The sequence below is a fragment of the Liolophura sinensis genome, chromosome 1, assembly GCF_032854445.1.
Source record: "Liolophura sinensis isolate JHLJ2023 chromosome 1, CUHK_Ljap_v2, whole genome shotgun sequence".
NCBI lineage: Eukaryota > Metazoa > Mollusca > Polyplacophora > Chitonida > Chitonidae > Liolophura > Liolophura sinensis.
In genome coordinates, this window is record NC_088295.1 from 59,461,864 (window position 1) to 59,606,042 (window position 144,179).

The 144,179-nt window shown below is 37.4% G+C and overlaps 2 protein-coding genes across 5 annotated transcripts; one reads left to right on the forward strand and one right to left on the reverse strand.

The window, feature by feature from the left end:
- Positions 1-855: 855 nt before the first annotated feature.
- LOC135481996 (uncharacterized HIT-like protein Synpcc7942_1390) lies at positions 856-12,616 on the reverse strand. The gene is given in 7 exon segments (XM_064761803.1): positions 856-1,920; positions 3,736-3,808; positions 6,204-6,235; positions 6,238-6,307; positions 10,526-10,663; positions 11,767-11,893; positions 12,487-12,616. Coding segments are annotated over 6 exon segments (525 nt in total). The 5' UTR covers positions 11,887-11,893; positions 12,487-12,616; the 3' UTR covers positions 856-1,828.
- Positions 12,617-12,778: 162 nt separating this feature from the next.
- On the forward strand, positions 12,779-71,372 carry LOC135476430 (DENN domain-containing protein 5B-like). Of its 4 annotated transcripts, none has more exons than XM_064756468.1 (24): positions 12,779-12,992; positions 30,301-30,410; positions 41,595-42,135; positions 42,806-42,931; positions 43,291-43,475; positions 44,020-44,821; positions 45,511-45,661; positions 46,201-46,291; positions 47,145-47,171; positions 51,262-51,387; positions 52,610-52,762; positions 53,494-53,590; positions 54,356-54,454; positions 59,415-59,544; positions 59,952-60,080; positions 60,235-60,356; positions 61,260-61,402; positions 64,454-64,572; positions 65,065-65,168; positions 65,988-66,059; positions 66,564-66,646; positions 67,059-67,185; positions 67,959-68,133; positions 68,568-71,372. In XM_064756468.1, exons 1-24 carry the CDS (start codon positions 12,899-12,901, stop codon positions 68,749-68,751), a joined length of 3,990 nt encoding a protein of 1,329 aa, XP_064612538.1. In that variant the 5' UTR covers positions 12,779-12,898; the 3' UTR covers positions 68,752-71,372. The 4 variants fall into 4 exon arrangements, with proteins under 4 accessions (XP_064612538.1, XP_064612530.1, XP_064612553.1 ...); XM_064756460.1 differs by lacking the exon at positions 47,145-47,171 and adding an exon at positions 49,057-49,092; XM_064756483.1 differs by lacking the exons at positions 47,145-47,171; positions 54,356-54,454 and adding an exon at positions 49,057-49,092.
- The last annotated feature ends 72,807 nt before the right edge of the window (positions 71,373-144,179 follow it).

Here is a 144,179-nt window from a genome sequence, read left to right on the forward strand (position 1 = left end):
CGGGCCTCCGTGGCTCAGTTGGTTAGCCTGCTAGCGCAGCGTAATGACCTAGGAGCCTCTCACCAATGCGGTCGCTGTGAGTCAAGTTCAGCTCATGCTGGCTTCCTCTCCAGCCATACGTTGGAAGGTCTGTCAGCCACCTGCGGAGGGATGTTTGTGGGTTTCCCCTGGGCTGTGCCTGGTTTCCTCCCTCCGTAATGCTGGCCGTCGTCGTATAAGTGAGTAAATATTCTTGAGCAGGACGTAACATACCAATCAAATCAATAAATAAACTGACGTGTTACTATGAAGACAACATTAAGCATAACATTATATTAATTTACTTTTTTGCCCTAAATCAGATAATCCCAATATAACAGCAAATCAACATAAAAAGTGTATCACAATTTACAAATATAATTGTTTTTGCTCAGCAAACTGTACATTTCATAATTACATTCAATTATTATTCTGACTAATATCTGAATACAAGTAAACAAACCTAATGGTCAGTTGTATAAGTAAGCCAATATCAGGTCAAACTAATGATCTGCATGCTTGTGTCTGCTGGAGAAAATCAACGTCATTAAGTTTCATTCTAATCTTTCATTCATCTAAAAGACAACAAATAACATAGCCTTAATAGTTTGGAAGAGAGGGGGGGTGGGGGGTGGGGAGGGGCAATACTGGTCCAGAATTGTCTTTTCAATGACTCAAAGCATTTTGTGTAAAACAAATATTTCTTATTGAGAGGGAGTGAGGTCTATATACGAGATCATAACAAAGGTAATATTCACTGTCATAAAAAACAAGCAGACTTTTGTTACCCAGCATGTGACAAGGCAGGGGATGGGGTCTGATTAACATTAATGATTACATACTTCACACACCTGATTTACTACACAGGTAGTAGCTGATATTACACCTGATCTACTACACATGTAGTAGCTGATATTACACCTGATCTACTACACATGTAGTAGCTTGATATTACACTTGATCTACTACACATGTAGTAGCTGATATTACACCTGATCTACTACACAGGTAGTAGCTGATATTGCACCTGATCTACTACACATGTAATAGGTGATATTACACCTGAACTACTACACAGGTAGTAGCTGATATTGCACCTGATCTACTACACATGTAGTAGCTGATATTTCACCTGATCTACTACACAGGTAGTAGCTGATATTTCACCTGATCTACCAAACATGTTGTAGCTGATATTTTCACTTATTAATGGTATTTAATGGCAAGACAACATTTTGTCACTTCCATTACTTAAAGAGACTGTAGTGGAGATTTTTGGTAAAAAAATCCACATTTGAATATTTTAAAAATAAATTCTCTGTATTTACTACAAAAATCTTGAATTACTGTCTTTCAGTGAATATTAAACTTGTAACTGTAGTATTTGTAGTGTTAAAATGATTCTAAAATTTAAAAAAAGATGCAACCCTCTCAATAGATTTTATGAATGTAATTACTGATTTTAAACTGCAGTACATGCAGAGATAAGGCTGGTATTTTGAGAAAGATAATCATTTGAGCTGTTCTAAAATAATAGCAAAAAATCAACAGGACTTGCGCTCATCCATATTTTGCCAAAAATCTCTGTTGTGATGATAATAGTCTCTGTAGCCAATTCGTTCCTGTAAGTTTTACTTATCTGATTACTAAATCCATAGGTAAAAGTAACAGTAGCCTGTTTCTGGTAAGCTTAAGAATCCAGCATAACTCACAAGCTGACCGAAACTTTTCACACACTCATTCAGAAGGAGACACGTAGAGTGACACATGCTGTGCTCCAAACCATGACCTATCCCTCTCCCGGGGCAGTTTACCCTGGAGGCCAAGCCATCTGGAGACCTCCCATCACATGTACATGTAGGTGATATACAGACTGCGCTCCATTCACTCCATTGTTGATCACTGAAAATACATGTACATTTGCTTGCACATTTATATACAGCACAAAGGTGACATTCATAATTAAGTATAATCAAAGAGTACAAAATAATTATAAAATTTTCAAAGGGGGTGTTCCATTAGTACCGAATCTCCCTTGAGGAAGGAGGACCAATCTCCCTTGAGGAAGGAGGACCAATCTTCCTTCAGGAAGGAGGATCAATCTTCCTTGAGGAATGAAGACCAATCTTCTTTGAGGAAGGAGGACCAATCTTCCTTCAGGAAGGAGGACCAATCTTCTTGTTGACCCTTCACATTTACACTCATACTGTCGCTGCAGAGTGGACAAGGTGATATGTACACTGATACTGCATGGCTTCTTCGGCCACCTTAGCACCCCTCCGTGCCCCTACACCTGGTCCCCTTCGCCTGTTTCACCACACATTCTCCCCATTCACCCAGATCTGTTCGGCTTGTCCCCAACAGCGCTCTTTTTAAACAGCAATCATCACTGACATCACCACTTCAAGCTACTTAATTTCTGGACTGACCCCTAGGGCATTAAGAAAACTGTACTTTGAAGCCATTTTTACCCCACAAAGTGAAAACTTTGTTTGTATTTTTTATATGTTATTACACAAGATAATCTGCACATTAAGGAAAAAAGTGTTTTCATGTATCCTTCAAAGTTAAGCATTTTTCAAGTGACATATTTTGCTTGATTCTGGCCGATTCAGATTTTTTGCTTTAGATTAAGATGAAGATTTTTTGAGACCCAAGTTGGACCACTGGACTGAATGTCTAAACCCAATCCACTGAGGTTATACATTTGTACAAAGTTTTAAAGATTTATTTATTTGACTGGTGTTTTACGCCGTACTCAAGAACATTTCACTTATATGACGGCAGCCAGCATTAAGGTGGGAGGAAAATGGCAGAACCCGGTGGAAACTCACGACCATCTGCAGGTTCAAAGTTTTAAGAAAAACTGCTTAAAGAAAGAAGCTTTAACTTGGTGCATCATACATCATCTTCATGTAGTTTCCAAATATACTTTTCATGGTATTTTTTTTTCACAGTGAATAAAATGCAAAATACCATTGAGGTTCTAAGGGAGCACTACACATGTACACATGCTGTAGATATGTAGCAATCACAGGCTATTTAGCTGTAACAACCAATGATGTCACTCTGATTCAGCTTGTTCAGTATGGTCAAAATCCTTCAAAGAACCTCAATACACTTGCATTTTGTTCTCAGTAAATAACTGTAAAAAAAAAATAAAAATCATGAAGACTATATTTGGAATCGGGAGGAGATTTATTTAAAGCAGGAGCTTATTTAAAGGAAAAACCTCTAAAAATTGAAGTAGGCATCATTAAACAGGCCACTTACAACTTTAGATTTCTGTGAAGAGAGTTAAAGGCGTTGAAACATTTGATTTCTAAGGTAGGCTTTAGAGACCATGCTATCAGAGTTTGGAAACTCTGACATCACAGGAAGTTTTTCCAACTCTAACCACGACACTGAATGTTGGAATAACTCTTTTTACCCATGAATAAAAGATTACTGATAAAAGATTCCCAAAATTTCCTTCCTTCTGGTGAACATCAGGAAAAAAGGTGATGTGATGTCAGAGTTCCTAGATACTGTCAGTGTGGCTCATAAAGCCCACCTTACCATTCAACTATTTGAATGCCTTTCAACAATCTTAAAAAAATCTCAAAAAATAAATGAAAGCATTTTTACGTATGGTTTTCATTTGTCTGTATGATGAACCTTACTTCACATTTTAGCTTTCTTTTACTTTAATGGTGGTCAGTTCTTCTAAAATCTTACCGACTCTGTAGCCCTCCTGAAGTTGTTCTTTTGCTGCCATTTTTCTGGCCACTGTCAACAAATGTCCTAATAACTGATAATATAAAAAGAAGGAAGAAAATCAGACACAAAAATCATTCACTCAACAAAACACTATGGCATAAGACCCATTACTGATATCCTTAAATTTTTGCAAAACACCACTGTAAGTCTCTTCAAAACATTTCCTGAAATAGAAAGCAATTTTTACATTCTGAGAAATTAATATATTCTGCTAGCTTTTCCTTCATAAAGTCTGGATACATCTTTAATATGTAGAGTTGATGAATGAAGTGAAAACATCCAACAATGGAATGAGAATGTATGCTAGTCAAATTTACACAATCAAAATGTTCAAGGGGAGGTTACCTTATAGAGACGGGCATACACTGAATAAGCCAATGAGAGTTACTTCCCCATGAAATTGGAAAATATTGTAGAATAGGGCTGAGTTCTTTATTATGCACCAAAATAGTGTTGAATGAAACATTATTTCAACCTTTATATCATACTGCACATCTCATTGGGCCTTCCACAAAAATGCAACTTTAATCCATAAAAATGTTAACAGAAAAACAGCTTCACAACAATACGACGACAATCAAATTAGTGCTGGTGCATTCTAAACAAAAGTGACAGACAGACACACACCATGGAGGTAGAATAGTAGGCGGTGCTATTCGGCCTGGTCACGGTTGACAGACCTGCGGACTGCATGATGGTATCCTGAGTTATGAAAAGGAGCCTTCTCCACAGAACACATATATTGCCTCTATGCATTTTTCCCTGTACACACTGGTCACCAAGAACTGTTTTAAATTGCTGATAAAATGACCTATGAGAACATGTTTGACTGACAGCAGTGCGAGACTTGGATACATGTACGTTGTTACAGTGGTCTGAAAAAGACCCTGCTGCGAAACGATTTTTTCGTAACTTGAAATACTATGCGATCAATTGAAAAAAAATTAATTTCATGTGAACGTAGATAACACATCAAGTTATAGACTGCAATTTTTGTTGCAAATTTTACAAAATCCATTTCTCTCAGTGTTGAATATAAAACTTTGTAATGCGTCACAATAAATAAAATAAAGACCAGTACTTCGAGTCTGTTCCAGACCGAACAAGTTAAACCGATAGGAATTAATGCATTGATCACAAAAGACATGTAAATTAGCAGATTTACCGAATCTTATACAATAAGCTGATAATTCCATTAAATTCAGTAACTGTAGATCAACATCTGTAACCATATAGGCCCTGTAATTCCTGGAGATTATCCTGCTAATTATAGAACCATCAATAACTTATGTGATTTCCACAGAAACTTTATTATAATATATGTACGTTTTTTTTCTGATTTGTTCATGCGATTCCAAGATCAAGACGTCAGCCAGCCCTTTCTTTGTGTTATTGGTCTGCTTATTCGCCAACAGGCTTCAATGTTCAAAACATTTATTCATTTTAATTTCAACCAAAAACCACAAACAGAAGTACACTTACAGGTGTTGTCGGCAGATCTACGCGAGCTTTGACTTGATTAAGTCTTTATTAAAACATGTGTCCTGGGTCTTCGCCTGTGACAGCCTCGCGAGAGCGCTTGTGACTAGGCCTGACCAAGCCAGACAGCTCTAATCTCCTGTCACAACACAGAGCAGCCCTCACGGTGTGGGTACATACATTGGGCCTTTGAAGCCCCACAGTTGTGCCTCCATCTATATTCTACCTCCGCACACACACACACACACACACACAGACAGACATCTGTTTAACATGTTATTGTAAGTCTGGATGTAATCCTTTATAATTTTGTCTTGAACAATAATTAATGTACACTGACCAGTTTTAGTCAACTATAAAGCATATCTGAATGCGAGAAGATATATGGATTGCATGTTATAACAGCAGTTAACTCTAGAGAGTCTCAAAAACATTTGGGGCTTCTGTGGCTCAGTTGGTTAGCGCGCTTGCACGGGGTAATGACCCAGGAGTCTCTCACCAATGCGGCCGCTGTGAGTTCAAGTCCAGCTCATGCTTCCTCTTGGGCCGTACATGGGAAGGTCTGTCAGCAACCTGCAGATGGTTGTGGGTTACCCCGGGCTCTGCTCGGTTTCCTCCCACCATAATGCTGGCCGCCATCATATAAGTGCAATATTCTAGAGTATGGCGTAAAACACCAATCAAATAAATAAAAAAATAAATGTTTAACATTTCATTGTAAGTCTAGATGTAATCTTTTATAATTTTTGTCTTGTAAGAAATATACTTAATTTACAATGACCAGTTTGGTCAACTATAAAGCATATCAGAACACAAGAAGATATATATATTGCATGTTATAACAGTAGTTAACTCTAGAGTCTCCAAAATATTTTTGGTAAATTATGAAATTACAGTGAATACTGATAGATATGAGGATGTTACTGACAGTAATGTATGTGTATTACCTGTTCATCGGAGTCCTGAGCTTCACTAAGACAAGGATAGGTGATCTAGGGATGACCAGGAAATGAACTGGAGCTACAGGATTCACATCACGGAACGCCACACACTGGAAATATATAATGTATAACCTGTGAAATTAACTGGGGCCAAAGAATTTACATCACGGAACGCCACACACTGGAAATATATAATGTATAACCTGTGAAATTAACTGGGGCCAAAGAATTTACATCACGGAACGCCACACACTGGAAATATATAATGTATAACCTGTGAAATTAACTGGGGCCAAAGAATTCATATAACGGAACGCCACACACTGGAAATATAAAATGTATAACCTGTGAAATTAACTGGGGCCAAAGAATTCATATAACGGAACGCCACACACTGGAAATATAAAATGTATAACCTGTGAAATTAACTGGGGCCAAAGAATTCATATAACGGAACGCCACACACTGGAAATATATAATGTATAACCTGTGAAATTAACTGGGGCCAAAGAATTCACATTACGGAACGCCACACACTGGAAATATAAAATGTATAACCTGTGAAATTAACTGGGGCCAAAGAATTCATATAACGGAACGCCACACACTGGAAATATAAAATGTATAACCTGTGAAATTAACTGGGGCCAAAGAATTCATATAACGGAACGCCACACACTGGAAATATAAAATGTATAACCTGTGAAATTAACTGGGGCCAAAGAATTCATATAACGGAACGCCACACACTGGAAATATATAATGTATAACCTGTGAAATTAACTGGGGCCAAAGAATTCATATAACGGAACGCCACACACTGGAAATATAAAATGTATAACCTGTGAAATTAACTGGGGCCAAAGAATTCATATAACGGAACGCCACACACTGGAAATATAAAATGTATAACCTGTGAAATTAACTGGGGCCAAAGAATTCATATAACGGAACGCCACACACTGGAAATATATAATGTATAACCTGTGAAATTAACTGGGGCCAAAGAATTCACATTACGGAACGCCACACACTGGAAATATAAAATGTATAACCTGTGAAATTAACTGGGGCCAAAGAATTCATATAACGGAACGCCACACACTGGAAATATAAAATGTATAACCTGTGAAATTAACTGGGCCAAAGAATTCATATAACGGAACGCCACACACTGGAAATATAAAATGTATAACCTGTGAAATTAACTGGGGCCAAAGAATTCATATAACGGAACGCCACACACTGGAAATATATAATGTATAACCTGTGAAATTAACTGGGGCCAAAGAATTCACATTACGGATCGCCACACACTGGAAATATAAAATGTATAACCTGTGAAATTAACTGGGGCCAAAGAATTCACATTACGGAACGCCACACACTGGAAATATAAAATGTATAACCTGTGAAATTAACTGGGGCCAAAGAATTCATATAACGGAACGCCACACACTGGAAATATAAAATGTATAACCTGTGAAATTAACTGGGGCCAAAGAATTCATATAACGGAACGTCACACACTGGAAATATAAAATGTATAACCTGTGAAATTAACTGGGGCCAAAGAATTCATATAACGGAACGCCACACACTGGAAATATAAAATGTATAACCTGTGAAATTAACTGGGGCCAAAGAATTCATATAACGGAACGCCACACACTGGAAATATAAAATGTATAACCTGTGAAATTAACTGGGGCCAAAGAATTCATATAACGGAACGCCACACACTGGAAATATAAAATGTATAACCTGTGAAATTAACTGGGGCCAAAGAATTCATATAACGGAACGCCACACACTGGAAATATATAATGTATAACCTGTGAAATTAACTGGGGCCAAAGAATTCACATTACGGAACGCCACACACTGGAAATATAAAATGTATAACCTGTGAAATTAACTGGGGCCAAAGAATTCATATAACGGAACGCCACACACTGGAAATATAAAATGTATAACCTGTGAAATTAACTGGGGCCAAAGAATTCATATAACGGAACGCCACACACTGGAAATATATAATGTATAACCTGTGAAATTAACTGGGGCCAAAGAATTCATATAACGGAACGCCACACACTGGAAATATATAATGTATAACCTGTGAAATTAACGCCAAAGAATTCATATAACGGAACGCCACACACTGGAAATATAAAATGTATAACCTGTGAAATTAACTGGGGCCAAAGAATTCATATAACGGAACGCCACACACTGGAAATATAAAATGTATAACCTGTGAAATTAACTGGGGCCAAAGAATTCATATAACGGAACGCCACACACTGGAAATATATAATGTATAACCTGTGAAATTAACTGGGGCCAAAGAATTCACATTACGGAACGCCACACACTGGAAATATAAAATGTATAACCTGTGAAATTAACTGGGGCCAAAGAATTCATATAACGGAACGCCACACACTGGAAATATAAAATGTATAACCTGTGAAATTAACTGGGGCCAAAGAATTCATATAACGGAACGCCACACACTGGAAATATATAATGTATAACCTGTGAAATTAACTGGGGCCAAAGAATTCACATTACGGAACGCCACACACTGGAAATATAAAATGTATAACCTGTGAAATTAACTGGGGCCAAAGAATTCACATTACGGAACGCCACACACTGGAAATATAAAATGTATAACCTGTGAAATTAACTGGGGCCAAAGAATTCATATAACGGAACGCCACACACTGGAAATATAAAATGTATAACCTGTGAAATTAACTGGGGCCAAAGAATTCATATAACGGAACGTCACACACTGGAAATATAAAATGTATAACCTGTGAAATTAACTGGGGCCAAAGAATTCATATAACGGAACGCCACACACTGGAAATATAAAATGTATAACCTGTGAAATTAACTGGGGCCAAAGAATTCATATAACGGAACGCCACACACTGGAAATATAAAATGTATAACCTGTGAAATTAACTGGGGCCAAAGAATTCATATAACGGAACGCCACACACTGGAAATATAAAATGTATAACCTGTGAAATTAACTGGGGCCAAAGAATTCATATAACGGAACACCACACACTGGAAATATAAAATGTATAACCTGTGAAATTAACTGGGGCCAAAGAATTCATATAACGGAACACTGCTCTTGGGGAAAAAGAAAAACATGGCTGGTAAAATAAGCTCAAGGAGGCACATCACTGAATGCTATGCAATGGAAAAATTAATTTGTTTTTACGGTAATTCTTGAAACCTTTCGCATGTTTGCAAGGTGTTTATTTAAGCATATTCTGAAAGCATTATTCTGTGTAGACTGATAAAATTATACTTTTTGGGAAGCCCTGAAATTGGCTAATCCAACCAATGTAATTTTGTCTACAAAACTGCGCCTCAACTTACTCTTTCATATGTGAAAAGGTTGAGGAAATAGGGTACCCGTAATATAGGAGAGGTCAAATTGAATAGGACTAAACAATTCATATCATGTATCAGAATACACTGGAAAGAATGCACATGGAGCATAACACACTGGAGAAACACTAGGGTAACACACTGGAGAAACACTATGGTAACACACTGGAGAAACACTACGGTAACACACTGGAGAAACACTACGGTAACACATTGGAGAAACACTACGGTAACACACTGGAGAAACACTACGGTAACACACTGGAGAAACACTACGGTAACACACTGGAGAAACACTACGGTAACACACTGGAGACACACTGGAGACACACTGGAGAAACACTACGGTAACACACTGGAGAAACACTACGGTAACACACTGGAGAAACACTACGGTAACACACTGGAGAAACACTACGGTAACACACTGGAGAAACACTAGGGTAACACACTGGAGAAACACTACGGTAACACACTGGAGAAACACTGCGGTAACACATTGGAGAAACACTGCGGTAACACACTGGAGAAACACTGCGGTAACACACTGGAGAAACACTACGGTAACCATTATCATAAGGCATGTGAAATGACCTTGTCACATGAATTCCTATGACAAGGTCACATTTCTGCTGGAAAAACCACAACACAAGCATGTGACATGACAGGTGAAACTTGATCACAAAGTTTCAAAACTACTGAAGTACATCACTTCCTCAAAGCAAATGAGCTTTGAATGAACAAATGACTGGAGAGGAAGCCAGTTTGAGCTGGACTTGAACTTCATTAGTGAGAGGCCTCTGACTGACTTGACCAAGGAGGAGCCTCAAGATACTATAAAAGCAAGAAACAGATAAATTTAACTAAAAGCAGCCATAACCACTTCACCAGATGGAAAATAATCTGACCTGGTTATCTTCATAAATAATATCAGCGGGAATAGACTTGTCCAAAATCTTGCTAAATATTGTGGGCTCCCCATTCGACCGAACACCTGCGGCTTCTTTCGCTTTTTTCACCTCATCTCCAGCACTTGAGGAGCAAAACTGTTTAAACAATAGAATATTCATATATAAGTAATTCACAAATTTTTAACTGATGTGAAAGGGTTTTCTTATACCACATTCAAAACCATATTATATAGATGTAAAACATACGACATTTACAGATTGCACAAGATGTTCCATGTTCACATAATTCTGTTTAAATCACTACAAGAAAACTTTATTCAGAAATAGTTAACTTTAGATGTGGCTTACATACTTTACAATTTCCATTTGTAGGATAAGGCAAGCTTTATGGTCTTATATAGCTTCATACAAATATCTGTGCATTTTCTTGTAAATAAATACAGCACAGTGCTGAGTAAAAGATCTAGGATGACCCTGTATATATTTATTTATTTGACTGGTGTTTTACACTGTACTCAAGAATATTTCACTTATACAATGGCAGTCAGCCTTATGGTGGGAAGAAACTGGGCACAGCCTGGGGGAAACCCACAACCATCCACAGGTTGCTGACAGACCTTCCCACGTACAACCGGAGAGGAAGCCATCACCCTATATATAGGGTTTGGCCATCAATAGTTTGGGTGCCCAAACAAGGCCATATAAAAATGATAAGATGGAATAATTTTTTTTTTTGTATAAAAATTTCTCCATTTTACATTGCCTCCAGACTTCAGTGAGAAATTCCTTTGTTAAGCAAACTTGAAGTGAGCCCTACAATGTCTTCTATGGGTGCCCAAATATAATTCCTAAATTACGCCCTGTATATGCATTTAATAGCACAGCTTATTTTACTGTAGGCCAGTATTTTCAATACACTTCATTCCTCATGTTCCAAAAATATATATTTTTCATTTTCACAGACATTCTCAAGCACAACAAATTTATTCACGCTATATAAAATGAGATTTCAGCTAAGCACTATATTTCACCTAGAGCTTGGTCCGTAGAAATATACTTTCAGAAACACATAAAGGCCTCAAAATGATCCTACTGATGCCAACACTTGAGTTTTTCTGATAAGAAATTAATCAAACTTGGCCTTAAGTTGGATGAATCAACCACATTCAAGCCAAATGTGTTCATTTGGAAAAGTGCTAAACTTTAAGTGAAATACAGTACTGCCCTTCTCCACACACCTGGGACACTACTGTTCCACTGGTCAGTCGTGATGTGAGACTGACCATCATCGCATGCCTGAGTAAAACATTTAGTCTCCTTTGGGAGGACATGACACACTGCCTCACCAATGGTAACATCCTTCACCTGAAACAGACCAAATATTATCATACAGGTATTGGAAAGTGAGTAATATAATTCTTGTATAAAAACTATACAAGAACTATATTAGACAAACTCAAGCTATGGTACTCTTTGCACATTAACAATGATTAACATTTAATCCTTATTCCAAAATTTGAAATATATTTTAATATTTAAATTTGAATATATTTAAATTTACTTCATTTGTCTTTTATGACCTACTCAAGAATAGTTTGATATACTACGCAGCCTGCAACGTGTTGTCATGAATGTGGGAAGAAACTGAACAGAGCCCATCCCAGATACTGTGCGACCAGAGAGGATGCCAGCATGAACCCGCAGCGATTGCACTGAGGAGAGGCTAGTCACTGTGTTGCGCTAGCACGCTAAGAACTCGTCCATGGAGACACCTATTTTTATTTCTGCTAATTCTAGTAGTGGTAGGTCTAAATGAGTTTAGCAAAAGCTGCACGGCGTAAGGAAATTCTTCTGGTAAATGATGCCATTAAATTCTACAGTGTTTCTTGAAACACCACCACTGTGATTAGTGATATCGCTTTTGCATTTTTTTTTTTTTCTTTTCTTTCAGGGGGTACCTGTACGCATCATTTCTGTCCTTGTCAAACTTAACAGACGACACATTTTCATTTTCGCGTTTTTCGTGTCACAATGCATTTGCGATTACTGTTGCAGACTTTTTCGTTTTTGTTCAACAAACTACCAGAATACATCACAAAGAAGTTCGAAATCAAGTAGGCGCAGGGGAAATTCGTTAAATAGTTACCATTGATCAATGCTTCGAAATAAAGGCCGGTAACTCTGGATGACTTCCGGTGCGACCAACAGCGCCATCTTTTTGACATCTGGTAAACACAGGCGAAAATGGGAACCAACAAAGATGCCAAACACTGCGATCTGGCTTTATTAAAGATTTTTCTGGTTGTTCGGGAGGAAATTTTAACAATGATGGGACTCTGTGTGGAATAATATACCGGGTATTCGTTTACCATGTCGTCGTCGGTGTCCCCTAACAGGTTTGCAGATTATTTTGTGATTTGTGGACTGGATGTCTCTTCAGGCTTGGAACCGGATCGGCTGTCAGGTGAGCGCAAAAATACGCTGATACAATTTACAACCTACTGACTTAGTTACAGAGTGTTACTGGTTTTATTTAGATCACAGTTCTGTTGTTGTTATCTAATATTGCATCTACAGCAAAGACTTTGGTCTGGACTATGAGAAAATTTGATTTTTGTGCACCATGGCTCAATCTATGCTAGCTAGTTAATGCTAACTTCAAATTATAATACGATGTTGCTGTTAGTAACCTGAATATATTCAGCTTTAGTAATTTTTAAAAAAAAATCTTATTGATCATATAATATGGTAAAAAAGTTAATCATTGTTATTGTTGATAATGGTATTGTGCGTGAATGATTGAAGTAAATTTAAGAAGGTATAATTATCCTGAAAATCAAAATACGTACGTTCGTGTAGGCCTATATATAATACATATTTAAATTGTGTTAAGAATGCCAGTGGTTAAGACAAAATTAAAACTTCAGAAATTTCATAGTCTGACAAAATATTTGGATGTTTGTTATGTGCCGAGTATAGGGCCTACGAGAGACACAAGCTCAAAGGGTTCCGAGTGGGGGGCGCCAAAGTTGGGGTTAAAACCCTGGCAGTACACGACCTTCGTCCATGAGCATTGGGCGAATTGAGTGTTCTGGTATATATGCGAGCACCCCCACGCGGAACACCTGTGAACAAGTGTCTCTCATAAAGCCTATATCAATGTCCAAACAGTATAGTGTTCTGTGAAATCTGAATGTGGCACATAGACTAAAGTAACTGTTTTATTGGCTGGTCCTAGTCTATGGTTTGACTTAGTCCGAGATTGCTCTGACCTTAGGTATGGCAAAATTTTGTTTGACCATGGATCAGGATGGCCTCAAACCAACATTAGAGTATGCTTTATTTAACAACCTGATGCAGTTGCTGTGGCAGTGTGTCACAGTGTGTGAGACAAAAATTATCTATAAAATGCATCCCCATGGCCTTAAACTTGCAGACACTTTTTGTCCTTAACTTTTCGTGCGTTGATTTATCGTAAGCACAACGTCGATCTGTTATTTTCTAGGCTGCATGGGTCCGAGATTCCCTGATGATGCTCAAAGCAAACGGCTGTACTGACAACCTCAACATGTTTGATAAGGGCAGGTTTCAGTGTGACACTCATGTCAAACTCTTTAGTTTAATTTGCACACATGTCGTTATGAACTATTGCTAAACTATTTTTATGGCATTGGGGATGATTCGAAACCAAACACTTCAATGAATCATCACATCTAGGCTGACATTGATTGTTGTTTTGCGCTTTACTTCGGTAGAGGTGAAATCAATATTTCATCCTTTTTCAAATCAGCTATTAGTGTTTGCATGTGTCTGCAAATGGATTTAATAAATTTTTTCGGATCTAACTGACATGACCTGAAATATCTGCAGACTCGACAATGGAGATTTATCTTTAAAGTAATGAGTACAGTCAACAGATACTTGTTACATGTACATAAGCGGTTGATCTACATGAGCAGTTTGGGCACCTTTTTGATTCTGAAATCTGTTAGTTTTACCATTTTTACACATTCAGATAACACAAAGAAATCAAATTTTTTTCATTTTGTATCCTAAACTCTTTTGACGGGTTTGAAAACGTCCTGGATCAGGCCCTTTACATGTAGGTATAAGTCTATTCCAGATTTCTAGTGTTAGTGTTTGTGGCCTTATTAATCAGCCCTGGTTGAATGGATAGAGGCATTGCAAATGTATTGCAAGTGCTTGTTACGATTCATGAGGCTGCTTAGCCGCTGCAGTGGCCGTCTGTTGAACCCAGAATATCTTTTGAGGTGGCCCATTGCTGGATATTTGGCAGTGTTCTAGGGCTTCCACTTCCCCTAACTTGACTACTATAATTTAATATATCAAATTTACTTACTTGTATTGATTTTCATGCATTGGGGTGTAATGTTGTACTTGGGAAAATTTCACTTGCGTGAAGGCAGTTTGTTTTACCCAGGAGGAAACCAGGGCACCTGAGTGAATTGCTTAGGTAGTGTACCACCTGAACTGGGCTAACAGCCATGCAGGCTGCACTCTATCAGAAACCTATTGCCACCAAGGCCCCAAGGTAAAGATTTATTTGTTGGCAGAGATTTTTCATGATTCCCTGCCCAAGGCTGGGTTTGAACCAACACCTTGCATTTCCAGGATTATATCCAATAATCTGTAGCTGAAAAGAAATCAGGCTAGTAGATCCAGTGAATGTTTAGCTTTCATGTTCTCCATTTGAGTTTTTGGAAAGAAATGTGAGGCCATGCTGGAAAAATTTTTTGTTGGGGGTATTAAAATCAACGAAAGTCATACAACCACTGGGCCATGACCTTCCCATTTATTACATCTTGTAATTCCATTTCACCCTAAAATGTAAATTGCTTGTAAATACCAAGTGCTTAAATTGTATGAATTCATTAAATTTGTGATACGTGTTGTGAAGTACTATTGGAATTCAGTATTTTCCCACTTTGTTTTGGATGTAATGTACAATGTAAGCTAGGTGTTGTATATTATCAGAAATTGGATCTACATTTGCTCCCAGAAGAATGAAGTGGTATTGTACTGATGACTACATACTAGTGATGTTGGAGCCCTGTGCAGATGCTCTACAGATGTAAAGCCGAAACTGCACTTTCTGGTAAACAACATGAGGAATATATACATAAACTGTACATGTGAATACAGAAAGTTACCTTTATAGAAACATGTTACAGAGAGCATGCACAAATGAATCCAGCATTATGTGGATTAGGAATCAAGAGGTCAGAAGCCACAGGAAGACCTGTAAGTGGGTGATGATTGTCAGAAGTGAGAACAATTGATGCTGTTCCACTTTGACATTAAGCACCGCCTTCAAGGCTTTTTTCCAGATGTCCTGTATGCCTACTCCCACACTTGCCTTTGTAAGCAAATGTCAAATTATATACTGTACACACTACACATACATGTTGTTCACACAATAATATTGGTTCGTGTGTGAAAGCTGTCAACATGTCTGTGCATTGAATTTTTGTCCTACACTGCAAGTATACCCTAGAATGTTTCTCTTATATGTACATTTAAATATGTGTAAATTGGGTTTGATTTGTGTGTAGCCAAGAAAACCTGGTATACTTGGTCTGGTAGATTCCAACAGAAACCACTGTGCACTAGCTGAAACAGTTTAGTGCTGTATTTAATTAGCTGAATTTATATGGCTGATTGATTATAAGGCGACATTATGAAGCGATGAGTGTGATTGTAATTGTAAAAACAAATTTGGTCATGAAATAATGTAAAGAATTACATAAAGCATTCATTGCTGTACATGTAATGGAGTTCACATTAACCCGACACAAATGTAGGGTAGATAGTTGAAGTACATGTACGTGTAGATGTGCATCTACATTGGCATGTACATGTACTATTGTACTGAATTTAAAATCTACATGTACCATACATATATAAATCATTGTCACCTGGGCTGTGATCTTTGTATGAGTGAGGTTAACACTGTATTACTGTGGTGTAGCTGTGGAGCTGTTAATAACATGTGTTCACAGGTCCTTGTTAGCCTGTGGAGAAATAACATTAAGCTCATCCCAACTGCAGCTCAATTCAGTTATCCTTGGCACAGTTGGTTGTAGCTTTGTCCACATTCGTGTGGCAGCAAGGTCCCATTATATGGAACTGTACATGATGTGTGCATGTCTGGAAACTAGATATACACAGTTTATGACATCTTATCAATTAATCAGTTTACCTGATCGGATGAAATATCTGTCTCGTTGTATCATGTTATCAAGGCCATGCACTCTATGATATTACAGTAGATTGAGTTACATAACCTGTTTATTGGGAAGGTGTTTGCAGAAAAATAATTTAAGCTACTATAACAATCAGGTTTATTGGTTGAAGATTATTGAATGAATGCAATGATTTTTCAGTCCATGGCTTACTGATGATGAAAGCCTAAATTGATAAATCATGAGTTGGCAGTTCACATGTACTGAATTACAAATACTTATTTTTGTGTTTTTATATGTACAGAGCTATGCATTGATCACTTGGTGATATCATTTTCCCTTTATAAGCAAATGCTACTCATACCTACATGTACATATATGGCATCTTGCTATAATGTAAAAACAGCTGAATAATAGCACAGAACCCTTCGCATGGGGTGGGGTAGACATCACCATGTCCAAGTGGTTTAATAAGGTGCTTTCATTTCAACAGGTAGAATCCAGAAGATGCAGGTTCAAATCTGGCAATGGATGAGTAATTTATGGATTCCCCTTTATGTCTAAGTGGTGACAGTTAGCAATCAGGTGTCATTTAGCACAAAACTTGTTCCCTACCAATTCTTGAGTATGGCGTAAAACACCAATCAAATAAATAAATAAATAAATATGGTGTGCATAAATCTGTATTACACGACGTGTGGGCAAGGTTGTTGTGCAATATCTTGCTGAACATTGGTGGTTTATTCTGAATATTTTGGCTTCCTCCTCCTACGAAACTGAAGGTTTACATTGTGAGTGTTGGTGAAAAGTTTGTGGGTACAGCATTATACAACAGTAAATAAATCAGTCATGTAAGGTTTTAGTTATATCTGATAAACTGATGAAGGGGTCAATTAGTAACATTTTTTGGGAGTATGCGTGCACTTTGATTTACAAAATGTCTGTACAGGTGAACGTATTTACGTGCACTGGCTAAAATGTGGGAGCGTGTCTGCATTCATTTACCCTTAATTTCGAACCCTGGCTGTGATATCTGATACCTGCTCATGTATTTACAAAACTGTACATGGAGAAAATGCAAGCTAGGTTGTGGCACTCAATGTATTTAATGTACATGTACATGTGCTTGTAGATACGTATTTGTCTAAGTCAACATTTGTTGTACATGTAAAGTTTCTATGCAGAGCTGAAAATGTTTGTGCGATGCTCTGTCCTAATGGCTCATAATAGGTGTCCATATTCTGTCAGGGAAGACATCGGCTTTACAATCGGTGTGTCTAATTTTATAAACCTTCGCTCTCTCCACACACTGAAATCAATATAATTAATTTGTTTTCCCAGATTCAATTTTTCTTGACTGAATAAGCTTGGGTTTTTGATAGAATGACCAGTCCGGTAGAAAATTAGGCATCACCTTAGGGAGTCATTGAATTTCTATTGCCTTCAGGAAGCAAAGTGCCGAGCTGCCAAGTTTCCAGTGAGAGCGCCATGTAGTAACATTTAGTAATCATCACTAAAGCCGTCCTGACGTCTTAAAAAGCCTGAGTGAATTTTACTAGCTGGACTGCCAGAGGAACGGATGGAACCACTTAGAATCGTTACCTCAGATGGCAGTTTCTTGCCAAGGTTCCCTGAAATCTTTCTTTGCAAATGGGTCATGGGCAGTTTTGGAACCATGGTGGGGAAGGCTCCAGGCATGGCTCATCACAAACATCCGTTTTTTTTTTCTATTCGTTTAACCTTTTTTTTTTTTCTATGCCAACATTAAAATCATCATTTGGCTATAATTTAAGGCTGGCAATTTTGGCTTTGGATGGCTGCAATATTATTATAGTAATATGTGATTTGGGGATTGGATTGGAATGTTACAATCAAAAAAATCATAATTTATGATTTGATCTGAGCTAAAAAAAAAAAAAGAAAGAAAAAACCAACAAGAAAATAAAATTGAAACTGTAATGTGGATTTGAGGCAATACTGCATTCGTTTATTAAAGTATATATACACACAGCATGCCTACATGTAAAGTGCATTTCACATGCAGTATGAAAGGCACATTGTTTCTCACCTTTTTTTGCACCACTTCTTTGTGCCCATGATTAACTTATTAACACAAATTCACATAGATCTTCCCAACAATGCCCCAAATTGTTTAAATTCCTCATCACGATGAAAGCAACCTGTTCATGCAGCAGCTATATTAAAAGATATAAAGGATTTAATATGTGTCAATGATATCATTGCTGGTGGGAGACTGTATTGAAAATGTTTGTATAATGGGTTGATCCATGTCCAATACTCGTATATACAAAGATACCAGTGCATTAAATATTTAAAGCCCTCACTGATATGAAGCCACAGGTGGGACTGTGTTCATGCACATGGTTGCTGTTATTATATACACAGCTTACAGTGAAGTTGTTTCCTCTACACATGGTGCCCATCCTCATCATCTTCTGGCGTTAACTTCTATTGTTTGACATGTGATTTTAATGCTGTACATGTCCCATGTATGTACGCGTATGAAAGGAGAAGCATTTTATCTATGTGACGTGATAGAATCATTTGATAATTAAAGTGCATCCTGCTAAAAGAAAACAAAAGGTTTTATGTAAGCTGTAGTGGTAGACAATAAATTGCATGATGTCACATGATAAAAGTCCCTTTGGTTATGTGCACGTACGATAACACCAGTAATTGTTGCATGGATAGAACACACCATGTAATAAAGGTATTATATTACTCATACTCAGCTTTCTGTAAATTTTGTGCTCACATTGAAGACAGTAATCACTGCAAATACTGTTTTTCTTTTTCAGTGGAATTTATGCATAAAATCACAATGAATATTACGTTAAAGTGATTAGTTTGTGTCACTAAAGCTTCAAGCTTCCTACAACTGCAGATTATTTCTCTGCACCCAATAGTTTGCTTCGAACGTTTCAGAATATTGGTAGCATCGGTGGTTGAAAAGGTTGAAGAATTAGAGTAGTTAAATCATTGCAATTATGGTTAAGGCTGCAGCTGCATATAGTTTTAGTCCATTGGAATTTGGAATTTAGATGAAGAAACTCTCATCCACATGTAGATGCACCAATGTCAGTTCCTCAAGGTAGAACCACATGTTGTGTATAAATAGAAAGAGACACACGGTTCCTAAACTGGTAATGCATTAGTGAGTGTAGAATTGAATGTAACACTTCAGCATCCCGTCAGCTAGAGCTGTTCAGCCCAGCCAGTTTATCAGTTTAGCCAACAATGGCCCAGTTTGTAGACTAGTTGCCTCATTCACTGTAAGTGCCTGTGTACAAATGTAGTACTGAAACCAGCTTCATTGGGTATTCTTCTCAGGCATCTCACTAAGTTGGTTTTAGCTACATGAAGGTATTTTCAGTACCAGTAGGTAATTGAATGGTTATGTGTACATTTAGGACGATGTACAGCATGTATTGTAGACCACATTGATGAATGACAACAGTTATTCAGAAAACCTAAATTGATGAAGTTGTGACCTAATTTTGGAATTTGAACCATGAAGGACAAGGATGGAACATGTACAGTGCATTTTCTCTGCGGGGCTCTTCTGAATTGCACATCATGGTCAAGGTTGATTCCAGCATACACATGATTTGCTACCTGAATCAGTCTTCACCATTGGAGGTAGTGATCTGTTACTTGTTATGAAATACCGTTATCTGTATATTTAAATGTTTGATCTAATCGCCTAACACTCGCTTAAAAGAAAAGACAACAATTAACTAAAAGGTTAGTTATTTCATAGAAAAAGTGGAAAGAGAGTTAAATGGCAAAAACCAATTTGTCCAGACGTTCTTTGTAAAATGATGTCACTTGTCTGTGACGCTGGTAAGGCTATTAAAAGGCCAATCGGTGTTCACATGAAGTCGCACATGTTCAGTGGACAGAGCTGCTGACTTCTCAGACTGCAGAAATAACTTGTGTCTAATTGGTTAAAGTTAATAAAATGGCTGCGCTCTTGATATACTCAGTGTACAGGATTTTGCTTACTTTGGTGTGGAATACTTCAGTTTATGTCCAACATCACTAAAATAAGAAGGATGTTAAAACTTTCTCTGGGATACTTTACGGAAACACCTACATGTGCTTGTACAATGATCTAGCATTGTCTTTTCTTTTAAAAGTGTTTGCCAGCTATTTTTCTCACGACCTGTCCTGTTATTACCTGAATGCTCTGCATCTGCAAATTTTTTGAAGCAAGTATTTTGACCTGTTGCGTTGTCTCCACGATAAAGGTGTCAGTGCTGTCAGTTTCCGAAATTCCAGAGATGAGAAAGAGAGAGAGAAAAAATCTCTGGCTGAAAACTGTATTGCTAAAATAATTAGACTGCCCCCAGAATTGCAGATTGATGTGATGAGACTGGTAACCTTTATCCTCAAAGCCTTCCAAGGTTGGAATAATTTGTAGGTTTTGGCTTAGGAAGTCCATATTTTTCTTCACCTCATATGAGGCTGTGTCATTTTCCTTTATGGTTGAATGTTCGGCTGATCAATAAGAATTTACCATGAGCACAGACTTGGGCAATGTTTGACAGTCAGGTCTTAGCTGGCCGGGAGACCTGTATTATTATTTATAACTGATTGTCACTGGTCATAAACCTATACAGCAGAGAGTGAAGGTAGAACTGAGTGGTTTAATAGAATATTATTGGAAGACTATATGTATAGTAAAAGAATCACTGCTAGAATCTTTGTATATGTAAAATTGAACTCAGTGTTCCATCATGTGAAACAGTGCATGGAAAAGATTATACTAGATATACTAGTACGCTTTTGGTTTTACAAACAGTGCATGACATGTTTCCTCTTACATGTCCAGTATGATCAGTCATCAATAAGGAGGTGAATAACAACCTCTGAATGTTATACCCTGAAATTCCAGAACTTTTAACAAAGGTATTGACTAAACTTTTAGATGGAACATTGTACAAATACTTCCCTGCACATGTATACCTTTGTACCTGGTGTGCATGTAACTATAAAATTGGTTAAATAGTTTGAAAACTTTACTGAAATAATATCTTGATCAGACAACCACTGTGTTTTTTGTAAAGACTGTATGATAGATATATGCTTAGATCTATGTCATGATAGAATACGTATCAGCCTATGTATTCTACAGGGTGTTCCAGAAGACACGCACCGTTCAGATTGAAGTTGAATGTTTGAGCTGCAGAGCGGTGTGTTGTCCCATCTCTTCCAAACATAGAAACCTATTCAACTCTTTCTTGTACTGTTAGTCTCTTGGCCATAGTTAACTCTGAAAGAGAGAGAAAAAAATTTAAAATCAGTATTAAATCTGAAACAGAGAAAAAAAAATGAAAATCAGGATGATGCACGACTTCTGGGACACCCTGTGTAACAGTAGATAAGATGAAGAGGTCACACAGAGTTGAATTCTGAATGGTGTACATCAAAACATACAGATTGTGCTTGTAGTAGACATTTCATAGGCTCTTGAAGTAATAGCCTCTTACAGTAGATGTGAGTGTGTGCTGTTAGCTGTCACCAGACCTGCATACGGGGATTGGGTGGGACCAGGTTTAGCATCAAAATATAACCCACATAGATTTCTGTTTTTAAAGGAACAAAGCCAGATGTGTACAAATACATGTATATGTAGTTTTGATGTTCTTGGAAATATATACTTAAATAAATATCTGCATGTGTGTTCATGTCATTTAGGCCATTCTTCTTCTTCATAAAAAAAAATTATTGTTGAGTGTAACTCAACCCTATCTGTAAACAGGGAGTGGGTATGCAGGGAATAATTTTCCTTTTATTGTGACTATTAAATGAAAAAGATGGGGATAATATTGACAGAAAGAAAAGGAACGAAGCAAGTTTTGATAAAAATTATGGGGATAGTGACCTTTGTGGATTGTTGGTCATGTTATGTTGTGTTGATCCCAACCATAGTTTTAATGATTATGTCCACGCATGTAAATGTTGACATGGTAATAATGATCTTCTCTGTACATTTAGAAACATGTTGAGGTTACAAAATATTGCAGTGAAGTTAATAGAGTTCAAACATGTGCATGAAATTTCAGTCACATCACAATATTGTATGTCAGTATTACTTTACTTTGTTATTGTATAGCTCTTCCATTAGCTCAGAAGAGGAGCTGCACTGGTAATACAGGTATCATATACATGCATAAACAGATTGAGGGGGATACATATATATACGTGTATATACAGGGACATTCTGCAACCTGTATATGGCCGCCCAAGTTACTGTAACATGATAATCCCAGCAATGATAAATTTACATAAGTACAAATGTGTTTTACACCATGTATGTCTAAACAGTGGGTTTAATACAGTACTCAAGAATGAGCTACACAAAAGATCCAATTTGGAGAAAAACACATTGTTTTCTTCTGTGACATTTCTTGTTCAGTGCTTGTGTACTGCGTACATGTAAGGGTTTTATGAGCACGCACACACTGATAATTGTGAGGTCATAAAGGTAAGAACAAAAGAGTTCATAGCTGTGAACTGTATTGTTAGAGGCAGGCAGGAATGAGTTCCACATGAACTTCTTTTAAGCCTGATTTTGAACAATTTGATTGGTGTTTCATGCCATACTCAAGAATATTTCACTTATACGACGGCAGTCAGCATTATAGTGGGTGGAAACCGGACAGGGCCCGGGGGACAGCCACAACCATCCGCAGGTTGCTGGTAGACCTTCCCATGTACAGCCGGAGAGGAAGCCAGTATGAGATAGACTCGAATTCATAGCGACCGCATTGGTGAGAGGCTCCTGGGTCATTACGCTGCGCTAGCGCGCTAACCAACTGAGCTGCGGAGGCCCAATAGTAATAGTAACCAAGCAAATGTTCCTGTACATGTAGGGCTACATATATAATATCGGAATCAAGTGGAGATGTTCTTTGACTGGATTTGAAGTGTACAACATATTCAGAGTAATGGGCGTAGTTAAGCTATCTGGATTTTGGTGCTGCGTATACTGACTACAAGTATGCTGCCAATAACTGTACTGTGGCTCAGTGGCAGTATACTACAGACCTAGAGTTCATTTGATGATAGGGGCCATCAAGTGGGGCAAATTGCAGACAGTTTGGGCCCCTTACATCTGGGCGGCATTTCGGTAGCCTGGTGGAAAACAAGATTTGTAAGAGCAGGGACACCGCCAGGAGAATTTGTATTATCAGTGGTGCCACTGGGGCCCGATCTATCGCATTCTTCAGGCAACACATCTCATTCAATTATCCACGACTTGAGTCCGAATGCCATATCACTATTGTGGTCAACCTGTGAGCTATTGACACAAGTTTCTCTGGGCGGTGCCACTTATCAGATTATCTTACCATTTGCTGCCTGTGAAGAAATCAACTGTGGTATTTCAGTACCAGCATATATGTATTATGTATAAGGTGTTGTAGACTTCCTGGCTGTACTATCTATTCTTCTTGAACAAATAGAAATACTCAAAGTCTATAAATGTAACCCTGAGATTTGGCATGATAGGTGTACAAGTACTATGAGTGGTAGGCTACTGTATATATGTGGATCCAGTACATTTCCCCAGACCCATGTACATGTAACAAAAAGTTACATGTATTCGCTAAAATTTCAAGTGTATTTTATTTGTACAGCTGCATCTATTGTTGTTATACCACATAGTAGATGTAATTGTATCTTCAACAAATTATTGGGTTTTGCAGCACATCATGCCAAATTAATGCAGAAACTATGAATTTGTTTTATAATCTTTGGGTTTACCCTTAATCTTCAACCTTTTAAACCACCCGCACAACCATTATTTTAAAGTATTCTGAGAATTTGCACAGTTTTATGAAACTTGCAACTTAGTGACATAAACAAGTCGTTTTTGGTGTCATTTTCATAATAAATGCATGCATAATTAAAATTCCATGGAAAAAAGTGCTTCAGCGGTTTTAAAGTATGCATGATTTACAGAATATTTCGTTGTTTTATTAAGCGTCAGGGGATGTGTAATTTGCTACTATTTTAAGCATTAACGTGAAAGCCGTATTTCACCAAGTTCTACATTAACTGGGATGGAGACATTGAATATAAAGACTGAGTATTACAACTTGACGTCAGGAGACTGGAGATAAAAAATGAAGACTTGCTCCATCATCCATTCTCAACATTTCAGCCCCTGCATAAGATGGTAGCATACCAGTGATGACAGTTATACTATATTATGCATGTTGAATTTCCTTGCCTGTCTTTTTTTGTCATGAATTTTTAGCTGTTCTGCAAGAATTTCGCACATGGTATAAATGGTGATAGACCTTAATAAATTGTATCAAATTGTAATAAAGACATAGATGCTCATTTCCTGGTTATACATGTAGATGTATATATGTATGTATTCGGCGGAATTTTTCATTGGGAAAAACATTCTTTTAAGAGGGGAAATTGTCATATATAGGGAGGAATGTCCATAGGGGTAAATGTCCTTGGGAGGAGTTGTCTATGGAGGGAAATGTCCACAGGGGGAATTGTCCATAGGGGGAATTGTCAGTGGAGGAGAAATGTCCACAGGAGAAAATGTCAGCATTCCATACATATCTCATTGAAGTTTAGAAAATGGTAATTGTGCTGATTGGTGTGGTATTCAAACCAAATGTTCTGAAAAGAAAAATGGTATTTTGGGAAAATATCACAATGAAGTTTAGGAAATGGAATCGATCTGCCTATATCATAGCTGATCTTTGACTTGAACAATATCATGTGTATTGTTTTGAACACATTTCCATGTAACTTTAATAATGCCCATTAGGTGTAATATTTCTTATTGGTCATCTAATGTACTTAGGTTCTACTGAAATACATTGGAACAAACTGCATTTCACACATGTTTTACCTTGTGACTGAAATTGGTTGCGAAGTCACGCATTCAGATTATGGTGTCTTATTCCATCTCATGCAATTCCATTGGCAAAGACAACAGTCCTTGTAGCTTATGGTTTGAAATTATCGCAACTACCTGGTCACTTCTTTTTGGAAGACAGCTCTCTAAATGGAGTTGGACCCTTTTTTCCCTGTGTCAAAGAGGACGCAGTCATTAATGTAATGTCTGTGTCCTTTACGGTTCCTCCAAGGAAACATGACCATGTCATCTGATTATGGTTGCCGAGTGTTTACTTCAGTTACACAACACTTAAATAACACCCTCAGAGACATCTAGTTCAACACACCAAACCCCGTGGAGACTTCTCACATCGTAGTTTCTCGTTGCTTGAATAGAGTATTATTTACGCTCCTGAAGCATCTTTTTTTAGCCATTCTCGAAACCCCTGTTGCTTTAAGGAATTATTTTGCCATGTGACAAACTGTTCTTCCTATCCTTTATGCCTATTGAGACTGTCAGGAATGTTTTTGAAAGTCCCTAGTGGTTCTGTATTCAGGCTTTGGAATGATTGGAGTGAAAGGTTCTATAGCACATACATGCAAAATCACTATATCCTGGCTCCCCAGGCAGCCATGTTTTTTTATCCCAATCATTCAAAATTTATGAACCTCTGTTCTTGTTAATGCAAGTACATGTAAGTCATCGTTTTTCTTGTAAATCAGGCTCTTCAGCTATTTTCTGAATCATCATTTTTTTCCAGAACTTCCAGAATCACATTTCCAAAGCAATGTGGATAAGTTGTTATTTTCATTTTGTCGCTCTATCATATCTAGTGTCTAACGACGTGGATAAGAGGTCTAGTGTTTGTCTTGATAGGTGACTGATGTTGAGATAAAAGTCTTCTGTGACAGAATTTCCAGAATTGCATGTCCACAGCAATGTGGATATGTTGTTCCCTTTGTTGTGTTACTTTATCATATCTAGTGTCTTTGTCATGATAGGTGACCGATGTTGAAATAAAAAATTGTCTAGTGTTTGTCTTGATAGGTGACTGATGTTGAAATAAAAGTCTTCTGTGACAGAATTTCCAGAATCGCATGTCCAAAGCAATGTGGATAAGTTGTTCCCTTTGTTGTGTTACTTTATCATATCTAGTGTTTTTGTCATAATAGGTGACCAATGTTGAAAGAAAAAATTGAAATATTCTGTCCCTTGATTGAATTGGTGGCACTGAGCGGACAGCAGGACTCTCTTTGGTGTCCATGGCAAGCCTGCGCACACATATTAAAGCAGTCTAACAAGGACATTAATTGTCAAACATTAAATCCCATGTTGTCAGGTACAAGCTACATGTGTCACACCTGTGACTGTTACTCTTGGGATAGTCTGTCAATTACATGCCAAAGGCCCATAGTTTCCCTCCATCCTCTCAGTTTACCTCCATCCTTAAAACGAAAAAAATCCCCGATTGTGTCATATGTCCAAAAAATGTCCTTATATGGTACATATAGAAAGGCACTTAAAATACTCTTCATATAATTTAAAGATAGAAAAACAGAATGAAAATATTATTAATAACTGAAGGAAGTGAAACCAAAAAAATTGTACAGTTATTCGTACATGTACAGTTGTGCACACATTTTTCTTATATTCGTGACATGAAATTCTTTGGCAAGAATACTTAATTTTGTATCACAGCTTTTGTTCTTAGTTTGCTGTTGTGAAGCTGGAAAAAAACTGAAGACATGCAAACTGCAGTTTACAGGTTGCTTCATGCTGACATTGCCACTCTAAATCTGGATTTTCCTTTGTCAGTGATGATAAATCTAGATTTCTTTTTACACCTGGGTAGCTAAAGCAATTGCCCCCCCGCCCCCTAACCTGCAAATGTCCAAAATGTTAAAAACATAGCGTTACTTTCAACAGCCTCTCAGTTAAAGCTTTATTCATTGTGTAAATCAACACATCAGAGTGTTTTATACAAGGTGGATTTTACAATTGTTTCGAAACGCTGTTATAGCTTTAATGTTCAAGTGCCACACAAAATCATCAGCGATGTACTCGTTGTTATAATTAGTTGATCATTATTTATTTATTTATTTGATTGGTGTTTTACGTTATACTCAAGAATATTTCACTTATATGATGGCGACCAGCATTGTGGTGGGAGGAAAGCTTATGTTGGGAGGAAGAGTCTTGGGGAAACCCACGAGCATCCACAGTTTGCTGGCAGACCTTTCCACGTATGGCTGAGCATAATTAAGGCTATCCTTAAAAAAATTATTTCTTGAGCATAACTCTAGCCTGTGAAGAAAAAAAACACACAAAAAAATAGGCCAGTCAGTGAGCAATTCTTTTTTTGTTCTGGTTGATGAAAGAGATAGGGATTTTAAATTCTCATGCAAAGAAAAATAAATCAAAATCTCACTGAAAACGTGAAGAGTAGGGCCCTGTTTGTGGTTGGTCTATCAGATTATGCTGAACGAACATATTTTTAAGGATGGCCTAAACAAAAAGTCATCAAATTTATGACATTGACAGCAACAGAATGTGTATGAGACATGTTCTTGTAAGGACTTCAGACTCACTGATGTGGTATTAAAAAACAAGCCAGTTCACATATACACACGTATCTGCGATAGTAGAAATTGATATTTACCTGTACACTGTAACAGGTTTACTCTTTCACTTTGTCTTTATAAGGTGACACCAATTTTATTTGGTATTTTTACTGCAAACCAACTCTGAAAAAGTCCAAAAATGGAATATAAATAAAGACAACAACACATCTTTTTTCTATCCGATCTTGATGCTTTGTATGATTTTCCTGTTTTTTAAGGCTTTCTGGTCATGTATAAAGATGTCTTCAACAGGAAAAGCTGCAGGGATAATCCACATTTTCCACAAATTTTATGATTTTCATTTTTTTTTTCAGTGTTTGCTTTCTCTAATGTTAAAAAGATTGATTTCGCCTGTAACAAACTACAGCTCAGATTGGTGTGGCCAAAAGCTGTAATGAAAACGGAATACTGATACATAAAATTTAACAGTGACCTAGATATGCAGTGTATATCTACCTGTTTATTCCTTGTATGATATAAATCAGATCGCGTCATATGTCAAAGCTATATGTAATCCTAGGATATAACATGCGAATACAATTACAAGTACAGTGTTTACATGTTTGCAGACACATGTGTTATGTTCATGTATGCATAGTGTAATTAACAGGTTTAGTGGAATGGATTTCAGTTCGTAATTAATGTACTGTTATAGTTTCTGGGAAAGACTTTGGAATTGGTGTCTTTTAATTAGACAGTCATGAATATCTTGAGGAGACACTAATTATGAATTAATTCCATTAACATCACTGCATGAGGCCAGGTCAAGGCTGTAGGCAGATAAGTGTTTATGTGAACATCAGCAGTGTGGAGATATATATAGGTTAATAATGAGGTGTGTCAGGTAAAGCACAGCCTTATTAAACTACATGTACATGCACTGTATGTTTATTGTCATCCTCACTCTACAGATTCTTATTAAAAAGTAATTAGTCAGAATTGATTAACACCTGACAGGTAACAACTGTACAGACGTACATGTGTATGTACCTACTGGACTTAAAACAGCTTTTCGTGGGTTCAAAAAACAATATAAACTACGTTAATGTGGATATATATTGTTCATGGACATCTTTTGACTAGCATTTTATTTGATGGTAGAATGTTGCTCTTACAATCTGGCAATCAACAAATCAGTGACATGTATTATGACTACATTATTCGCCAAATTTTGGTTGTACATGTACTTCAAACTTATAACAAAATAGGAAGTATATTTGTAGCATTACAGTACTTTAGTAGATAAGGCAGAGCTGTCCTCTCCCCAACTTTGTAGTCACAAGTTAACCATTAACCCACAGTACCATTTTTGTTAGAGAACTGTTTGTCTGTTTGTTTGCTACTGGTTCAGCTCTGATCCACGAGATACATTGTACATACATACATTCACCAAGATTGTTAGATTTGAAGTGTTCCCTGCTTTATACGTCTACATGTAGGTCAGAGATCTGCTTTGATTCAGGATAGAACCAGTGTCCCAATTTTTTATAGGTCATAGATCTGTATTGATGCAGAATTGAACCAGTGTTCTTGGTTTTATAGGTCAAAGATCTGTCTTGTCTCAGGAAGGAACCAGTGTTCCCTGTTTTTATAGGTCAAAGATCTGTCTTTATCTGGGGATTGAACCAGTGTTCCATGATTTTATAGATCAAAGATCAATCTTGTCTCGTGAAGGAACCAATGTTCCCTATTTTTATAGGTGAGAGATCTGTCTTAATCTAGGGATTGAACCTGTATTCTATGGTTTTAAGGTCAAAGATCTGTCTTGTCTCAGGAAGGAACCAGTGTTCCCAGTTTTAATAGATGAAAGATCTGTCTTGACTCAGAATGTATAGACCATTACATGTAGATCCTACATGTTATTGTGTGTTCCAAGAAGTGTATGTACACTGATGTTGTATCACACACACATGAGCGTTCATTTCCATTTATGGATGGAATTTAGCCTACATGTACTTGCTTTATATACAGTATGTATGTCTGTGCATAATGCGTTGTGTATGTTCACATATATGTATGTACATTTATAAATGAAGTTTTTCTCTGTACTTCCAGGTGATAATTTACACTGCCAGCCTCTGGAACGACCCTACAAGTGTAAGGTGTTAGCCCATTACCCTGAGAGCGTGCCATGGAACCCCTTCGACAAGGAAGCTGTGGGAATGGTACGTACCAAATAAACCACAGTCTGTCTGTTTGTCTATATTGTTGTGAATGTGTTTGCAGGTTTAATTGACTGGATGCTTTGAAACTGAACTCTTCTTGTGGGAAGGAAAACATGCTTGTGCAGCCTAGCATTTGTGCGTGACAGACATGGGTCCGTGGTGTCTGATTCTGAGATGTTGGATTATATGCATGGACAAACTCTAGGGATATAAAAGAATCGTGGAAAATTGTTTTTTCTAACAATATATGTCAGTGACATTTCCATTTAGCACCCACAACATGCAATGGTGGCATTAAATTTGCATGAATTTCTGGGTTTATTTTCATTTCTTGAATGCAGAGAAGCATTTTGATCCACTAGTTCATAAATGTCCTTTTCTCTATCTTTTGTGTATTCCTAATGGTTAAAAGGCCCATAAAAAACAATTATTATGTTAGTACTGCATTATTAATTATTCATAACTTCCATTTGGTTTCTATTTCTGATAATATTTAAGAGTTTAGGAGTTGTCATTGGACTCCGCATATCCCCATAAAGTGGATGAACGCAGTGCAGATGGTAGCATGTGGAATTTTGCCAATTCCTGCAAAAAGAAAGAAAAAAAGTCAGAGCCGCATTGATTATAAATCTTTTATTGCATCTTTGTAGCTATAGAATTACTAAAGGCAGTGCACATACATGTGTTATATCTGTTTTTAGCAGCAGCCATTGGGGTATTGAATACTTTTTTCAACAATATGGTATATCCTAACACAGTCCATGTTACATGTACAGTGTATGGCCAAAGACAGCCAATTCCAATGGAAAATAAACTGACAAACGAGAAAGTGCATGTACTTGCAATTTTTGCATTTAAGGATTTGTTAGTTTCAATTTTCATTATGCCAAAAGGATAATTTTGTTGGGATTGACAATTTATTTCTTAACCATTATGATTAGCTATTGTACTGTATACAGTAAACTGAGAGAGGATACGTATAATTGCAGAGAAAATAATCATTGTTGATTCATTTGATATCCAGGAAGGTCATGTAATCAAATCATTGGTTTCGGTAGCACTTTCATGTCTATAAATAAAACCCACAGCACCAGATCAACAATTCAGTATTCAACCATAAAGACAGAGAATTATGTGTATAAGAGAGATACATTTATATGTGTGACACTGGTGTAAATTGTTTCTCCAGTAACATCTAGATGTATGAACCTGTTGTTCGATAGCGATACCCCATTTTATTCATGGAATGTCGGATACAAGCCGAGATAGCTGTACCAGTTCCAGTCAAGGATTCACATGCCAATAAGCTTTCTAACACTCAGCCTGTATTGTACATGTGGATGGGAGACAGATTGACAAATGTCTCACCCTGAAGCTACTGACTGCCCTTGAGAGGACAACATGAGATCTACATACAAGTACATGTACATGTACACATCAGGGGGATTGTAGCCAATATATACATGTACATGTACACATCAGGGGGATTGTAGCCAATACATACATGTACATGTACACATCAGGGGGATTGTAGCCAATACATACATGTACATGTACACATCAGGGGGATTATAGCCAATACATACATGTACACATCAGGGGGATTGTGGCCAATAAATGTACACATGTACACTGTAGATATATGTGTACATGTACACAAACATGTGTGCCAGAAGTGTATCCAACTGGACATGCTGAACTTGCATGTACACGTACATGCATTAAATAATTCTTTCATGGACCTGTGATACATGTATTTGCAGTGTAATTTTTGAGTTGTGTCCAATTATGTATGCATGAGGATGTTGTGAACCTATGATTTTAATACACACATTAATGAGTATACATTACGTGCAGTAAGACAGGAAGACTTTTGATCTTGGTTCTTAAGATGAATATCAAGCTACCCTGTTTCTTCTAATTTTTAGGACATCTGGTGTGCTCATTTTAGCCAATATATACATGTATGTAATTCTAGCAGGAATGTTGAGTTTCTTTTTGTCTCACATGGTTAGACAATGTCATGAACATCACAGACATATTATTATTTTTCTAAAAGGCTGCTAATGAAATGTATAATTCTACTTTCTACATTACTAATATCTGTCCCAAATTTAGGAGAATTAGAGTAAAAAACGTTTTTTTGAATAATAGCATAGAGACAGAAATGTCACTTAATAAGTGAAGGAGTTCTTTACAAATATTGGAAGTCTTCCATTTGAATGTATATCATATCTAATGGATGTTACAGATGCCCATTTTGAAGACTCACAATGGGTTTTTTTTTTCTTTTTTTTTTTGTGTGTGTGAAGGATTTCTATAAATGTGACTTTTGTAACTGTAGTGCGTTAGAGAATGATACGAACCAGGGCATGTCGTATTTAAATGGCATGTTGAGTTTTATGTCTATCTGATTCTGCCCCTTTATTGCCATGTTAATTGAGCAGCAATGATACCTGTAGTTTTTGGGTCTGACAAGAGTACTCCATCAAGTGTTGTTTCAGTTGTCCAAGACGAACACTGTTGTGGGGGTTATATGACTTCATTATGGTCATTAAGAGGACTTGAATCTGAGATTGATCACTGTCAGACGCCTGTCGCCCCCAGGCCCTTAAAGGTTGTGTGTGTATAATGGCATTGCCTTTGGAATTTGATTGGTGATTTATCCTTTGATGGAACATTATTCCACTTGTGTGAACAATGCCATAGTCAAGTTGATGAAGGGAGGAAACTGAACCAAGAACCTGAGAAACTTCAAGACAAGCAAACACTGTGATGCATGGTTTTTGTTTAGAGCACCATACATGTAGCTGTGGATTTTTTTTCACAGAATCAAAACCCTGCCTGTTGTTTTTGTCATGAAGCTGGCTGTTTTTGCAAGATTCTCTGAAAATATTTATTCACTTCCATGTGGTATATTTGGGGAAAAAAGACCCTTGAGTGACCAGTTTCTAAGGTTCACGAAGGTGAATTGCCATTTTCTCATGACTTGAATAAAGGTAGTAGGTAAATGTGAGCCAACTCAGCTGGACACAGTGACTATATAAATCCTAAACCAGGGATAAATGGAAGGGAAAGCATGTCAAGGATGTTTATATTTGTACTGAACAACCAGGATCTGCTATCAAAAGAAATGTGAGAAATGTTCCACAGATGTGTATAGGAGCCTGGAAGCTACTTAGCAGAGCGCTCAGAGATGGGGGGTAACAGGTGCTTGTTAGGAAACTTTTTACCTGTTTGAACTCTTAGTACTTCTTGTACCATGGATACCGTAAATAACTTAAAATTTTGGCCAAAAAAAGTGCATTTTTGGAAGGCAAATAAATGTCTTATAATATTACTTGTGGTGCTGAAAATGACGTATTTTCTCTATGATATCATTCTGCTTTCCAAATAAGCCGCAAAATACCTTTCTAAAATCGAAACAAACTCTCAGAATCAGGCCAAAATGAGGAAGAGTTATGGATGAAATCTTAGGTGATTTAGGGCATTCATGTGGAGACACAATATTTCGCAGATGTACCAAAGATGCAAGTATACGACTACCTACATTTTACTTGTCTTAATATTCAAGCGCCATAAATACTCATGTGAAATCACAAGTTTTCTGTAAATAGCTTTCTGTAAATACACAGCTATATATATGTGCTGATAGTAAACATCTGATATGTACAGAGAGATGTATTATGAGTAAATGTATCATGGAGTTCGGGTATGGTGTTTTGATGAAGAATGGCAGTCAGGTTATCCATGACTTGTTTTCTCCAGTGTCTACATTATATTATGTTACTACAGGGCATACATTTACATGCATAAATTAACTTTGACAATAAGGGAAGTGTCCTAGTTGCAAAAGAGAAGTGTGCATAATCTCTCACCAGCATATATTGTGCATGTTGGTGGCTGTTGTGGTGGCTGTACTTTTTTTTTTTTGGTGGATGGGGGTGGGGGGGGGGCCTTTTCTTGGTCAACATCAACCTTTTTCCATTATGTGAAAAAAAACTAAACAAAATGATCTCTCCAATAATTACATGTAAGGGAGCCTCAGTGAAATAGAAATTGGAAAGCATATGTACAAATGTTTTCTATTAGGCTTATCTGTGGCTTTTAGTGAGGACATACATTGTATAGCAAAGAACATGTATAATAGTTTCCCCAAGTTGCTTTCTGTGGCTCCATGCATATGTCTGACCACAAGTATTGAAGCGGATAGATGTTCAAGATTAAAGCAAGATAAAATGCCAATGAAGTAAGTAAATGTATACAAACATCTTACATGTAGATCACTAGTCTAGGCACTGTAGAAACATCACACTGTACTTGCATCGTAAGTGATGAATGATGTGATGGATGAAATATGTGATAGATGAATTATGTGATGATGGATGAATGATGTGATGGATGAATGCTGTGATAAATGAATGATGTGATGGATGAATGATGCAATGGATGAATGAATACATCAGTACATGCTAAGGGACACACTTCAAACACAGTCACACAGTTTGCCTTTTCAATAGACACATGTATTATTTTCTTCTAAAATCACAGTTCACCAGAAATGTAGTATATCTACTTCCAGACTGGCATTGAGCCAAATGACGATTTTAAACAGTGGATAACATGAAATGCTTCTGTTTTGACTCACATTATGTTACAGGAATGTTCGTTTTAATAGAGTGAATTTGTAACACAACTTAAACCCTGTAAAATGGCCAGAATAGCACTTTTACTTTTTGTATTAAAGCTCATTTTCTGCATGTATGTCTGTCCACATATTGCCAAGGTGGTGTGAAGCCATAATCATTCATTCTGTGCAGTACTCGTAGTCTGCGTGAGCAACCCGTCGATGGTGGTAGGTTTCCCTTGGGCTCTGCGTGGTGTCACCCTGCCATAATCGCGGCCGCTGTGGTATAAGTGAAATAATCTTGAATATGGCAGAAAACATGGATCAAATAATTAAGTAAAGGAATAAACAAAGATATAAGTACATTGATTTAAGTTTTTACTAACAAATAAGTCTGATTAATATGTCCATTTATTTAAAGGTGAGTATCTTACCGCATCATTACGTCTCAAACTCTTCAGTCTATGATTACTACTTGTCTTTTGCTCAGTAACCTTGCACAATCATGGAACTTTTTAGAAAGCGGATATAAAGTTAACAGGCACCTCAGGCTGAAATTGTATTTTGACTTGTGTCTCTGGTGTAAAGGCTGTAAAGTTTTTAATCAGTGTGTGAAAGACGAAAAGAAAAAGACTTTAATAGATTTATTTAATAATGAGGTGTATCTTTTGAAGCACATACAGTATTTGTAGGTGTGAAATCAACTGGTATGTTATAATTATAAACAGGTTTTTTTTTTAAATTTTTTATGTACAATACCAGTGGAAAAGTCATAGGGTTTGATCTTAGCCAGGTCCAACAGAGTTTGACTTTCTATGTTTTGTGTACCATATGAGTATGAAAACAAATGTGTGTCTGTGTTTATATTGCTTTTGGCCCTTTCCCAAACTTGCCAACAATGTGTTAGTGAGGCCTGTCTGTAATAGAGGTTGGACCTGGGACATGTATGACCTACATGTACATGTATGCATGGTGTGCTGCCTCTGATACTTCTAATACTTGGAGTAAATATCAGAGTAGGAAGGACAAGAGTCTCTTTTGAGTTATCTCAGGCTAAAATAAACACCATGTCTCCACCAGTGATGGTGCTGCTCAAAGAAAAAGTCCACATTAAAGTGGCTGGATAAACCATAATAGATTTTTAGGTTTGTAGACCCAGAAGGAATGGGACAATTTGGTTCGCCTTTTAATGGCAAGTTTAAAGACGTGGAAATAAAAGTCTTGTCTTTGGCCAGGATTTGAAAGTTTGAACCCATTCAAATAGCCTTTTACAAGACGATTACATTAAGGTACAGCTTAATTGACATGATTTAATAACCTTATGGAGGCGCATTTACCAAGTTTTAAATTGTATATAAAAGTGCTCATTTTGTTATTGAGCATTATTTTATTTATTTATTTCATTTTGTTTATCACCCTACTGAAGAATTTTTCAGTTACACTACCGCTACCACCACTATTACACTACAATGTATTTTGCTTATATGTTTTCCAGTATCTGTAGTTTTGCCATTTTGTCATGTTTGTGCATGCAGCTGTGTTGCATATGCATATATACATGTCCTGTAAATCTTCGACCTTTTCAACCACTAAAGCACTTTTTTTCAGTGGAATTTATGCAATCATACAATTATTGTGAAAGTCATGCTTCATAAAACTGTGCAAATTATTTCTCTACACCTGATAGTTCTCTCAGAATGTTTCTAAATATCGGTTGCGCACATGGTTGAAGAATTAGGTACATGTATATAGATATACATTTAGTCTGGCTGGTGTATAAAATACATAAATAGTCGAATACATGTAGCAATTTGTTAGCAGAATGCATATGTACAGGTATTAATCACCACACATGTATGTCTGAACACAGTTGTTTGTGTACATCTGTATCATTCTCTGCATCAAGACTGATAATCTGACCAGGATAGTCAAAACTGAGCCCCGGGGCATGTTTGTGGTGTAAAGAGATGGAGACTATCAAATGTTCACCCCATGAAGCCACATGTACATGTATGACGCCAGTTGAGGATGGTTGGTGCCATTAGTCATCAGGCTGACCAAGGTTTTCTAGGAAGATAAGTTTATACATGCATGGCAGCTGCATATAGATTGTTAATATTTGTACTTTTGTCTTTTTTTCAAATTGCGACATTCTGTTGTAAATTTTCTACTATATTTTCAGAATCTGTCGTGATTTTCTTACTAACTGATTAACTACATGTAATGTTGAAAGAAGGAAGGAAAGAACTTTCAGACATAAAGTATATTGAGCTCTAATTATATTATACATCAGCAAACTTCTGGTTTATTATGGATAATACATTCATGATGGAACTTGAAACTTTCCCCCCCAGCTGTAAATAATGTGACACATGCACCCACACTCAATTCTCTTAAATACCAAAGGTGCATGAACAGATGGGAAAACTGTTGTTGTCCAAGATAAGTGTTAATGTCATCAAATCCAGAGACAGGCGTGGAGAAAGTATAAGCTTGCAGGCCTCAGTGGATACGCATCTATGGCTGTTGGTGAAGATATCAAGATATGTTTGGGTAATTCATTAAAGTCTGATCATCATACCATCAGACAGGAATTGCCCACAAGGAAAATCTTTATAATCCATGGCAAATCTTGTGGTAATGGACCTGTCATTTCTAATGATGAATCTTGCATCCAGCATGTCAGAAATCAAGGTTTGGGATAGATCTGACTGATGATTCCCCCTTGGGCATGAACTCACTGGAATTGCGCAGCTGTTGAATGGCCTTATTTTATTTAAAGCTCTTCTTCAGTACTATAAAAAAAAAGGAAAGAAAGAAAAAGCAAGAAATGCTTCAGATTCCAAATTTGTGGTCCAGTTGTGTCGAAATGAAGAAAAAAGAAAAAGATTTTTGTAATTAATGTGATTTGGCAAGTGGATGTGTTGATGAAATTGTAGGTTCTTCATTACTTAGGATGCAGTGTTCAAGGGTATTTGTCAGTGTAAGTGTGATTTAGAGTTGTTATCAAGAAGCTGTGTGAATGTAAATCCGCTAGTAATTACATTCATCTGACATTAAATTTTGATGCCATACTTGTACAAGAAGTGAGTGATCGAGGCTGACAAGATTACGTCCATCAAATCATACACTAATCAGAAGATTGTGGACATTTTGAGACCAGCAGTATTATTAATACGAAGAAAATATTAAATATGATGTAACATATGTACTGAAGTGCACATTCAGTGTACATATTCACTCCATAAAAGACCTATAGATCAGACGTGATTACTTGTTTCCCCATGGCCCACTCGCACTTCATTTTAAAATGGCCCGTTTCCAGATTAATTTTCGTTTTTTTTTTTGCTACAAAACGTGACAAATGAAGACTGGTCATCCTGAAGTGCAAGGAGACAGTGTTATGACTGGGTGATCTTGGGATTAAAAATATATGCATGCATTAAAACCTCAAATATCCTTGCATACACATTAACAGACGTAAACACGTGTATATCAGATTATAAACACTAGCTGCTTTGCTGCCGTGAGAGATGGTATTGTGACTTAAGTACATGTATAAAAAATATTGAAAGTAATATTGAAGCCATAAGTAAATAAACAATATCATACATGTGAGCATATGTGGGCAGCTAAGACCTGTCTAACATGTCTAATTAACACCGCATCTGTGTGGAAGGAACATTGGCTGAACAATTGTGGCATGCCTGTACATCGTACATGCTTCCATTAGTTACAAAGATGTCCAGCATCCAGTAGATGTAAAAATGATGATAACTCAATTACAAGGAAGGAGACTCTTCTGTGAACGAGTTGAACATGATTTATACAAAAACAGAGGAAAATTGGCAGATTCTTGTGAGCATTAGTATGATCCCCTCCAGAGATTATGGCTGGCGTTCCGCTCCCGGTGATTAGACGCGACCGTATTTTGGCACCATGACAGCACAATTCACCAGATCTAATAAAGAACTTCATTTTTTTGTTTGTCTGTCCACGGAGAAGAGATCTGTGTGGGATTACTGTGTACAGCAGCCCGAGTGTTATGTGATCACTCATGGAGGTTTTCCTGTAGATACCCTGTCCTCTATAATGGTGCTGTTGAGTACAGCTGTGTGATATGTTCCCTCTGCTTTTCAATTTGTGAACAGGTTTTACATGTAATATTTGCTTGCTTGTGACTTCCATTTTTGTATCCTGTGAAAATGCAATATTTTTGTAATTTGAAACCACTTTTAAGTAATTTTAAGCATTTAAAGCTAGATTAGTTTAAACATTTTTGTTGAACTAAATGTACTTTCATGTACATATAGAAATTTTATGATTGTCCTCCACCGCAAAAGCGGAAAGGGAAGTTGAAGATAAATCTTCCCTTTAGTCTTCCATCTATTCCATCTTCATCGTGAATGCGTACATGTCCATAAGTTGCAATTCAAGGCATTGTTGTCAAATTTTGAAGAGTAGTGCCTTGCCTTGGGGAAACAGTAGTTTGGATTTCCTCTGTGTTTTGTGAACCATAATAGCTGCTGTCACCTGGTAACCAAGCTGTGAATATGATATATTGAAAGGAATTGCCTTTAGACTTGGATGCTGCCTTGTCATCATGATGGTCATGATGGTGACGGTTAGAACAGGTTTTTGCTGCACTTTCAAATTCCAAGATGGCTTCCATTGGCTTTCTTAAATTATTTTCATCTTTGTTGGACTTCACAATACAAGAAACTGTTATTTGGATTACTCAATCCCCTTGATGCAATATGGATAATACCTGTCACTGATCTTAGAAACATGCAATTATTTGTGTATGACCTGTCATATTATTTCAACATGTTATATTGCTTCAAACATGTGCCTTGATGGGGGATCTGCTAACTAGATAGTTTTTGATATTATTTTTCAATTAACATAATGGTTTATTTTCATCTTTACCATTTTTTGTATACATTCTGCTTATTTTTGCTTATTTTATGAATATTTTATGATAACAATAAGCATCATAACGCAAGTTATTGTGAGAATGTTCTTCTTCTTCATGATACATGTTGTACGTCATGTGATGAATATTTTCCAGGAAGAAATTACACATATGCATTTTGTCCTCATATCTTTTGATATGGGGACCAAATTTTTGGAGTTTGACATGATATAAGCAGGGAAGAGCACAGATGCGTTTTCATATCGAGATGAATGATAAGGGCTGTGTTATTGTCTGTCTGACATGTTTCACTGACATCCTGGAGTTATTTCTGCAGGTTTTGACAGGTGGACTGGCATAGATCTCAACATGTGCTCAATGTTTGCTTTCCTTGTGCCAGCTGAGCTAACCATTGGATGGTGGTTTTTTAACAGAAGTAACTGTTTCTCAGACAGGCATCACAAGTTCCACAGATTTCCACTGGTAACAAGGGAAATAAAGCCAAGCAGATTTGGAATGTACACTTAGGCCATTAAATGTGTTTTTGAAATTAAGAATTATCATTGTTTAGAAGCATGCAACACACCATCGTGAAATACATGTAGGTGGGCTGGTATTATCGTATTAGGGGTTAAACTGAAGTATTTTTTTTATTTGTATGCATGGTTGCCGTGTGAAGTCCAATTTAATGTTTAATCGAGTAAAGTAACCTTATGACATACAGACAATATATTCCATGAGAAATTCATTGTTTAACATGCTACCATACTTAATATAAGTTGATAAGTTACTAGGTACATACGTATATAGGTAACTTTGAACTGAGAGAAATTTGGCCATGGATTGTCCATTTTGTGCACTGATTGCTACTGACTTTTGACAATTTCTGTAAAATTGAGTAGTCTTTTGTTTGTTTTGGTGGGATGGAAATGAGGCTTGCAGGTATATTCAGTGGTTTGCGTCTCATCAAGCAGAGTGCAGATCTTCTCTCAGTCTACTGGTGCAAACTCTTCCTGAAATAAAAAGCAAGAAAATTTGAATTACTCCAGATATAACTTACATATAAATAAGTCCTTTGGATTCTGATTGTGTGGATTTTCTTTGACCTTTTATAATATAATAGAAACACTGCCTGTGGATTACAGCATTGTGGTTGTCATTGTTTTTGACGGCATGTACACTAGTTCCTCAATCTTTTCACATATGAAAGGTCAACTGTCAGCGTAAATTATGCAGACTCTTAAATTGATTTTGAAGACAAACCTACATTGGTTGGGTTGGCCAATTCCAGCACTTCACAGAAAGTATAATGTGATCAGTCTACACAGAACAGTGCCTTCAGAATATGCTTTTACAAACATGAGAAGAAGGTTGAAAAATTATAGTAGGTCTCAATGTTCTACCAATGGCTCAACTAGAAAACAACACCTTCTTCAGATTGATTGCCCAGATAAGAAAGTTTAGCACCTTAAATTTCAGTACAAAAATACATTTGTTATTATCCTGCAGTTGTTGCTGTATGCTATCTTCCAGATGTTTTAGATGGGTTTTTACACTAGACTTTGTCCATTTAGTAAAGTACCAGTAGGCTTACATGTAAACTGTGTTGGTAATCCAGAGTGCTGTTGTTGTATGCTTGCAGCTCAGCTTACCCAAAGGGCTGACGTTCCGGACCCAGAAGCAGACCAGGGAGGCCATGTTCCACTCCTTCATCATCACCAAGGAGGACGGATCGCGTGTGTTCGGGTCCACGTTGACATTCTTCGAGGAAGTGAAGAACACGCGGATCTGTGCTGCCATGCAAACGTTACACGCCATGCACAAGGCGGAACTCAGCAATGCTCAGTCTCGGACATTGTACTCGCACCTCGGTGAGGAGCAGGAGCGCAGCCCACAGACGACCAGGCGCCGGCCCCCACGCGGGACCTCGGACAGGTTTTACGATATTAACAAAGACAGCTTGTACGTGACAAAAGCTGTGAGTCTGATCACACAATTACCGTTTGTGTATTGCTGCCGACACTTTCTCACTCAATTGTATGAAGCTATCACCAGTGAAAGCCCACCACAGCTACCTCTAGAGTGTTATATATTTAATATATTGTTTGAGGTGCCACTACCACCACCAGGGAGGAGTATGAAGTTCTTTGGGGTATCCTCTCCTATTTTCTGCCAAAGACCAAGTGAGTATAGCCAGTACTGGATTCACAAAAATGGTTTGGAGACATGGTAATGCTCTCCATGTTTCCGTGTTTCACACCTGATCTTTTCAGTAAGATCTTTGGATTCCAAAATATTAATTTAAAAACCTTTTTTGGTTTTACATTACATTAAATTTACATTTATTACCCTCTAATAACTTTAGAACAATGATTCTCATAACTCAAAACATAACAGAGTTATAGAATATTGAAGCAAAACCTTGAGATTAAATGTATGGATAGCCTTGGCTATATTTGCTTTTTGCGGTATATTTTTCCGCTGCCCTATAAAAGGTGTCGAGGAGACACGGAAAAGCTGTCTGTGTTTCTGGTCCTTGTGAACAAGATGAACAGTTCTGAACCAGTCAAGTTCACACTATACACAGTGGCTTGAGGTCAGCAAAGGGACAGTTTGCATTGATTTTCACCACTCAATCCAATGTGGCAGCTGTCAGCCATCTTGGATTTCATGGCCATGACTTCTCTTCAAGAGTTTAGCATTGCTGAGAATTGCAATTTGTCCCATAATAACAGAGGGGTGAGGGACCGGTCAATTACTGAACTTGCTGTGTGGAAATTGTTTTGGAAATATAGGGCAGACTATTTTCTTCATGCACTCTAATATTCTGTCTCATATCTTACTTTTTTTCAGGTGTAATTGAGTTGCCAGTGTTCGACTTTTCTCTCTGGGAACTCTTCAAAATTTTGGGCCTGGAAAATGTTTTAAAGTTGTTTACAAGTGTTTTGTTGGAACATCAAGTCCTCCTATACTCATCTGGTAAGCGGGCCAAAGAATGAATATATATGCTACAGATAACTTTATAGTAGCATGTTTATTGGAATCAATATTGGGGTACTGCATGGTTTTGCATACCTGTAAAGCCAAGTAGCATTTAATAGGATGGTGTTCCACGATTCCCTTCATGTGTGTGCGTTAATTACTGCATTAAATCAGAAAATCCATGTCATTCACATCTCATTTGTGTATCAGAAACCATATTAAGGTAAATGTTGTAGTCCATTATGTTTTAAGCTGAAGTTTTGCATTCATTTCTTGCACAGACAAGGTCTTTGGCAGCCTGGATGTTTTTTTATGTAGGAATTTTAGTACATGCAGGTGATTTTTGTTGTTTGTAGATTATCAGAGGTTGATGTTGATAGCTGAGAGCTGTACGAATCTGATGTTCCCCTTCAGCTGGCAGCATGTCTATGTCCCTATACTGCCCGCCTCTCTTCACCATTTCCTTGATGCCCCTGTACCCTTCATCATGGGCCTCCAGCATGGGCGTGAGGATCGGTCTCAGCTTAAACTGCCAAGTGAGGTGAGGGAAACTTTTACAGACCTCCATGTGGTCGTAGACATACATGTACATGAATGGGGCTTTCAGTTTCTCTAGAACACGAAACTGAGAAGAAGGTTCATGAACAGGATTTTGTTTATGTGTATTGCCATAATTTAATGCCATGATGTTGTGAAGTCACTATTATTAACCTTTAATATGTGGCCATTATAGTTCTTTACTTGGTGTGAATTTACCCTAGCTATTTGCAGTTTGGTCTATGAGTGGCTACATAATCAGCAAAACTGTCGCTCTTAATAAACTCGTATTTATATTATTATTAGCTCTCACCAATGAGGTTATTTTATTGTTTCAGTCTTATTCAACACACAGTGTTTTAAACTGGTTTCTTAGTGCGATTTGTCATATTGACATGTTGAATTCTATTTGTCAAAAGAAAAACGTGTCTGTTATTTCATACAATTTGTCGAATTCTGAAATATTGTGTGTCCTATATTTGTTCCATTTGTCAAGTTTAACAATAAATTGAAGTGTGTGAACATTGTTTTACTCTTCCTTTGTGCAGGCCAACATGTGTTTTGTGGACATTGATGCCTGCAGTGTTGAAATCCCAGAGTTCTTACCAGCGTTCCCTTACAAACAGGAAATCATGGATGAACTGTCTCAGCTTATAGCTAAGTACCACCCAGTGTTAGACAAACCTGTCTCTACTAACAGCTACACCCAAACCCTGGGCAGGTACAAGAGACTAAAGAGCCATGACCCTGACACTAATAGGCTGGGGAAGGTAAGCAATGGTAACACCACCCCCCAGTCCCCAAGCAAACTGCAGGTTTTACAGCAGAGTGAGGCTTGGGCACGCATAGCAGCCATCGCCAAGAAAACTGGTGTGTGGACATCACTAGAGGACCTTACGGATACCACCAACAAGAACATCACGGAAAAGGTTATCTCCGAACCAAAGGAACCCACCACCATGCCAGCCCGCGACCTTGACGAGCTGGCCTTCAATAACTGTGTACGGGAGATTTTCCTGAACTGCTTCGTTCATATGTTCAGGAATTACGAAGCTTTTGTTATTCAACCGACACAGGACATGGAATCTTGGCTTAACAATAGAGAGACGATGCACAACTTCGACAAAGCAGCGTTCCTCAGTGACCAGCCAGACGGCCATCTACCCTTCTTGTCCCCATTCACAGAGACACAGATGTTCGCGACGCTCATCGACAACAAGATAATGTCACAGTGGGAAGAAGCAGACACTTTTTTACGGGTATTCGAGGCTCGACTGAAGAGCCTTAGGGACAAGTACGAGGAGGGTCGTTCACCAGCTCTGGTTCCTTGCACAACCTTCAGGGACACAGGTAATACAGTTTGACTCTTAACGACAAGGCACAGGTTCAATCCTGGCCTTAGACAGGGAATTTATGGATTTCCCAGCTTTCACCATTTTTACGAAAAACAGTGGCAGAAAGCGATCTGTTACTGCTGTTGAAGACCTCTAGTTTTCCAAAAAGTCAGATCAGTACATCACACGTAAGAAACTTCATCAGTATCATGTCAAAGGTCATTGAATTACCCTGGGCAAAGCCACTTCATATACCTTCTGTACCTGACAAAATCTCTTATAAAATGGTTACAGAGGAAGGTTTTCCAGCAGCCTGCAGATGGTTGTGTGTTTCCCACAGGCTCTGATCAGTTTCCTGCCACCATAATGCTGGTCCCTTCACGTAGGCTCAGACAATAGCCTCCTTGGCATATTGCAAAATAAACTCATCAGCTGATTTGAGGCCAGTGAAAGTTGAACACTCACTATAGTCCAGTTGGTCTATTTAATATTTATCAACATTTAATTTACCTATGAGGAATACCTGTGTGCATGTGTTCATGTTCATCATGGAACCTTTTCATCATGCTTCACTTTATTTAACTGAAGGGCCAGTAGGTTTCAAAGGGGACTGTTCTTTTTGACAACTAACATTTTGTAGTTAAGGCATTGACCCCACCTCAGGGTGAAGTGGCTTCTGTATTACATTGTGGTCTGTGTTTACAGAAGCACCTTTAGAGAAGAGAGCCACCTACATTGACCACATAGCGACAAGGCCTCACATGCCCCCTATGCCATTTGAACACGCCAAACACGAGATGGGTGTTTTCCCAAACCTCAGTGCAAGTGTACTCAACTCAGAACCTATCTACTCAAAGTAAGTTTATGGCAATACAGTTTGATTGTTTCCAATTTCTGTTCAGCTTCTGCATAGTTTGAGTGCTGAGATTGTTATGCGTTCATGAGTGTACTGTGCATTGTTTGAAAATGAGTAGCCTGTTTATTCTAATATTTGGGAAACCTGGTCTGCTCATTTTAGCCAGTATATATGTAATTGTAGGAGGAATATTTACTTTCTTTTTTCCCTCATGGTTAGACCATCTGATGAACAACATGCTCATATGTTTACTTTTCATAAAAAAACTGGTAAAAGAATGTAATATTCTACTTTCAACACTACTGCTATCTGTCCCAAATTTTAGACCAATCAGGGTAACATGAAAACATTTGTGTTATCTATATAATTATATAGTGTGTACTTGGTGTCTCTTTTGCTGAAACCTGGTTTAACACTATGCTGTTCATTATTTTTAAAATAATGTTAAATATTTATTAGTATTGTATTATTTAACTATATGTAGACTTTATAGTTACAATTATTCACATTTGAATTTATCTTTTCTTATCCCATTGTAGGTCCCGTAATCGTGAAAATGCAATGTGGAGGAGAAAAGACCGTCTTTTACAACACTCAGAACATCTTAAACTTAATTCTGACCAAAGAGAGGTAAGAAAGACCAGCTGAAATAAATTTCACCTACTGTTTATATATATATGTGTTAATATACATGTTAAGAGACATTCAGGTTGATTTGAAAGTAAATGTTTAAAAGCTATCTTATTCCCAGTTTACATGGTATTCATTATTGCATAAATCACTTGCGTTGCTTTTGTGAAATATTAGTAAATATTTAAAAAGAGTTAATGAAAATAATAAATATCAATAAATACTATTTTTTTTCCCAGTAGATATATGTAATATTAACATACATGTATGTGTACGTGTTTTTCATTGTTTTTGTTTTATACTTTGAGGTGATTTCTGCAGATTGTGTAGACTTCAGTACTGCAGTTAGATATATCCAGGAAATAGCTTGACCGATATTTACATGTGTAACCGATGCTTGTTCTGTCATACACATCCATGTACATTAATTTCATGTAAAATCACGATCTAATAGAAAAAGTAATGGTGAAATTAAGAGAAAACAGTTTTATCAACCATATGAAAATTTTTGCATGCTCCTTTGTTAGAATTCTGGAATATATAGCCCAGATTTATATTGAGTAAACATGGATATACATTGTGTGAATTTTGCAGTTTGGAGGTTTATTTCCATCACAGTTTTACACATTTACATCTCTTGTTTGCAGATGAAGCAAAGCTGCATGTTAAATTTGTATGACAAGATTGTTTGTTGTGAAAACCTTGATCTGAGATGTATCTCTTAGTTTTTTGACTAGATGACTGTACTTGTGACGCTACTCGTATATGATTTGGCGTAATTCTGCATTATCTGGAATGACTAGTTTTCTTGTGGTTGGTTTTTTTTTGTCATGTGTTTTGCTTTTCTCCACAGTTGTTGAAGTTTAGACACAGTTACCATGTACGTATTTTCACCAGTGTCTCAGAACAACGGTTGTGGGAATATTCAAGCTAGACACACATCTATACCAACTAGCCAATGTTTTATGTTCATGGGGCTGATAGTTGTTCAAAAGTGTAGTAAAATTCATCTTGCTGGACTAAAATTCCAGTTGTAATGCCTTAGGAAAGTCTGGTATTAAAAGCTGGGGCACACCAGGCGGATTTTTTGGCTTAAACAATCGTATTTGTGAAATTTCTAAAAATCTGCCCAGTGTGTCTGCGCCAGCAGTGGCGATGGCGTATTTCACAGGCCATCTTTTCTGCTAAGAAATTCGTAGGTATCAAACATGTGAGATACCAGAGGAAAAATTTTGTGTGTGTCTTCTTCAGGGACTTTCCCAGGTCAACCAAGCAAAGCAATCACATAGCACTGAATTACATTGACCTGTGCCATTTTGTTTGTGTCACACGATTTATTAGGTCACATTCTTTTGTTCTGACCTGTCTAGTGTGTCTGCAACTCCGCTGCCAATATTGTGAGCATATTTCAGTGGCAGGAAAGGTTGCCCCTACAAGGGAATATATCCACCCAGTGTATACCCAGCTTAAGGTTTACCAGGAAGAGTTTTTACTACACTGTTGAACATTCAGTCCTAGTATCGTAATAACTCATTGGCCGCGCCATCTCGACTAATACCATTCCTCAATTTGTACAGGATTACTAACGTCGGATTGATTTCACCATGCACCTTTGAACGTTGATTCCATGCCATTTTCATCCCAGACATCATTGTCCATTTGTTTTGTTTAGGTCCCTTCATTGTTTTGTTGTCCCGTTTTGTTTTCTTACTTGTGGTCCCCTCATGGTTTTATGGTCCCTTCATATTTTTTTTTTCTTTTTTTTGGGGGGGGGGGGGGGGGCCCTTCATGGGTTTATGTTCCCATCATGGGTTTATGTTCCCATCATGGTTTTATGTTCGCATCATGGGTTTATGTTCCTATCATGGGTTTATGTGTGGTCTGATCATCAGCAGATGATGAGTATATGTTTTATATGTGGATATAAAACCATGAATGATGTATTTTGTTTCATTACAATGTGTGCAACTTGTGCATTGTATCTGCTTATCATTAAATGGCATGGAATTCTACATGTATGGTACATGTGTGCTGGAATTAGAAGGTAGTCCATGCACTCTAAACACTGGATTCGTAGGCAGACATGTACATACAATACATGTGCATGCACATATGATGTGCTTGTCAAACAAGTTCTGTGCCAGCATCATCAGTGAAAATGTGTACCAGTCATGTGCTGTAATATGATATGGAAATGTAGACATGTTTGAAGAATCTGAACAAGCCGTAGACCTGCGTACATGTACCTGTATTTTCTTAAAATATATGACATGTACATGTGAATGTGTTTTCTGAAAAAGTGTCAAATTTTCTCTGTCGATAATGTTTGTTGCAACTTTAAAATTAAAAAAGAAGTATCTGAATTATTTTACAATAATTTTATTTATTACAAGGGATGAATTGGCTGCTGAATATAATGCTTAACCATTATTAATCGTACATGGTATTAGTATTACTGAATATAAAGTTTTGACATGCTGTGTGAAAACTTCATTTTTACTGATTGATGTGCACAGATTGTTTATGCATTTACACATGTATGAATGTATGGTTTATGGCACTAGGATATGTACTTGTCATGGTGTGTGGTCTTGTGTGTAGTAACCCTCCTTCCCCTGTGTTGTAATATATGTATAGTTTGCACTGGTTATGAAGCCTAGCTCGCTGTCTAGTGGTTACATGGTGTTTCCCTGGTGGATAACTGGTTTTAAGCTCCCCTCACATTCAGCTAACCACTTGCGTCTTGTTTTCTTCCCTGTCTAAAGTTTGCAATCGCTGAGAAACATGCCAAACTTTGGCAAGTGAGTATGGTTCCTAAGTTGCTGGCAAAATCCCTTATATTCTTCACTCTATTTCACTCCTTTCGCTGATGTTTTTTTTTTCTTTTATTGTTTTCATTATTTTTTCGAATCTGACATTGCCAGGCATTTTTCTGTCTTCTGGAAATGACTATTATTTCATTTCTCATGCATATTTAATGTGATTATTGTTTACAAATATAAAAATGAATGCCAGCTTTGAAATAACAATTGTACCTCTATCTTTGTATACAAAACTTTCCTTACCTTTGTTTTTGCGTGCCTCTTTCGTAACAGTAAATTACATGTACTTTTTTAAGTCACAACTACTGTTGATCATTTAAAATCTATTTACTAGAAATTCTGCTATCGGTGCTAAGGGGAAATAAATCTTGCACAGGTAACCTATTTGTGACCTTACTGTGCATTTTCATGCATATTTGGATAGATTAAATAAATGATCATCAGATGTGTAATCTCTGCTATTTAATCATTTTCAAAAGCGTCTGCATGCATTCAGTTTGAACAAGGGTGAAATACAGCATAAAATAAAGAGTACAAAACACTCCTTTGAAATGAAGGCCCCATTGAAGTAAAAAAGAAAAAGAAAAAAAGAAAAAAAAAACTGCTGGTAATGGAAATTCATTACTATCCTGCTACAGGAAAATATTTACCCTTTTTGTGTTTATAATAAATCTGACATTGCAAGTCAACAAAGATACAGTTGTCATTGGAAAATGTGGGTAAATGACAAAATTTGAACCATGCTGTGAAGTTTATGAAAAACATTACCCCACCTGAAATAATGAAATGAGCACAAAAGAAAAAAAAATACAAGTAAATGTTGTAAAGCAAAAACAAAGTCTGAAAATCTGAAATGCAATGCACATGTATTGTGAAGAAGTAAATCTGTAGAATACAAATGTGGCAGTAACTTCTGCTGCATCTTACAAAACAAAACGGAGAGCGGGTTCCATCTAGGCCTACATATCTTTACATGTAACTCAACTCATGTTGAATCATTCAACAGAAGATGTCATAACAAAAAACGTTAGATTTTAGTATTAAAATATGTTTGGAGCATTGAACATACCATGGTAGCCTACATAGTACAGTACATAGGAAGGCCTGCCAGCTTCTGATGATAGTGGATTGGAGCCCGGTTTTCTCAAATGTAATGAGGACCGCCATCATATAAGTGAAATATTCTTAAGAATGGCGTATAACACCAATCAAATAATGAAATACACAGTACATGGCTGATTAATTGTGTAAAGATTTGTGATAATTTAATATAACAAGTGTAGAAGATTTATGTGAGCATACGTGTACAAGGCTTCATGAGCAGTATGTTCTGTGCCAAATGTTTGCTCTGCACATTTGTCTCCCCCTTGTTACCCATACCCGAGTTCCAGTTGACCATCCCATGTACCTATCTGTTAAGTGTATGATATATTTCCTGATCTGCTGCTAATATTTTACCTTCAAATCAACAATTACCTCCCTTTAGTCCATAATGCAGCATTGTGTATCGCATTATGATTTGATAATAGAAATTGTCTCACAAGTTGAAGAATCTATAAAATATACATATATAAAGGCTGAAGGAAAAGGGCACCTTGAATGATACCATTTCTAATTGACTTTTTATTTGGGGGTGGGGGAATACATAATATTAAAAAATGCTACATTGGGGTTTAAGAGGCTCAGGATATTATTAAATCATACATTCAAATTATCGTGTATGTCTTGAAATATATCTGTGGTTGTAAGGTTTTGCTATCTAGTGGCACTGTTGCTTTGAACAGTGTTTTGAATTAACTCATGTGAAAAAATATTAATGCATGGAAATGTTTTAAATAAGTGTTTGCTGTTTGACTTTTTGTGGGCATTAGTGGTGCAGCAACTTGAATTAAAATGAATGTGTGTTTCGGTGCAGGCCATATATTTCTTAAAATTTAAAGTCATTTGGGGTTAGTTTATAATAAAGGAATCTTGTCTTTTGCATTTTGGATTTACAAACTCTATCTTGGTGTGGTAGTGTTGAAATGACTTTGTGCATTCACAGTTTTAGTCTGCTTCTGCAGCTGGTAAAAATGAAAGCTGTTTTATGTACGTTATGATTAATACTTGCCTTTAATTATCATCTTGTACTTTTCTTTGAATGTGTAGAAATACATCCAGGAGGCGAGGTCAAAGGTCATACGTCAGCCACGCCTGGCAGACATGAATGCTGCTCACATGGCACAGACAAACTGGAAGTTTGTGGAAACATTGCTCAAAGAATGTAAATCAAAGGTAAATTATTCCCTCGTGGAGTTGTTGTTTTGAACCAAACACACTGTACAATAAATGTATCAGCAGTCCAATCACTAAGCGAATGAAAGACTTACCTGTTAAAATGAACTGTGTCTGTCTGCAAAAAAAAAATGAGAATGCAAATTGTGTCACCTGAGCTACATTAAACAAACGCTGCCAACCCCAAAACACACTTTCATTCGTAAATCTTTTCTTTTATGTGAATGTTCCATCTTCCCAGTCATTGTAGGAAGTGCTATATTGCCATGGTACATACATGTATAAGTAATGCTACGTACACATTCTGTTTGCGAGAAGGACCCTAGGTCACCTCACATATCGTGGGTGGTGAAAATCTGAAATTTTGTTCACAGTTTTGTTACATTCTGAAGCCGCACAGTGTCACAGTAGTTTTATCGGCTCAACTCATCGTTTGTCTTTGTTTTGAATTATACCTGATAGGAACGTGTACCCTGCCAAATTTGTTCATCTTTATTTTCATATAAGATCTTACAATCAAGAAATAATTTAATATGGTTCTTCAGTCGCGGAAAATAATTTTTCAAATGTGTGTTTCAAATACTTGTCAGACAGCAACAGACAACTTGATATTATTGCTATCTGTAAATTGCTCATATTGGTGGTTATGATTAGCTTACCTCTGTTGTAAATCTTCTAGTAATTATGGTTTGCTGGAAATTATCGCTGGTGTTGTGTTCCGAGGCCAGCAAATTTTCTGTCGGACCAATAGATTTTGTAAGGTACTGGTCCGAGGGACCAGCTGAAAATAAAACTTTTCAGAGAAAACTCTTCATCTTATTTAGAAATGAGGTGTAAAAAATTATGAGATGATCAAAGAAACCTTCAATGTGGCAGTGAATCTTTCAAGCGTTATGGACAATCTTGGTTTATCATTAGCCATTCCAAGTTGATTCTGTACTATTCATGCAAAATCAGAACCAGTAAACTTGTGGGCAGATCAGTAGAACTCAGAAATTACTTGTTCTATTGTCCAGGGGCCCATTTTACAAAGCTGTCGTGGCAATACGCCAAACACAGTTACCTTGGTGACGTATCTCTTCACTGTATGTTGCCATGGGAAGTACGGCAGGTGCAATTTGCGACTGCTTCGTAAACAGGACCCAGTTTGACTTTTGGCTTAAATTCAAACCCTGTTTGACTCGTGAACCTTATGTTGATGATGGTTTTTATATTGTTGCAGACAAAGCGGATGTTGGTGGACAAGATGGGCCGTGAGGCTGTAGAGCTGGGTCACGGGGAGGTCAGCATTACAGGGGTGGAGGAGAACACGCTCATTGCCAGTCTCTGTGACCTCCTAGAGAGGATCTGGGGTCATGGGCTGCAGACTAAAAAGGTAAGACCAGTGAATGGAGTTTTGGCGCTTTGGGCCTTTTCAATTAGCAATATTTATGCTCTTTATTTCACCCAGGATGGCATTTTCAAGTAACATATTTTTCTTGATTCTGGTTGATTTACCACCTTATAGTGCCAATAGTTTTTGGGTGAAATTTTATTAATTTCTTAGTTATCAGTTTAAGACTTTTATGTGCTTCTTAAAATTCACTTTTACATACGAAACTTTATTTATTTATTTGATTGGTGTTCATGCTGTTATTCACTTATATATATAAGTATATATTTCACTTATACGACAGCGGCCAGCGTTATTGTGGGAGGAAACCGGGCAGAGCCCCGGGCAAACCCATGACCATCTGTAGGTTGCCAGCAGACCTTACTACAAAAGGCCAAAGAGGAAGTCAGCAGGAGCTGGACTTGAACTCACAGCAACCATATTGGTGGGAGGCTCCTGGGTCATTGCGCTGTGGTAGCATGCTGATCCCCTCAGCCACGGAAGCTCCCTACCATCGAAATTGAACCTGCACACGCATGTGTTTTTTGACAGTTAAAAGCAGACAAGTGTCTTAATCCCCCGGTTAATTCAATATTATGAATAATATTTTTCATGCCACTTTAGAAAGTTCATGTTGTTTAAAATATCGCCTTAGGGTTGTCTTTGTGAAATGGTCAGGTATGAAATACATGTATATTTGATGGAATAATAAGCATTTTTTGTGTCCTTTTCAGGGCAAATCTGCTTTATGGTCACACATGTTGAGTTTCCAGGAGGTAGAGGAGTGCAATGATACCAGTAAACCCATCGACCCGAATTTCTTGACTCCAGGTGAGTGCTAGGATTAATATGAAGTCCTTCAATGTGGGGCTATGTATTATCAGATTGAGGAAACTGTCTTTCCAAATGAAGGTGTACAAAGGCAGGTAATCAGTATATATTTTGCAGAATTGTTATGAATTTGAAATTCATCAACATGATTCACTGAGTTTTGGTGAAAACCAGAGTGTTTAAATGTGTTAGCATTCTACGTTGTTATCATACCTATAAGCCCAAGCCAGAAAGTTTTATCTTGAAATAAGGACACATTTTGAGCTAGTTTGGTTCTAGTTTATGTTCACTTTTTTAAACATATGTAAACTGTACTGCATAGAAAAAGGAAAACTAAAATTATAAAGACACAAGGATGAGATTTTCAAACAGGAACATCTGTTTTCACCTCCATTTGTAGAGAGCAGCATCCCTTGAACCTGACTATATTATTGTAGAAATGTTTGAAAATTGCTACCATTTTTTAGTCAGACTTCTGATGATAGGTGTACATACATGCACTTGTGTATTGTTCTGGTACATGTAAATATATGTTCATGTTAATTGTGAAGTGATGCATTACAGTGTAAAGACTTTTATTTTTTTGTTGTGGCCCATATATGTTTGTTATTTTATTTGTCAGACATTTCATATTGGTTTCTTCTTAATTTTCATTTTTGTTTTTCTGTGAAGGTTGATATTTGCTTTGACCATCACATATGTTTTACTTATGTTTTACAAGTCCTTCAGTGCACCTGAATTTATTTTTGCTTTTTGAATTTTTAGTGTTGACTTTCCCGCCGTTACGCAGACAAAAAACGGTGGGCAGTAGGTTAAATCTAGTGGAAATAAAAGCTATGTTGGAGTGTTATTTTTCACTGTGCAGTAAGTACACCAGACCGAAAACCACAGAGTGTGACATATTTATGTACCAAGCATGCAGTTTATTCTTACTAACATAAATTTCAGCTTTGAAATGAACATTCAGAAAATTTAAAAGACCAAAAAAAAAAAAAAAAAAGCATGAAATTGTGCAAAGTTTAGAATTAACACATCAGATGTTTGCAATATAGGTGCATGTGTAGTGTAGCCCCATTTACAGATTTGTATGCTTAAGATATAAATTTAATATACACCTCTAATATGGCTCCTTAGCAGTAGAGGCTGAAATCACGTGGACATCTTGAAATCATACTGCATTATTTCAAATATTAAGTAAAGAAATTTTGGAAATACTACATACATGGTTTCATGTACCTTTGATGTCTGTCAAGTGATATTCAAAGGTATCATTTGCACAGAAGGATATCCTTTGCTACTCTTCACTAACTGGTCTGAGCACACTGTCTAGAAGATAGAAATATTTGGATATATCATAATCATGGCTGCTCAGTCTCAACCCTAACCTCAAAAACACATTACGGGATCTGGATCCCTATCAAAAGTTTCATCGATTGATGCTTAGTCTAAAGCCAACATGTGGACAAAACATCATATATAAACCCATCCTTAACTGTTTTTGGTAAAAGCTGAGGGAGAGATGAATAAAGCCAGTAAAAACATGCATGGCACTTGTACGTGTACATGTGATAATAATCGTATTTGATCATAAAACAAGGCATTTTATATTAAATTCAATGTGTAGTTATATGTAGCTTGTTTATTGGCTTAGTTTTCGCTGTATTATAAAGTACATGTTCTTCTAAACATAATACAAAAAGGGAAAAGAAAGTATACCTTTTGTCTGCTTCACTTATTATGTGAAAACTAATTTTACACATACTTGTAGGCCTGTATGAAAATATATGGTTTACTGTGGTCAATATAAAATAAATTTACACACACATGTAATCATAAATGGAATTCTTTGTGTTAATATTTATATGGCATGTTTGAAAACTGGTGTCATTTTGAATATAGAATTTAATATTACTTTATGATATGTGTATTTACATATTGTTAAGTTGATTTCCTGTCAAATGGAATGTTTTTCTTGCATGTGTTTTTGTTGTATACATTTGGTAAATAATACATTTCAACTAGTACTTCCCTAATTCTTCAACCTTTTCAACTGCCTCTGCATCCAAAAATTTCGAAACAGTCTGAGAGAACTTTGGGGTGTGAAGAAATAACTTGCACAGTTTCATGATGCTTGCATCTTTAATGACACAAACAAATCATTTTTTGCATCGTTTTCGTAATAATTTTATGCATAAATTCCAATGAAAAAAGATCTTTTGTGGTTGAAAAGGTTGAAGATTTACAGTATTTTAATTACATGTATATCCAATATACTTCATTACCCTCCAGATTAGCTGATATGTTTGTTATACCTTAGAATATATTCTGTATATAGGCTCAGTTGTTTTTTATACGCAGGTTTTTATAAAAAGAACATGTGAAAGCCGTCTACCTGTTCACAAGTCGCCTTTAATGGTTTCCATGGTTGTGAATAAAACTAACATTGTCGGCACCGGGGTATCTACTAAATTTTTGAACTGATATCTGGGTTGATACATAAAGAAGCGAGTGGTGTAAATGATTTAATAAATAAATTAATAGAGCCTGTATTACATGCATATATATTGAGTTTCTGATTTATTGTGGGTTTATGAGTGATGAGTTTGTGTAGGTGCTAATGGATCTAGCCAAAGCTTTGCTGCAAAATAAAAGTTCCAAGTTAGTTTTCAAAAATTAGTTCAGTTTTGATTTCCCGTCAGTATTAAGAAAGCTTTGTAAGTGTAATATGTACAAGAATAGAGTAGGTTTGTGTAATAGTGAGTTATAATAGATAAGTTTTTTTTAGAATACAAAAGAGGGTGTGCATGCAGTGCAGCTATGTGTTTGATATCCTGACATTACAGTTTGTCAGCCATCTTGGATTTTTCAAGCATTAGCTGGTGAAACTGTGCCCCAAGATGGCCACCAATAGTACATGTATGGCGTGCAAACAATCTTTGTTCTGACATGTATCTTTGCCATTTTAATGCGGCCGTTCAGCTTTGGCATGGTGTATCCTTCGTAAGAGATTCCACTGTAGGTGGTTTGACTACTTCTCCACTAACTCGCTACATGTTCTGTTGATTTGGGCTGTGTACTAGCGCTTGGCCATGCAGTCATGGGCTGTTCAAACTGTTGCCAGTGCCAGTGCCATATGTCATATGACCAGCTGAAGTGTAGTTGACCAGTTTAGTGACACATTAGCTGCATGCGTTGTCAGCTCTTTGGTTCTGCATGGAATTTATTAACCACTGTTTTAGTTAATGTGTGGTATACTAGTGTTCACAGATATAATGTAGATGTGAGTTATGCAGAAATTTTAAGCAAAGAGCACTCAAGTATTGAAAGTGCAGTTTTGTTTGTTTTAGTAAAAAGCTATACATTTAGGTACATGGTTTTCGTTGCCTCTATATAGATTACATTGTAGCCTAGCACAGTAAAAAAACTTGGCGGGTCATAGTTTTGTTATGCTGACAGTAGGATATAGATTTTTGTTACCAAGCCATATTACATGACTGTATAATAATTCTGATCAAAAGAGCCAACTTGTGATGATGTTAGATAGAACTTACTAAATATTGAAATGTTTTCCTTGTGTCATATCCTAGGTACATTATGTTTATGTATTCATGATATTGTTTGTATTTTTAGTACTTTAACATATAACTTAAGCAATGTAACATATAATGTACTAGATAGTGTAATGAAGGCCTTAACCCACCTTCAGCCAGTAACAGTTAGTGTCTGGGGGTTTTTTTCTTCTTTTTTTTTTTCAAAAAAAAAAAATATATGTATATGTTTTATTAGTGTTGTATTAAATGGTGATGACCTCCCTATCTATTGATCACTTTTTGAAGCTTTAGAACATTGTGCTTGTGTCCATGTGACGTCTCTTTGTTGTTTTTCTGCGTCTGACTGATTTTGTCTTTGTGCGTGCCCATCTACCAATGAAACTGCATTTCGATTCTGCTTTTTTAAATGAGAAAAATTTCTAACAAATTGGGAAAAAATTTACAAGGTCAAATCATGTTTATCCGTTGTTATGGAGAGTTTGTTGTCGCTTCTTTGCTCCAAACTGCTCAAGTACACTTATCTGTAAAAAAAAACTGATCAGACTGTACAGTTATCTGTAAAAATCTGATCAAACTGTACAGTTATCTGTGATAATGTGACCAGACTGTACAGTTATCTGTGATAATGTGACCAGACTGTACAGTTATCTGTAAACATCTGATCAGACTCTTGCATGTGCAGTATATAGTGTTTTCTGACAGATGTTCTCTTAATGTGAAAGACATGCAGCACCTGACTAATCTTTATGTCCACTGGAAAACTACCATTCAGAATATATTAAGTCGGCATTAAATATTTTTAAAAATTTTTTCAACCCAGTACAAGTTTAGTGAAAGTTCATTTTGGCACATCTTCAGCACGTTTCCATTATCAAGAGCAAACTGATGTAATGTTTACTCTAGCTTTCTAACGTCAAGTGTATTTTCCATATAACAGTCTAATCAGTAGCTTATGGCAGATAAAAGTTGTGGATTTCGGTGATGAAGACCCAAGTGATAAATGTAGTTTTCTCGGAAATTGGACATACTGGAAGAATATTTCTTCCCCTGCTTAAACTGTTGATACAATATGCCTACAAGGAACTCCGGTGACCCTGTTTAAATAGCCTAGCTGCAGACGCACAGCCGGGCTGTTCCTAGCTCAGGTCGTAGCCTCAGGAAATGGTTGTTATGGTGGATTTGACCCCTATAAAATGTTTATAAAATTACAATAGGATTGTTGTACAGCTAGATTCATTCTCAGTTCTGAAACAAATGGAAATAACTCTAAGCACCAGTGAGGCTGATCTGAATTTTGTGGTTCAGTTTTTGTAGCGGTGGCTTCTAAGATGAAAGCAGTGCTGACCTTGCGGATGTCAGAGAAAGCACTTTGGCTTGAAGACAGCATTTCACTAATTTTTGTGTATTTTATAAAAGAAGAAAAATTATATTATAAGATTTAATTAATTTTAAGAGTTGTCCTTCATATCATCTTCTCATTTCCATTAACCTTCGACATCCTTAATGAATTTTCCATTGACTCTGATATTTGTTATTTAGAAACTGCTGACCAAATGCTAAAATGAATGATAAAAATGTAGTTGGGGAGATAAATGCGGTTTGGGCCGAGGCGGCATGCTACTGTCTAACATAATCTGTGATACCATCGTTGAATGTTACTCAGTTTGTAATTCAACCGATTTTATATCTGTCATGGTTCATAAATGATACAGACCTGCCATGGCCATGACACTTTGTGAAATGGCCCTTCTGCTACATGTAGCTACAATTGTTATAAACAATCCCAAAATGATGTCTTATGGAGTAGTTCTGTGTTTTCATGTCACTTGATGTAGTGAATGGGTGTAGGCTATGTCACAGCTTAGGCTGGACAATCGAGAGCAACATGTTTGATTGGATAAAATTCTCAAGATGGCTGCCCTTTGTGCAGTATCAATTTGTTCTACATGTTATTCGGTGAAATGTAATTAAAATAATAAAGCCTGATACTTTTTAGAAAGCTTGCTCATCCTGCTTACAATTGTAGTGTTTTAGACAGATGCTGTCTTGTCTTTTAAGTTGAACTCTGCATGTAGTCAGGAAATGCAATGCAAAAATTGTTGGTGTACATGGAATAGCCTTGAAATAAGACACATTGAAATTTTTCACCTTTTTTTGTATTGTAAGTAAGAAGAAATAATAATATGTTAAAGTGCTATGTGCTCATGGCACTTTTTCTTTAGCATATGTTCCCTGTATTGTCATTGTTGTAGTCCTGTGTTTTCTGATGACAGATTTGTCCTCGATGGCACTGGAAGCAGAGAGGACTATCAAGGAGAAGACCCACCGTCGTAAGGGAAGCCGTGGAGGGATAGATCTCCCCACCCTCAGGCCACTCCCACGCTCACTCACCTTTGACATGAAGTAAGAAAGTCCATGGGGGTTACTCAGTTATTCACACGCTTTGGAGGCTCTTGTTTGCAGGAAGCCAAAACGTGCATGGACTTGCTCTGACAAACACTGTAACCTGATGAATTCTCAGAGATTTAAGAAGATTACAAATCTGGGTTTCGTAGCAGACATTTGTTTACTAAATTATCAACCATAATGAATGTTAATAAACCCTTTCATGAGATATTTTTGTTGTGGTTTAACAAAGTAATAACAAAAATTCAATTGGGTTTGTGCTGATCAATTGTTTGCCCCAAAATCTGTGGTATAATGTCTTTAAAACAAAGCCAACAAAGTATTTTCATATCTATTTCTCTAAGTATGTATCAGATTGAGTACAAATGAATTTGTACCAAAAACAAATTGCTATTTTCTTTTAGGAATGTCCAGCAAATGAGTGATATAAAAACAGATGTTGGGTATGCTCGAGCCTTTGTCAGGCTGGCTCTGGAGAAGAAGATGCTATCAGCTCATTTGAAGGAACTTTTGTCTGACACTGAGCTGCTCCGGTAAGCATTAGGAGGTGATGTGGTGAATGGTTCTGTTTGCAGGGGGACCCAACATTTTTATTTTACCTAATTCGTCAACCTTTCCTCATATGTAAGAGCAACTTTCCGTACTTTTACAATTAGCATTACACTGTTTAATATGTCACTTTTACAGAAGCCTTTATAAGCGGTATGCCTTCCTGCGGTGTGAGGATGAGAGGGAGCAGTTCTTATTCCACCTGCTGTCCTTAAACGCCGTTGACTATTTCTGCTTTACCAACACCTTTGCCAACACCAGTAAGTAATTTATTTCATCTTTATTCGCCTTCATGTTTTAGACCTTAATTTGTCCACAGTGTTGTTTTGTCTGAAGCAATTCATCCCCGGACCAGTAAGGACAGACTAGCCTTTGATTCACTAGTACACACAATGTGCAGGTTCAATTCCAGCGATGGACAGGGTAGTTTGAAATTTCCCCACTCTTACTTTTAGTGATGCCTTGGTGTCAGTTAGTTGTCAGCAACACTCTTGTGGCCGTTTGTGGAAGACCACGTGTATTCCACCAGTAGGGTATCCATGTGTATATAATCATGTGCATGAGATGGGAGAAAGGCCAAAAGTAACTTGCCAAAGGTCGGTGGTTTACCACGGGCAGTCTGGTTTCCTCTAACCTTAAAAAAAAACATAACCTCCATCATATAAGTGAAAAATTCTTCACTATCTTTTTCAGCAACAAACAAATGAATGAATAATTTAAACCCACCTCATATTGGTTGTTCTTTGATTATAAGCACAGGTGCTTGAATCCAGTTGGCATGCCATATACCAGCCTCCTACATAATATAAGAAGTAAAGGTATGAAACGACTCTCGGCCGGCACCACCCAGTGTCTCTGAAATTCAAGAAATAAAGCCTTCAACACCTCCAGCTTTTCCACTCATTTCCTAACGTGGAGCTATTATCTGCTTGAATCCACCATTAGTATTTCCAAATCAATTGTATGTTGTCCCAGTGGCACTTGTATGTGTTATCTGAGCTAATAAGACATCTGTCGTGTCCACTCGACATCTTGCTTAGACTAGAAATTTGTCTCTATTGGGGTTCTCTCCCTATACAAGGGAGATAACATAGCGACAGTTTAGAAGTAATTTTAAGTAAATTGCGTTGAAGCATGTACAAATTTTGTATGTTTATTTACAGTGGTGTCCTACAGGGTGATGATCTTTCCTAGCACTAAGATGGGCTCTCAGACCAGTGCTAACCCCTGGGTGAATGTGGCAGGTCACCTGGGGGAGACAGGTGTGGTGGAGATACCTAAAGGCCTGCTGGAGTTTACTATACAGGTAAGTCTCATCTACAGTACACAGGGTTATTATCTTCCCCAGTGGTAACCTCTGTTTGAATGTGGTGGGTCACCTGAGGGAGACAGGTGTGGGTGGAGATACCTAAAGATCTGCTGGAGATACCTACATGTAAAAGCATATTCTGATTATTGTGTGTTGAGTGATAGAATTATACTGCAAAGGTGAAACACCTAGCGACTTGCATGTAGAGGAGTTTGATGTTTATGAAATTCTTCAGAATCTTGACACTGCTAAAGCTGTTGGTCCTAACAGTATTACCCCTAAGCTGTTAAAGGAGGGAAAAGATACCCTCACTCCTTATTTAACGCGTTTTTTTTTTTTAAATTATTCACTGGAAAGCAAACAGTTCCCTTCTGCATGCAAAATAGCAAATGTTACACTCATTCATAAAGGAGATGACCGGCATAATGTTGGTAATTATAGACCAGTTTCACATTTTAGCTGAGTCAGTAAAATCTTTGGGAAGGTAATATTTAAATATGTTTATGAATACTTTAGTAATGCTATTTCTCCAGCCCAGTATAGATTTCTGCCAAACAGGTCTACTGTTGTACAAATACTCCATATCTATTTTATCCAGCTAAAACACTGGATTATGGCAAAGAAGTTTATTTTGTAATTTTTGATGTCTCAAAGGCTTTTGATCGTGTATGGCTTAGTGGCCTACTCACCAAATTGAAGTCATGTGGTATAGACGGTGGGTTACATTGACGGTTTAAAAGTTACTTGACTAGATATCAGCAGAGGGTTGTCCTCAGTGAAATCTGTCTTCTTTGTATACTGGCGTTCCCCAAGGTTCAGTTCTCGGGCCACTGTTATTTCTAGTCATTAATGATATTCCTTCACCTCTGCTAAACAATATTAAATTGTTTGCTGATGACACATGTTTATATGTTATCTCAGACAATGTATTACACTGTGCTATCAGTGACTCTATTAATAATGATTTAAGTAAAATTGATTAGTGGGCTAACAGTGGTTGGTTAATTTTAACCCACAAAAACACAAATCTCTCCTTGTCTGCTGGCAGAGATGTCGTTCATCACTTAACTGTAAATCTGTCGGTTCAATGATTGAGGCGTGCACTGAACCCATAAACACTTAAGAGTAATGTTAACATAGAATGATCATATCTACCTGTTACTTACCACTCCACAAAAAGAAGTTCTCTCTTTTCCCAGGACTTAGGTATATACAGGAGAGAAAATGTCTTGATATTATGTACAAAAGTTTCTTACGTCCGAGTATAAAATATGTAGATGTCGTGTGGAATAAATTGACAGAATCTGATGTAAACCAACTGGATAAAAATTCTGAAAGATACAATTTGAATAATAACAGGCCTAACTTCAAGTGCATGTACGGAGTTGTTACACGAGAAATCTGGACTACTGCAGCTTCATACGTCGTGAGATACATCACCTTTCTACTCTTCATAAAATAGTAAATAACTAAATTCCATGTCTCTCTTGTCATATTCCCCAAACAAGGCTTGAACGTAACCCATATCCAAGTAGGAATCCACCTCAGTTAACAACCTTCTCCTGTAGAACAGAACTATTCAAAAAGTCCTTTTTCCCAGCAAGGGTGGTTGACTGGGATAACTTACCATATGACATAAAACCAGTTCAAGCTACAAATATCTTTAGTTGTAAGGTTAAAAATTACTTTAAAAGATTTCAGCCTCCAAAATGGTAGTATGTTGGAGAAAGGCATTTAAATATACTCTTTAGCCTTATGCCAACTGCTGAATGGGTGTAGTTCATTGAACAGGAATCTATTTCTTAATTACGTCTCAGATTCCACTGCCTGTCAATGGATTAATTTTGATGAGTCAGCTGATCACTTTTTGATGAGTCAGCTGATCACTTTTTGATGAGTCAGCTGATCATGTTTTGATGCACTGTCCATTGTTTATTGCTCATAGAGAAGTTATGATGGCTATAATAAAAGTGTCTGGATATGATGGAGAGATTAACACTTCCTTTATTGTATGGCCAACATGATGTCTGTATAAAAATCAACGAGGCGATTATTTAGAGTGTTGGTAAAATGATTAAAGGCACTGAATGCCTTGTGTAATATCTATATTTGTATATGTATACCTGGCTCTGTAGCTAACAAAGTACACATAATATTTTTCCTCATATCTGTTTTACATGATTGGACTTATCTGCCCATGGTAAATGTTTGCACTTTAAACTGTGTGATGGCTGCCACACTGTGATTCTCCTACTGTTAAGTCAGTTGAATATATAGTTTTCTTCCCATTAGTTAACTTAATGTTATTGTAATCCAGTTGTCTCTGCATAGGTAAACAGAGCAATACAATAAGTATTATGCTTGCTTTTGATCCGTAATCCAAATAAAGTATGTTTAAAACAAAATTATACTTTTTGTGAAGCCTTGAAACTGGACAATCCAACCAATAAATTTTTGACTCCAAAATCGAATTAAACATGAATAAATTGCAATGAAAGTTGCTCTTTCATATGTGAAAAGGTTGAGGAATTAAGGTACACTGTGTAGTATCAAACCAATAATATCTGTCTGAATATGTTAATTTTCTCCAAATTTTGTGATTATGTGTTTGCTGAAGTTTAACACAAAATGGTCCTTTGGTTTGTCCAGAAAACAAAATGGCTGCAGTAGGCTATTATATACATTCCCAGTGTTCATTTACGTTCCATTATTTTAAGAGCATCAAAATAAATATACAGCAGTGAAAGACATTGTACTATAAAGGATGGTTTTTAACATTTTTATTTTGCACTTAAAACTGCTATTACATTAATACAAAAGAAGTTCTGCTATTTATTCCGTCAGCATGGTCACGTTTGATTCTGAATCTCTTAAAACTTTAATACACGTCTTATTATTATAAAACAGTCATTCCCAGGTGATGTTCATGCAACACATTTTCCAATTTTGATTGTAAATATGTCTGTGGTATTTGGATGGTTTGATAATTTTGATTAACTTCTGTACCTGTAACGCAGTCTTCAGCTTGATACATGTTTTCTGTTGTAGCACAAGAACCTGGGTGTACTGACCACTCTGCGTATAGGTCATGATAACGGGGGCATGACTCCAAGATGGATGGTGGAGCACGTGCTGGTTAGGAATGAGCTGACAGGACATGCTTACAAGTGAGTCAACTTGGCTGAAGACGCTGCCCACTAAACCTTTCAGAAGTACACATTGCAGCAGTGACTTTTCTGGCAGTCTGTATAGATGTAGGAGCAAAACAGAAAGCCAAAAAATGAAGGGAAAAAAGGATTATTTTACATTAGCTCCCCAACCATGTAGAAGCAGTACAGTTTTAACGGTGTCATAGGTTGACTGAGTGTTTAATAATTGGTATTTGACAATCATGAACGAGTGATTTAGTCACTGACCTCCATGTAAACAGTCCTACCAATGCGATTTAAATTAGACATTTAAAAGTTTCTTTTCAGTATGCACCGGATGAAAGTTTAAGGGATATGAACAAATGGATATAAAAAGACAGCATTTAGGTGGCATCATGGTAGTGAAGAATTTCTTACCATCTAGTAATAAAATTGCTGATGTTTTCTTCATGGTAAAATATACATTATAAAAGTAAGAAATTATTTAATGTTGCTTGATGTATCCTGCAGATTCCCATGTGGACGCTGGCTGGGTAAAGGGGTAGATGATGGCAGCATAGAGAGGTTACTGGTGGCTGAGCTTGTGCCTCAGAAAGTAGCCACTGATACAGAAGGTAATTTATAGTTAACGTTTTACCTCCAGCAGCTTTGACAGAAGGGTATTGTCCTAATTATGTATGTACATTTGCCCGTTTCTGAATTGTCTTGAGGACCGATTCATGTACATACATTTGTCCGTTTTCAAAATGTATTGAGAACAGATTCATATATATATATATATATATACATGTATATTTGGGATGGAACAAGTCTTAAAGACTTTATTGTCCATCCCTCTGTTATGAATTAAAACAGTTATATAAATATGGCAAATCATGTAAATGAAATCAAATGTATCCTCATTAAATATTGGCGGATTTGTTTTTCTCTACCCCTTAAGTTAGGCTGTTTATGATGAAATTTGTCGAACAGTATTTTAATAACCTTTCTAGCAGTCAGAAATAAGATTTGGGTTTGTATTGTATCTCCAAAGCTGATCAGACAAATCCATACATGAATTTACAGGTTCATTTTAGACTCATAGCTCTAGACATGTAAACAGTGTCTTCAAGACTTGATCAATATTTGTGATTTGTCAGACTCTTTTTGTGATGAGATGAAAAGCCAGGTCATTCATTTTGTTGGGGTGTTCTCAAGAAAGCAAACATGTCACTGGCAAGCCTGTGCATCAAAGGGAAAATAAGTGTTGATCTGGTCACCTTTTTTTTAGCTGTGTAGAAGGAAAAATGACAGATGATTAAATGATCAAACGATTAAATGTCAGAGACAGGTGGAATCATTGAGCTGTCCAAGTTTGTTCTGGAAGCTTGTTACATGCCATTGTTGTATGATTTTGCCTCCTACATTTCTTGTCATTCTTGTCTTGTGAACAGATCTGTTGACGAGTTGTAGAACGCCCCCTCGGTGCCGTTCACCCAGTGTACCTCGTGGTTCCACGGAGGCAGGTAATGAAGCCTTAGGGTACTTCAGTTATTTTGTTTATTCATTGGTGTGTAAAGCCATATTCCAGAATTTCTCACCTGTCCTGTGGTCATCAGTTTTATTGGCGGAGCAAGCCGGAGAGCCCAGGGTAAACTACAAACTAAAACTTTCCCATGTATGACATACACATTGATTTAAGACAAGTTGTCTTAAATGAGGATTAGACCATATGAACCTTGTCAACCATTGATTCTCACCAAAATCCTCTTGAAGAGTGAGATTAGGGATGGAAAGTCCCTTTCCATTACACCCACATCTTATGTGTCCTAGCAAATCACAAGATAACCGTCTTGGCTACTCAGCTCGAATGGATAGTAAATTTAACTTATCAAAAGGAAAAGTATTGAAGCTACTAACCGTAACATGATATAGAGTTTTGTTGGAATAAACATAAAAAGTTGTGCGCAAATGACTGAGTTTGTTGTGTTGATCATGGTGTTAAATGCTGCTCATTTTTCTTTTCTCAGCTAACAACATCCCCGAATTACAGGAAATGTTGGGACATGCAGTTAACAACATTGTCAAACACTTTTACAAACCTGAGAAAGAGGTAAGGCTCATTCGTTGCTGTATATTTCTCCAACATTGTTAAGGATGATGAAGATTTCTGTTATGATTTTTATTTCTGAAAGGACTGTTCTGTTCTGGATTTGATCGTTATTTTTGTTCTGTATTTTCTGTTCACAGGTATATAATGTACCTGGTGTCAGCTCATACATATTCAAGAGTATGGCATATATCTACACTATTTTTGTAACAATTTATTACAGAGAACTTGGTTTTCACTTTTATTTCATTATTTCATTTCACTGTTTCTCTAATTTGTGATAAATGTATATTGTTATCTTTCACACAGCTCAGTGTAGAGATTAAGTGTCCTGATTCTTTCCGTACAAAATATTTCATGTCTTTACATTTGTCTCACACAGTCTGTAGCTGCAGAATGCTTTCTGTATTTTCAGAGGGGCAACTTAACTTATTTACTGTGTGGAGAGAAAGGTCTAGTCAACTGTTTGGAAGCAGTATTCTTATGTGGATTTCGATCTTCTCGTCTTTTTAGAAACAAATTCTTCATTTGGGATTATTTGGGTAGGTTATATATTCCTGACCGTAAAAATACGTTGATACTAAATTTTAAATAATAAACTATGATTGTAAGTTACATGCTTCTTTTAGTTAATGCTTTCTAATAGATGTATATAAATTTGTAAATGGTACATCCTCCCAAGGAAAGACAATGCTTCAACTTGCCTTTGGTACCCTATTGTAATGAAAAGTAATGTTTGGCTGATCCTATGACATTGGAAAGAAATGTAAATTTCTGACGTTTTGTGAGAAATTTAAAGTTTCTGTGCAAGTTACCTCACCACTTGCTACCATTACTCAGTAATTGTCTTGTCATTTCTCTTAATGTTGAAAGATTAAACTACATGCATTTCAAATTGTTGACTTCGGGAACTGTTAAGCTTATAGCCAAGGGCTTAGCATGCTAAGGTAGCAGGGTGACTCAGGAGCCCCTCACTGGTGTCATCAGTGTGAGTACAAGTCCTCTCTTGTCGATCATGGGAAGGTATATATATATATATATATATATATATATATATATATATATATATACACACACATAAATCTAACCTTCTGTGGCCCTTGATCAATCCGGTTGTGTGGTCATATTCCAGTTTTCACTGCTCAGACACTAGTGAATGATGGTGGTTCACTCTGGTTTCCTGAATCCATAAATCTTCCAGCTGGTATTCTACCAGTATTAAGGTGAATTCTCGAATACAACGTTTAATGCCAAGCAATTGAATAAGTAAATAAATACATGTGAGCTGATGTGGTTTGTGTTTATTGTGCTTCAGAGCGTGTGAAGGTGAGTTTTGAGACGATCATGGAGGACAGTCCCAGTAACTCCATCCCTGATGTAGCCAAGGCTGGCTACTGGCTCTACTGCAATCTTCTCAACAAAATCAACAATGCTTCACAGACTGTCGGCAAGGATGGCAAGTTCCAGATCTTTGTCTGTGCTGGAATCAGGTGAATAATAGGAAAGACATGAGAGCTCCATGAACTTAACAAGTTTTAACGGGATACATGTCCTGAGCAGTGGTGATTCAGGTCAAACGTAGACTAATGCCAGTAATTGTTCTTTCTCAGTACACATGTACTGTTGTGCAATTATCGTGAAGTACTGACACAGAATATGACAGAAACAGGTTATTAAGGTCATAAGAAACATTCCACATTTCTTTAAGTTTTTAGTTTTATTCATTTCTATATTTTGTAGCCAATATCCAGTGTAGACATTTTAAGTTGGCCTTTTTTTTTGGCAAGGTGGATAGAGCAGTTCACTCGGGTGTAGTAACCATTGTAGAGGTCATTGTATGCACAGATACACCCCCCTCCCCTCTTCCTCCATTGTTGTGTTTGCAGTGATGTCATTTGTATATGACCTATGGTTGCTGTTGTAGAGACCATTGTCTACAGAGGTGGTTCCCACTGATGGCTAACACCACTGCCACGGCCCAGATGTATGAAGAGAACTCTTTCATGAGGAACCCCTCCCTCACCAATTTTCTGGTTCAGATCTTGGACACTCTCAATGAGTTCACTTTCACGCTAGAAACCTCGCTCACAAGAGGCTTGGATGTCTGAGGGTACTGTAGATGACAATGAGGAAAGGTGTGACAGGATCAGATCATTGAACTGTGAGGATCTTGTGTGTGAACATGTGATGATCCAGCATGAAAGATGAACAGATCCTGTGGTTACTGGTAACAACTATTCAGGGTCACTGGACATGTGGTGATTCTAGTGACAAGATTTTACAAAGCGGGGGTTTCACATACATGTATGTTGAAAGGTGGAAATTTCAACCCTGATCCAACCTGCAAGATTCATGCATCTTGGGAGAACAGGGTTTCAGTTTTACCTTGTGAATGCCTGGAATTTATGGATCCCACTTGAACATGTTTACAGAGTGACAAGGGGTTAGACATTAACATCAGTGTGTTTGGAGTAGAATCAGTTTTGATTGGATCCCAGAATCTAGATCTAGACAAGGAGAAAGTGTGCATTAAGATTTGAGCAAGATAAGACTAGATCTAAGTGTTATGGTTCTTAAGTTTGAGAGCTACAAACTGAAGTTTTAAGTATAAGGATAGAAAGATGCAAAAGTCTTTATTTGAGGTTGAGAACTATGGATGCCAATGCCTGGATTTGAGTGTGAAAACTCCAGATTGTGGGTTTCAGTGTCCGGATATAAAAATACAATGGTCTGAACTTGAGTGCCAGAACTACAGATTGGAGTGTTCCAGTGATAGAGTGATGCAAAAATCTGGAATTAAGAATTGAGTTTTTGTGTTGTATGACGATCATTGTGCTAAGGTTTGTAATGATCTGAAAGTAAAGATCTGGAATCAAAAGATTAACATTGGAGCTGTAGTATTGGCATCTAGATTGTGTGAATTAAATAGGAGATGTTAAAAATAAACGGAAAGATTTGAAGGTTCTGAAAGTAGTGACATTTATGGAAGAAGCATTAGGAAAGAGCCAATGAGGTCACAGGTTCAAATCCAGCTCTTGTAGGATCAGATGCACATGGCATTAAGGCAGGAGGTTGTCAGGTACCTGGCGAAGGGTGGAGGTTGCCTTGGGCATTTAGGTTTCCTCCATCCATGAATTTGACATCTGTTGAATCACTCAGTGAGAAATTCTTTGAACATGGAACATCAACCTCTAATCAAATAAATAAATGTGGTATTAAGTTGTACAAGCATGTAGTGCAACTGATGATGTCAAGACGCCATGGCCATTGTTAAGTACCCAACATTTTGATTTGTAGGGTAAAAAAATATACCTGTATGTACATGTGAAGATTTGCATGTCAGATTTGCTGCATTCATATTATTTATAGTCCTTGAGAATTTCACAGGCTTGAGACCTTCTCTTCATGATGCTGTACAAATGATTCACTTTAGATCTCATGATCTGGTATAAGGATAAATGTTAAAGTCACAGGAACATGGATTACAAGATCCTACAAGGAGAGTACATGTATATACTGACGAGATTGGAGGAGTCTTGCTAGCCACATTTGCACGGAACAGTCCCTCGCTGCACTTTAATATTCTTCTCAAATCTTACTTAAAAATGTGAGACCTATTAATAATACCTTTCACTTCTTTCAAGTATGCGAGAAATCATACTCTTTTAAATTTTATTGGGAAAAGTCTTGTCTCATTGGTCTCTTTTTCTATCGGTGTAATCATTGAATTGATTTATAATACCAGAAGATGGAGTTGCGGTACATGTGGGTGCTCATGTATTTAGTCACGAGAGTACACATCTGGCAGACTGCTCCTGGAGACAGTTTCAAGATCATGTAAGCGTGTGAGAGAAAAAAAAGTGCTACTCTGTGCAATGCTGTTCATTGCGTGAACTTAAGTGTTCATCATCTTTTAACGTTCGTGTTTCGACTTTGTTATTCAAAGCCCAAGTCAAGCTTCATCAGTTGTAATATTTAGACAGAGTATGCTTGCGCGTTGTTTCTTGAACCCTCATAGTTACATAATGGCTTTGGACAACTTGATAAGAAAACAGAATTAGTACTTAAGTATTTAATAAGTTCTTGATGTGTTCATGTAGTTGGTTATGCTTTTCCTTTGTGTTTTGTTGAGTTTGTTTTTGGATGCTGTTTACGAGTTGGTTTTGTAATCAAAACATTACTGTGGTAGCTTTTGACAATCTTGAATAGCATCATGTTACGTTCTGTATTGGTTTAAAATAAAAGGATGTCCTTGTCCACATGGTCTAGACCACCATACTTAAGATGGGGAATGCATAACCACTAAAACCCTGTGTGTGGCTCCAGTTCTTTGTGGTTAGAGGCAGTTTCCTGGAGATGTCACAGAGTCTTCAACTGTCACACAAGAAAGAGCTTGCCTGTCTTATTAATGGCACATTCTGGAATATGGTTTCAGGCACAGATCAAATCAAGATAGTCAGCACTTTTCCAGATGTCTTTCTTTAGATGTTTTCTTTGTAACTTTTTCATCCCTTTGGATATAAGTACATGTACATAATGTTGGCTTTTGCATTTAATAGCTTTAATACTGTTATTCAGCAGTATCCTGCTTCTGTTTAATGGTACAAAGTCGTGGTAGGGTTGTGCTGTAGTCTTGTACCTTGTTGATTTAAATATATATGATAAAATCAAATTTCAAGTCTATTGCTGTAAAGAGGTATCTATATACTTGTAAATGCTTCTATGAAAGTTTGATCCACTCTGTGTGTGTGTGTAATATATATATATATATATATATATATATATATATATATATATATATATATATAAGCATATCCATGAGAAAAGACTTGCTGTGAATCATAATACCTGTATTAAATGTTAACTTGGTTTTATAGGAAATATCAATGGATCTCTTTCATCTGCAGTAATATTTAAAGATTTGATTGAACAGCTGTTGGCTTTGCTCATGGATCATATCCAATACAGATGTTTCCGTACCATTGAATCACTGTCTTCCAAACTCTACCTGTTGCAATGAACTTGTACCCCGTGTCTCACTCGATGGTTACTTACATTTACATTGATTACTGGTCTGCCTACATCGTCATGAGGAAACCTAGTGTAGAAGTTAGCTTTGTGGTTCTGTATAATTAAAGAAAAGAAAAAGGCTGTTTTCTTTTTTTTGTTTTGGTTTTTTTCATTATGGTTGACCTAATTGCGGTTTAGGCAAATTAGAGCCTAGATTGCCTAGATTAGGCAAATGGAGGTTACCATTGATGGTACGAGATATGCGATACAAATTCAGAGGCTGCTTGCAACACACTCTCATTTTAGGGAAATTTTCTGTCTAGAATACATAGTATTCAGCCAAAGAGTGTGTGGGACAATTCTACTTAATATAATAAATGATTGATTGTAGAGTATCACGTGTGTAGAAAACTTGTTCTGTGGTCTCCAGGGACTTTTTGCTAAGGATCTCTTCTTGACCATTGAATGTTCTGTATGCTAAGATGACATTTCTATGTGCGGTCTTTTTATTCTTGTATTCATATTGTACTCGTGAAAAACCAATGTTGGAATTTCACTGAATTTGTGTTTTATTGTGGAGAAGTAGAGAAATACTTCATAGGTTGTTAGTACCATGCTCCATTGCCATTTTGAATTTCCAATCATTGCTTTTATATAAAGTAAAGGGGTACCTTAAATGAATTCAGAGCAGTGGGTAAGTGCATTATGGTTAATGTATGTCCTACGTGCGCATGTATTTACATAACAAGTGTATGATGATTTGTAAAGTGTAGACAGTCTAATGATATTAGGAAAAATCAAATGTTTTCACATGTAGCTTCCAAAGAAGCAGTTAAGTGAGTGCATGAGGAATGAACAGTTTGTGGTAACTTTTACTTGTTTTTAGATAATTTGATATCTAGTCATTTGACGTACCTGAAGGGTATTATGTAGCCCAATCATGTTCTTTTTTTTTTTTTTTGCTTGCTTTTGTTTTATTGTTTCATCCGGCTTTGTATACTTTATTGTGTGAACTAGGGTCAGAGATTCTGGATCCTCTGCAACATCAGTATTGATTTACCCACTTATAGTTCTTGCCGACAGTTTACAGTTATGTGTTTTCTTCTTCCCTTTTCAGTGTTGCGTAAATATGTAATGATCTCTTCATTTGTCTCAATGTGGTCAACTTTTGCGTTTTATTCACACGAAAGGGCCATCTTTTTTCTATTTGCACTTCAGAAGTTTGTTGTTTCTTTTCATTGTTGTTTCCCCTTTGTACTTCCTTGTCATAACATCAACAGTGTCTAATAGTCTATTAGTCAATTTTAACTGGTATATATTTATATTGTAAAATTTTGGCATAAATTACAAGGAATCCTGTAGATGACATACGGATATAATAGTGTATTCACGTCACGTGAACATTATGTGTTGAGTATGAAAGCCCCATGACGTCATGAGTTTCTGTTACATGTAGGCCTATGGGGAAAAATACAGGCCTGTACTACTGCATTGTAAAGTAACTTTGCTGTTTGTTTTTACATGTGATATTTGACAAAGAAATAAAATAAATCATTGTTCTGAAATTTGTTGTTGCGAAGTGTGGTTTTCTACATGCTCAAAGTCTGAAAGCGTCATTAAACGACAGCAACGACAGTTTGTTCCAGTTTTACAACATTAATACCAATGATCAAAGAAGGAAAAATCACATTGCTTTCTCCCAAGGATGTGTACATGAATTTTATTTTTTTTAACATCGAAATCAAGAATTTTCCACCTTTAGGAAAGCGACCTGTTTTATGGATGAAGGTAACCAGAATGAACCATAGACCAGTGGTGAGTTACTGGCAATTTCTCCCAGGTGTGACACAAGTCATATTGGTGAAAAGCAAGTACTGTAATTCTTCAACCTTTTTGGATGTTTGCACAGCGTTAATTCTGGCATATTCTGAAGGCATTGTTCAATGTAGACTGAAAGAATTACACTTTTTATAAAGCCCAGAAATTGGCCAACGAAGCAACGTTTTTTTGTGTGTGTGTGTGTAAAAAATCAACTTAAAAATGCAGAGTTGCTCATTTATGCGCGATAGGTTGAGGAATTAGGGTGGTTTTCAACAAACTTCAGGCAAGACCACACAGGAGAGCAATGTTGTCAGCTTATTGCCACCAAGGCCACGAGGTTGATAGAAGCAAGTAAATCTTAAAAATCCCTTCATGTAAATGAGATTTGCATAATGATTCAGAGCGTCACTGATGATAAAATGGTTAAAGCATCACTGTGATGGTAAAATAGCTAGAGCAACTGCATGATAAGTAAGAGGTTCAATCCGTAGTGCAGTCATAGAAATGCAGTTTTCCTCGTTAATTTACATGAACGCCATCCAAATAATAAAATACGGGTAGCTCTAATTCAACTGCCTTGATTTTTACATACTTTGTTTATTTGTTTTTGGAAGGTAATCTCCAAAAAAAATGGTTGTCATTTTTAGCCCTGTCGTCGGCGTCGGCCGACAAGGGGTTTAGTCTTAACTTTGACATTGTAAATTGGACAGCAATGTACCGAAGACCTCTTCGAGTGGGATATATCTTGCCTTGTAGCACTTGTTAGTTCCTGTGTGATGTGAGACGGTTTTAATCAATGTCACAGATTATTACCACAAAAACTAGTGTGGCAAGAATATTCAATCAAACGCCTTCACTCGAAAATTCTTAAATTTTAAACTGAGTATAGTTTACTTCTAAGAACAGATGGACGGAGTCTCCCTAATCTCTGGCACACTGGTTCATATAATTGTATCTAATTCCACTTAACCTAGGGGTAGGGGTAGGGGCTATGTATACAGATCTGTGTGAACCAGATCACCACGTTTGACATATGAACAGGTGCTATCACACGCAACTGTGAAACATATTTTGATTAACAACAATGTGTAAACTAGCATGTTACATGATTTGGATATTGATTCAGTTCATTCGCCCAGAACATCCGTTGCGCCTTTCCAACATCACTGAAAACTGGCGACTGCTTCTCTTTGCACTGACGTCAGATCTAATTTCTTATTTTACATACTTTTCTAGTTTTTATGGTACATTTCGTAAAGACGTGCTGACAGGTTTTAAAGCGTTGTTATCCACCATTAGTAAATCAAAGTGAGTAAATCTGCAGAATTATGTATATGTCATGCTCTATGGGGCACAGATAACAGATTATACCGCAGCCATATGTACATTATTTCAGATAGCGCTACGCGTATTGCATTGTAAACATTTGCCATCGGTCATAACAATACAGATGTGAGTTTGGCGAAAAGCTGTCGCAGCTTATATGGCTAATGGCTGTAACAGCTTACATGGCTGATAGCGCTAACGGCTTATATGGCTAATAACGATCCTCATCATTTAACTCATTAAGATTCTTCACTGACAGACAATATCGGCAGTATTTTTAGATGACAGGGATTATGAAAGAGACAATTTATGTTGAGAAGGGCCATTTTTAAATATGGGGGATAATATATGGTGGAATGGAGAATAATGTTGACCGTTACGTCATCACGCAAGCGCAATACCGGAATCCTCGGTTTGGTCAGCGGCACCGGAGAAATATAGCCTACCTCTCCAAGTTGTATTTGACTCCTGCGAATATTTTGTGAATGCCACGGGATTTTGCGAAGATATGGGAAGACATAACAGATTGCGGGAAGGCCTCTCACTTTACACTGCATGGAATAGCTGACTTGGCACAAGTATATTCGCCAGTACTGAACTGGAATCGGAAAACAAATCATCTCACTGTCTACTGTGTACGTGCCCCCACATACCTTATGCCCTTCTTATGTAGGAATGCGTATCTACCTAAAGCGTCAAAATATATAATAATCAAAATGTGCAACTGCTATCAAGTCACACCCAATTTACAGTGGTAGACCTTTGCAAAATTACGTGGCTCTCGCGAGATTTCCGTGGAAGCCGAATACCGCTGTATAGGCTTACAATATTACAGTTCCACACAACATTGCTCTGTTCGCTATCCGTCGATAGATCTTCGCCCAAATCCACTCATTTCAGATGGAAACCCTAGCCATGCAGATCTATCACCAAATCGATATATACTTGGTTGACTTGATTCAACTAACCATTTGCGTTGATTTGTTTATATACTTATTTATTTGGCGATTAACGCCGTGCTAAGTAATTTATCATTTGTGTAAGGATGCTCAGGTTTATGAATGAATGAATGAATGGTTGGGGTTTAAACGTCGTACTTAACAATTTTTCGGTCATATGACGACGAGGAGTCATTTGATTTGTGTGTAGATATAACGTGTCTTCTTGTTGCAGGATGAGTCCATGCCGCCAACGTGCGGCTGGCACTGAAGTATCATGCCTAAGACACCAGACATGAAACCCCAGCCAGTCACATTATACTGACACCGGGTAAGCCAGTCCTGTCTCCTGGTTATAACCTCTCAGTTCTGAACTCCAACCGAGGCAGAAACAAGTACTAAGTCTTTGGTATGGCCCGTTAGGTTTGTGGGTGGAGGAAACCGGAATGTGCGGAGTAAACCACCGCCCTTCGCCAGGTACATGACAAGCCTCCTGACTAACGGCTACAGCCGAGCACCGTTCGTGACTGACAAAGCCTCAGGGGTTCGGGCAAAGTTTTTACATTACTACTAATTACCCGTATATCACCAGGTACATCTGTGCATGTTTACAAGGTGTGCTATTAAGTATGGATATACCCGTCCCATACACCTAATGTCATATCGACACGTGGAGTTCCGCTGTGTGGAAACTGGCTTATCATTAAATCTTACACTTGTCACGTTTTCCCTACGTGTATTTATATAGGTTTCCTTGTGAATTCCTGGTTGAGCACAGTTTTCCGAGAGGCATAAAACTGGTGTGAAATTGTGAAAATAATGAAATAGCAGATTAACCGCTGTGTATTATATTTTATTATAAATATAACTAGCAAATATTAAATACCTTTTCAGATTCAGATTCGAGTCCCTATAATCTGTTATAAACTTATTTTAACATCGGAAGAGCTGTCCTCCGTGGCCAAAGTGGTTAGCGTGCCATCGTGGCTAGATAGCCCGAAGCCTCTCAACAAAAAGCGATTGCTGTGAGTTCAAGTCCAGCTCTTGCTGGCTTCTTCTCCGGACGTACACGGAATGTCTGCCACCAAACTGTGGATGGTCGTGGTTTTACCCCGGACTCTACCGGTTTCCCCCAAATTTTGGCCGTCGTCACTTAAATGAAATATTCTTGAGTACGGCGTAAAATATCAATGTAATAAATAAGCAAAATAAATTTCGAAGATGTAGTTTTGGTTCGTGTACTTTAATATTCAAAGAAGCATACAGGAGACGGCGGTTTGTAAGGATGTCTGTATATGTGGTAAATTGGTATTTCAACCTAGCGTCTTCCACCCCCAGGGATTTCATTCGAATTCACTTCGGTTTGTATCTTGCATCATATCTACAAATATCGGCAAGAACGTCAACATCCTTGTGTAGTCCTGGGGAGGTGTTTCAGTTTTATGGATGTGGCAGGACGAATTCAATCCGAGTGTGTTTGGACAGTGTTAGTTCCAATACACCTAACATTGCTTGAACCACACATATAGTCTGCCTCTGACGCCACGCTGTGGTTCGCCGGTAGTGTGGTTTTCACACAGCGCCACTGGGGTTCCCGATCGGAAGCCTTCGCTCACAAATCAAGTTGTACTTACCTCAACGTGTTTAACAGTTTGGTTCCGTCGAAGGCAAAGGATTAAAATCAATTTCATTATCCTAATTATTAAAATCTTAAACCATATTTAGGCTATTTTAAAATTAGCGGTATAGAATTTTCTAGAGGATGCTAGAGGTTGCTGTAGCGGATGCAAAGTTCACAAAGCCCTAAACACCGCACACAATTCAGGCTCTTGTCCCCGAGAATGTCGTACTTTGAATTCACCATACTTGAACTTGAAGTCAATACTCCGGGTGATGACATTTCAGTAGGTTCAAAACCATTACAAGATTTTCACCGAATGAAGTCTACATTTAAAAAATCTGAACAAATTACAAATTAATTCAAATTAATTTAAAATACATTAAAACAATCCGAATGAATAAATTCATTATTTAATATTCACCTTCTGTTGTTGTTCATTTCCAACCGGTGATTCAGAAAGTGTCAGGTGTTTTCTTTTTGTGTGTCAAGCTTGAATAGCTGTCAGTGGGATCATCAGTGTAAAGATGAACGTCTCACGTAACAAGAACAACCCCCTTAAACACACAACGTGTATAACGACACACCTAAGAATTGAAACACAAAAGTAACAGTCTATATGTGGTTTGATTTCATTAATTGATGAAACGTAAATTATAAAAACACTTAAGTACACTGACGTAGCATAAATGCGCATGTTTCGATATTTTCAGAAAATACAGGTGACCTGTACAACGCTTCATATTTATCTTCTATCATGCTTTTTATTTCACGAAAAAATTTTTAAAAATTAGAACTAAAACCATGGTTAATGATGAACACCATATTTTACCGGTCTGAAATCTACGCAGGTTTAACAAATTGTTTGTATGGCTAATTGGTTATTAACTGTTTTGTAACATAGGACAGATATATTCTATTCCACTCCAGGAATTTCATTCGAATCCACTTCGGTTAGTGTCTTGCGCTGTATCCACAAAGTTCGGCAAAAACATCACACTCTTGTGTTTTCCTGGGAAAGAGTTTCAGTTATACATATACGGCAGACGAATTCAATCTGAGTGTGTTTGGACAGCGTGAGTTCTAATGTGGGCCAAAGTAACAAATATAACTGTTATATTAGTCCCAGTCCTAATACACTTAACATTGGTTAAACCTTCACTCAACCACACTAGTTGTCCACTTTCGACACCATGCTGTGTTTCATCCATAGTGTGGTTTTTATCAAGAGCAACTGCGGTTCCCCGTCCAAAGCCTTCGCACACAAACCATGGCGCTGTATCTCAGTATGTTTAACAGTTTGGCCATTTCGCGTGTGGGATCAGAACATATTAGAATCTATCTAGACTGTTAGGAACAAGCTGCTAACACCAATCTAGATTGTCATTTGATGTGGCGCAACACTGAATTGTGTTCAACTCTTACTTATTAAAATAATAATAAGAATAATTAGGCTATTTAAATTAGGCTGAACATCGATGTTTTCGTTTCAAAGTCGAAAGTATATGATTTGATTTTGTTCCTATTTTTGATACTTTTTTGTTTCCATTACTTTATTCTGTCAACTCTTGTATATGTGATTTGTTCTACATGTTAATATGTGTATGTATATGATGATTTTATTGTTGAGGAGATGCCCTCGTGGCTATTAGGCTGTGTGAAACTCTCGTTAAGCAAATATAGAATTAAATTAAATTAAATGTTGTCTGGTTGCAGTCTGGTGTCAAAGGGTCAGATCCTCATTGTAATGAGGATTAGAGCATTTACATAATGGATGCTATGCTCATAAATCCCTAAACACCAGACACTGTTCTTTTTCTATTTATTTATTTATTTCATTGGTGTTTTACGCCGTACTCAAGAATATTTCACATATACGACGGCGGCCAACATTACGGTGGGAGGAAACCGGACTGAGTCCGGGGAAAACCCACGACCATCCGCAGCTTGCTGCCAGACTTTCCCACGTACTGCCGGAGAGGAAGCCAGCTTGAGCTGGACTTGAACTCACAGCGACCGCATTGGTGAGAGGCTCCTGGGTCATTACGCTGCCCTAGCGCGCTAACCAACTCAGCCACGGAGGCCCCCTAAAATGAAATAATGTTTGTATATTATGAATAATGCAAACACTTCCTAGTTCAAATTTTGTTAAATATCCTGGACCATATAATACAGTTTAAAATGGAAAAATGTTATAATGTTTTCCCATTCATTAGTATCATTATGCATTGAGTTACTGAGAAAAGATGGCGTCATAGTAAACAGTGTTTTCTAATATTCCTTATATACGAGTGATTTGCTACATATTTTATGGCGTACCATAAATTTCTGTGTTCACGTAAGGTATTGCTGTTACGTGTATTATGAAAAAAACCAGCAGCAGCTGTGACAGGCAGGTGAAATATACGCACGTGTATGTTCCATATCACACGCACGCCAAACACGAATCAGGTGCGTTACAAACGATGAAACCGATCGTCCACACGTTGACATGCAGGTGTAAATTTCTTTGGCACCTTCGCTCAAAATTACAATGCGCATAAACAGCGTACTCGGTACACTTGATCACTTTGACTACACCGATCTCATTTTTGAAACTTCGAGAAAATACTGGTTCTAGGTTGCTTTGTAGCCGAATTTTTTGCACGCAATTCACATTCCCCACGCACATGTAGCCCACTGCAGTAATAATGCACATTCTCTTAAAATCAAGAATTTTTAGTACGCTGCTCATAAATATTTTCCACCATGCAATGCAGTCTGAATAAAGTTCAAATTTATTCATTATTTAATATTCACTTTCTCGTGATGCTCATTTCAAACCGGTGATTCCCAAAGTGTCAGGTGTTTTCTTTTTGCGTGTCACGCTTAAATTCGTGTCAGTGGACTCATCGACGTAGACATGAACATCTCATGTAACAACAGCTCACTTAAACCCACAACGCGCAGGTCTATAACGGTACAAATAAGAATAGAACACAAAAGGAACGGATAATACGTATTATGATTATAATGACATTACTAATTATGACGTCCAGCAAGTTATGAAGCATTAAAATACAGTTAAATTGTTTATATTTACACTGCATGAATGACGAAAACGCGTTTGTTTAGTTCGCTTCACCATAAATATATGGCCTACACAACGCTTCATTCATCTTTTTATCATACATTTTTATTTCACATGAAATATGACTTCTTAGTACAACTGAAAAGTTTATGCTGGGGTAAAACAAAAATGAATGTCTGTCACTCCTTTGTCACCATGCAGACTTCAAAGATACCGACAGCAGTCATTTTGGTTTCGCGTACAGAATACCTGTCAGCAATTCTTACCCTCTCGCCTTCACCACCTTAACTCACTACCTGTGGTTAAATGACAGATAATTATAGTTAAACCCTGATTTAGCAACAGGTTTCAACTGCAAGTCACGAAGGCTTAACAAGTTGTTTTTAATTTATTTTCAGATTACCCATAATGATATCTTGTTAAGAGGTGAAAAATGCCGGTCTTATTCTGATAATAAATAAGTATACAATGGGAAAAGCAGAGAGGTGTCCAAAGTCATTTTATACCTAAAGACATTTTTATAGGATACATTTAACCTGTTATCATTATCTCGTGTAACGTATCTCTATTTACTCACTGTGTTTTTTTTAATATTAGCTCCGTACTCGTATGCATACATTTGTTAAATTGCTGTGTTGAATTGTACCTATATACGCACTTAAATTGGCTCGCAAAGTATAGCCCTAAAAATGTGCGGAAATTCTTTGGAAACAGATAGGATATGACAATAACAAAAGACAGATTTATATGTGTGTATACTACATAAATGTAGTATATTAGTATTGATATACACTCTTCCCACCCCCACTCCAGGATTTTCATTCGAATCCACTTCGCTCATGAACATCGGCAAAAAAACCCATCACATCCTTGTGTAGTCCTGGGAAAGAGTTTCAGATATACAGATATGGCAGACGACTTCAATCCGAGAGTGTTTGGACAGTGTTAGTTCTAATACACCTAACATTGTCGCAACCATTTTCTCTCAACAACACATATTGTCTACTCCGCCACCACGCTGTGGTTCACGCGTAGTGTGGTTTTCATCGATCACAACTGGAGCTCCAGATCGGAAGGCTTCGCAAACAAAAGTCGCGTTCGTACCTCAGCGCGTTTAACAGTTTGGTTCTTTCGCATGTGTGATCAGAACAATTAGAATCTATCTAGACTGTTAAGAACAAGCTGGTAACACCAGTCTAGATTGTCGTTTGTTGTGCCGAAACAATGATTTTTCCTCCACTCTTACTTATTAAAATCTTTATAACCATAATTGGTCTTTTTGTAATTAGATGCAAGTCTATTTTATGCTTCAGAGCCGAAACGCCGATCACGGCCGGGCGTCGTTAAGTCAGACATACTACAGCGGGGAAAGACCATTTACACAATAGATGCTATGTTCACAAGTCCCTAATCACTCTTCCAGTTCTTATCCGTAAATATTTGTCGTACCTCAAATATGTCATACCTACACAAACGTAATTAAGTGGACCTATCATTTTTTTGTGAACATTGACATTAAAAAGAGTAATTTAAAATAAAATAGTGTTTTACAGTTTATTACTATATCATAAATATTGAAAACGTTTCCTCGTTTAGCTTAAGATAAATATCACGAACAAGACAGATAAAATACTATTTATTACATACTAATACAGTTTTAAGTTTTTAAAAACGTTTCTAATCTTTCCCGATTCACTGGTATAATTGTATACTGAGTAACAGAGGAAACATGACGTCACATCAAAAAGCGTTTTTTTAAAATTTATAATACACGAGATGGCGATTTACTACTTATTTTGTGGTTTAACATATATTAAGGTGGCCACATAAGGAATTACTGTCGCGTATATTTATGAAAAACGAGATATGTATAGTCCGATTGGTATCGTATGTATATAGACATACAGCTGATGCACCTTTCTTTATGACCGTCACTTTTCCTTACAAAGGTATGAACAAAACGAACAGTAACTGTGATAGACAGGTGAAATATACCCACATGTATATTCCACAACACCTGTACGCCAAACACGAATCAGGTGCCGTACAAAAAATGAAACTGATCGTTCACACGGTGAAACGCAGGTGTAAATTTATTTCAAAGGCTACAGCACTTTCGTTGAAATTATAGTGCACATCCACATCATCCAGAGTATGCTTGACACATTCCATTGTTGACTATACACCCATCTCATTTTTGAAACTTCGAGAAAAAAGTTGGCCACAGTTTGCATAGTACTCGAATCTTTTATATATATTTGAAAGTGTCAGGTGTTTTCTTGTTCCATGACAAGCCTGACAGAGCGAACATCAGCGTAGAGATGAACATCTCATGTAACAACAAGAAGTCACTTAAACCCACATATAATGTGTAACGGTACACGTAAGAACTGAAACACAAAAGGAACAATTTATACGTATTTCGATTTTCATTATGACATCGACGCATCGACTCATCGACGTAGACATGAACATCTCATGTAACAACAACTCACTTAAACCCACAACGCGCAGGCCTATAACGGTACAAATAAGAATTGAAACACAAAAGGAATAGATAATACGTATTTTGATTTTTATAATGGCATTACTGATTGTGACGTCCAGTATGTTATGAAGCATTAAAATAGAATTAGATTGTTTTATTTACACTTCATAATAGGCGTAAATGCACCTGTTTAGATCGCTTCAGCATATTATATGGCCTACACAACGCTTCACGTTTATCTCTTGATCATATTTCTTTCCCACATGAAACACTACTTCTTCGGACAACTGCAAAGTATAGACTCGTCAAAAACATGAATGCCTCTCATTCCTAAATCCCCGGACTTCAAAGACACCGACAGCTGCCATTTTGGTTTCGCGTATAGAATACCTGTCAGCAAATCTTATCCTCCCGCCTTACCCACCTCACCCGATTACCTGTGGTTAAGTGACAGATAATTACAATTAAAACCATGATTAGCAACAGATTTCACGAGCCTGAAAGTCACGAAGGCTTAACAAGTCGTTTTAACACTAATTTTAGTATTAGCTCCTTTGTAAAATACGGCCAGGTAGGCGTGTATCACTCAATGAAATCAATTACAGACAATAACCAACGGCAAACTGTAATTTTCTTAAGGGTGGCTGGCAGCAGACTGTGAAATACACTTATGCGCTGCAAAGATAGTGTAAGGATATTGAACCAATAAAAACACAGGGGATCTGACGGCAATTCGACTGTACTGAACAGTCCACAGCACGTGGGGGAAGGCCTACCCCCAATAAGCTCAGTGGGACTACTAGCACCCAGGGGCAGCCTCAAAATACGCATTGATACAAGGATAATCAACATCGGGGACTTCGGGGTGGGAAGCTTACGATCAACGGTGGCGGATTAAGGCTTAATCTTTAGAATAATCCCCCCTGACTTGCTGTCAGTTGTCGTGCTGTATAAAAGGCCGTTTCTTCCGTTCTCAAGTCATAACATCCACTATCACTGTCCACTTCACTTCAACTGTAATCTGGACTAACACAAGGAATTAAACAAAGCGACATGGATTCTCCTCGCCAAGAAACCTACGACTTGTTCACCAGTGGTACCTTCTGGGACTTGGCTCTGATATTTGGATTCTCCAATATGGCCGACGGGGATAGTTTCATGTCAACTCCGAAAAGTTCCGAGAACACAATGGCCTCTCCGTTCTCGAGAGCGGTTTCCAGTCCGTTGGGTGCTTCCTTCATTACCTTACCAATAGATGACGACGACTTGTCACTTTCACGTAACATGGAATCCATCAGCCCTAGTTTGTCGCAGAGAAGTGGTGCAAGTGACGAAGAATGTTGCGACTCGGAAGACGAAGGTTGCAGGTCGCAACGTGCATGTCCGTCGAATTCCTTGCGACAGTCTGTGCAGCAGTGTTGTACCCCTTCTGCATCGTCAAAGCAGACGGCGTTCCAGGCTACTACACCAAACAGTCCTGCACAGACCAGACTTCCATACAGAATTACCGACACGAAAAGATCCCGAAGTGTGCTATCGGGCATTAAGACACCTCACCGACAGGCTATCACTTATGTCATCAAGTTCTGCTCACCAACACCGAAGAAATTCCTGCGAAAGGTAAATTTCACTGTCTTGTTTAACATATTATATGCAAAACTGCATGAATCTTATTGTATCACGTGGAATTATTTTACAGAATCACACCTAAATTACATGGCAGTTTTTTTTTTGCGGATGTAGTGTTGATTCTACCATGGATGGCAAGGGGTTAAAGATTCAAATTTCGTTAAAACGGAAATTGATGGTGTTGATAACAAGATAATTCTGTCTTTTGAAGATTTAAATATGGCCAAGAATGAAGAAAGATCTGAAATGAAAATAGATGTAAATGGATATTAGACCTATACAGATGCATCGGTTTTATATTGCCATATCTTTAATGTGTGTTCTAAATTTTATCTTTGCAGCGGTCATGGCGGGAGTGATTCACCCTTTACTACCCTACCCTCAAACCTGCATTAAAGTGCTATGTCGGCAGATAGTGTGTATGATACATTACATGCGGCTGTGAAGTTCAAATTTGGTGCAACAGACCCAAAAGTTTTGAAAGCAAGAAACTTTTCAAACGGCGTGGGCAAACTGTGGACGAATGACTCTTCGGCTTTGGCGTGAAAACAGATATTTCCTCACCATATATTCTTTGGTTTTGCATACGTATGCTCCAGTGAAAAATGTAATTCATTATTTGTAATGTGTTTTTCCTGTCATATTTTTGCTAGAGATTGGTGTTTACCCTCATGCTAAATGTTCATACTTTTGTCCATCCCACATCGGCCTGTTTATCCGAAGAACATGATATATGTATATATATGTATGCTAGACACTATTAGTAAAAATAATATATATTACAACCAGAAATACAACCATGTGTGTTTTGTTTTTAATCATTTCATGTGTCTTCACAGCCGCTTGGGAATGACGCCATAATTTCAATCTGCATTCAGGTCGTTGACCAGTGAGGTCGCGTGCTCGAATCCAGCTTTCGCTGTATCGGCTACTGCTTTAATTCCAGAGGTTGTCAAGGTCCGTGGATTTCTCTCCACATTGCGGAGAAATGCCCAGATACCGATCGGTCAGCCAGAGCCATTTTTCATTTAAGCAATTGAATGTTACATATATACAGTTGTCTATGTCACTCATAGTTTACGACGAGCCATGCACTGATGTGGATATATACACTTTTACTCTGTAATTTCACTACAAATCACTGGTGTAATATTAGTCTATATTGGTTGACGAATTGTGTCTATGAGCAATTTAAGGATACATAAGCTTGCTGAATCTTTAATTTAAGATCAACACTACTTTTAAGTGTGTTTTTTTTTTATATGAAACCGGCTTAAGAGGCACTGGTTTCCCCGGATGTGTGCAAATCAGATTTATCCAGGGAACAAACCACGCGATCGAAATACATTAAGCAAGAGGAACTTATTCTTGAATAATTTCAGGTATAGACTTGATATACCCAAGCTGTTACTCCTTCATCAAGGTTTTTATACAGCGGGATTGACATCTGGTGATTCAGAAGTTAATATATCAACATGTAAATATGCGTCATGAAATCTTACTTTGCTACGCCTGCTCCACCATATGGCACCAGGTGAAATTCGCGGATATTCGTGGACATGTAAATAACCGGTGTCAAATCAATTGGTTTCTTTGTAAAAATACAATGGAATGGAGCAATATTTGATTCCAGATGTATCTAATTTATCTATTCATTTGATATATTTATATTTGACTTACGGTACACAAAACACCCGAGGCCCCGGAGTAAGAGTTGTCTTTAAGATTCTTCGACTATTACATGAATCTATTGTTGATAAGGTTGGGGCGACACAAAGACCGATGCCACCTCAGGGGATAAAGTAACATATTATTAACAAATGTTACGCATGTAAAATTGGGAATAAGCCGTCTGTTTCTGGACTTGAACACGCGACCTAGCTTGTCAAAGATAAACACAGATACAAAAAATGACCAACGTCATTATAAAACATTCTCAGTTCATAAGGTTGTTCGTGTATATTATAACGCATGTGTAAAGCATTTGTATATATGCAATACACTGTACGCCTCACCTATGACAGCCGTTGTCCGAGTGAATCTAAGTGATTGAAATGAATTCAACTGACAGATTTCCGACATCAAATGATTCGCTGCTAAAGCACACTAGCAGATTTTGAAATGAAGTCAACAGACTTCAGTTTCAGATTTCTTCACAAAATAAACGCATTATTTAAAATTTTATTCATTTAATATGTTTATATTCGGGAATAAAGCCCAATAAGACACATCGATATACTATGTCAGTAACAAACAGGTGACGCGGTACAAGCCACGAGGTTGCACACCTGCATGACATGTACATGCCTGACTTGCTTGTTTTTAGCGTGGAAGCTTGGCACACTTTTTACTCCTGCTCCTACGTGGCCATTGACACGTGGCAGTTTGTCACTACTGACTTGATATTAGAAACAAGGAAACATACGTGGGCCGATCACGCGAGGGGAGCATGCAATATGGCAAACAATGGTCACGTGAATATAACGAGCTGTTTCAATCACCGTTGACAGATCAGAGTAATAAAATAATACAAGCTGTTAGAAGTAATGAAGCGAAAAACATGCTAATTAATCTCTCGCGCGTCTGTTTGGTTAATTAGGTAGCAAACTATCTTGACCGAAAGTTCTTAAAATCACCAGCTTTACGCTGTGCATTGTTTCGTTGACAACTTGGACGCTATATGAATAGTTCATCAGTCAAGGACGCCCCATGCAAGCTCTCTTTCACCACCCCACCTCTTATTGTCTCAGTAGACACCCCGCCAGGAAATAAAAATGAATATACTGATTATCTGAAACAAAGGCAGATTGGATATGTTACGAACACTATAACAGGGAATACATATTTGGGGAATTTATCTTTCTCGGTAAAGTATTTTCCGTTTCGGCGCTCGTTAAAGACCTAGGACAGTATTCACGGAAACCCTTGTGAAGTTACGAGCATTTAACTGTCCATGGTAGCTACGTGCACGTAACATTATTATTTCTTGGTGAATTCTGCTCCCTATATCTTCCACCAATATGGTGTGTATATCGGTACGTCATATGTGAGAAAGGCAGTAACTTGTCAAAGGGTAGTGGTTTTCGCCGAGTACTCCGGTTTGCTCAACCCATAAAGCTGACCGCCTTGGTATGAGCGAAAAATTCGTGAGCATGGCTTTAAACAACGATCAAGTACATAACAACACAGATATAAATCAACAATGCTATTAAGAAATAAATGTTACGAGATACAGTATCTATTTATTTTTTTATGTTTTATGTTTTCACTAACTGGCTTCCGTATAATGGCCTTCTTTTCACGATGGTGTATACACCTCATAAGCGAGTCACTTAATTAATATCAGCCCCAAATCGAATGCATATATGCACACCAGAAGTGGCCTTCAAATTCATAGACCTCTTATTGTCAACAAGGCCAAAATGCAGAGAGAGCTAAATGGGATAACGAATCGTAGATCTAGTCAGGTTTAAGATTCTCTACTTGCGAAATTTGATGTCACTTCGAATAATAAGTTAAGTTTAAATTGTCTAGTCAATTGCTCATGGCTGACGTTGCGACTCATGCATTGCGAGAGAACGGTGGTCAGTTCCGATTGGGCTCGAGTAACAGGTACCCCATTTGATACACATCCAAAATGTATGCTTATTTATTTGATTCATTTATTTGGTTGGTGTTTTACGCCGTACTCAAAAATATTTCACTAGTAGGACGGCAGCCAGCATTATGGTGGGAGGAAACCGGGCAGAGCCCGGGGGAAACCCACGGCCATCCGCAGGTTGCTGGCAGACCTTCCCACGTACCAAGGTGTATGAGCACAAAGGTGTAAATGCAGGGTACATATGGTAGCAATGTGCATATTTGCTACAATTAATGTGTATATCTGTAGGGTGTACATTTTGCGTATGCTTTGTACACATTTTCACAAGGTGCCATATGTGTTGGGGACCCTAAAATTGTAGACTGTAGAAGCAAAAGCAATACTCGAGATGGATCAAGCTTAAAAGGGAGTTGACTAGCTAGCGGGTAGAAGCGAGCATTTCAAAAGCCGCACAGAACCTATTGTCCCTTTGGCATGGAGACAAATACATTTAGCAGCCAGAATATTAAAACAAAACGAACATTTAACTCAATGAGAGGGTTGCTGCCGTGGCCACGTTGACTTTGGAAATTGCACGAAACGGCTGCGCCAGATGCAGACTGATGTTGCTCTGGGCAAAAGACGTAATGAGCGAAGATACAAAAGAAAAAGGGATTAGGCAACTTCTGGTGGCAACGACGTTCCATTAGGCACTTAAATTTCATCGAAATATTACGAATCGGCAATTAGCACCAGCGGTTTCAGCAGTGGGTATAAATGCTTTGGGTTTTGTTTTTCTATCAGCACTTTTGTGCACGCTTTTGAGTGAATAGGTAGGTACTTGTAAGTTATATTTGCTTATGACGTAATTATTTAATAACTATTTTGGCAAGTACTAACCGTCTGTTTACATGTCCAAAATGGTCCTCATATTAACTGTAGATTTCCATTGTCGTTTTACCGTTCAACGTGATATTCACAAAATTTTACGGATTTATGCTCCAGATTTACGGCACTTAGTGGAAATGTTCGCTATGAATGTGTAAACATCAAAGACAGTTTGAAAGGGAAAGTGGAGTGACAAACGTGGATACTCGGCTATAAAACAGGAAGTTTGTCAGGCACCTGCCAAAGGCCGGTGGTTTACTCCGAGCACTCCGGTTTCCTTTAACCATAAACCCCACCGCCGTCACAAAAGCCTTCTTCATTTATTTATTCATTTGACTGGTGTTTTACTCCGTACTCCAGAATATTTCACTTAAATTATTATTATACCAGCACTATGGCGGGAGGAAACCAGGCAGAGCCTAGCGGAAACCCATGACCAGAGAGGAAGCCAGCATGAACTGGACTCAATGCGACCGCATGGGTGAGAGGCTCATGGGACACTGCGCCGCTCTGGTGAGCTAACTACCTCGGCCAGGAGCTCCCCCCTCCTGAAAATTCTTAGGCATGGCGTTAAACTACAAAACTAAAAGCATTACTACATGAAGAGTAAGTTTATGTTTGACGAATTGGTAATTGTTTTTATTTGTTTAGAACTGTGTAGGTGGAAGCCAACGATTTGAAGATGAAGCTGTTATTGGTTGCGTTCGCCTCGTGCGTGATTGCGGCGCACGCCGAACAAGATGGTAAATATTGACAATGTATTTTCTCTTATGGCTATACAGCCGTACTGGTAGAATCGGCCAGAAACTTAAGTGAAATGATGGCCTGCGGGCCATGATCTACTGGTTAAAGATGCTTGCATTTTCAATTGCTATATAGCACACATGAGGTGAGGGTTCATTTAAGGTCTTCGACAGGTAATTTGTCCACTCTCTCACCGTTTAATCGACATATGGCCGTTTGCACAGTTTAGCGATCCTTTAAGAACCTTCGTAACACTACCAGGGCTATGTGGACTTTTAGCCCTACATGATGTTCTTCACTAAAATGATGTGAACTGCAGCATATCTGCACATCAGAATTTTGCCAGTAACTTGCCAAAGCCTGGTGGCCACTCCGGTTTCCTCTATTCATATTGACCTCCATAGTATGGGTGAGTAGTATTGCGTTAAACAGCAAATAAATTAATACACTGATGAATTAAAAAAGACGCAATCCAATATTGACTCGACCTTAGTTAAATGTTGTTCCGACTTGTACGGCTGCAACTTTATGTCAGTCAGATTATCGGGTACCTGGGCAGGTGTGCTGCTTTTCTCTTTACTCTGTACCCGGCTTGAACTTTTTTTTTTGAGTATTCTATAAATATGCAGAAAATCCTTAATTCATCCTTAACGTCTTGTCCCCTCGTTTAAAAAAAATCACTGAAGCTTTATTTGTCCTGTATTACTTTTGTATTTTCGCCTAGTTTAGCAGCTATACCTGTAGATGCTAATCAGAACCTCCCAAGATATAAAATGTTCCCCTTTTGACTATAAACGTCGTTCTTAGCCAAGAGAGGTATATCAAGGTTTTATATAACTATCTTAATCGACTGGTTTATGAATTGGCCAAAATTTCCAGCACCAGCACCCTGCGGTTAGTCGTGGGTTTTTCCCTCTGCCCGCTTTCCTCCCACCATAATGCTGGTATAATAATAAAATGCTGGTATAATAATAAAAGTGAAATATTCTTGAGTATGGCGTAAAACACCAGTCAAATAAATAAAAATAAAATAAAGAATTGACTGAACTATTCAACCATCCATTTAATCAGGCAATTCATCAGTCGATCAATAAGTAAATCTTATTTCCAATCACAGCACTTCAAGACTCAGGAGAACAACTGGAGACGAGCGATGTAAGTACCATTCAGTGATCATAATTATGGCGTCCAGAAACTGTTAATATTCATTTGAGATGTCGATTGCTTTCCTTAATCGATGGAATGCCCATGAAATGTACACACGTAGAAGCATTATTTGTTTTTGAAAGACCAGAAGAGACGATGGCTGTTTTCAGGTAGTTTGTGATGAAAGGCATGTGTACAAATCTTTATTTTAAAAGACATACATTTTTGTTATCGCGTATATGTGACTGGCCTCAGATGGCTTGCTAAATCAGATGTTTAAAGCGCTGGCTAGGAGCGAATATTATACCACTGGTGTCGCGTGTTCGAATCCAGCTTTCGCTTATTCAGCTACAGGTGTAAGACAGAAGGATTGGTTGTCAGCCGGCGATGGGTGGTGGTTTACTGCACTTTTCTGCACTAGTAAATCAGACCGCTGTCATATCTGTGAAAGGGCCTTAAGGAACGAAAAGCGGACGTGAGGCGAAATCACGCTTTAAAGCGATGCGGTATTTCGTATTAAACTAACTGTATTCCAAAGATGGCGTAACCATAAAGTTAGTATATCAGAAAAAAGGCAGTGAATTGTAAGGTGGATCCTATGGGCCATAATTACATGATATATGTCGCCGGTCGATGGCATCACAGCTTTTAGTACACGTTGAAGTTTAGGTCGGAATAAAATTCTTCCAAATCTTCTCCAAATTTACTCACGTACTGTAAATCTTCACGCTTTTCAACCACTGACGCACTTGTTTCAGTGAAATTATTTCTCTACACCTGGCAGTTATTTCAGAATGTCTCAACATATTGGTTGCAGAGACAGTTTAAAAGGTTGAAAAATTAGGGTAGTTATATTCGTGTACATGAAAAAGCGAATCTGACATTAGAAACCTAAATTATAAACCCAGATAAAAATGGATGTGGAGTCATTGGCGTTATTTTATAAATATTTTGCATATTTAATAAGATGAGCCTTCAGTCAATTCAGTAAGGAAAAATCCTGGATTTTTCCGGCAAGTATAAACCTATGTCTCCGAGTACAGCGTTAAACCTTTATCAAGTAAATAAATGAACGGTTAAGCTATTAATGCGAACACTGAGTCATAGCTGGATTAATTTTCATTAACTTTTTTGTTTTCAACGTGCATGACACTTTTACAATGAGGATATAGCTTAGATCATTTTGTTCACCCCAGTCTTTCTACAGGTGTCGATGAACAGGAAAAAGACTTGTTATAATGGAATTCGTGCTTAAGCTTCTCAACATTTGGAATTTTTAAGTTAAACGATAATCAAATACACTGATAAATAAATGAATAAATCAAATGCTTAACTAAGTGTTTTATGATATCTTGCTTCTTTTTTTTATTTCAGTTTAACCGTATCCTGAGAGCAAAGCTTATGAGAGCAAGACGTCGGTCAAACAGCGGTAAAAACAAAATTGTTTTTGAAGGGACTGAGTTTAAGATAACATGAAATTCTTTAAGGAGGTTGCCAATGCTAATACCAATAAAGTCTTGACATATATTCACACCGAATGTAACAAAAAACAAAGTTTGGGTATATATACCGCTATATACCCTGGGATTGTCAGATGTCGGTGACAAACTGAAAATGTGTTATCGAGACAGTATTAAAGTTATTTTGAGTTGTATTCTTGGATGCGTTTTGGGGATTTCTGACATCTAAAAGTCTTTCATATGTTGAAATAAACTGATTTGTTTCAGTTTTTCAACTAAAGCTGAACTTGATTCATCTTAGTCACCTGCGGATATGATTTTAAGGCTTGGGACTAACTTTCAAAATTAAATACAAAAAGCTTCAGTCAATATTCAAATATTATCTTCGTGAAAGGGGCTAGTCAAAATTGCTGAGGACGACTGAGTTTACCGTATGAGTTTAAGCCTAGCCTGGCAAATTTTTGTGCTTCTATGTATGACTTCCCAGCGTGCAGTTATGACCCCATTGTAGCCAGTTTTACAGACGTAACAGTTAGCTTTTGCTTTTGAGTCATTGCGCTAAAGTCTTGGATGAGGCGCAGTGTGACGACGACATTCGGTTGACACTATTCAGTTAATGGCTGACGTGCATTCAGCTTAAAGAGACAAGCGTGTGCTAGCAAAGCTCATTTTGTTTTGAAAATTCCAAGTGTGCTGGGTTTATATCTCATTACTCATTTTCTCATTACCTCCAGATGAAATCAATCCACCAATTTATTCTCTTTTTTTTTACAGAATCCGTGGAATCTTCCTTAGAGGTAATTTTGTCTATCATGTCTATCATGATAACTAAAAGTAAAACGTAAAATGAAAACTAATGTAGATATTTATCAGTCTAACTGAAATCATATCGTCGTTTCTAACATCCGGTCGTAAATCTTTGCCTTAACAATTATCTATTTACACGAATCAAATAGGAAAATGTACAAACGCTGCGTTGATGTAAACATTGCTTACCTTTCACAGTTGTTTGTTTGAGGATTTTTTTCTTGTATATAAACAAGTTTGTACTTAATTTGGCCCGTTTCAGGATAATCCAGACACGTATGGTGAGTATGACATCATCTTTACATTGTTACATGAAGCTTCTGTAGAAAATATTTCGCTATTCATAAAGACTTTATTTCGTTATATACTGTAAAGATACGAGTCTCATGCAAACAGAAGACGGATTTATTGCATGGTAAATACATCTCAGATTTATGATTTACTATGATGTATATGGCCCATGCCCGTTTAAGTAAACAATAATTGTTTGCTTGAACAAGTACCTTGGATATTGAGCTTTATTTGAACACGTATACTTAACGTCGATAAGGTTAACAACGCTTGCGTTGAATTCTACTTTAAGATTATCAGATCTCTGCATATACGTGCACTGAATTGTGGTATACGTCTATCATGCGCGCTGGTTTCATATCCAAACGTTACTCGCTTCCCTTAACTCATAACTTTTCTGGTATGTTTCTTGAAGTCAATGACAAAATACTCTCAATATCAAATCAATGCAACAATTAATTCGGAATTAATTTTTTTTGTATTCTATTTACAGTTCCCGCGGAATTTGCCGTTGAGGTAAATAATCATATTTGTGCTTTTCATAAACAGCAAACATAATGTGAAATTAAACTGGTGAAGTTATTTACCATTTCAACCGAAATCACATCCTTTTTAACACAACCTTCACAACGATCTATTACATGGGTAACTCGGATGTGGCGTCACTGGTCCCAATACGGCCAGGAAATGCCACCGCAGAACCTAAGTTTCGAATGCATTTTAGTAGGTTGGAACAAAATGCTAAAAAATTAATCGAACTATTTTTTATGAACAGTGCTTAATGATTTTTCGTGTGAGGTGTACTCAACGTTAGTGCTTTCTTTGCCTTTAAGATGTTCTATACACGCACACAGCACTCACTCTTTCTCATGATTGCCGCATCATTTATGTGCTCGCACACACAAAGACAAACTCAAATCGCCCATTCAACCAGGAACTTCACTATCATCAAATCACCGAAGTAACTCCTATGTCACTCTCGTACATCTCACATCCAACGTCCAACCAACTCATACGTACACATTCAAAAACAACAACATCAGTGAAAACGCTTTTATACGAACACATAGCCATTGGAATCATTCACCCATGCAATTTCGGATATATGTTAATTGTTGGATTCTTCACAATAAATAGGAATCTAGCCGAGTCTTAAAGAGCTTTAAAAACACACAAGGTGCGGTTTCAAAACCTAGACCTTGTAAAGGTGATTTTTAGATTCCCTCGCTGTTACAGTTCTTGGGGTCACGGCGATAAAAATATGTCGACGATACTCCTTACTCAAAAAAAAAATCTTTTAATTTTAACAAAAAGTCTGTTTTCTGAGTGATGCTGGAATGTATTCTGTTATTATAAATAGATATAATACTGTGTCATATTCAACATAATAATCTGTTCGTCTGATAGAACTTTGAATTGGAATAGAATATGTGTCATATTCAACAGAATGATCTGTTGCAATAGCACAATACATTCTATCATCACACTGACAACATACTTTCTATTCAGATTCACAGATTAATGAGTGTTATAACGTTCGCCGAAGACCACTTCTTCCCCACCTATATGGTACACGTGAGGAAGTTCACCAGTAACTTGCCAAATGTCGGTGGTTTAGCCCGAGGACTTAGGTTTCCTTTACCCATAAAGCAGACTGCCATCGTATAACTGACATATCATTGGGTATGTCATTAAACAAAAATGAAAGGAAATACAATACTGCAATGTAAAATGTAAATCTTGCCTATACATTCAGTCTGCTGATTTACACGTACATAAGTAATTAAGCAATTTTCGTTGTATTTATTTTAGCGCCCCCGAGAACGACTGAGTGAGTATGGTAGTACATTTGTGTACAAATAATAGACGCTTCATTATTTACTATACATGCATTTCCCTTGTTCTGACGGTACTCACATTTTTAACTCGTGCAAATAGGCATTCAACATTATTTTCAGTAGGTGTGCCTTGTCACTAAGGGAGCATTTGATTTTTAGATATATTAGACAACGACTGTTAAGTAATGTAATGTTTAGCATCTAAGATTTAGCTATTCTGTGATAAAACATAATAATAAACATAAATATGAGCAGTGAAAAATTTGTTCCTTATTTACATTTAACGTCTAAGTATTGACAAAACGATTTTGATTCATACTCTCATGCATTGTTGAATTAGCCTTCCTGAAAATATGTCTTTGACGAATTGCATCGATGCGCTTCGACCACCATGTTGTCATTTTTATAATTCACGAATGGCGAATTTCCTTTTGATAGTAGACGCGTACCTTTTTGTTTTGCGGGGAGCGCAGTTGTAGCAATGCCCGGCCAAAACTGAAAGGTGCGGGACGAACTTCCAGTTTGGAATATAGTATCATTTGCACGATAATACGTACGTTAGTTCAGTAACAGTCAGAGTAGTTGCTGCTACTAACAAACCTTAGTTCAGTGCCTGCCTACCTCCTATATATGTAATTTCTAACTGTACCGTACGTAAACAATGATGATAGAGGGTTTGTAAGTTGCTGCCGTTTGTTTTTGTTAAATGTAAATGCATATATATTTCCTTTTATCCAAACTACACACAATATGATTCAAATAAAGATAATTTTTTTATTCCTGGATGTTATTGTCGGTCTGTAATACAACATTGTAATGATCCTAAGCAAACCTCAGTCCAGTACCTGGAACCCTGGTACGTCCCCTAAATTAATGGCAGACCCGGTATAAACTGTATTTTACAGGCTATATGAAATTATTGTTCAAGTGACAATTATTAATGTTCTAATTACAGCACTTACATTCCAAGAACCGCCGGAACGGGTAAGAATTGTTCACACGTCGCCTTACATAGAGAAACATAAGAAACTCATTGTATTGAATTTTTTTAAACATTTGTTGCAGCTGTGAGAAACAAGGTTATACAGTCCTTTAGTGTGAAATCAGAGTTTTGAATTGCACGCTTAAATCCTGTTATATAATAAAATATACAAGTAAAAAAATGACCAGATGAAATTCCCTAACTCACCCATCAAGCGATTTTAATCGAAAGGTGCATCTATTAAGCGGAAGAGTATTTATCCTATAGAGTCTGTCGACGTGACAAACAGATATAATCGATCGAACCGTGTGATCTTTTGACCAAATTAACAATAGCGGCTTTCTCTGCTAAATCAGCCCGCAACACACGGCTCACACATACATACATCATACATACATATCACTCGTCTAACTTTCCTTCAAGATCCCTTTGTTTCACCCAAGTATGGTGTTGATATATATACATATGTGACATGTGGAAAAGTTTGCCAGTAACTTGCTATGTGTCAGTGGTTTATGATTTCAGGTTAAAAATGAAAACGTGAGAAATTGAGAGGTTGTGTGTAAAACGTTCCAGCTGACCTAAACATTCCTTAAACTTCACAGTGGTTTGCTTAATGAGTTTTACACTCCTGAGGATCGTTGAAGAACACTTGTCTTCCACAAATATATGCTTACTGCACGCGTGGGGTAGTTCGTTAGTAACTTGTCAAATGTCAGTGGTTTACCTCGGGCACTTTGGTTTCCTGTAGTCATAAAATGACTGCTATCGTACAACTGAAATATCCTTGGAGATATCAGTAAGAAAAAAAAAGGAAATAAGTAAATAAATTAGTTTGAAACAAGGCTGGCAGATGTTAAGGTTGCACAAAATAGAAAACGTACAAAAATAGGAACTTGTATAAGATTCTTAGAACTTTTTTTTTAAAATGTCACACTTTTCTATTAAAGTATTAATTTTTTAAGAGTTAATGATTGACTTTTCATCTACACAAACAATATTGCATTTGTTTTTACTTATTTCCAGGAGCCTATGGAAGAACGTGGTGAGTATGACATAAACCGTGCAGTGTTGCACGAAGGAATGTTCTGCTATTTGCATGGACCACTCTGTGCATTTGATCAGCTAAATGTACTTAAGCCACGATGCTAGAGTGTTTGTGATTTGCTGCCGTTTGTTTGTGTTAAGCGTATATACACGCGTATTTCCTTTGATCTAAAGTATACATTACATGGCTGAAACTGACACATAAATCATTTTATTGATGAATGTTGATTATGGACCCGTGCGCCGATATTAGTAAGCCTAAGACTAAGTATACCCCAGTCGAGTATCTAGACACTGCTATATACGTGCCCTAGATAAATGGCCATATGCGGGTACAGTACAGTTTACGGCTATTTCTCTGATTTTTCGTCTTCATTGGCTGAGGCATTCTCTTGCCAGAAGCTGTCGATACAAGTATATAAACTGTATTTTACAGACTATATGAAATTAGAGCGTTCAAGTGAAAATTATTAATGTTCTAATTACAGCACTTACAATCCAAGAACCGCCGGAACGGGTAAGAATTGTTCACACGTCGTCTTACATAGAGAAACATAAGAAACTCATGGTGTTGAATTTTTTAAACATTTGTTGCAGCTGTGAAAAACAAGGGTATACATTCCTTTAGTGTGAAATCATAATTTTGAATTGTACGCTTAAATCCTGTTATATAATAAAATATAAAAGTAAATAAATGACCAATTCAAATCCCCTAACTCTCTCATCAAGCGATTTTAATCGAAAGGTGCATCTCCTATGCGGAAGAGTATTTATCCTATAGAGTCTGTCGACGTGACAAATAGATATAATCGATCGCACCGTGTGATCTTTTGACCAAATTAACAATAACGGCTATCTCTGCTGAATCAGTGTGCAAGACACGGCTCACAGATACATACATCATACATACATATCACTCGTCTAACTTTCCTTTAAGATCACTTTTGTTCATACAAGTATGGTGTTGATATATATATATATATATATATATATATATATATATATATATATATATATATATATATATATATATATATATATATATATATATATATATATATATATATATATATATATATATATGTGACATGTGGAAAAGTTTGCCAGTAATTTGCTATGTGTCAGTGGTTTATGATTTAAGGTTAAAAATGAAAACGTGAGAAATTAAGAGGTTGTGTGTAAAACGTTCCAGCTGACCTAAACATTCCTTAAACTTCACAGTGGGATGCTTAATGATTTTTACACTCCTGAGGATCGTTAAAGAACACTTGTCTTCCACAAATATATCCTTACTCCACGCGTGGGGAAGTTCGTTAGTAACTTGTCAAATGTCAGTGGTTTACCTCGGGCACTTTGGTTTCCTGTAGTCATAAAATGACTGCCATCGTACAACTGAAATATCCTTGGGGATATCAGTAAGAAAAAAATGAAATAAGTAAATAAATTAGTTTGAAACAAGGCTGGCAAATATTAAGGTTGCACAAAATAGAAAACGTACAAAAATAGGAACTTGTATAAGATTCTTAGAACTTTTTTTTTAAAATGTCACACTTTTCTATTAAAGTATTAATTTTTTAAGAGTTAATGATTGACTTTTCATCTACACAAACAATATTGCATTTGTTTTTACTTATTTCCAGGAGCCTATGGAAGAACTTGGTGAGTATGACATAAACGGTGCAGTGTTGCACGACGGAATGTTCTGCTGTTTGCATGGACCACTCTGTGCATTTGATCAGCTAAATGTACTTAAGCCACGATGCTAGAGTGTTTGTGATTTGCTGCCGTTTGTTTGTGTTAAGTGTATATACACGCGTATTTCCTTTGATCTAAAGTATACATTACATGACTGAAACTGACACATAAATCATTTTATTGATGAATGTTGATTATGGACCCGTGCGCCGATATTAGTAAGCCTAAGACTAAGTATACCCCAGTCGAGTATCTAGACACTGCTATATACGTGCCCTAGATAAATGGGCATATGCGGGTACAGTACAGTTTACGGCTATTTCTCTAATTTTTCGTCTCCATTGGCTGAGGCATTCTCTTGCCAGAAGCTGTCGATACAAGTATATAAACTGTATTTTACAGACTATATGAAATTAGAGCGTTCAAGTGACAATTATTAATGTTCCAATTACAGCAGTAACAGTCCAAGAACCGCCGGAACGGGTAAGAATTGTTCACACGTCGTCTTACATAGAGAAACATAAGAAACTCATGGTGTTGAATTTTTTTAAACATTTGTTGCAGCTGTGAAAAACAAGGGTATACATTCCTTTAGTGTGAAATCATAGTTTTGAATTGTACGCTTAAATCCTGTTATATAATAAAATATACAAGTAAATAAATGACCAGATGAAATACCCTAACTCACTTATCAAGCGATTTTAATCGAAAGGTGCATCTCCTATGCGGAAGAATATTTATCCTATAGAGGTCTGTCGACGTGACAAATAGATATAATCGATCGAACCGTGTGATCTTTTTGACCAAATTAACAATAACGGCTATCTCTGCTAAATCAGCGTGCAAGACACTGCTCACAGATACATACATCATACATACATATCACTCGTCTAACTTTCCTTCAAGATCTCTTTGTTTCACACAAGTATGGTGTTGATATATATATATACATATGTGACATGTGGAAAAGTTTGCCAGTAACTTGCTATGTGTCAGTGGTTTATGATTTCAGGTTAAAAATGAAAACTTGAGAAATTGAGAGGATGTTTGTAAAACGTTCCAGCTGACCTAAACATTCCTTAAACTTCACAGTGGGTTGCTTAATGATTTTTACACTTCTGAGGATCGTTGAAGAACACTTGTTTTCCAAAAATATGTGCTTACTGCACGCGTGGGAAGTTCGTTAGTAACTTGTCAAATGTCAGTGGTTTACTTCGGGCACTTTGGTTTCCTGTAGTCATAAAATGACTGCCATCGTACGACTGAAATATCCTTGGGGATATCAGTGAGATAAAAATGAAATAAGTAAATAAATTAGTTTGAAACAAGGCTGGCAAATATTAAGGTTGCACAAAATAGAAAACGTACAAAGATTAGAACTTGTATAAGATTCTTAGAACTTTTTTTAAAAATGTCACACTTTTCTATTAAAGTATTAATTTTTTAAGAGTTAAATGATTGACTTTTCATCTACACAAACAATATTGCATTTGTTTTTACTTATTTCCAGGAGCCTATGGAAGAACCGTGGTGAGTATGACATAAACCGTGCAGTGTTGCACGAAGGAATGTTCTGCTATTTGCATGGACCGTCATTCCATTATGCACTGTAAAGACCTAAATCTACGGCACATAGAAAACGGATTTGTCAAAGGAAAAAGTTCACCTGAAATTTTCTGGATGTTGGATCACCGCTGTTTATCTGTACAAGTAAATACTGAGTTGAACAAGAGAATGTGGGTGTTTTAAGCCTGGTATCTTTACCGGCAGCACATCATTTGGAGTAATTCTTGACATGTTATACCCCATAAAACCTTTCAAGAACAATCAAGAACACGCAATTGGCCAATCATAAGCAGTATTTTTTGCAAATACGTCAGTTGGATGTCCGATACAATTGCTTACAAATGTTAAATATTTCATGACGTCACAATTGCTTTCATAGGGAATGGACTGAAAAGTAAAGTTGTCACGTGAAGGGGTGGTGGGACATCGGATGTGTTGGATCCATCGTTGCTATGACCTGAATCTATTCTTTATATGAACTTACTCTAATGCCAGAGGGGATGTCTGTTGCTTACTACTTGTTTCTATTAAGTGTAGATACATGAAAATTGCGTTTGATCCAAAGTATACATGGCATGATTTCAAAAGACAAAATAAATCACTTTTATTGATGAATGTTAATCATGGGTGCGCGGATATTAGTCATGAAGCTAACCTAATAAAGCGTAATCGAGTACCTCTGACCCCTGGTATGTCCAGGGGGATTAATGGCATGCGCGGTCCGGTAGAGTTTACCGCAATGGCTCCAACTGCTACTGTTCTCTTGCTAGAGGCCATCAGTGTAAATGTGTGAAGTGTATTTCAACGTGTAACATGGGATCTGTTCGCTCAAGTGACAATATTCTAATTACAGATCTTTTTGTTCCAGAGCTATTTCCTCCGCCAAAGCTACATGTAAGTATTGTTCCACATGTCATCTTACGTGAGGCAATCGACGAAAGTCATAATGTTAAATACATGAGTAGTTATTTGTTTTAAAACAGAAAAATATACTAATATAAAAACCTAACTGATGCTGTGAAGGACAAACACTGACAAAGGCTGTTTTCATTAGCTTTGAAATGCACAACATGTGGGAGAGGCACTGCCCATCCATTGTCGTCGAATGGCGGAATATTATGCATGTCAGTGTCCACTTTCTGGGAAGTTGGCAAACCAATTTTTGTAACATTTCTCATAAAAAAATTGTGAAATTTTATGATATAAATAGTAAAAATGCCATGATTCACCATTCAAAGTACAAAGGATTCAAAGGGTCTAAACTGTAATTTTTTGCCTTTAAAATTTAGTCCGCTGGATTTATTTATTTATTTATTTATTTGATTGAGTGTTTTACGCCGTACTCAAGAATATTTTACTTAAACGACGGCAGCCAGATTATGGTGGGAGGAAACCGGGCAGAGCCGGGAGAAACCCACGACCATCCGCAGTTGCTGCAAGACTTCCCACTTTCGACCGGAGAGGAAGCCAGCATGAGCTGGATTTGAACTCACGTGCGACCGCATTGGTAAGAGACTCCTGTAACTAGCTTAAATACCATTATCTGGGCTGTCTGATTTTCGGGTTACACAAAGTGAATAAAAGCGAAAAATCTAGGTTGTAGAATTGTCAAAGCATGTAAAATTTTATAACGCTGTTATCATTATAAGAAATTGCTTATGGAACCAGGTATTAAGTTTAGACTATTTGTTTGATATGCACACAAGGGCATTTTACTTGTTTTTGCCTTACTACAGATACCCGATAAAGTCTGGGCGGGTGAGTATTACAAATTCGGTGCATGTTGTTTAAAATTCCTGTAGAACATATTTCACTGTTTACAAAATGTAAAAACTTTAGTGTAAAGCAAAAGAGAATAAGCAAAAAGTATTTCTGAGATTTATAAATTCCTGGGTGAAGGGCTTCCGTTCCCTCTGAACAATAAATTGTTGAGCCTGTATAAGTGGATATTGAGCTTTGTTTGAACTCCGTGTACTTGGACTTAAATCAAATATTTGGAAGTTTTACGCCTGATGTCTCAAGATTATTTTCTTGTTTATATGTGACGACACAAACTATTTTGAGTAGTTCTGTAGACCAGTGGCGTTTGAGAAATTGCTATTAACCACTCTGTGCATTTGATCAGCTAAATGTACTTAAGCCATGATGCTAGAGTGTTTGTGATTTGCTGCCGTTTGTTTGTGTTAAGTGTATATACACGTGTGTTTCCTTTGATCTAAAGTATACATTACATGACTGAAACTGACACATAAATCATTTTATTGATGAATGTTGATTATGGACCCGTGCGCCGATATTAGTAAGCCTAAGACTAAGTATACCCCAGTCGAGTATCTAGACACTGCTATATACGTGCCCTAGATAAATGGGCATATGCGGGTACAGTACAGTTTACGGCTATTTCTTTAATTTTTCGTCTTCATTGGCTGAGGCATTCTCTTGTCAGAAGCTGTCGATACAAGTATATAAACTGTATTTTACAGACTATATGAAATTAGAGCGTTCAAGTGACAATTATTAATGTTCTAATTACAGCACTTACAATCCAAGAACCGCCTGAACGGGTAAGAATTGTTCACACGTCGTCTTACATAGAGAAACATAAGAAACTCATTGTGTTGAATTTTTTTAAACATTTGTTGCAGCTGTGAAAAACAAGGGTATACATTCCTTTAGTGTGAAATCAGAGTTTTGAATTGCACGCTTAAATCCTGTTATATAATAAAATATACAAGTAAATAAATGACCAATTCAAATCCCCTAACTCACTCATCAAGTGATTTTAATCGAAAGGTGCATCTCCTATGCGGAAGAATATTTATCCTATAGAGTCTGTCGACGTGACAAATAGATATAATCGATCGAACGGTGTGATCTTTTGACCAAATTAACAATAACGGCTATCTCTGCTAAATCAGCGTGCAACACACGGCTCACACATACATACATCATACATACATATCACTCGTCTAACTTTCCTTCAAGATCCCTTTGTTTCACACAAGTATGGTGTTGATATATATATATATATATATATATATGTGACATGTGGAAAAGTTTGCCAGTAACTTGCTATGTGTCAGTGGTTTATGATTTAAGGTTAAAAATGAAACGTGAGAAATTGAGAGGTTGTGTGTAAAACGTTCCAGCTGACCTAAACATTCCTTAAACTTCACAGTGATTTGCTTAATGATTTTTACACTTCTGAGGATCGTTGAAGACCACTTGTTTTCCAAAAATATGTGCTTACTCCACGCGTGGGGAAGTTCGTTAGTAACTTGTCAAATGTCAGTGGTTTACCTCGGGCACTTTGGTTTCCTGTAGTCATAAAATGACTGCCATCGTACAACTGAAATATCCTTGGGGATATCAGTAAGGAAAAAAAATGAAATAAGTAAATAAATTAGTTTGAAACAAGGCTGGCAAATATTAAGGTTGCACAAAATAGAAAACGTACAAAAATAGGAACTTGTAAAAGATTCTTAGAACTTTTTTTTTTAAAATGTCACACTTTTCTATTAAAGTATTAATTTTTTAAGAGTTAATGATTGACTTTTCATCTACACAAACAATATTGCATTTGTTTTTACTTATTTCCAGGAGCCTATGGAAGAACTTGGTGAGTATGACATAAACCGTGCAGTGTTGCACGAAGGAATGTTCTGCTATTTGCATGGACCACTCTGTGCATTTGATCAGCTAAATGTACTTAAGCCACGATGCTAGAGTGTGTGTGATTTGCTGCCGTTTGTTTGTGTTAAGTGTATATACACGTGTGTTTCCTTTGATCTAAAGTATACATTACATGACTGAAACTGACACATAAATCATTTTATTGATGAATGTTGATTATGGACCCGTGCGCCGATATTAGTAAGCCTAAGACTAAGTATACCCCAGTCGAGTATCTAGACACTGCTATATACGTGCCCTAGATAAATGGGCATATGCGGGTACAGTACAGTTTACGGCTATTTCTCTAATTGTTCGTTTTCGTTGGCTGAGGCATTCTCTTGCCAGAAGCTGTCGATACAAGTATATAAACTGTATTTTACAGACTATATGAAATTAGAGCGTTCAAGTGACAATTATTAATGTTCTTATTACAGCACTTACAATCCAAGAACCGCCTGAACGGGTAAGAATTGTTCACACGTCGTCTTACATAGAGAAACATAAGAAACTCATTGTGTTGAATTTTTTAAACATTTGTTGCAGCTGTGAAAAACAAGGGTATACATTCCTTTAGTGTGAAATCACAGTTTTGAGTTGTTCGCTGAAATCTTGTTATATAATAAAATATACAAGTAAATAAATTACCAATTCAAATCCCCTAACTCACTCATCAAGTGATTTTAATCGAAAGGTGCATCTCCTATGCGGAAGAATATTTATCCTATAGAGTCTGTCGACGTGACAAATAGATATAATCGATCTCACCGTGTGATCTTTTGACCAAATTAACAATAACGGCTATCTCTGCTAAATCAGCGTGCAACACACGGCTCACAGATACATACATCATACATACATATCACTCGTATAACTTTCCTTCAAGATCCCTTTGTTTCACACAAGTATGGTGTTGATACATATATATGTGACACGTGGAAAACTTTGCCAGTAACTTGTCATGTGTCAGTGGTTTATGATTTCAGGTTAAAAATGAAAACTTGAGAAATTGAGAGGTTGTGTGTAAAACGTTCCAGCTGACCTTAATATTCCTTAAACTTCACAGTGATTTGCTTAATGATTTTTACACTCCTGAGGATCGTTGAAGAACACTTGTCTTCCACAAATATATGCTTACTCCACGCGTGGGGAAGTTCGTTAGTAACTTGTCAAATGTCAGTGGTTTACCTCGGGCACTTTGGTTTCCTGTAGTCATAAAATGACTGCCATCGTAAGACTGAAATATCCTTGGGGATATCAGTGAGATAAAAATGAAATAAGTAAATAAATTAGTTTGAAACAAGGCTGGCAAATATTAAGGTTGCACAAAATAGAAAAAGTACAAAGATAAGAACTTGTATAAGATTCTTAGAACTTTTTTTAAAAATGTCACACTTTTCTATTAAAGTATTAATTTTTTAAGAGTTAATGATTGACTTTTCATCTACACAAACAATATTGCATTTGTTTTTACTTATTTCCAGGAGCCTATGGAAGACCGTGGTGAGTATGACATAAACGGTGCAGTGTTGCACGAAGGAATGTTCTGCTATTTGCATGGACGTCATTCCATTATGCACTGTAAAGACCTAAATCTACGGCACATAGAAAACGGCTTTGTCAAAGGAAAAGTTCACCTGAAATTTTCTGGATGTTGGATCACCGCTGTTTATCTGTACAAGTAAATACTGAGTTGAACAAGAGAATGTGGGCGTTTTAAGCCTGGTGTCTTTACCGGCTGCACATCATTTGGAGTAATTCTTGACATGTTATACCCCATAAAACCTTTCAAGAACAATCAAGAACACGCAATTGGCCAATCATAAGCAGTATTTTTTGCAAATACGTCAGTTGGATGTCCGATACATTGCTTACAAATGTTAAATATTTCATGACGTCACAATTGCTTTCATAGGGAATGGATTGAAAAGTAAAGTTGTCACGTGAAGGGGTGGTGGGACATCGGATGTGTTGGATCCATCCATTGCTATGACCTGAATCTATTCTTTATATGAACTTACTCTAATGCCAGAGGGGATGTCTGCGTTTGATCCAAAGTATACATGGCATGATTTCAAAAGACAAATAAATCACTTTTATTGATGAATGTTAATCATGGGTGCGCGGATATTAGTCATGAAGCTAACCTAAATAAACCGTAATCGAGTAGTCTGATCCCTGGTATGTCCAGGGGATTAATGGCATGCGCGGTCCGGTAGAGCTTACCGCTATGGCTCCAACTGCTACTGTTCTCTTGCTAGAGGCCATCAGTGTAAATGTGTGAAGTGTATTTCAACGTTTACATGGGATCTGATCGCTCAAGTGACAATCATTCATATTCTAATTACAGATCTTTTTGTTCCAGAGCTATTTCCTCCGCCAAAGCTACATGTAAGTATTGTTCACATGTCATCTTACGTGAGGCAATCGACGAAAGTCATAATGTTAAATACATGAGTAGTTATTTGTTTTAACAGAAAATATACTAATATAAAAACCTAACTGATGCTGTGACGGACAAACACTGACAGAGGTTGTTTTCAGTAGCTTTGAAATGCACAACATGTGGGAGAGGCACTGCTACCCACGGCGTCGAATGGCGGAATATGATGCATGTCAGTGTCCATTTTCTGGGAAGTTTCTCATAAAAAAATTGTGAAATTTTATGATATAAATAGTAAAAATGCCATGATTCACCATTCAAAGTACAAAGGATTCAAAGGGTCTAAACTGTAATTTTTGCCTTTAAATTTAGTCCGCTGGATTTATTTATTTATTTATTTATTTGATTGGTGTTTTACGCCGTACTAAAGAATATTTTACTTACACGACGGCAGCCAGCATTATGGTGGGAGGAAACCGGGCAGAGCGCGGGAGAAACCCACGACCATCCGCAGGTTGCTGCAAGACCTTCCCACTTACGGCCGGAGAGGAAGCCAGCATGAGCTGGATTTGAACTCACAACGACCGCATTTGTAAGAGACTCCTGGGTCATTATGGTATGGTAGCGCGCTAACCATCTGAGCCATGTGGGAAGGTGTGGCAGCAACCTGCGGATGGTCGTGGGTTTCCCCCGGGCTCTGCCCGGTTTCCGCCCACCATAATGCTGGCCGCCGTCGTATAAGTGAAATATTCTTGAGTACGGCGTAAAACACCAATCAAAAAAAAAAAAAAAATCTCCTGCCATATAGGGGAAGACAAAGTGCGGATGATCGGGGTTTCCCCCTAGCTGTGGTCGGTTTTCTCCCACCATGATGCTGTATAAATGAAATGTTCTTGAGTGCGGCATAAAACAATCAAATAAATAAAACAAACAAAAAGAAATAAATATTTCATGCTCGTCATTCACTGAATTCACACAATCCTGGATCACAGATAATGTCGCCACCAGGGAGGCCCTGAATTACCTCCCTTGTTAAAGGACAGCGACTATGACGTAACGCGAGATTAGCTTTGAGGCGTGAAACTATGAGAACTGGGGCCACGCCTATGTCAGCATGCAGTATGTCGGATGTGTCACGACAGTGACAAACTATTTTCTTCGCAACAGAACTGGAAGAGAAAAAAAAAACATGCCTGAGAGAAGCAGAAATATGGAAAAATCTTAAATGAAGTAGATGTGTTACAGCTTAAGCTGTCTATTGTATGTCATTAGAATCAGGCTTTAAATAATTATCTCCAAAAATATAAAACAATTATTCTGGGCTTTCTAAATAAGTTGCAAACTTAAGACCTGTCTTAAAGCTGGATCATCACCTGGTTTAGGACGCTTTAACTCCGAGACTTGTCATTAGGTATTTCTGAGGTCCCACCTAACCAAGACAAATTCCTGAAAACATCTTTTAAACGTGAGAGTAACCTCGAGGAAGATAACTCCATGCTTCCGTAATTCATCTCATACTGCCACAATTACAGGTATAGCTTAGCTGTGAACTTTTTAACATGGAATTGATAGCCGGCCGATGCCGAGTTCATGCCTTCAGTCATTAGGACAATGCGGTGCTGTTTCAAACCCTCCCCTGGGCAGGGAAATTGTAGATTCCATAGGTCCTATACTGTTTTGATACTGATGGGGATCACGAAGCCCTCTTAGAGTTAAGTCAGAACTTCTATCATTAAATTTGGTATGTTACTTTCCGTTATTTTAGCTGAAATCTGTTGTACCATTACTTACCCAGAATTTAGGTTGTCAAGCAAAACTTTGACTGTTAAACATACGAAACAACAATTTTAAAGTGATTTGAAAGTTTGAATAAAGTCTAAGATCGTGATTGTTATATATACAGGAGATCTAAGGTCATAGTGAAATAAAACCGTCAGACGTTCACTGAAGACCACTTGTCTTCGCATACCTCACATGGGGAAGTTCGGTTTGGTTTCCCCTTAATCATAAACCTAACAGTCAGCGTATAAGTGCAAAATTGTTAAGTATGGGGGCTAAAAAATGGCTTCAGAGTTAATGTTGATAAACTAACGAATTATTTTCACTTGTTTGCAGTGATTTCCGGATCTTCCACGCCCGAATTGTGAGTATTACGTAATAGTAGCATTCTTGCGCGACGGTCCTGTGTAAAATATTTTGCTATTATAAAGATTTTATTTCGTTATATACTGCAAAGACATAAGCCTAAGGTAAACAGAAAACGAACTCGTTAAATGGAAAATCCACCTTAGATTTCTTACATCCTCCAGTTTTATAACGTGTTTTATTACACGTACAATTAACCACTTATACGTAACTGTATCACTGAAACTGAGCTGTAATAAAGTCGCACTGAGGAAGTATAGTTTAATTCTTTTTCGAGAAGAAATTATTCTTTCATATTATGTAAAATTTCATTTGATTTCTTCTGACTTTTGCTAACGTTTTGGAATAACCATGCATAGAACATTGTCATGTGGTGGAAAAAGTCATGAAACATGGACTCAGTGCAAAGGACAACAGTATGAAAAGTGACACTAGAGTAGCGACAAAAGAGTGATGGTTGGCAAATGGTCCACACCTAATCCGGGTTGTTGTCAAATCACCTTAGTTTGGTTTTTATTGTAACTGTTCATGTAAATGCTTAAAAGGTATCAACTGATGTATACCTTAACAGCATGGCTTAAGCAGAAGTAGGTAAAACAAATTCTTCAGTTGAACAAGGTATGCAGTTATGCTAAATGCAGTGACGTCACTAGTTTAAATATACCTTTGGATATACCATCGTTCTGAGTGTTGATTTTTTCTTTCTTTTCTTTTATGTCTGAACTTTGAAGTGGCACCAGCCCGCTGTCTCCCATACATAGACATATTTATCTGAATGTATATGTTCACACCACGCGGTTACCTACCTTATACTCTAATTTGGGATGTACGTATATACACAATGTTCGTTAAAGTGCACCACTTTTCTCCTAATTTGGGACTTGTTTTCTTCCTCAATTCGTTTACTCCTAAAACTTTAGGTGTTAAAGCTTACAGAATTCATGTACGTGTTAACAAATAAATGTCCTACTCTCCATGCAGTGGTTTTGTCTTCTGCTTGTTAATTTATTTATCTCTCCTAACTACTTCATAATTTGTTCAAAGGTAATATTTTATAGAATAATAGGAACCGTGGAAAACTTGTTTTCTTATTCTCTTATCAACTGATTTTAGCCATTCACATTTTATATAGTTAAATGAATATTTAGCTGATTAAATTAGTCCGAGTGAGATTCATTAATCAGGTGACTGATTGTTCATCACGATTGATTGTTTTAATTGGTTGCTAATAAATTCAGTGGTGAAAAGAATGAGTGGTCCATGTTAACATTGCATAAAGTGTTAAATTTCCAGTCTGACTTCATTACCAAAGGTATCTCGCTTTGGCCAATGAGCTAGCGTGATGGAATTCAACCGGAATTCGTGACTTTAGGCCAGGAGGTTTGTCCAGTCAATACGGTTTGCTCCACCAAGAAACCGGTCGTCGTCATGTATTTGTGGAAAAAGTCTTGAGTAAGTTGTTAAATCTAGGCATCAAAACAGACATTCGTCAACCAAAATTGGACGTTCCAGGCCAATAACTGTAAAGCCAGTTCCCAAAACAACGTTCAACACAAACCACCGAATAAACTAAGAAAGTGCAACCAAAAGTACGATATAAAGACAGATTCATGCAAGATTCAAGAGAAGCAGTCAGCGGTTTTGAGTGATGTTGGAAAGACGCAAGGAATGTTCTAGGTGAATGTCAGTCCATTTCACATTAGCATATTCACTCATTTATGCTCTGGGTTGTTGCTTGACTAAATTTTTTCCAGTATCATATCAAAGACCTCAAAAACAAACTGACGTCAAAACGCATCAGGTGTAAATTGGTCATAGACTAAATACAGTAGTCGTCGTGACATTATGGTTGAAAAACAACTCTCCGTCTCCACTCTTCTTAGCTGAAATCTTTTCTCCAGTAAGAATTTACTCCTGTGCAGACTTTCTCTTTGAGGTAGTGTTTTTGGACATGTTTAACAAAAGTGTATATACTTGATCACCACCAGCTTTCAGGATAAGATCTTTTGGAATACCCGCCCTGTTAGATCATTTTGATCACTGGGTGGGCGAATGAAAGTGATGGTAAAAAATTGTGGCCTCCGGCATATATAACCGTCACTATAGTTACTATAGTATATACAACGTTATTGAAACACGTGTTAAATGGGTAAAGAAAGTTTGAAGGCATATATATCATCTGTTAACTGACGACAACAAAGAATTCTGAATAAAGCCACATTGACCCAGTGTGACAGTCGAGTCGTTTGTGGCATTCGACAAATCCAATCATATTATATCTGTAGGTATGTATATATGCTTTGGGTTTAACGTCCTACTTAGCAATTTTTCAGTCATATAACAATTATGTGTTATGAAGCAGACCAAGTTCTCCTATGTTGGATTTCACTTGTCGATTTGAAGATTCTACCGATACTCGCCCCGTGTGGACACGGCTTAACTTTCCACAAATGACAGTGTACTAAATTGTTATTAACATCATTGCATGTTTTTCTTGATTAATTCTAATACATGGTACTTGGGGGCGGTATAAGTTTTATCGCTTAAACGAACAGTTAGAATAAAACTCTAAATGGGATAATCTACCAAGAGCCTGGCACCATGATTTAAGCACAATTAGGTAAAAAAAAAACAAACAAACAAAAAACAACACACATACACACACACAGTGATGTTAATAGCAATTTAGTACACGCGGTTGGTCGAGAGTTATGCCCCGTAGACACTGGGATTATCGGAGAACTCGTCAAATTGATGTGATGCAGTGGTGTTCATAGCAGTCTGTTAGACTTCACTGCTCTATAATTATTCAAAATGCTGTGTTCTCATCATATTTAACATACAAAACATTAAACCAATGCACGCGTGTCTCAAATGTTCAACCAATGGAGGTGGTAAAATTATTTTGTGGTACTACAACTACACTGAATGCATTTTAGGGTCATGCATTACTAGTTTTTTGTTTATGGTTCAAAATTTCAAGGCAAGAGAATCACAGCCAGATTACAGCAATATGCTAGGCACAAATGTTAAGCGTTTGAGAAGCCCAAGCCTCACGCATGGACAAAACATCGCCATAATCAGCAAGCTAAGTAGAGCCCAATAAAAGAGGCTTTTGTTTCTTTGTGAAAAAGGCAACAGATGGTTGCTCTTTGCAATAAAGTTGACATCTGTACGAACTTAGGGGAATAAGATCTGCGGTGTTTGTTTAAATCTAAATTGAGGTTGGTAATGCTAAATAAAGGGTGCAAAATGTTTTCCTGATAACATTCGCATCTTCATGTCATGACATGAACAGGTTTGCCTCAGACCTGGATTTTAGGCCTTGAATACGTAAATGATTAGAAGTGAGAACATTATGTCGTCAGCTCTATGACCTTTGGGAAGAGCAAGGTGAGCAATCTTCATTCAGTTTAACACTTTACATCAGGATCCAACAGTAGCCTCTAATGCAATAATGCCAAGTGTTATGGTATATCAAAAGTATCAACCAACACTGGACATGAAGCATGGAATTTCCAGTGAATCACATGCGACATGAAGGTGGCAAGAGCGGCCATGCAATATAGAAGACAACACATTCAGCGTAAAACCAGAAAAGCGACGTCAGTGTAATGATTCACACGTAACTGCTGAATTTCGATCTCTTGTCATGTTACCTCGATTAGGGCTTTATTCTCACTATTCATGTAATTGTTTAGACATGGCAGTAACCTCCACACCCGTAACTATAGTCTGGAATGGTAAGCGTCGTCAAACAACTGTATAAAACTCATAGGCTATGAAAGGGCGATACTAGTCGAAAGTCACATAAAACTACAAATCTCCAAAACTACGTTAAATCACGAGTTCCCAAAAGAATATGTATAAAATAACATAAACAGTAAATAAAACTGATAATAATATATGTAAGAGAGAAGCAGTCATTAGTTTTCCGGGAAGACATTACCCCAAGGTTAAGCGAAATGAGATACAAATATAACACAGATTGCCAAATATTGTCAACGCTCTTTCCACTTTTGCCAACAAGAGTGTTACACTTTATGTAGAATTTTAGAAACTTGAATCTAGGCGTCCAATTACATATTGGTATACCAACCGCTAGCAATGCTGGGCATTCCAGCTCACTGATCTCAAGACTTATTTTCAGAACAATATTCAACACCAATCAGCGAAAACTATAAGATAGTATGAAAAGTAAGAAATTTGGACCGAGGATGTTGAGAAATGATGCCAGAAACACACATTTAATGTTCTAGGCACAAATGTAATGGGTATCAAAGTCAGTTAACATCCTTGTGATCTGTATTAAAAATCCGTATGTCACTTTCGTTTGATTGTGGCTGTCCATATATCTAATGTAGAGATTTAATTCAAAAGGATATATATACGGTCCCTATAGCCCCCAGTTAATCGGAATTTTATGTTCTAGAGCAGCCTGCGTGTAAAAGCATTGCGTAACCTGGGTAGTGAATCTTTGACGTCTTAACTCAAGTTAAAACTTGTAAACTAACATACACAGAGCAAGCCAGCATGATCTGGACTCACAGTGTCCGTTTTGATGAGATGCTTCTGGGTCATTAACTATATTGCGCTAGCACGGTTTATGTTGAGAGAAATAGTGTAATTTTTATTAAGCACTATATGTAGACCGAAGTATATCAAAATCAGCTGAATTGCCTTAACTGAAAGGTCTATGCTGGCCTGGTGGGACCACATCGTAAGCGCTCAACTACTCTTGTTCTAGTACGGCTTTAGTATTTAGGACCTTAATTACAGCCTTCTCTAAACAGAACGCTGCAAACAGTTGACCCAGATGTTCATTGACTGATTGCTTGACAAATACTAACTGCACACTACGTCATCTGTGTTGTCAACGGTAGCGACATTCACTACTAAGAAACCGCTGCGGTGGCCTAATGTTTAGAGGATCCTCCTCGAAGTCGGGAGACCCGCGATCCAACCCGGTTCGGGACATACCAAACGCTTTAAAAATGGTACTTGCTGCTGCCTCGCTTGACGTTCAGCATAGAGAGGTAAGAACAAAGAAACATGACTTTTCGGCCCGGTGTCAGTATAATTTGACTGGGTTGGTTGTCACTTCTGGTGACTTCGGCATGATACTTCAGTGGCAGTAGCACTTTGGCAGCCTGCCACAAGAGGACATATTATATGTACACACACCCCAAGCATTCATTCATTTATTCACCACCTTGACCTCAGGGCCGTACATGTAGACCATTATAGTTCCGTAGCTCCTAGTGATAAGCTGACAGACTAAGAGTTATACAGAATGAAAGCTAATGAAATAGGGCGGGTAACGTAGTTATTCAACAATCGATCGGAAAAAGTGAGAGCCTTTAAATCAAAATGCTTGTTTTTAATAAAGCCATGCCGTGCACGAACTTTCAGGGCATTGTTATCCCCGATCGCTTACACGTGCGAACAGATACCCTACACATATACCCTAATACCTCACGTGGAAGGTAACGCCTCAACTGAATTGGTCCAGATTACCTCGTTTTGGACTTCGGCTGCTGATCTGGACATGTGCTGTTTCACCCGCTAGCTTTATCCCTACATGTCTAAGTCCATCAGCATATCAGTAAGAGACCTACAGTGCTGACTCCGTCAGCTGTCAGGCACACAGCTGTAGTCCATTATCATGAGCATGCAAGGAAATGGACGTATGACAGGCATATTCTGGCGGGCTTGGCCAGCACCTCCCAGAGAAAGGCTTAGACTATTTTATCACACAATACTTTTTCTTTCTTTCTTTCTTTCTTTTCCACCATTCAGATTCTATTTTCCATTCATGCTGTAATCAGTCAATCTCATGCACCTGCAAGTACTCATACATTCATAATTTTGTTTTAACTATTTTCAACTATTAAAATTTCTCCACCGCTTTAGAAAATCGTCGCTTTTCCCGGATATATCAGCTATATATTTTTCGATTTTATAATGGTCAGTTACCGTTTTCTGCAGGTTAATTAAGTTTAATTTGACGTCATTTCGTCTCATGTCAAAGATGTACTTTTTTGCTAAAATTGTCAGTAAATTTAAAGGTGAAGAACTGTGTTTCTCGCTCCATCCCATAATGACTTTGGGAGTTATTTTAATATCAGTTTTCCACTTATGTGATAGCCATTTTTCGTATTCTGTCCACAATTTACGTGTTTCAATGAAACATTCAATGAAAGAGTGTTCTATAGTGTCCTTACCAAGTCTGCAGTAATTACAAATATCGTCGTGTCTCTGTCCTATTTTAAACAGATAAGATTTTGTTGGCGTTTATCCTATGTAAGATTTTGTATTGAAAATCTCGTAGCTTGGTGTATTGAGTGCATTGATAAATAGATTCGAATACCTTTTCCCAATCAGTTTCTTTATCTAACCCTACAGTATCCTTACATTTTTCGTGGATTTGATATTTTGCTGCAACTCATTATTTAATAAATCGTAAAAGCGTTTTGTTCCCCGTTTTTGTTTAGACAGTAATCGTATGTTCCATGGAAAGGAGGGGCAATATACATCATGCTGCTCATTTATCGTGAGCCACTCGGTTGGAACATTTCGAATTAACCTATTATAATCTAAGAGAGTACCTTTCACTTTAAATTTTTGTTTGAAATCTTTAAATGTCAACAAATTTCCTTCTAAATTTTTTAAATCCCTTATAAACCTTACATTAGTTTGATACCAGTGGCTAATAAAAAAATTTGGTTCTTTAAACCTTGGGTTATACCATAAATGTTCATCAAGAATATACTCAATATTTGTCTGATATTTTTTGTGTGTTATTTCCTGTCATGCCCTTAGGGTATCTACCCAGACAGGGTTGTTTACTCTTTTTAGTATTAACCGTATATACTTACCCCCTAGAGTGCATAAACTTTTTGTATCATTTTGACATATACTTACATTTTGCCATTTATATTTCGCTAATAACAATTTTCTCATCCAAGATATTTTTAACGATTGCACAAATGGTATTAAGTTTACCATCCGTAATCCACATTTTGAGTAGTCCTTTATGATAATGGATCTTTGTATCCTATCTGGATCATCATTCCATATGAATTTATAAAGTAATACATTTATTTCTTTCATAGTACTATCTGGTGGGTTTGGGAGGGAAAGGAACAAATGAATTAGTTTTGATAGAGCTAGAGATTTTATAACTTATTTTTCCTAACAATGATAAGTTTCTAATTTTCCATCTTTGAAGATCAGTTTTCAATTCCTCTATTCTAGCCAAATAATTTATTTTCCATATGTTATTAAATTCCACCGTTGAGAAATTTACGCCCAATATATTAAGTTTTTCACCTAATCTAATTTCACTTGCTGACATAGTTTTACATTGGATCCAGATAGAGAACCTATCCGTGCTGCCTTTGTGTTTTCTATATTGATTTTTAATCCTGAATATTTGTAAAATATATCTAAACACGATAGTGCTTCTGAGAGAGACTTTTCGGACCCATCTAAGATTAACTGTGTATCATCAGCATATTGGCTTATTTTATGTTCTGTTTCGGTTATATTTATTCCCTTTATATCTGGGTTATTTCGTATCATTGAACCTAAAATTTCAGCACATAACAGAAAAATATACGGAGAAATTGGATCTCCTTGTCTACATCCACTACTAATATTAAATAGAGAGGATATAATACCGTTTTGGAGGATACACGTAGAAATATCAGTTTGAAACAATTTTATCCAGGATCTTATATCTTGTCCAAAATTAGAGGTCTCCAGTATTTCTTCTATGAAAATTCCCAAGAGATAGAGTCGAATCCCTTTTCAAAATCTATTGATAGCGGTAACCCGGGTATTTGTCTCTCCTTTGTTTCAAATATTATGTCGTAAATTAGACGTACATTCTCTGCAATGCATCTTCCGGAAATAAAACCCTTCTGATCTTCATTTATTTATAATGTCATTAAGAACTGTTTTTAACCGATTTGCAATGCAAGCATTGTAGAGTTTGTAATTTACATTTAATAAGGTGATGGGCCTCCAGTTTTTAAAAATATTTCTAGGTTTATTTGGCTTTAGTAAACATGTTATAATCCCTTACTTTTGAGATCGTGACAATTCGCCTTTTAAAAAACTTTCATTTCCTGCCCCTAAAACAAAATATCCTACATCTTTCCAGAAAATCTTATAGAATTCTACAAGGAAACCGTCTATTCCTGGAGTCTGATCATCTTTCATATTTCTCAAACAGTTTGTTAACTCTTCCAAAGTCAATAACCCCTCTAATTTAACTGCATCACCATCTAAGAGTCTATCTAGTTTTATGTCCTGAAGACGTCCCTTAAGGTTTTTTTCCTCTCTTACCGTTTTTGTATGCAGATTGGAATAATAATTTATCTGTGCCTCCAGAATATCTGCCGTTTGGTATATTTCTTTCCCATCGTCAAGTGTTAGTTTTGAGATACGTTTGTTTGTGTAATTCCTTTTTTCCATAACTAAAAAATATTTTGTCGGTTTTTCTCTTTGTTAGATCTTTCTTGCTTTTGACCTAATAAGCAATCCATCGATTTATTTTTCTCTCAGCTTTTGATATTCTATTTTAAAGTTATTGAGTTCATTTAGCTTCGAATGTGTTACATTGATAAAATTTGTTTGAATTTCCCTATCTGTTTCTTCAATTTGCTTTTCCAGTTGTGTTTCTCTTATCCTTTCTTCTTTCCGTTTTCTTGACGAATATTTAATTGTTTCTCCTCTTATTTTCATTAGCAATACTTCTGAAAATAATTGATCACTGATGCAAAGCTGTATTCGATCTTTAGGAATATTTTTAAATTGCCTCTGTTGTATATTATAGGACTGTATTCATCTAATGTTTCATCAATAATATTTTTGACTAAATCAATATACGCTGAGTCCTTTAGCAGTGAACAGTTTAATTTCCAGTATCCTTTACCACGTTTACAATTTATGAACTTACATTTCAATGTTATTGCGGAGTGATCGCTCCTGTATCCTGGAATAATTTCTGCTTGTGTAGATATATTAAAAAATGTCATCACATACTAAGAAAAAATCTAGTCTAGCTTGTTTCTTGGGGTTTTGCGTCTCCATGTATATCGTCTGTCATTTTCATGAATTGTCCTCGAAACATCTGTATATTTTTTCTCATTTATCAAATTCAACACTTTAGCTCTTGCCGTAGGGTTATTTAGATGCTGGTAATTGTATGTGTCCTTTTGAGGGTCGATAACTAAATTCCAGTCCCCATAGATTATAACAGACGGATTTCCCGTTTGCTTTATTTTATTATTCATACGATTATAGAAAGAAGGTTTGTCAGTATTTGGCCCGTACAAACTGCAGAGAGTTACGGGTATGTCATGTATATCTAGGTTCATTAGAATATACTTACCATTTGGGTCATTATCTACGTTTTTGATCTTGTAGTCAAATTTCGATTGAACAATATAATTACACCTCTTGATTGAGAGCTGTGAGGGCTTACCCAGGCATCGTATTCCCATTCCCATTTTAGAATGTCGCCATAATTTGAGTCGCTATGGGTGTCCTGTAAACATATAATTGAAAAATTCTTTTTTTTGAAATAATGGAATACATCCCTTCTTTTTTGACGTCTGCTAATCCTCGACAGTTCATTTAGGCTATATTCACTGTATCCGTCATAGATTGGTTTGTAATCTGTTAAAACCGGGAAAAGGGCGAAAAAACTTAGCTTCTGTGTATTACTCAATTTGGCTTTTTTAGTTTTCACAGTATCTCGGCCAATATGGAAAAACTCATAGCCTTTGGCAATCAACAGTACCTTTCTTATCAAAACAGACACACGTACACATCTACTCAACCTCCCTTTCAGAAGGATACACATGCCATTCCAACAACAGTGGAATAAGGTATGTTTAAGTATAGTCTCATCATTTTGGTGGATCTTGTATATGTATATACATTGCTTTAATTGTGTTACATATTGTAGATGACATGGAATAATTCCTAAATATAGTGATCGATTGTGATTAGGGTATAACTTATGAGTATAGAAGATCATACACAAGAATGGGATATAAAGGCAAGGTGGATTCTGGAGAATAAAATACATATTAGGAAAGCTGATAGGTTTTGACAGATCTTATCGTCGAACGCACCCATTCATATTTATCACTGATATTATTGTGCAGAATAGTATACTATTTCCTTTTTGGACACATTGAAGCTGTGTATTTCGTTAACTGTCCTATTAATTCTAAGATTCTAAGAGAGCAAACTGAGTTATCAGATAGCATATATCCTTCATATTGCAGTCATCGTTATCTAGCTGGTAGGGGCTGGTGAGTGGGTCATTGGCCTCCCACTTCTTTGGTCACATGGTCTTTGAACTCTGGGTGTATGGGATGATAGACTGATGAGAGTGTCTATGCAGTCAGTAGATTTCTCTTGTCTTACGTCCTCGTTGAAGTTTTTGGTGAAGATTTTGCCATCTCTTGACCAGGTGGATTGTATCATGGGGTGTACAGATGCTGCTTTTAAAATAGAGAGGTTTCTCTGCGTTAGGTCTTCCTTAATCACAATGTTTGTTCCTTTCTAGGCTCTTCTGTTTTTTATCGCTTCAACTTTAAGTCGTGGTGATATGAACTTTACTATTACACCCCTTGGTTTTATGTTTAAGTCAGGTCTTTTCAGTCCTAATCTGTGCGCTATACTTATGTCGCTAGACGTCAGTGACAGCTTTAGTTTGGATGTTAAGATATCAACGACTTTCTCGGAACATTCGTCAGTTGTTTCTATGGCAGTATCCCCATCTACACCATAAATCCGTATACTTTGTTTACGGGAGTATTGTTCCAAATGGTTCTGCCTGTCTTCTAAGTCTCGCATATCTCTGTTTACCCTGGCCAGTTCTTCTTGATCTTGATCGTGTTGTAAGCTTAATTCATGCATGTCTGCTCGAAGGGTATCATTTTCTTTTTCTAAAGTACAGATTCTGGCTTCCTGCTGCTCAGTTAGTTTTGTCAACTTTGTAACTATTTTTGCTTCAGTATTTTGTAGTTTTTCTTCCAGTGTTTCACTTGTCACCATAGAATCTAGCTTATCACACAATACTTATCACTTGTATGAGTGTGGCCAGTCTTATGCGTGAACAGATTCCCCGTCCAATTAAGGCCGTAATTCTTTACCTGATAAAACGTTCTGAGAAAACATGAGGTATAGTTTCAGGAATCATGACTAACCGCTGCAGGACAACTCCATAGAAAGTCAATATGAAAGACCACAGACTACGGAGTAAGCCCAGAGCAGCGATGACAGTATGGTAGTTGTCAAATGGTCACACGTAGTTTGGGGTGGAAGTTACACAGCGTTATCAGTGGCTTGTCAAACAGTGCCATTTAGATTGCTTGTTTAGATAATTTTTCAAAGAAACGGAATCCTACCAAATTATGACCTATCCCGCCTCACTCGCACACTTCAATGGCACATAATACTGATTCGTACTTTAAATATTTTCTCATTTCTTTTGTGTTTTGTGCTGAATGTTATTTTGGAAATTGGTGTTGCGACTATTGATTGACCACATTGATTGAAGGCTAGTACACGAATATCTATTTCGACACTGTACTTGTGTGCTATATATATAACTTAAGTTCGTTTCCCTTGAAGTGAAAATGGTCAATAGTTTCTAAGGATGTCCGAAAGAGTATATCCAATGTCTGAAATCCAGTGACTGAAATTCAATGTCTGAAATCCACAATAATTTATAATGTATTTATTTAAGGTCTATCAGCCATTTTCAAATGGTCCTGGGTTTCCCTCGGGCTTTGCTCGGTTTCCTCCCTCCTTAATGCTGCCCCCAACGAATAAGTGAAATATTCTTGAGTACGACACAAAATACCAATCAAGTAAAAAAATAAATTCATTTAATTGCCCAAAATTTTCTTGTGCATGGCCTGAAAGAATGTTGATTTCACAAGCAGCTGTTGCATGGTACTTCCCACACTAATAGGTAATGATCGAGAACATACATGGTGTTCCCAATATCATTGTTTTGTGTCAGGGTCGTGACAAAACCTGTACACGAGTACGTTGTCTGATCATGCCCGAAGAGGGGTTTTGAAGGATTTAAAAGGGTGAATATACGCATTTCAAAAGCGGTGCTGCGTTGGCTGTCCATTTGGAGCGAGATATATGTAAACAGCCAGAATACTCACAAAAGGAACCTTTCACAGAATGGGTTGGTTGAAGCCTTATCCATATTGTCTATGAAAGCTGCATGAAGGGTATTGCGGCAGATGTTGATATGTGTCGCTCTGGGCGAAAGATCGAATGGATAAAAATACAAAGGAAAATAGGGACAGACAACTTCTCATTGTAACGATGTTCCATTAGGCACTTAAATTCCATCGAAATACTTCGAATTTGTAAATAGCACCAGCAGTTTCAGTGTTGGGTATAAATGCTTTGAGTTTTATTTTTCTATCAGTCCATCTGTGCGGGCTTTCGAATCTAAAGGTAAGCAGTAATACGCTAAGCAAGTGTTATCACGTTGGCCATATTATTTACTTGGTATATTTGTTGCTTATCATTTGCTCTTCTTTTATTCCTAGGCTGAAACCAGCGATAACGTCGAGCATGAAGTTGCTTTTAGTTGCGTTCGCAATGTGTGTTGTGGCATATGCCCAACAAGAACGTAAGTTGTGACAATGTTTTTTCACTTTACTTTTGAAATCAACTCAGTTTGCATTAAATTGATTTTAAAGTAAGTTATTATCTAATACTGAATCTGTCCGCAGGTTTAATCCCAAACCCCTACTTGAATCTACTTGTAGCTTGTGCAAACCAATCTTTAAGTAAGTAAGGCATGCATTTGGGCTGGTTTTGTACCAGACTAAACTAAAAAATGTTCCCTTTGCTTTAAAAATGAAAACTATTTCTGAGTGACAGCTGGTAAATAAAATTTTGTTTTCAATGGGAATTATTTTTTTTATTGTATATCCTTTCTAATTTGCGCCTTTGAAAAGGAAGTGAAATGGGCAAATGTACGAACATCAGCCAACAAATCACATTACTGTGTCGTTCAATTAGTTATATTCTGTCAATAACAGTTCGTTATTCAATCTATCACTTTCTACATACAGTACAGCAAGTCGAACGAGGATCACAGCTGGAGAGCAATGTAAGAACTATTTTCTTAATTCTGACGCTAATTAATCACATATCAACAAAAAAATCACTGATATTCATTAGAGATTCCGACTGCTAAAAAGAATGTCAATGAATATAAGGATATTGACGCATTACACCTTTTGAAAGGCTAGTTTACTGCTAATTGCTACTGACTGGCCCTTCACTAGACTATACAAGTCGAGTGTTCGAATCCAACTCTCGCCACCACGGCTACGGGGTCTTTGTCAGGCATCTGAAGAAGAGTTGCGGTTTATTTTAGTTTCCTCCACTCCTGAATAAAGAATATTATTATGATAACAAATCAATCGAGTGACGGGATTTATTCAAGTGTATCGAGTGGTTCATGGACTTAAGTCACACGGCCATATATACATTTGAGTCTATCTTAGTCTCCCACATACTTTGTACCACGCCCATTTTGTGGAATTAACGTTACATTTGTAATTCAAAACATCATTTGTAACGGCACCTGGTAGTCGGACTGAGGACGAAAAAATCCAGTTACCAAACTTAAAATTACCTGTAAATTACCTAATTAAAATTAGCTTTTTTACACATGAATGTGCTAGGCGATGATCGTGAGATATTTAACACGTTGTTTGAACCTCAGCCATTGGTGCGCTTTAAAGTCAGTTTTCTCAGGTACCTATCGAAGAGCGGTGGTTTCGTCCATCCATGCACGGTTAGAATTTTTGTTTATTAAGCAATAAACTGGCCATTTATATTTTTACACTGCTCCTCTTTGCTTTGCGCAAGTGTTGGGAATGATACATAGATGTGCGGGTGTTTTTTTGGTAGAAAACCATGAATTAAATTTCTAATTCATCGGCGTTTCATAACGGAATCTGCAAAAAATCGGAACCACTCCTCTAGCTTTCACCTGATTTTCCTGAAACTCTGAGAATAGTGTTCGGTACTGTGAGATCTGTTCGTGTTGTTTTCTTTCTTTTTGGACAGATAGAATTTGGACTTTTAAAGATGTATTATGGTCGATATGTAGCATGTGCCTTTTTGGTTGTAGCATGTGTCGAAACGCATCGTCTGATCGCAACTTATTACATTGATTTGTCCTATTTGCATTTAACTGATCAAATTGGATGAGTCGAAACAACAAAACGCCTGGTGTGAACACTTCCTTATGAGGCGCGTTTGTCTTTCAGCTTCATCAGGTCCTGAGAGCAAAGCTGATGAGAGCTAGCCGCCATCTTGGTAAAGGTAAGAACGAGATTACGGTAATTTTTTGTCAAGAAAATAAAATATAAAAGACAATATAGCATGTAGAATAAAACCTGATCAGCGACGAACAGTGTGATAGGTTAAAACTCAGCGCAATCCGGCTGACAAAACTATGGTAAAAACTGCCCAGGTCCGATATCAACCTATTATTCAATATTTTTTCCTTGGTGAAACAAATAATTAAAATGACATCTGTGCTTTGTTAGAATAAGAGAATACAAAAAGTAGAAACGTTTAAGGCAATCTCCAAAAAAGCAGTTGTTGCAGTATTTGTGTAATTTAAGCTTAGTTCTCAGACACGCTTGAAATGGAGATCCATCTTTCTGAACTCATGAGAGCTAATGCTTCGTCCCGATCTCGTGCACAGCGAAAAGTTTAAATTACAAAAAAAAAAATAATTAAAAACATATGTGTATCTTGAGTTGTACGAGAAGACCGGTTCGACTACTTGCGATTGGCAGCTGTATATATTTAAAGCATCATGAAATCTTTTGTATAGGTAGGAATTACATTGACACTTTACATCGTAATCAAACCTTTCCCAACTACAAACGACAAGAAATATTTTCATTTATAATTAAAATGTGATGCATGATTTCGGGGCAAAAAGTCTGTAGTTTTCTCATACAAGCAAACCATCTAAGTACATGTAGCCAACATATCATTCATCATATACTATAGTAATAATGTTACCCAGAAGCCTCTCATCAATACGGTCGCATTGAGTTCAAGTCCAGCTCATGCTGGCTTCCTCTTCTCGGCCCTAAGTGGGAAGGTCTCTCAGCAACCCGCGGATGATCGATGATTCGTGGGCTCTGTCCGGTTTCCTCCCTGTCCCCTACTGCTGGCCGCCGTCGTATAAGTGATGTATTCTTGAGTGCGGCGTGAAACACCAATGAGATAAACAAATAGTAATACTCATAGCGGACCTTCAATCCACCCAGGTAATGTCCCTCTATCGGCAAATTGTCACACGCATAGCCGGATAGATCCGGCCTCTTCTCAGTTTACCTCAGTTAGGGTGTTATTATAACTGTTCATGTGAGTGGTTAAGAAATATCAACTTAAACATCGCCTAACAACATGGCTGAAGCGGAATTGGGTGAAAAAAAAAGTGCAGTGATGTAAATGTAACTTATTAGGTGTAGAAAGAATATCGTCGTCAAGGGCAACATCATCATGTTGAATGCCGAGAACAATATGGCTGTATTAAGTTTGTTTGGGGTTGCCCATAAGGACTCCATCAAAATAGGATATAAGACTCCTTAGTAAAATCAGTCAACAACTTAATGTGGATTTTTTTTTTTACAGTTCCAGAGCAACATAATAAGGTAAATCTACAGTTTCGTTAAGCTAAACCGGAAACGTAAAATGAAGTTGAATAATATTAAATTTTTCAGACTATTTTACATTTAAAGTACTGTTTTGTTATTGATGGTGGAATACTTATTTATTTCATTGTTGTTTAACGCCATTCTCAAGAATTCCTCACGTATAGAATGATTTTCAGTATTATGAGCCGTGGCGAGTTAATGACGAACTACCCCAAATTTATGATGCTGGCATATATAATATCATGTTATGCAAAAGGGGATAATCCTTTTCATGACAAAATTCAAACGTTTAATGAGACTAGCATTTGACACTCAGTCGGCTTCATGCAGACTGCTGCCCCCCCCCCCCCACCCCCGACCACCCCACCAGGCCAATATACGGTTCCTACACCTATGAGGTGTGCTGTTCCCAAAACGTGCAAACTAATGCCCAGTAACATCCAAAACTGTTGAAGACATGCGCGCGATTGCTAGTTTATCAATGTTAGTTAAATGTACGTAAGCCTTTTTCATTCTTTCTTTACTCGGTTGCAGGGTCCGCTTAGCCAGGATGGTGAGTATGACGCGCATTCTCACGTAAAAAGTCATTGTGTTATACATTGTTAAATGGATAAAGAATTGACGCTGGTTGGCTTACAGAAGTGATATGTCTTTCTGGGGTAAACCATGCAGCATTGGTCGCGCTTGAATAAATCTTCCATACCTAAGATTCAGCTTAGGTCAGGTATAATCTGGACATACCCATCTCTGGCATCAGTCAATCAGATTCCATTCTGTATCACTTTGAGGTTCAAAAGTAGGGCAAAAATACATCTGCTTCATGAGAATTTGAGAGTTAATGATATATTAGATAGGCTTTATTAATTACTAATTATTAATGTAAGGTGAGAAACCGTACAGTATATCAATGTATGGTTTATGTAAAAAGTCAGACGATGCAAAATCCGCGCATATTTTATCAAATTTTAGCTGAAATTTAGGCTAAGAATCAGGATTACCTGTTACGGCCAGTCTATTTTCTCCACCTACCATCTTAATCTTTTCGGTTGATGCCAGGGTTATACTCTTGACCTTATGATGTGTTTCTTCCGGGCATGCCTCGGAGGCATTGATATGTCTTTTTCTGCCTTTTGGCAACATTGAATAATTTTAAAAAGTCCGTTAATATTTGAAAAAATAGATGTTCACAGAAAAAGAATTAGAAGGCGTAGGGACGTAATATTCTGTTGGATAAAAAGTTATAATGAAAAAATAACACTCCTGTAGTCGCTAGCGCAACATAACATTCGTTGAAGACCACTTTTCTTCCACCAACATGGTAAACATATCCCTCCCACCATATTTTTCCACAGATGAAACGGAATGTTATCGTATAAGTAAAAAAAGTATACCATTAACAATAATCAATAACATAAATGTAACCAGCTGATACGCATACACACACGCACACAGTGAAAGGGGCTGTGAGTATATACACTAACTTTTCTTAGGCGTTGAGTCTATGGCGGGCTTTTTAGGTTAGCATTTGCACACAGCACACTAATAATACGTCTTATTTAGTTCTATGGAAGGAAAGTTCTTTGCCAGTCCTATACTTCTAGTGAGTAGACAAGTGTTCTTACGTAAATGAGTGAGTGAGTGAGTGAGTGCTTGGGTTTAAGGTGAGTGCTTAGGGCTGTCGTACTCGACAATTTTGTTATATGACGACGAAGGAATCCTTGGAGAGTATGTAATGTGTCTCCTTGTTGCAGGACGGATTTCCACCGCTCTTTTACCTAGTGCTGCTTCACTGAGACGACTTACCGAAGTCAAGTAAGACGCCCTGCCCGAGCTATTATACTGATACGGATCAACCAGTCGTTGCACTATCTCCTTCATGCCTAACGCGAATGAATTAAAGGCGTTAAAACAATACTAATTCGGCTTACACTTCATTTTTCTTGCACAGATGCTGTACCATTGTTCATGACACCCCCCAGGAGAGAAAGGCCAATCTCGGTAAAAAATTATTTTAGTATCACTCGGCGTAAGAAACCGATTCACCTGTAAATTACAACGTATTTCACTTTATATACGACAGCGGCCAGCATTATGGTGGGAGGAAACCGGGCAGAGCCCGGGGATAACCCACGACCATCCGCAGGTAACTGCCAGACTTTTCCACATACGGTCGGAGAGGAAGCCAGCATGAGCTGGACTTGAACTCACAGCGACCGCATTGGTAGGAGGCTTCTGGGTCATTACGCTGTACTAGCACGCTAACCAACTGTGCCATAGAAGCCCCCACAGCTCTCATTAAACATAAAGAAATGCACATGGTCTCCTGTAAAGTACTAATTAAGAGATGGTTGAAATGCTGCAAATATACTACTTTTAGATTTTACAAGGTGTATATATTATTGGATTATCTCAAAGAATAGTGAGAGAACGTGTTCAAAAACAAATACGTATAAACGTCGAAATTTGTTGAGCAGTAACAACTGCTTTAGTGTATCGACTTACTTGAGCCGGATGTAAAGTAATGGTATATGACACAAAAGAGTTCAGGGTTCAATACCGGCTTGTGCCAGGGAATTTGTATATTGCCCCGCTCTCATTGTGTGCGTTAACTTTGTGAACTTATAGGCTCCTGAGCCCGTTTGCAGTCTTTCTTCATTGCAGATCACATGCCCTTCAGCAGCATACGGCGTGGAATTTTGTATCATTGTGACGAGTTAAGTGAGAAAGTTCGTCACTACTGTTTCAGTGGTCTGTGGTTCCCCCTGGTTTCCTCAAGCTATAAAACTGACAGCCTCCGGATCAAAGTATTCGATGCATGCTCAATGAAAGTATTGAGCATGGCGTTAAATAACGATGAAATGAATATTTTACATGAATAATTTAGGGTTTTGTTTTATTGATTTCAGGGTCCTCTAAGCCAGGATGGTAAGTAAGGTTCATGTTTAGAAAGAAGAAAAGTAAACTATGAAAGTCTTTGCCATACACACCTGTAACAAACTGAGTACATAAATGGCATGTGTTTTGTTATTAGAGTAATGAGAACACACATACTTCATACAGTCATAGTCTATTTTGACCTTTCCATTTAGTGTAAGATAAGCGAAAACAACATATAGAGTAAAATGAAAGCAGAGGCAGTCTTTTGTGAGTGAGTGAGTGCTTGGGGTTTAACGTCGTACTCAACAATTTTTCAGTCATATGACGACGAAGGAATCATTAGGGTGCATGTACGTGAAAGTCTTTGAACGTGAATGTACGTGGTGCATGTACGTGAAATGTGCCTCCTTGTTGCAGGACGGATTTCCACCTCTCTTTTATTTAGTGCTGCATCACTGAGACGACTTACCGAAGGCAAGTAAGCCGCCTCGCCCGAGCCATTATACTGATACGGGTCAACCAGTCGTTGCACTATCCACTTCATGCCGAACGCCAAGAGAGGAAGTTACAACTTCCTCTTTTAAAGTCTTAGGTGTGACTCGATCAAGGATTGATCCTGGATCTACCGGTCCCGAAGCGGACGCTCTACCAACTGTGCTATCCGGGCCAGTTCAGTCTTTTGTCATGTAACCTTTAAAAGTACAGCATACAAATACTACCTCTGGATTTGTTGCTCAAAGGAAAGTTCTAAACGATTCCTGTTTCTCGTGTAATGAATTTTTCAAACATGTAATGGTTAAATGCGGTAATACAATATGAATTCGTCACACTCTCTTGTTTTCTGTAGATGCAGCACCTATGTTCATTGTGCCCCCAAGAAGAGACAGGCCAATTTCGGTAAAAAAAATTTAATTTTGAGCGTCAAATCCAACATGTTTATACCACTCGTAGATCGTGAAGGGATGCTCCAAGTCGTTAATCGCAAAACTCATTTCCAAAACCACTTCCTAAATATCATTTGCTAAAGGAATATGTAAGAAATCTTATATAAGTAGCAGATAATGCTGGTAACATGTAAGAGAAAGAAGCCATTCTCTGCATGACAGCCATTTCACATTTTAGTCGGACACAAGTTTAGATGTGTCAGTCGAGCTTTGAATGCCAGAGTTCATAAAAGCAGCATTATTGAACATGATGTTAAGACACCCCCTAGTCCCGGGTTAAGCAGAATTAGATACCATTATGGCATACATCACCACAGACCCTGAACGCTCTGTCTATATTTTGCCTAAAGACTGTTAAATATATGATGTGAACAAGTGAGAAATTCGTCACTACCTTCCAATGGTTTGTGGTTCACCCTAGTTTCCTTGACCCATAAAACTGACAACCGTCGTAGAAGTATTGAGCATGGTGTCAAATAACTAATTAATCCTGTGACGGCGCTTGTGTGTCCGTTTGCGAAGTCATTGTAATTCACTTATCGCCCATTATGTGTGCGTAATAAATGGCGAACATTCGTCTGTATTTAGTCGGCGGTTTCCTCCCCACCAATCGTATAAATGAAACGTCTTAAGTGTGGTATTAAATATTTTGTATAAAGAGAAGTAATTTTGTGCTTTGTTTTATTGGTTTTAGGGTCCTCTAAGCCAGGATGGTGAGTATGACTAAATCGGGGCATTGTTGCATGAAGGTTCTATGTCAAATATGCTCCTTTTCATAAAGTTGTGTTGTGTGTAAATTGTTAAGGTATAGCTCTAAGCAACTGCAATCATAAACACATCCGTTATTCGAGGACATGATTTAACCAATAATTATTCTTGAAGAGAGACAGTGAGAAACCATAGAGTAATGTATGTATAAATTTGGTTTGGTTCCTCAAGGGAAAGTTCTAAACGAATCCTGCTTCAAACGTGTAATGGTTAAATGCGGTAATACAATATGAATTCGTCATACACTCTTGTTTTCTGTAGATGCAGCACCTATGTTCATTGTGCCCCCAAGAAGAGACAGGCCAATTTCGGTAAAAAAAAATTAATTTTGAGCGTCAAATCCAACATGTTTATAACACTCGTAGATCGTGAAGGGATATTCCAAGTCGTCATTCGCAAAACTCATTTCCAAAACCACTTCCTAAACATCATTTGCTAAAGGAATATGTAAGAAATCTTATATAAGTAGCAGATAATGCTGGTAACATGTAAGAGAAAGAAGTCATTCTCTGCATGACAGCCAGTTCACATTTTAGACTCGTCCGTGGATAATGTCGGACACAAGTTTAGATATCTCAGTCGAGCTTTGAATGCCAAAGTTCATAAAAGCAGCATGTTGATGTAATAAACATGATGTTAAGACACCCCCTAATCCCGGGTTAAGCAGAATTAGATACCATTATGGCATACATCACCACAGACCCTGAACGCTCTGTCTATATTTTGCCCAAAGACTGTTAAATGTATGAGGTGAACAGGTGAGAAATTCGTCACTACCTTCCAATGGTTTGTGGTTCACCCTAGTTTCCTTGACCCATAAAACTGACAACCGTCGTAGAAGTATTGAGCATGGTGTCAAATAACTAATTAATCCTGTGACGGCGCTTGTGTGTCCGTTTGCGAAGTCATTGTAATGCACTTATCGCCCACCATGTGTGCGTAATAAATGGCGAACATTCGTCTGTATTTAGTCGGCCGTTTCCTCTCCACCAATCGTATAAATGAAACGTCTTAAGTGTGGTATTAAATATTTTGTATAAAGAAAAGTAATTGTGTGCTTTGTTTTATTGGTTTTAGGGTCCTCTAGGCCAGGATGGTGAGTATAACTAAATCGGGGCATTGTTGCATGAACGTGCTATGTCAAATATGCTCCTTTTCATAAAGTTGTGTTGTGTGTAAATTGTTAAGGTATAGCTCTAAGCAACTGCAATCATAAACACATCTGTTATCCGAGGACATGATTTAACCAATAATTATTCTTGAAGAGAGACAGTGAGAAACCGTAGAGTAATGTATGTATAAATTTGGTTTGGTTCCTCAAGGGAAAGTTCTAAACGAATCCTGCTTCAAACGTGTAATGGTTAAATGCGGTAATACAATATGAATTCGTCACACTCTCTTGTTTTCTGTAGATGCAGCACCTATGTTCATTGTGCCCCCAAGAAGAGACAGGCCAATTTCGGTAAAAAAAAATTAATTTTGAGCGTCAAATCCAACATGTTTATACCACTCGTAGATCGTGAAGGGATGCTCCAAGTCGTTAATCGCAAAACTCATTTCCAAAACCACTTCTTAAACATCATTTGCTAAAGGAATATGTAAGAAATCTTATATAAGTAGTAGATAATGCTGGTAACATGTAAGAGAAAGAAGTCATTCTCTACATGACAGCCAGTTCACATTTTAGTCGGACACAAGTTTAGATATCTCAGTCGAGCTTTGAATGCCAAAGTTTATTGAACATGATGTTAAGACATCCCCTAATCCCGGGTTAAGCAGAATTAGATACCATTATGGCATACATCACCACAGATCCTGAACGCTCTGTCTATATTTTGCCTAAAGACTGTTAAATATATGATGTGAACAAGTGAGAAATTCGTCATTACCTTCCAATGGTTTGTGGTTCACCCTAGTTTCCTTGACCCATAAAACTGACAACCGTCGTAGAAGTATTGAGCATGGTGTCAAATAACTAATTAATCCTGTGACGGCGCTTGTGTGTCCGTTTGCGAAGTCATTGTAGAGCACTTATCGCCCACCATGTGTGCGTAATAAAGGGCGAACGTTCGTCTGTATTTAGTCGGCGGTTTCCTCTCCACCAATCGTATAAATGAAACGTCTTAAGTGTGGTATTAAATATTTTGTATAAAGAAAAGTAATTGCGTGCTTTGTTTTATTGGTTTTAGGGTCCTCTAGGCCAGGATGGTGAGTATGACTACATCGGGGCATTGTTGCATGAAGGTTCTATGTCAGATATGCTCCTTTTCATAACGTTGTGTTGTGTGTAAATTGTTAAGGTATAGCTCTAAGCAACTGCAATCATAAACACATCCGTTATTCGAGGACATGATTTAACCAATAATTATTCTTGAAGAGAGACAGTGAGAAACCGTAGAGTAATGTATGTATAAATTTGGTTTGGTTCCTCAAGGGAAAGTTCTAAACGAATCCTGCTTCAAACGTGTAATGGTTAAATGCGGTAATACAATATTAATTCGTCATACACTCTTGTTTTCTGTAGATGCAGCACCTATGTTCATGGTGCCCCCAAGAAGAGACAGGCCAATTTCGGTAAAAAAAAATTAATTTTGAGCGTCAAATCCAACATGTTTATAACACTCGTAGATCGTGAAGGGATGCTCCAAGTCGTCATTCGCAAAACTCATTTCCAAAACCACTCCTAAACATCATTTGCTAAAGGAATATGTAAGAAAATCTTATATAAGTAGCAGATAATGCTGGTAACATGTAAAGAGAAAGAAGTCATTCTCTGCATGACAGCCAGTTCACATTTTAGACTCGTCCGTGGATAATGTCGGACACAAGTTTAGATATCTCAGTCGAGCTTTGAATGCCAAAGTTCATAAAAGCAGCATGTTGATGTAATAAACATGATGTTAAGACACACCCCTAATCCCGGGTTAAGCAGAATTAGATACCATTTATGGCATACATCACCACAGACCCTGAACGCTCTGTCTATATTTTGCCCAAAGACTGTTAAATGTATGAGGTGAACAGGTGAGAAATTCGTCACTACCTTCCAATGGTTTGTGGTTCACCCTAGTTTCCTTGACCCATAAAACTGACAACCGTCGTAGAAGTATTGAGCATGGTGTCAAATAACTAATTAATCCTGTGACGGCGCTTGTGTGTCCGTTTGCGAAGTCATTGTAATGCACTTATCGCCCACCATGTGTGCGTAATAAAGGGCGAACATTCGTCTGTATTTAGTCGGGCCGTTTCTCCTCCCCACCAATCGTATAAATGAAACGTCTTAAGTGTGGTATTAAATATTTTGTATAAAGGAAAAGTAATTGTGTGCTTTGTTTTATTGGTTTTAGGGTCCTCTAAGCCAGGATGGTGAGTATGACTAAATCGGGGCATTGTTGCATGAAGGTTCTATGTCAAATATGCTCCTTTTCATAAAGTTGTGTTGTGTGTAAATTGTTAAGGTATAGCTCTAAGCAACTGCAATCATAAACACATCCGTTATTCGAGGACATGATTTAACCAATAATTATTCTTGAAGAGAGACAGTGAGAAACCGTAGAGTAATGTATGTATAAATTTGGTTTGGTTCCTCAAGGGAAAGATCTAAACGAATCCTGCTTCAAAACGTGTAATGGTTAAATGCGGTAATACAATATGAATTCGTCATACACTCTTGTTTTCTGTAGATGCAGCACCTATGTTCATTGTGCCCCAAGAAGAGACAGGCCAATTTCGGTAAAAAAAATTAATTTTGAGCGTCAAATCCAACATGTTTATACCACTCGTAGATCGTGAAGGGATATTCCAAGTCGTCATTCGGCAAAACTCATTTCCAAAACCACTTCCTAAACATCATTTGCTAAAGGAATATGTAAGAAATCTTATATAAGTAGCAGATAATGCTGGTAACATGTAAGAGAAAGAAGTCATTCTCTGCATGACAGCCATTTCACATTTTAGTCGGACACAAGTTTAGATGTGTCAGTCGAGCTTTGAATGCCAAAGTTCATAAAAGCAGCATTATTGAACATGATGTTAAAACACCCCCTAGTCCCGGGTTAAGCAGAATTAGATACCATTATGGCATACATCACCACAGACCCTGAACGCTCTGTCTATATTTTGCCCAAAGACTGTTAAATATATGATGTGAACAAGTGAGAAATTCGTCACTACCTTCCAATGGTTTGTGGTTCACCCTAGTTTCCTTGACCCATAAAACTAACAACTGCCGTAGAAGTATTGAGCATGGTGTCAAATAACTAATTAATCCTGTGACGGCGCTTGTGTGTCCGTTTGCGAAGTCATTGTAGAGCACTTATCGCCCACCATGTGTGCGTAATAAATGGCGAACGTTCGTCTGTATTTAGTCGGCCGTTTCCTCCCCACCAATCGTATAAATGAAACGTCTTAAGTGTGGTATTAAATATTTTGTATAAAGAGAAGTAATTTTGTGCTTTGTTTTATTGGTTTTAGGGTCCTCTAAGCCAGGATGGTGAGTATGACTACATCGGGGCATTGTTGCATGAAGGTTCTATGTCAAATATGCTCCTTTTCATAAAGTTGTGTTGTGTGTAAATTGTTAAGGTATAGCTCTAAGCAACTGCAATCATAAACACATCCGTTATTCGAGGACATGATTTAACCAATAATTATTCTTGAAGAGAGACAGTGAGAAACCGTAGAGTAATGTATGTATAAATTTGGTTTGGTTCCTCAAGGGAAAGTTCTAAACGAATCCTGCTTCAAACGTGTAATGGTTAAATGCGGTAATACAATATTAATTCGTCATACACTCTTGTTTTCTGTAGATGCAGCACCTATGTTCATTGTGCCCCCAAGAAGAGACAGGCCAATTTCGGTAAAAAAAAATTAATTTTGAGCGTCAAATCCAACATGTTTATACCACTCGTAGATCGTGAAGGGATATTCCAAGTCGTCATTCGCAAAACTCATTTCCAAAACCACTTCCTAAACAACATTTGCTAAAGGAATATGTAAGAAATCTTATATAAGTAGTAGATAATGCTGGTAACATGTAAGAGAAAGAAGTCATTCTCTACATGACAGCCAGTTCACATTTTAGTCGGACACAAGTTTAGATATCTCAGTCGAGCTTTGAATGCCAAAGTTTATTGAACATAATGTTAAGACATACCCTAACCCCGGGTTAAGCAGAATTAGATACCATTATGGCATACATCACCACAGATCCTGAACGCTCTGTCTATATTTTGCCTAAAGAATGTTAAATATATGATGTGAACAAGTGAGAAATTCGTCACCACCTTCCAATGGTTTGTGGTTCACCCTAGTTTCCTTGACCCATAAAACTGACAACCGTCGTAGAAGTATTGAGCATGGTGTCAAATAACTAATTAATCCTGTGACGGCGCTTGTGTGTCCGTTTGCGAAGTCATTGTAGAGCACTTATCGCCCACCATGTGTGCGTAATAAAGGGCGAACGTTCGTCTGTATTTAGTCGGCGGTTTCCTCTCCACCAATCGTATAAATGAAACGTCTTAAGTGTGGTATTAAATATTTTGTATAAAGAAAAGTAATTGTGTGCTTTGTTTTATTGGTTTTAGGGTCCTCTAAGCCAGGATGGTGAGTATGACTAAATCGGGGCATTGTTGCATGAAGGTTCTATGTCAGATATGTTCCTTTTCATAACGTTGTGTTGTGTGTAAATTGTTAAGGTATAGCTCTAAGCAACTGCAATCATAAACACATCTGTTATTCGAGGACATGATTTAACCAATAATTATTCTTGAAGAGAGACAGTGAGAAACCATAGAGTAATGTATGTATAAATTTGGTTTGGTTCCTCAAGGGAAAGTTCTAAACGAATCCTGCTTCAAACGTGTAATGGTTAAATGCGGTAATACAATATGAATTCGTCACACTCTCTTGTTTTCTGTAGATGCAGCACCTATGTTCATTGTGCCCCCAAGAAGAGACAGGCCAATTTCGGTAAAAAAAATTAATTTTGAGCGTCAAATCCAACATGTTTATACCACTCGTAGATCGTGAAGGGATGCTCCAAGTCGTCAATCGCAAAACTCATTTCCAAAACCACTTCCTAAACAACATTTGCTAAAGGAATATGTAAGAAATCTTATATAAGTAGCAGATAATGCTGGTAACATGTAAGAGAAAGAAGTCATTCTCTGCATGACAGCCAGTTCACATTTTAGTCGGACACAAGTTTAGATATGTCAGTCGAGCTTTGAATGCCAAAGTTCATAAAAGCAGCATTATTGAACATGATGTTAAAACACCCCCTAGTCCCGGGTTAAGCAGAATTAGATAAGAAGTCATTCTCTGCATGACAGCCAGTTCACATTTTAGACTCGTCCGTGGATAAAGTCGGACACAAGTTTAGATATCTCAGTCGAGCTTTGAATGCCAAAGTTCATAAAAGCAGCATGTTGATGTAATAAACATGATGTTAAGACACCCCCTAACCCCGGGTTAAGCAGAATTAGATACCAGTATGGCACACATCACCACAGACCCTGAACGCTCTGTCTATATTTTGCCCAAAGACTGTTAAATGTATGAGGTGAACAAGTGAGAAATTCGTCATTACCTTCCAATGGTTTGTGGTTCACCTTAGTTTTCTTGACCCATAAAACTGACAACCGTCGTATAAGTATTGAGCATGGTGTCAAATAACTAATTAATCCTGTGACGGCGCTTGTGTGTCCGTTTGCGAAGTCATTGTAATGCACTTATCGCCCACCATGTGTGCGTAATAAAGGGCGAACATTCGTCTGTACTTAGTCGGCGGTTTCCTCTCCACCAATCGTATAAATGAAACGTCTTAATTGTGGTATTAAATATTTTGTATAAAGAAAAGTAATTGCGTGCTTTGTTTTATTGGTTTTAGGGTCCTCTAAGCCAGGATGGTGAGTATGACTACATCGGGGCATTGTTGCATGAAGGTTCTATGTCAAATATGCTCCTTTTCATAAAGTTGTGTTGTGTGTAAATTGTTAAGGTATAGCTCTAAGCAACTGCAATCATAAACACATCCGTTATTCGAGGACATGATTTAACCAATAATTATTCTTGAAGAGAGACAGTGAGAAACCGTAGAGTAATGTATGTATAAATTTGGTTTGGTTCCTCAAGGGAAAGTTCTAAACGAATCCTGCTTCAAACGTGTAATGGTTAAATGCGGTAATACAATATTAATTCGTCATACACTCTTGTTTTCTGTAGATGCAGCACCTATGTTCATGGTGCCCCCAAGAAGAGACAGGCCAATTTCGGTAAAAAAAATTTAATTTTGAGCGTCAAAGCCAACATGTTTATACCACTCGTAGATCGTGAAGGGATATTCCAAGTCGTCATTCGCAAAACTCATTTCCACAACCACTTCCTAAACAACATTTGCTAAAGGAATATGTAAGAAATCTTATATAAGTAGCAGATAATGCTGGTAACATGTAAGAGAAAGAAGTCATTCTCTGCATGACAGCCAGTTCACATTTTAGTCGGACACAAGTTTAGATATGTCAGTCGAGCTTTGAATGCCAAAGTTCATAAAAGCAGCATTATTGAACATGATGTTAAGACACCCCCTAGTCCCGGGTTAAGCAGAATTAGATTAGAAGTCATTCTCTTCATGACAGCCAGTTCACATTTTAGACTCGTCCGTGGATAATGTCGGACACAAGTTTAGATATCTCAGTCGAGCTTTGAATGCCAAAGTTCATAAAAGCAGCATGTTGATGTAATAAACATGATGTTAAGACACCCCTTAGCCCCGGGTTAAGCAGAATTAGATACCAGTATGGCATACATCACCACAGATCCTGAACGCTCTGTCTATATTTTGCCTAAAGACTGTTAAATGTATGAGGTGAACAAGTGAGAAATTCGTCATTACCTTCCAATGGTTTGTGGTTCACCCTAGTTTCCTTGACCCATAAAACTGACAACCGTCGTATAAGTATTGAGCATGGTGTCAAATAACTAATTAATCCTGTGACGGCGCTTGTGTGTCCGTTTGCGAAGTCATTGTAGAGCACTTATCGCCCACCATGTGTGCGTAATAAAGGGCGAACGTTCGTCTGTACTTAGTCGGCGGTTTCCTCTCCACCAATCGTATAAATGAAACGTCTTAAGTGTGGTATTAAATATTTTGTATAAAGAAAAGTAATTGTGTGCTTTGTTTTATTGGTTTTAGGGTCCTCTAAGCCAGGATGGTGAGTATGACTACATCGGGGCATTGTTGCATGAAGGTTCTATGTCAGATATGCTCCTTTTCATAAAGTTGTGTTGTGTGTAAATTGTTAAGGTATAGCTCTAAGCAACTGCAATCATAAACACATCTGTTATTCGAGGACATGATTTAACCAATAATTATTCTTGAAGAGAGACAGTGAGAAACCGTAGAGTAATGTATGTATAAATTTGGTTTGGTTCCTCAAGGGAAAGTTCTAAACGAATCCTGCTTCAAACGTGTAATGGTTAAATGCGGTAATACAATATTAATTCGTCATACACTCTTGTTTTCTGTAGATGCAGCACCTATGTTCATGGTGCCCCCAAGAAGAGACAGGCCAATTTCGGTAAAAAAAATTTAATTTTGAGCGTCAAAGCCAACATGTTTATACCACTCGTAGATCGTGAAGGGATATTCCAAGTCGTCATTCGCAAAACTCATTTCCACAACCACTTCCTAAACAACATTTCCTAAAGGAGTATGTAAGAAATCTTATATAAATAGCAGATAATGCTGGTAACATGTAAGAGAAAGAAGTCATTCTCTGCATGACAGCCAGTTCACATTTTAGTTGGACACAAGTTTAGATATGTCAGTCGAGCTTTGAATGCCAGAGTTCATAAAAGCAGCATTATTGAACATGATGTTAAAACACCCCCTAGTCCCGGGTTAAGCAGAATTAGATTATAAGTCATTCTCTTCATGACAGCCAGTTCACATTTTAGACTCGTCCGTGGATAATGTCGGACACAAGTTTAGATATCTCAGTCGAGCTTTGAATGCCAAAGTTCATAAAAGCAGCATGTTGATGTAATAAACATGATGTTAAGACACCCCTTAGCCCCGGGTTAAGCAGAATTAGATACCAGTATGGCATACATCACCACAGACCCTGAACGCTCTGTCTATATTTTGCCTAAAGACTGTTAAATGTATGAGGTGAACAGGTGAGAAATTCGTCACTACCTTCCAATGGTTTGTGGTTCACCCTAGTTTCCTTGACCAATAAAACTGACAACCGTCGTATAAGTATTGAGCATGGTGTCAAATAACTCATTAATCCTGTGACGGCGCTTGTGTGTCCGTTTGCGAAGTCATTGTAGAGCACTTATCGCCCACCATGTGTGCGTAATAAAGGGCGAACGTTCGTCTGTACTTAGTCGGCGGTTTCCTCTCCACCAATCGTATAAATGAAACGTCTTAAGTGTGGTATTAAATATTTTGTATAAAGAAAAGTAATTGTGTGCTTTGTTTTATTGGTTTTAGGGTCCTCTAAGCCAGGATGGTGAGTATGACTAAATCGGGGCATTGTTGCATGAAGGTTCTATGTCAGATATGCTCCTTTTCATAACGTTGTGTTGTGTGTAAATTGTTAAGGTATAGCTCTAAGCAACTGCAATCATAAACACATCCGTTATTCGAGGACATGATTTAACCAATAATTATTCTTGAAGAGAGACAGTGAGAAACCGTAGCGTAATGTATGTATACCTTAGTTATTAACTGCTATTTAGAAAAACGACGCACCAAATTTGAACCCTGAGCTCAGCGCACAGGGGTGGTTACATGGTTGAAATTAAGAAACTCGTATTGTAAACAAATTTGTCACATACAGGTTCGCCCGCAACAATCTACTTTTGCCCTCGCTGCTTCTGTTGACCAATAGTCGTGTGGCTGATACGGTGATCCAGACTCCGAGCAGAAGAGCTCACGCAAACTTCCAGAACAATACAGTATGGTGATAATGCATTCATCATGCCTTTCGCAAAATCACCAGAAATACTCTAAATTTCCTGGAAGGTTGACACGCGCCCGTTACTCTTTGGAGTACGGGTTCAACTTTACGTCAATCACATATGTAATTAGGTCAGCATTGTTCCCCGCCTCACGCTCGAACGGTAACAGCACCAATGGAAAAAAAACAATACAGTCCCTAAAAAATTGCCTTTGTGTTCAAGCGATAACGAGCAATCTGACAGGTAAACAATGGGTAATACACTTCCGAAGTGCCGTAGACGAATAAGAGAAAAATGCTTGTCAAACACCTACCTCCCCCTACATGTAGATTAATAATTACGCAAATGAACTAACGACCGTATGTAGAATATTAAAACAAAAACTGTGGTTACTGCAGATTGCTGTTAATTTTTAAATTTACAGTGGAGCTCAATGCGTGAAGAGATAGATTTTGGAAATATATTTCAATGACAAACTAGCGAAAACTTTACGCTTAATTAAGTTTACGTGGAAGGATATTATTCAACCTTGGGACTGTGTAAAAATTTCTACCTGAATTCGCACGAACCTGTGCTTCTAAAATTTAATATGCATGACCTCTGTGCGGCTCTGGGTTAATTTTGTAAGTGGTGGCTCAAATTTCATCAGAGCTGGACTCCACTTCTTTTACATTTTTCACATTAACCAGTGAGTACAACAGCACAGGAATAATGCGTCTTTTTTAGTTCTATGAAAGGAAAACTCTTTGCGATTCCTATACCTCCAGTGTGTAGAAAAGTGTTCTTACCTGAATGAATTAGAGGCGTTAAAACAATGTTAATTCGGCTTACACTTCATTTTTCTTGCACAGATGCTGTACCATTGTTCATGACACCCCCCAGGAGAGAAAGGCCAATCTCGGTAAAAAATTATTTTAGTATCATTCGGCGTAATATACCGGTTCACGTGTAAATTACAACGCATCGATAACGTTTCGATAAACTGGTCAGTGGCATATTTGTATAGTTAAGTTGCGGTCACGTGTTATGCAACGTTTCGCACGTATTAATGTACCGCAGTTTATGCGTGGAATAAATACATTAGGGTGTGTAAAATTTTGTAATCAGTGTATTTATACGGCACTTCCGATTGAAGTAAAGAAATGAACACGGTCTCCTGTAACAATTAAAAGATTTTACGATGATTGAAATTTCACAAGATTTTTTCACAAGGTGTATAATAGTTTGACCATCCCAAAGGATAAAATGCAATTCGTATACCTATAAAAGTCATAATTTTTCGAGGCGTCTTGGTTGCTTTAATTCATCGACTTATTTTACATGTACATGGACCGGGACGTACTGTAACGGTGTGTATGCCAATCCCACCGCGATGCACACTGGATGAGGGTTCAATCCCGACATCTGCCAGGCAGTTTTTAGATTGCTCAACGCTCATTGTTTGCGTTACTTTGGTGATTATACCTGCTCGTGATGCCGTTTCCTAAATCTCACTTTCATGAAGAACATAAGTTCCAGCAATATGGCGTGGAAATTTGTATTTGACAAGCGAGGAAGTTCGTCGCTACCTTCCAAAAGACCTGTGGTTTACCCCGGTTTCCTGTGCCCATGAAACTGACACCTGTCGTATAAATGAAAGTACTAAGCATGGTGCTAAATGCCTATAAAATAAACATAGTACATCTTCAACTGTGTGTTTCGTTTTATTGATTTTAGGGTCCCCTAAGCCAAAATGGTAAGTATGGTTTCAAGTTCAGAAATTATACACTATTCTGTGGAAATCTTTTTCGTGTACGCCTCAAATAAATGTTATGCGTTTTGGTATAAGAGTCATGAGACCACAAATATTTGACAAGCATGCAGTCTATTGTGAGCTTTCCATTCAGTTTAAGATAAACGACTACAGCATATATATAAAGTAAAGTCAAAGCATCGACCACTTCTTGTCATTTAATCTTTGTCGACATATCATATAAATAATACTGTTTGGTTGCATTCAGGAAAGCTCTTTGTAATTCCTGGTTCGATGCAGAAGTTTTCACACGTGTAATAATTGAAGGCATTAATTCGGCATACACTTCTTTTTTTGTCTACAGATGCTGCGCCTTTGTCTATGGTGCCCCCAAGAAGAGAACAGCCAATCTCGGTAAAGTATTATTCATTCTTTATAGCATTGATAGGAAAACAGGAGTTGCGTTGACAGTGTGATAAATGGATCAGGCCGTAACCGGTGAAATACCTTCTCTTTTGTCATTTTACCTCCAGTTATGGTTTTATTCTGATTGTTCTTGTCAATCGTTATATTCGCTGCCAAATGCGAGGAGCTTAGAGTGAATGACGGTCGGTCGTGTATCCTTGACACACCACTTTTTGATCTGGTACCTTGTGAGGCAGATCGAAATGATCATATTTTACACATGATCTTACTTTCATTGAAGACCTCTTTTCATCCACCAAATACTTTGTGAAAATCTGTATGTGACGTGTGAGAAAGTGAAGCGCATTGCCACAAAAGCCGTTGGTTTCTTATCCCGGTTACCCTCGTGCACCAACGTAAAATTGATCGCCGTCAGTGTAGGTTTAAACTAACTACTGTATTTTACATTAATATACGCGACTGTGCACATTTTGTTTTATTGATTTCAGGGTCCCTTAAGCAAGGATTGTGAGTATGACATAATCGGTGCATTGTTGCATGAAGGTCCTGCATGCAGAAAACATGTTCCTGTTCAGAAAATAGTGCCCTTCCTTTTTAAACTCGGCCCAAAACACATTTGTTACAGGAGGGCCTAATATTTGACCACAAATTGGACATGCTTTATTATTTACTGGTGGTAGGCCAATTGTGGAATCTAATGACATCTTTTTCACATGTGCAAGAATAAATTCACTGTTATCTTCACTTGGTGCGCCTAATCACTTGTGACGCCTTCAAGAAACACACTCTTAAATAGTATTGATTTGTTTTAGACTTGAGAGTTTAAATATAAGCACGGGGTCTTTGTGGCTCAGTTGGTTAGCGCGCTAGCGCAACGTAATGACCCAGGAGCCTCTCACCAATGCGGTTCAAGTCCAGCTAATTCTGGCTTCCTCTCCGGCTGTACGTGGGAAAGTCTGTCTGCAACCTGCGGATGGTCGTGGGTTTCCCCCGGGCTGTGCCCGGTTTCCTCCCACCATAGTGCTGGACCACGTCGTATAAGTGAAATATTCTTGAGTGTGGCGTAAAACACCAGTCAAATAAATAAAAAAATATATAAGCTGTACAAATATAAGCTGTACAATAATTTGTATATTATTTATCTTTGATTATTATTTATCTTTGTGTATTATTTATCTGTACTGTTATAATGTGGAGGAGAGAGCCGTTCTTCCTCATTGGTTTTCAAGCATAAATCACGAATTCACATGCTTATCATCTGTGTTTTTCACAATGGACATGGGCCAGGATAAGTTGTCCACATGCGAAGCATACGTATGGTGAATCTTTCCCACCTAAGTCTCGCGCAGTCTGTTGTTCAGTTCCGCCTTTGCGATGACGAATGTGGGCTAACTGGTGACGTTGTACTCACATAACGCAAGAGAAGGATAGTCAATTCGGCTAGCCACAACAGGTTTGCAGTGTTAGAAACTCTCAACTTGGCCTTAATGCACCCATTTAATAAATGTATATATTTGACATATTTGCTTTTCCTTTTCAGACGCTGTTCCAGTAGGCTTCCGTCGTCCTTCGATTCTAAAAGCAGACGATGTGAGTGATTGTCAGATTCGTTACATTGGACTGGGACGATGGGATGTCTAGCCATCGCGTTGAATTAGATTGCCCCGTAGAATATATGAACAGATGCAATCAAAAAGCTCATTTGAGATACATAGTTTGATTATCGATAACTTATTTACTAGCATGGTATATGATTTGCATGCTGATATAATTCAATCGCCCAGAACATTCCTAATTTCATTATTTCTTTATAAATTTCTTTATATGCTTTCTTAGTTCTTTGGAGGTTTGTGTTGGGTGTTATTTAGAAAACTAGTCGTTTCTAACCTAGATTATTGACCTGGAACGTCCATTCTGGTTGATTGTGGTTAATACGATGTGTCAATGATTTAAATATGGACAGACATTTTGTGACTTATAGTAAATTTTGCTTTATTTGAACAGTTGGATAAAGTATACTCGTCAGTCCTATAATAACCACAAAATGGCTTTCCTAAACTAGTGCCGATCTCTAAATATCTCAAAAAATGAATGCGTTATGCTTAATAACCCTATAGCTGTATTTACATAATACGTATTCTGTGGAAATTTTCAGAATAAATGTGAAAATTAAATTAATTTGAATTGATCTAATTTAATTTGAGAAAAATTAATAGAAAACTGCAAATAAATTGGAACGAAAAAGAAGGGCTCAGGATTCAATATATCGATTTATTTTAGTTGTGCTGTCGGAATGACTGTTTCTTTTTTTTGTTAACAGCTTAACGCTCAAGCTGTTCACTACTAAGACAACTGGGGAGACCAGAGGTAAGATTACTTAAGTCATTCATTTGTGTCATCTTATAATAAGAGTAGTGTAATCGATATGCGGTTTCCTCCACCCATAAAAATGACCGCCACATGGGAAACATTCTTGAGTATGACGGTAAACAACAGTCGAGAAAATAAAGATGGTATGGGATGATCTGAACTTTCCACATACAATACGTTCCGTCATATGGCATATATCAGGACGGTACATACTCACCCATACCATACACGTGTACAAGTTACTCATGCAGCCCTACCATACACATATACAAGTTACTCATCCCTACACGTATACAAGTTACTCATGCAGCCCTACCATGCACGTATACAAGTTACTCATGCACCCCTACCATACACATATACAAGTTTCTCACCCCTACCATGCACGTATACAAGTTACTCATGCAGCCCTACCCTGCAAATATACAAGTTATTCATGCAGCCCAACCATGCACGTATACAAGTTACTCATGCAACCCTACCATGCACGTATACAAGTTACTCATCCCTATCATAGACGTATATAAGTTACTCTCCCCTACCATGCACGTATA

Coding starts and splice junctions, on each gene's coding strand:
- LOC135476430 (XM_064756460.1), top strand. CDS start 12,899: ATGTCGTCGTCGGTGTCCCCTAACAGGTTTGCAGATTATTTTGTGATT. Junction 12,993..30,300: donor GGAACCGGATCGGCTGTCAG/GTGAGCGCAAAA, acceptor CTGTACTTCCAG/GTGATAATTTACACTGCCAG. Junction 45,662..46,200: donor TCAGAACCTATCTACTCAAA/GTAAGTTTATGG, acceptor ATCCCATTGTAG/GTCCCGTAATCGTGAAAATG.